Here is a 124,221-nt window from a genome sequence, read left to right as displayed (position 1 = left end):
ATTTAAAAAAAAAAAAAAAGGAACATTTGGCCACAAAGGGCAATGACTGGCTGGAGAGGGGTGGCAGCCACCCATAGAAGGAGGCTGGGTGCCCCAGGCCCCCATTATGTTTGATTCACCCCCTTATGCTTCTTGCCTGACCCAGAAAGCAGGAGATGGCTGAGAACAGGACCCTGAGTAGTCAGGCGAATTCTGTCTCCTGATCAAAGTGACCACCTTGTGAAGGCTGCCAGCTCACCCTGAAGGGGCTGCTGTCACATCCCTAACAAATGTCAAAATAAAATAGTACAGTAAAAAGAATTCAAGCAGCACAGGGAGGTATAAGATTTAAAGTAAGTACTCTGGGTAAATTGTTGGTCATTTTTCAAAAATTTTACCCATATGTAATTTACATATCTAAATCCATTTATGTAAATGAGATCACATTATTGATGCTGTGCCTTGCTCTCTTCACTTTTTGGAAGTACATCTTGGACCACTTTTCATACAACGTGGGTAGATCTTCCCATCCTTTTGTAGGTCTCAAACCCATGTCCCCTGCATTGGCAGGCAGGTTCTTAACCACTTTGCCATTTTAAATAATGTTGCAATGAATACTTCTTTTTTCACTTTTCTTTACACTAGTGTCAGCGAAATTCCTCAAAATGGATTTGCAGACTCAAAGTTTCCGCATTTTAAAAAGACACTTTTCAAATGTTTAACTTTGAAATGTTTAAACACTGAGAATAGAAGTAGCCCTCCTTTTCCCTGCCACCTATTTTTCCAACAGTTTATTGAGGAAACTTTCAGATGTACAGAAAAGTTGAAAGAATTTTACAGTGGACTGTCATATGCCCACTGTCCACCTTCTCCAATGAACATTTTACTATATTTGCCTTATTATGTATTTATCCATCCATCAATATATCTCACTTTTTATGCATCTCCAAATAAGTCACACACTTCACATCCATTAGGATGGCTACTATCAAAACAGAAAATAACAAGTGCTGGTGAGAATGTGGAGGAATTGGAATCCTTGAATGTTGCTGCTGGATATGTAAAATGGTGCAGCTGCTGTGGACAAAGTTCAGCAGTTCCTCAAAAAGTTAAACATAGAACTACCATATGATCCGGAAATTCCACTCCTGGGTATATGCCCAAAATATTTGAAAATAGGGAATCAAAGAGGTACTTGTACACCAATGTTCACAGCAGCATTATTTACAATAGCCAAAAGGTGGAGACAATCCAAATGTCCATTGAGGGATGAACAGATAAACAAAATGTGGTCCATTCATGCAATAGGAAGGAAATTAAAAAGGAAGGAAATTGTGATTCACGCTACAACATGGATGAACCCTGAGGATAACTATGCTCAGTTGAAATAAGCCAGACACAAAAGGACAAATATTGTTTGATCCCACTTTCTAAGCTTCCTAGAGTAGTCAAAATCAGAGACAGAAAATATAATAGAGGTTACCAGGGCCTGAGGCCACTGTGAATAATGCTTTGATGAACATGGATGTACAATTATCTGAGTCCCTGCTTTCATCTCTCTTGGGTGTAACTAGGAGTGGAATTGCTGGATCATATGGTGGTTCTATGTTTAACTTTCTGAGGAACCGCTATATTCTTTTTTTTTTTTTTCCTCTCCCGCTGCGGAGCACAGGCTCCGGACGCGCAGGCCCAGCGGCCATGGCTCACGTGCCCAGCCGCTCCACGGCATGTGGCATCTTCCCGGACCGGGGCACGAACCCATGTCCCCTGCATCGGCAGGTGGACTCTCAACCACTGCGCCACCAGGGAAGCCCCTGCTATATTCTTTTGACACAATCACTTACAAGCTCTCTTTTCTCTGGCTGGTGGCAGCCAGTGGTGGCTTGGACCTTCATGGGGGCGGTAGATGAGCAAAGTACCTGAATTCTTACTCTATTTCAGAGGCAGAGTTAACAGGACCCTGGATGTCTAGGATGGGGAGGCTAATGGTTCATGGTTGCTCCATCCTTCCTACGTGTCAAAAACCTTGTACTTAGCCTTAACATAACTCTTTCTTCCAAATGCCATGTCCAATCCAGCCACAAATCCTGTTTGCTCCACCTTCAGAATTAATCCAGAATGTGAATACTTCTCTCTCCCTTCACCGTCCCTCCTGTCTGTTTTCTACTCACCAGCCTGAATGATCCTGTTAACAGTCAGAGTATGCTATTTCCCTGATTACGACACTCCAGTGGTTTCTCATTTTGTCAGAGTAAAGCCAAGTCCTTCCTAAAACTGCCCACCCCATGCACGCACCAACGTGATTATTGTTTCCTCTTTAGCCTGTCACCACCTAATATGTATTTTTACTTATCCTATTACTGTTTGTCTCCTTCAGACAACCAGACTGTGAGGTTGATAAGGGTAAGAGCTGCGGGCCGTCTTGTCCTCAGCGCCCATAAACTATGTGTTAAATGAATGAATAAATGAACGACTGGATCAAGTCCTTGTTTTCATCCCTCCCAATCTCGCGTCTAGCCACGCGAGTCCATTGGCCGCGCCCCTGAAACTTACCGCGCCCCAGAGACACTACGCATGCTGTATCGCTAGGCGGCCCCACCTCCGGGCTGAATCGGCACAAACCATTTCCACTCGTCGTACCGGCTGGGGAGGCCGGAGAAAATCTCTTACAGGGAAAGGATGGAAGTTGCCCTTCCCTTTCCCTGAGAAATGTCATAGACTCCGCCTGGTGTGTGATTGTGAGCTATGGCACCGGTGCTAACTCGCGCTTCCGGGCCTCGTCAAGCTGCGGAGCCTTTGACTACATTTCCCCCTCGGTGCTGCGTTGGTACCGTCCGGCTCTGTCACGTGGGCGGCAAGATGGCGGCCCCCAGAGCGCTTTAGGAGCGTCGCGGGTGGTGGCAGCGGCGGGAGCTGGCCGGTCCGGTAGGTCCTCTGATCCGGGAGTTCGCTGGGGCGTTCCGGCGGCGGGGGAAACGTGGAGGACGCCTCGTTGGGGGTCCCGGCTCTGGGATTCTTTGGCTGGGGGAATCGAAGGGCTTCCTTCTGACAGGTCCCGGCAGCTCTTCCCCATAAATTATGGACACTCTGTCTCCGGGGATCTCTTCACTAAAGAGTCAGCACGTGGGGCGTGGGTCCCATGTTGGGCAACCCCTTTCTTGGGGTTCTGGGAGAACCAACCTGTGAGGGATCTAGTACTGGGGGATCCACATAAACAGAGCTAGAGACACCCAGTTGCTGGGAGTCTCTTCCAAGGAGCGTTGGGGAGCTGGTCGTCGCTGGGGGATCCTGCCGGCAGCCCCGAGGTATGCCGTGTCGGGGCGACCCCTCTCTGAGGGGCGCGTCTAGTTATCGGAGATACTTTTTTTTTTTTTTTTTTGCGGTACGCGGGCCTCTCACTGTTGTGGCCTCTCCCGTTGCGGAGCACAGGCTCCGGACGCGCAGGCTCAGCGGCCATGGCTCACGGGCCCAGCCGCTCCGCGGCATGTGGGATCTTCCCGCACCGGGGCACGAACCCGTGTCCCCTGCATCGGCAGGCGGACTCTCAACCACTGCGCCACCAGGGAAGCCCTATCGGAGATCCTTTTCTTGGGAATTCTTGGTTTAGAAAATTCTCAAGGGGGCGGATTCCCAGATTCTGCCTTGGTTGGGGGCTGCACCTCCACCCCATGTCCATACCCCTGTCCCCCTTCCCACTGAAAAATGGGCCTAATATATGGGTAGCGGGCTTCCAGATGTACCCCCTTACTTGTCCTCCTGCGTATAGAGGTGGGTGTTGGGCTCCCTGTGGAGATTTTTTAAAAAATAAATAAATTTATTTATTTATTTTTGGCTGCGTTGGGTCTTCGTTGCTGCGCTCAGGCTTCCTTTAGTTGCGGCAAGCGGGGGCTGCTCTTCGTCGCGGTGTGCAGGCTTCTCACTGCGGTGGCTTTTCTTGTTGAGGAGAACAGGTTCTAGGCGCGTGGGCTTCAGTAGTTGTGGCACGCGGGCTCAGTAGTTGTGTTCCGCGAGCTCTAGAGAGCAGGCTCAGTAGTTATGGCGCACGGACTTAGTTGCTCTGCGTCATGTGGGATCTTCCCGGACCACGGCTCGAACCCGTGCCCCCTGCATTGGCAGGTGGATTCTTAACCACTGCGCCACCAGGGAAGGCCCTCCCTGTAGAAATATTTAATACCAGCTCTGGCTTATCAAGTGCCTACTAAGTACCAGCAGTGGGTACTAAGTGCTCTATGAGCATCATTCCATTCACAGCAACTCTGTGATGTCCATGTGTCCTTTACGCCTATTTTACAGATGATACAGATTTATACTGTGTATAAACCACTCAGTACCATGCCTGGCAGGCAGTGGGTGCCCAATTCATTCAACAATACTTATTGAGTGCCTGCTGCCATAGCGACAGACACTGTGCTGGGCCTTGGGGATACAACAGCGAACATAATAGTGTGTGTCTCTCCTTTGTGTCTTGAGGGAGGCGCTGCACAGACCGGGATTCATGAGTCCTGGGCGCTGTCAGCACTTGACTTGCTGTGTGACCCCAGACAGGTCACAGCTCATCTGTGTAGAAGAAAGAGTTGGGTCTCGATGGTCCATAATGCCTTGCCAGCTTGCTCACCCCTGGCTTCTGTGGTTTGTGATGATCACTCTTTTGCATGTCACCTCCTTTGATGGTCACCTGTGCGCAGGCAGCTGCACTTCCCCCATTATACCTGCTCAACCCTACTTACGCCTCTGGGAGCTACAGCCTGCTTGTCAGGTTCACGAAGCATGTCATTGGTCTGGAGGATGGAGCCCAGCCTCAGCTGTGTCCTTTAATCTTAATCCATCTATTCAACATGGCGTTTGTGGTTTAGAGCTTGACTCGGGAGCCCGGCTGCCTGGATTTATAACTCTTCAGCGGTTCCTAAGCAAGTGATTCACCTCTTTGTGCTTGTGTGTCCTCTCCAGTAAAATGGTGACAATCATGGTGCTTGTCTCAAAGAGTTATGGCGAGGATGGAATGAGTTCAGGAATGTGGCACATAGCACATCCTATGTAAATGTCAGATGCTGTTATTATTATGGTCATTGTTCTTACTGAGGCGTTGTGGGCTGGGAGTACAGCCGTGACTAAGAGAGACTCAGTCCCTGCCTTCAGAGTTCTCATACGAGGGTTAAGACCAACCATAAGCAGCTAAACCAAAATATCAAATATGATATCTCGTGGTGGCAACTGCTTCAAAGAAAGATAAAGCAGAACAAGACCAGGATCAGGGAAGGCTTCCCCAAGGAGGTGGCATTTGTGACCCAAGGAAGTGAGAGAGTGAGCATGGGGGCATTTGGTGAAAAGTGTTCCTGAGGGCGAGAATAGCCTGTGCAGAGACCCTGGGGCAGGACTGTGCCTGGTGTGTTGGAGGAACAGTGGGGAAGCCTGGTTGGTGGAGCAGAGTGAGTGAGGGGGAGAGAGGGAGGAGGGGATGGTGGGGAGGTGATGGGGGCAGGTCGTGCAGGGCCATTGGGACAGTTAAGGAGTTTGGAGTCTTGAGGCCCATAGGAGGGAGTCACAGGGTCCAGTTTATATACTGAAAGGATTCTTTTATCAGTTATCTGTGCTTTGTAACAAATTACCCCATACTTAGTAGCTTTAAAGAATAGTAAACACTACTTCCCACAGTTTCTGGGAAATCTGGGCCTGGTTTAGCCAGGTGGTTTTGGCTCTCATCTCTTGTGATGTTGCAGTGCAGACACTGGCTGGGGCTGTGTCATCTGAAGGCTGGAGAAGCTGCTCTCACCTGGCTGTTGGTGGGAGGCCTCGTTCCCCACCACATGGGCCCCTACATACAGCTGGTTGAACCTCCTCACAGTATGGCTGCTGGCTTCCGCTAGAGCCAGCAAGGAGGAAGCCACAGTGTCCCTTATGACCCTCAGAAGTCACACTGCCATTTCTCCCATATCCTGTTATTCACCGAGGTCAGCCCTATTTGGTGTGGGAGGGGGCCACACAGGGCACGGATACCAGGAGGTGGGGGTCATTGAGGGTCATCTTGGGGACCAGCTACCACATTCCCTCTGGCTGCTGTGTAGAGAGCAGACCAGCAGAGGTCATTGCCAGTGGACAGTAAGTCCTCTACATACAAACCTTCAAGTTGCGAACTTTCAAAGATGTGGACGTGTGTTCACATGTCCAGTAAGTTCATGTGTCTGGCGTACCTTGTCACGTGCGTGCATCCTCTACAAGTGGTTGTGCTTTTGTGTACTTTACTGTACGGGACTGTATAGGGTACAGTAGCACAGTATCTTTATTTCAAGCCCAGGATGTCCGGAAGCAAGCATAAAAGCAGCGGTGATGTAGCTGGTACTGCTAAGAACCGCCAACCAATAACGATGGAAACAAAAGTGACAATAATTGAGAGACTGGGGCCAGGCGAAAAGATGGTAGACGTCACTCGTTCTTGTAACATGAATCGTTCAGCCATCAGAACAATTCTAAAGAAGAAGGACAAGATCGTGGAACATGTGAAATCTGCGATAATACCAAAGAAGCGTGGAAAGATGATGGAGGAGATAGGGAAACTTCTCAATGTCCTTTATTTTTTTGTTTTTTTTGTGTGTGTGTATTATCTGTGTGAAAAGTATTATAAACCTGTTACAGTACTCTATAGCCGATTATGTTTGTTGGGTACCTAGGCTAACTTTGTTGGACTTATGAACAAATTGGACTTACAGAAACGCTCTCAGAACGGGAACTCGTTTGTATGTAGGGAACTTCTTGTATAGGCCAGAGGCTCAGAGAGGGAAAGTACCTTAGGGAAGGCCACACAGCAAGTAGGCAGGGTCGGAGCCAGGCTTTGAACCCAGATGGCCAGGCTGGTCAGCAGTTAGGAAACCACCCCCACCCCCGAGGTCCTAACACTGAAACGCACAAGTCAGCGAGCGGTGAAGGGTGCCTCTCACCTGGCCTCTTGTTTTTCTGCTGCAGGTTCTCGAGCCCACGAGTCCCCTTGTTTAGCCCAAGCCCAGCGGCAGCACCATGGTAACGGAGCAGGAGGTGGAGGGGTTGGGGCAGATGCTGGTGGACCCCCAGAAGCCCCTGCAGGCCCGCTTCCGGGCGTTGTTCACACTGCGCGGGCTCGGGGGTCCAGCAGCCATCTCCTGGATCAGCCGGGCCTTCAGTGACGACTCGGCCCTGCTCAAGCACGAGCTGGCCTACTGCCTGGGTCAGATGCAGGACTCACGGGCCATCCCCGTGCTGGTGGACGTGCTTCGTGACACCCGCCAGGAGCCCATGGTGCGCCACGAGGCAGGTGAGCGGCGGTGAGGGTGCGGGCTATACCAGGCTGGCTCTGGAAGGGGTGGGCGATAAGCATCCTCCCACGATCTCTGTCCCGGGTCTCAACTCTGCCACTGCAGCATAAGAGCCACCCTGAACCCCAGTCCACAGATGGGCGTGTGGCCACCAGCCAGTCCAACTTTATGGGCCCTGAGATTTGAATCTCACATCACTTTTACGCGTCATAAAATGTGATCCTTTTGAATTTTTTCTTTCTTTTTTTTTTTTTTTTAAACGGCTCACGGGCTTAGTTGCTCTGTGGCATGTGGGATCTTCCCAGACCAGGGATCGAACCCGTGTCCCCTGCATTGGTAGGCAGATTCTTAACCACTGCACCACCAGGGAAGTCCCCTTTTGATTTTTCAAAAACCATTCTTCGTTCATACAAAGACATATGGTGTCTTTGGATGCTGGCCATGGATGGTCAACCCCTGAGGTGACTCATTCAGTTCGTTCACCGGACGTGTTTATGGACTGCCTGCTGTGGGCCAGGCCCTGTTCTCACAAGGAACTCCGACGGCAAACAAGATGGAATAGAAACATCCTTGGCGGGTCTGTGCAGCCGAGGCTGTGTTTGTATTGATGTATCCAGTGAGCTCATAGCCAGCAGGGGGAATTGTTTCCATTTGATTGTTTTGGGGCCTTTTTAATATTCTCCATGATGATCTCCAGCTATGCCAGGCTGCCCTGGGGACCTCTCAAGATCCCAATCACTGATGCTATTGGAGCTCTCCTTACAAAGAATGTTCGACCCCAAACCTCTCTTGTCCCATAAGCGCTGTTAGTTTGAGTGTGTGATTTTGTAGAACACCCAATCATGTTATGGTGGAAACACTTATGTAAGTGCTAAGGAGGAAAATAAAGCCATGGGCGGGATGGGGGTGCTGGAGGTGTTGCCTTTTTTTTTTGGCCTCGCCACGGGGCATGTGGGATCCCAGTTCCCCGACCAGGGATCAAACCCGTACCTCCTGCATTTGACGCACAGAGTCTTAACCACTGGACCACAAGGGAAGTCCGGTGTTGCCATTTTTAATTGGTGGTTACCAATTAAAAGACCTAAGTGGAGTAAGGGAGTTATCTAGGTAGATGTGTGGGGAAAGGTGCTCCAGGTAGCGGGCACAGCCTTTGCAAAGGCCCTGAGGCAGGATGGTGCTGGTCTGCTGACCCTCCTTGCCCACAGTACAACTTAAAAACCTCCACCGGGTTTTCAGGGCTCCCCTTGATGGGCTCGACTCAGCCAACTGTTCTTGGCGCCTTGCCACCCGTGTCCCCAAGTTGTAATGACACGCTTGTCTGTGTCTCCCCTCTAGGCCGTGAGCTCTGGGGGTGCGGGCCGGGGCGGGGTCTGAGTCTGGTTCCAGCAAAGCCTGATTTCTGGGGAAGGGACTCTAACTGGCACAGCTTCAGGACTGGACCGGCTCCAGCTCCAAACCTCAGTGGCTGGAGCGGCCCTCAGGATACAGGCAGAGCAATGGGGAGGGGCATCACGGAGGAGGCGTTGGTGCTGGTTAGCGCCTCTCCACCCGCCGAGGCATTCAGGGCGTTTCCCAGCCAATCAACATGAGCCCTCTGCCCCATTCTCAGGGGAGGCCCTGGGAGCCATTGGGGACCCAGAGGTGCTGGAGATCCTGAAGCAGTACTCCACCGACCCTGTCATCGAGGTAACGCAGCCCCTCCCCCACCCCCCTCCGTGCTTCGCGCCCAGGAACCGGCCTCAGACCCTGTGCCTGGTTGCCAGGGTAACCACCCGGCCCAGGGATGCCGAGAGAGGACCACTGCCCCACTCACGGTTTGTCATCACCTTTAGGACAAAATCCCAAGCCCGCAGGCCCCAAGTAGTCTGGCCCAGCCACCTCAGGTCATCTCTGTTGTTGGCTCTTCCCTGACGGGTCCGGCACGTCCTGCCTTGGGGCCTTTGCACTGGCTGATTCCACCTGACGCCTCTCTCACTGGTTCTGATGTCACCTTCAAGCTAGCCCCTCCTGGCCCTCTGCCCCTGGTCACTCTCTAGTCACAGCAGCCCCTGCTGGTTTGTCTCCAGTCTGGAAAGATCAGTTGGTCCTGTGTCTGTTGGCTCCACCCCTGCTAAACCGGGAGCCCTGGGGGCTGGGGGAGGGCCCGGCACATCCACCCCCCTGTCCCCGCAGGTGGCAGAGACGTGCCAGCTGGCCGTCCGGCGGCTGGAGTGGCTGCAGCAGCACAGCGGGGAGCCGGTGGCTCAGGGGCCCTACCTCTCCGTGGATCCGGCCCCATCCGCCGAGGAGCGCGATGTGGGGCGGCTGCGGGTGGCGCTGCTGGATGAGGCCCGGCCGCTCTTCGACCGATACCGAGCCATGTTCGCCCTGCGTGATGCTGGCGGGGAGGAGGCTGCCCTGGCGCTGGCCGAGGGTGAGGAGGGGCCCCAGGGGGCAGGGTCGGGGCCCCTTGGGGAGGCCCAGTGGCCACATCTGTCATACGGGGCAGCCCAGCGTCCCAGGGCACTTGCATCCTGGGGCAGGTACTCCTCTTATTACCCCCTCTTCTCTGTGGAGGAAGCCTAGGCCCAGAGAGGCACAGATACTTGCCCAAGATCACACAGTGGTCCGAGCAGCAGTTGGGATTTGATCCCCAGAGGCCCTGTCATCATTTACTTGTGCCATTTTCATCCCAGCTCTGCAGGGAGCCCCGTGCAAGCCTGCGGGGCTGTGGTTCCCCCACCTGAAAAGGAGCGGGGGGACTTGGGGATCCTGGGGTCCCTTGGCACCCCCCCATTGCCTGAGGTGGTCTGCTTCTGGTCCACAGAGCACTCAGAGCCCCCCTCTGCCCTCCTGGAGCTTCCTGTCTGGCAGAGGAGGTGTCCAGCCATCACCATGACCCAGGACCCAGGGGATGCCGGGTGGGAGCACAGAGTGGGTGGGTGGTGGGTTTGTCCTGGATAATGCTCGGAGCAGGGGCCGCACAGTCTGGCGGGCCTGCTTCAAACCAGCTGTGCCTGAAAAGTGGCATCTGATCGCAGGCAGGTCGCTCCCAGGTCCGGCCGCGGGTCCCCATCAGGAGAAGCGTGGCCTGTCTGGCTGTGGTGGGGTGAAAGGCCCGGGACTCCCAGTGTCACTGATAAGACTCTATCGTGTGTGGAGTCGTGTGGGAAGCAACCCAGAAGCACAAATGCACAACATGCCTGCAAATAGCACTGGCTGGTGTGAGGACAACGCAGAGTACAGAAGTCCAGAGAGAGGCGGGGAGGGACGCTGGGCCTGGGAAGGAGGAGGCCACACCCGGTCCGGCCAGAGGGAGGGCGGAGTTCCCAGTGCCTGGCTGGCCCCTCGTTGCTTCTCCTGCCCCGTGTCTCCCGGCCCTCCCTCTGGGCAGCGCTGAGCACCAGGGCGGGGTGTCCTCGACGGGAACCCTTTCCACCCCTCTTGGACACTTCTGTCCCCAGGCTGCCCCGCCCCAGGTCCCTTCCTGTCCCGATGGCTCCCCCAGCCCGCAACTCTCTCTCCCGCAGGCCTGCACTGCGGCAGTGCCCTCTTCCGCCACGAGATCGGCTACGTCCTGGGCCAGCTGCAGCACGAGGCGGCCGTGCCCCAGCTGGCGGCGGCCCTGGCGCGACCCGCTGAGAACCCCATGGTGCGGCACGAGTGCGCGGAGGCCCTAGGGGCCATCGCCCGGCCCGCCTGCCTGGCCGCCCTGCGGGCCCACGCGGCAGACCCCGAGCGCGTGGTGCGGGAGAGTTGCGAGGTGGCCCTGGACATGTATGAGTATGAGACAGGGTCGGCCTTCCAGTACGCAGACGGGCTGGAGCACCTGCGCCCACCCCCCTCATAGGGCCGCGCCCAGCTGTCTCCCTCGAGGACTCTGCCCATAAACCATGTTGGAATGAATTGCATCTCGCTTCCCTGCCTCCCAGCCGCTTTCGCATCTTGAACCCCTGGGTGGACTGCAGGCTCCCCGGGGCCAGGCTGAAGTCTCTTCTCTGCCACTCTGAGTGCAGGGCTGCAGTGTTGGCGTGGGAGGGGTATCTAGGGGGTCCGGGGACAGGGCTGTGCTCTGGGGGGTTGGGGTGCTGTGACCCAGCTTCTCTAGGAATGAGGGGGTGCAGGGAAAGGTGCTATGGGCAAACCCGTCCCCGTCGGGCCTGGGCAGGGTCTGGGGGCGTCAGAGAGCTGTCCTTGGGGTGGGCAGGTGGTCCCTGGGTGGGGTGGCCTGGGCTGGAGCTCAGGGAGGGACAAGCAGGTCCCGGGACATTCCCCAAATGGACTATTAAATTATTTTTGCCAAGTGATGACTGTCAGAGTGTGTTGGGGGGCCTCTGGGGTGAGGGTTGGCTGCTCTAAAGGAACATATCCTAAGTGTGGGGGGCCAGGGTGTTTGGAGAGCTCAGCTCTGGGATCTGCCCTGCCCCAGACACTGTGACCGACACAAGCCTGTGGCCCTGTTTCACATCAGTTCCCAGGGGTAAAATCTGCCCAGCCAGACCCCCAAAGGGGTTGAGGGGGAACAGCCCTGTATCCTGGCCCTCTCCAAACCTCATCCTCACCTACTTCTATTGGGGGCATAGGGGAAGGGGTTTAGTGGTATGACAAAGAGTCTGGGCCCATCCTACCTACCTCCCTTTCTGCCTCCTCATGCAGTCTCAAGCAGCCCATTTACCGCTCTATAAAATGGGTGTTAACAAGAGAACCTAATTTTACATGTGACGCATTTTCCACACCAAGCAATTCTGTTTCTCCATGGATGTCAGCTGGGCGTCCCACAATTCAATTCAGTTCTCTGACACTATCTACCCTGAATCAGTGCAGACCCTCCAGGTTCAGGGTTCAGTCCTGCAGGACTGCCCCCACTTCACATGCAGGTCCCAAGTCCGGACCTCCCATACTTCTGACAGACTGGTTATGAATTGGGGTTCCCACCACCCCGTCTTCACATTTGATGATTTGCAAGAATGGCTCACAGAATCAGGAAAGCACTTTACTTAACCTGTTTATCATAAACGAGGCAAATGAACAGCCAGATGAAGAGGCACAAGGTCTGAAGGGTCGGAAACACAGGAGCTTCTGTCCCCGTGGAGTTCGGGGTGGATGCTTTTAACCTGCTCGGAAGCTCTCCAAGCCCCTTCCTGTAGGGTTTTTATGGAGGTTCCATCACGTGGGCATGATTTAGCAAATCACTGGCTATTGGCAATAAACTCAGTCCCCAGCCCCTCTCCTCTCCCTGAGGGGTGGGGCTGAAAATTCCATCCCTCTAATCCCAGGGTCAGTTCCCCTGGCCACCAGCCCCAATCCCGAAGCTGCCACGCCCCTGCCCTCATTAGCATACACGCAGGCGTGGTGGAAAGGGGCTGATTATGAACCACAAAGGAGGCTCCCCTCTCCCCCATCACTCAGGAAATTACACGGTCCTGGGAGCTCCAAGCCAGGAACCAGGACGAAGACCAAACAGATCTCTTGTTATCTCACAGCGTCACCCTCGGGCGCTAGCTGCGGGCCCCCTCCCCCATTTATCCCCTGGTCCCCAGCCCCTCTCGCCAACTCGGCCATCACTTCAGCATTTCTCCCTTCTCCAGTTTTCCCTCTTTGCCCGTCAGCATAGACAGGCTGTAATTTCTTTTCTATTTTGAATTTTATTTATTTTTTATACAGCAGGTTCTTATTAGTTATCTATTTTATACATATTAGTGTGTATATGTCAATCCCAATCTCCCAATGCATCCCACCACCACCCCCTCCGCCATTTTCCCCCCTTCAAGCTGTAATTTCTTAAAAACATGAACCACCACCACCCACAGCCCTTCCTGACTCCATGACTTGCAGCTCTCTCAAACCTGCACCAACTAGGACCGCCCCTCCTGTCCCCAGAACCGTCCTTGCCCACAGGTGACCTCCCAGTGTCCAAATACGGTGGTCACATCTCAGTCTGCGCCCTCCCCCTCTCAGCAGCCTCTGACCCGGCCAGCCACCCTGCTCCTGGGAAATTCTCAGGGACTCCGCCTCTGGGCCCAGGGCTGAGTCCTCCGGCCCCACCCACACCCCCGCCCGGGCGGTCTCATCCACTCTTGGGGCTCGAACCCCATCTATGTCCCAATGACGCCCACTGCCCTGACTCCAGCCCGGGGCCTCCTCTGAGCTCTTGGCTCGGGGTCCAGTTTGGACATCTCCACTTAGATATTGCTGAGGCATCCCAAACTTAGCCTGTCCTGAGAATTCCTCTTGTTACCTCCCAAAGGGGCTCCTCCCACAGGAAATGGAAACTCCATCATTTCAGGTGCTCAGCCTGCAAACATTGGGGCTTGATCAGTTTAAGATCTACCCCAGCTCTGCCCATTGCCCCCCCCCCCCGCCCCGCCAAGCCTCTGCCTCCACCTGGTCCAGCATCATTATTGCCCACCTGGAGCAGCTCAATCCCTCCTCCCCATCCCTGGCTCCCATCCTCAGCCCAGTCTGTCTTCCCCAGAAAAGCCACCGGAGGGCGCCCGTGAGCACCTGAGTCAGGTCCGTCCAACAAGCCCAGCAAGGTCCTGCCCCAGGGCCTTTGCACCGAATGTTTCCTCTGCCTGGAAAGCTCTTGCCTTTGGTACTCCCATGGCCGGTTCCCTTCCTCCTCTGGGTCTCTGCTGAAATGTCATCTGAACATGGCCTTGGCTGCTCTATTGTGAGAGGCTGCTCTATTAGACCATGGTCTCCCCCCACAGTACCCTCAAACCACTCTTTGCTTTTTAACACGATATATCATTTACTCTGAGGTTATGCATTTCTCAGAATCTACCTCTCCATCTTGAACGTCAGCTCCACGAGAGCAGGGATTTTCCCAGAAGAGAGGACATCCTGTGCAAAGGCCCTGAGGTGGGGATGGACGTGCAGGGTAGCACCTGGCGTGGTTGGAGCTGAGCGTGGGAGGGAGGGGCCAGTGGGCGGAAGTGATTTGCAACGTGATCCATGCAGGCAGATGGAGGCCGTGGGGGAGCCCCAAATCCTCTTACCCAAAAGCTCCTTAATACTTCCGCCTGGCGGGTCACCACCGGGCTGCCCCTGCTCCAGGTGGCTGCCATGCCAGCACTGGCACTCGAGGAGGGGATGGAGGGCTGGAGCCCGGCCCCGCCACTCTACGAGGAGTACCGCCCACCGCCACTGGACACCATCCGCCTCCCCAGGTACGCGCTGTACCTGCTTCTGGCTGCGTTCGTGGTGGTGGCCGTAGCCTACGCCATTGTCGGGCATCTCATCAAGGACCTCGCCCACGACCTGGCCGGTGAGCCACTACCCACTACGAGCCTGGCTTGGGCTAGTGCTAGGCCACTTGGTGGGGGGGGTGTCCGAGGGCCTCTCCTTGCCAGGGAGGGGGCAGAGGGTGGCCGGGCCTGGGGATGCTCCTCACCAGCCTCCTGCCTCAGACTGGGCATTCGGCCCGAAGCCGGACCAGGAGGATGGCCCCCGGGAGCTGCCCGAGAGCCCCGAGGACGAAAGTCTGGAGGAGCTGGACCTGCAGCTGGCGCTGGCCTGGCGGGTTGACGAGGACGCCACTCAGGGTAGCGAGGGGGCCCCCGCAGAAGCCCCAGCCCGGCCCTGACGCCGCCCCTCCATCGCCTTCAAAGACCCACCAGCCCGAAGCTCCTTCTGGAAGCTGGGCTGAGCCGGGCCCTGCCCTCTAGCCCAGGAGCCGGTTCCAGCCCCTTTGGCGGTTGTATAAACCAGACTTGTGCCCATCAGAGCCCTTTCACCTTTGATCTGTGCTGTCTTGACAGAGAACGTTCTCTTTCTTGGCTGGTGGACTCCAGTGGCTGGACACTGATCTTTTTTTAATTAATTAATTTTATTTTTAATTTATTTTTGGCTGTGTTGGGTCTTCATTGCTGTGCGCAGGCTTTCTCTAGTTGCGGAGAGCGGGGGCTACTCTTCGTTGCGGTGCGCGGGCTTCTTCTCATTGCGGTGGCTTCTCCTGTTGTGGAGCACGGGCTCTAGGCACGTGGGCTCAGTAGTTGTGGCTCGCGGGCTCTAGAGTGCAGGCTCAGTAGTTGTGGTGCATGGGCTCAGTTGCTCCGTGGCATGTGGGATCTTCCCGGACCAGGGCTCGAACCCATGTCCTCTGCATGGGCAGGCGGATTCTTGACCACTGTGCCACCAGTGAAGCCCTGGACACTGATTTATTTCCACACTCTGGTTTCCCCCATAGTCCCAGAGCCTAACTCCACCTGGCCTCCACCAAGCCCTTGGCAACCTGTAAACCAAAAAACACTAAGAAGATTAAAAATAATAATAACAACAATAATAGTGGCCAACCCTTAGCTAGAGCTTCGAATGTGCCTGATATTGTATGCTAAGCAACCCCTTTCCTTGTATTAACATTATCTCATTAAATCCTCCGAGGTACGATTTATTGCACCCATTTATCAGATGGGAAAACAGAGGCACACAGCCCAGAAATGACTCGGTCAGAGTAGAGAGAACGTTTTGCGGAAAGAGGCTGGCCCAGCGACCTGCCTCGGAAAGCAGAAGCCTGCTCCTCTGGGCTCCTCCACCTCTGAATCTTCTCAGCTCCCGCCTCTCACCTCATTCCTGGTTCGGCAGCTGGATGGGTCCATCTCTGGGGGTCCTGACTTCCTAACTAGCCTGAGGGCTTCCTTCACTCCTGAGTTTTGCACGGGCTGGGGCACACAGTAGGAGCTTCACCTGTGCCTGCCTGGCTGGTCGAACTGGGCTTGTCCTGGGCTCCACTGAGTGGCCCTCCTGCACAGTGACCGTGGTCAGACCTCAGGAAGGGACCCCTCCCTCCCACTCCGTACGTGCCTGGGCAATAATGCTGGTGTTCCCCCAGCCCCCAGGCGTCCGACGGAGGTCTCAGGCCTGGAGAAGGACCAGGCCTCCCCATCCCAGCCTTCCTGCCATGTGCTTGGGCTGTGGCTGTCCCGTGGCAGCTGGGGTGGGGTCCCCATTCGCCCAGGCAGGGCCCCCTATCTAATCAACCTGGGGATCAAGGTTGACACGCAGGAGAGCCAGGAATCTGAGTCATCAGCTATCCCAGGGGCCCCGTTCTCTGGCCACACGGCAGCAACTGGGTTTGGAGGTAGATGGTGGCCCATCCCTTCTTGCCCCGTTTGCTCCCCCTGGAGCTGGCTGTGGGTCCCCAGGGGTCGGGGACCCAAGAGGAGCCAGTATAAGCTGGTGGTGGGAGAGACCCGCGTTTACATCTAGTTCTGGCTGCTTCTGCCCGGCCTGACGCTCCTGGGCCCCCTGGCTTCTCTGTAAAACGCAGGTGGCAAAATTTCATGGTGCATGCAGAGAAATAATCGTAATGATGTGTAAAAGCACTGAGCCGGGAAGGAAGCTCAGGGCCAGTTCAGCCCGGCGCCTGTGGCGGGGAGCCTGGGGGACCCTGAGGCTGACGGTCCTGGGTGGGGTGCAGGGCTGAGGGGCCGGACTCCCGTGTTAATCGTTACACCAGGTCCAGAGTCTGCCCTCCTGGAAGGCGGGGGAGAGGGGGTGGATGCCAACCAGGTGGGGCAAAGGGAGGGGCCCTCTGGTCTGGGCCTGCCCCGCCCCCAGACCTGCCTGCCCCCTTATCAGGGGCTGGGCAGGGTCTCCCCTGACTCTGACCGGACTGTGCACTCCCGTACCTGGACTGGCTGGATCCTCCGTGCCATGGGGACCCTGGAGACCCTTCTGCTCAGCACCCTGCTCCTGTCGCCGGCTGACGCCCAGCAGGGTAGGGCTCCGACCTCTGGGGCAGGGGCGGGAGGATGGGTCGTGGGGATGGGCTTGGACACAGGCTCGCCATCTCCCCCTTTGATGAGAAACCGAAGCCTCCGAGAGGAGTGGGCAGGCAGAAGAGGAATGGGGTCAGGCCCCTCTTGGAGGCAGCCTCCCTAACTCCCCCACTTCCTCTGGGCCTCCCACCTCATCCCTGAGCACCCCCTCCTCTCAGAGCCCCATCCCCTTCTCTAAAACCCACCTCTGAGGGAACTCCCTGGCGGTCCAGTGGTTAGGACTTGGTGCTTTCACTGCCTGGGACGCGGGTTCAATCCCTGGTCAGGGAACTAAGATCCCAAAAGCTGCAGCGCAGCCGAAAAAAAAAAAAGAAGAAAGAAAAATTTAAAAGGACTTCCCCGGCGGTCCAGTGGTTAAGACTCAGTGCCTCCACTGCAGGGGGCACGGGGCACGGGTTCGATCCCTGGTCGGGGAACTAAGATCCCGCATGCTGCCGGGCGCAGTCAAAAAACAAAAACAAAACCACCTGTGAAACCAAGCCCCTTTCCAAGACCCCTCTGTCTGAGCATCCCCTTCACCCTTAGCCCCCTGTCCTTTCAGGGGCCCCCCACCTTTCCCATTTCTGAGTCTCCTCTGCCCCCACCTCCTAACAGCCTCAGAGCGTCATCTGAAGCCATGGCTGGTGGGCCTGGCTGCTGTCGTGGGGTTCCTGTTCATCGTCTTCATCCTCATGCTGGCCAACCGTATCTGGTGCTCCAAAGAGAGGTGGGAGCCCCTTTCCCCACCCTCCATCTCCTCCCCAAAGCGCTGGGCACCCCCTCCTACCTCATGACCCTCTCTGGTCCCTTTCTTGTCTCCCCATTTCCCTGCTCCCCCTGCTCCCACAGCTCAGGACAGCCATGCAGCCCCCCTCTCTTGCTTCCTGGAGTCCCCCCAGCCTGGGGGAGACTGAGGCTGAGGCTGCCCCCACTTCCCACCCTTCACCCGCCCTCATCCCTCCATCTCCATCTCTTCTGCAGAGCTGAGGATGAAGAGGGGTCTGCATTCAGAAGGGATCCCCACTTGAACGAGGAAGTGGACCTGAGGTACTGCCGTGTGAGCATGTGTAGATGTGTGTGGGTGTCAGGGGGTCTGCGTGAGGCCCCTCCTCGAGGAGGGGAGGGGTGGGTGTGCGCGGATGACCTTTTTCTGTCCTTGAACACCTCAAGCACGTTCCTGCCCCAGGGCCTTTGCACTTACCGTTGGTTCTACTTTGTACACCTTTCGTCATATCTTCTGGCTGGCTCCGTCTCTCCTCCAGTCCCTGCTCAGATGTTTCTTCCTCACAGAAACCCACCTTGACCACCAGCCTTCCTGACACTCTCTCCGCCACAACCCTGCATCCGTCTTTGCATGTATCATCAGCTGAAATTATCTTAGTCATTTACCGGTTTCTCGACACTAGATAGTGGCTTCCAGTAAGTGAACAGAACTTAGCTTTGGTCCTGGCTCTGGCCCCAGGGCCTGGCACACAGTACGCACTTAATAAATACCTGTCGAACAAGACCGTGGTGTGGGATTGTGTAGGGACTGTGCAGAAGTGTGTGATTTGGTGTGGGTAACTCTTCTGGGTTCAGCGTCTCCCATGATCCTGGCTCAGGGATGTGGGCAGGGCTGGGGGCTCTTTCAGGGCAAGATCCCAATTTGGGCAAAGGCTTGGGGACAGAAGTAGGAGCTCAGGAGCTGGGAGGACACTATCCTGGCTGGGAGATTCTCAGCTGAGCCCAAGATGCCTGAGGGACAGGCGTGGGCCAGACTGTGCTTTGTCTACGACCCAGCTCAGGCCCAGTAAAATGTGATTCCTACTCCCAGGATGTGCTGGAGGTTCCAGATCCCACAGGTGCTCCTAATTTGTAGTTTCCTCCCTGCCTTATTCATTCCTCCTCCACCCATCCATCCATGCATCCACCCATCCATCCATCCTTCCTTCCTTCCTTCCTCCCATCCACCCATCCTTCCATGGGACAATTGACCCTTAGTTTCTGCCTTTGTGAAATGGAAATAACAAGGCTGCCTTGTTAGGGCTGTTTTGAAGATTCAGCAAAGATTCTTTCTGTAAAGCGCTCATCATAAGACCTGGCACAGGTAAGTGTTCGTTAAATGGGAGTGACTCTGTTTCTTATTGTGGTCTGGGGCCTTTGTGTCCCTACAGTAAAGAAGACAAGAAGGGGAAGAAAGAGAAGGAGAAAAAGGCCAAGAAGGAAGGAGAGAGCAACTTGGGGCTGGAGCTGGAGGAGAAAGAGGAGCGCAGAGACCAGGAGCAAGTCAAGAACATGGCCATGTGAAGACTCCTCAGCCGCTGCCTCCAGGCAGCCCCCCAGAGGTGCCCCTTCCACACCCTAGAAGCAATGACCTGAAGCTGAAGCCACTGCAGTGACTCCATCTGGGGTTGAGAGTACAGCGTCCTGAATGAAGAGGCTTGGGACCACCCCTCCCCCCTCAAGGAGGGATCTTTGTGCGTAACGTGGTCTATATGTGTTATGATTTGTACCACCTGGTGATTCTCCTTGCATTTAGAGAGCACTCCTGGTTACTGAGAAAACCCCAACCCCTGCAATTTCATGGCCTCACCTGCTTCTACCCATTGCCTGATTTCTTGGCCCTCTGCCTCATATCTATCTGCCAGAGCCCTCCTCCCTCCCACTCACCTTCAGGACCGGTATCAGCCAGGGACTGCCTCTTGGGGAAGAGCCCTTCAGAAGGGCTACTGTCATCCCGTGGGACTTAGTTTCCCCTTGAGGAGACGGCTTTTGGGGTTGGGGGTAACGCCCAGGCAAGGGTGGGAAACCAAACTCCACGGTGCCCAGATACCCTGGGCAGATTAAGCGCTCCCCCTGCAATCTCGATTCTGCTGTCCTGAGCCCCGAGGGCCGTCTCCTAGGAAAGCCTTGCTCCCCCGCACCAACCCAGGGTTTTGGGTCACGTGACTCCATTTCTGGGAACTGGGTCTTGGAGGGTGCGGTGTCCCCCGCGTGTGAGATCTTGGAAAGGGATCCTCCCTGTTTCCAACCTCCCCACTCTCCTCACTTTCTCCGGGCCCTGGACCTTGCCCTGGATGTTAACCATTTCCTAATGAGAACTTTGATAAAGGCTGGCATTTAGGGCTCCCTTGTGGAGCAGGTAGCTGCGGTTGGTAGGATCCAGTCCAGAAGGCGGGGAGCTTCTGTCTGAGAACATCCCAGGATCGTCCACCAGGGGGCAGAAAAACCATAAATAAAAAAGTGTAATAATCTCCCTAATAGGTGCTCCCACTGAATGCCTAGCATCCTTATGGTCTCCGTCTCGGTCAGTTTGCAATTAGTCTCATTTTCCGGCTGAAAATACTGAGACTTAGAAAGAAGGAAGCCACTGGCCCAGCTCTCCCTGGCTGTTGCTGGCAGAGCTGGGATGGAAGCCCAGGCTGCCCAAAGGATGGGGCATGTGCAGGCTCTGGCTAAGGTCAAATTTGGAGGTTCATGTCCCAGGATGGGAGAGGGTTGGGGTAGGAGGTGTTCCTAGCTGGGAGAACTATGTTCTTTTGGGATGCTGTGTGGCCAAGGGGAAGTGGCCTGACCTCTGAGCCTCGACTTGGCTCCTCTTCTGCAACGTGAGGACAAGAGTTCTGACCGCCAGAGCATGAGACTTGAAGGAGGTGCCCGAGCTCAAGAGTCATTGCAAGACCTGGCACATAGCAGGCACTCAGGAAATGAGTTCCCCATCTTTCCTGAGCCTCCCCTCCCATGTCCCTGGCCGTGGGGAGTGACAGGGTCAGGATGGGCCTCAGGGAGACGGGGGCTGGGACGCTTGGGACCCTGAGCCCCTCCCCATGGTGCCCGGAACCCAGTGAGGGGGCCCCACCTCCGACTTCCTGCGGCACCGGCCACATCCTGCCCTGGGGTGCCCTGCGCAGGCCACTTCCCCCTCTAGCTGGGGCGGCAACCCCAGAACCTGCTGGACAGGGGAGAGGACAGACGGAGAAGGATGGATAGATTCTGGACGACCCCCGGCCAATTCTCCCTTCTCGCAGCTCTGGTCCCGCGGCTGGTTCAGGCCCAACCCTGTAAGGCCTTGGAAGGGAGTGGGAGTGCGGTGGGGAAAAGAGTCCCAAGCTGGCGGCCAGGCTGCTGACCCCGCCTTGCTCCCGCCCGCAGTGGCCCAGCGGAAGCCGTGGCTGGTGGGGCTGGGGGCTGCGCTGGCCTCCCTCTTCCTCATCTTTGTCCTCACCTTGGTCTACGCCATCTGGTGCAGCGAGCCCTGGGACAGGTAGGTCCTCATCTTTCTGAGCCCCTCCTTCCCGAAATCTCTAAATCTCTCCTCTCTAAGCCCCTCCCCTCTCTGAGTCCCGCCCCCTAAGCCCCTCCCCGTGTCGGGCCCCCTCTTAGCCCCTCCCCTCTCCGAACATCCTCCAAGAAGGCCGGGCAGGACCAGGGGGTAATTCTTTTTTTTTTTTTAAACAAGTTTATTTATTTATTTTTGGCTGTGTTGGCTCTTCGTTTCTGTGCGAGGGCTTTCTCTAGTTGCGGCGAGCGGGGGCCACTCTTCATCGCGGTGCGCGGGCCTCTCACTGTCGCGGCCTCTCTTGTTGCGGAGCACAGGCTCCGGACGCGCAGGCTCAGTAGCTGTAGCGCAGGGGCTTAGTTGCTCCGCGGCATGTGGGATCTTCCCTGACCAGGGCTCGAACCCGTGTCCACTGCATTGGTTGGCAGATTCTCAACCACTGCGCCACCAGGGAAGCCCCAGGGGGTAATTCTTTGATTCAGAATCCATGGGGGCCTCACATAACCTCACTCTCTTCTCTCCTGACTACCGACCTGCAAAATGAGGGTGGCTTCCTCACAGAGAAGCCCATCCCTAATATGTGTTTCAATTGGGGTCTGTAAAGTCTTTTTTTGGGGGAGGGGGTCTGTAAAGTCTTTTTGGGGGGAGGGGGTCTGTAAAGCCTTTACCACCCCCACGCGAACCCCATCTATTTATCTATCCACCTGTCCTTCCCTTCCTCCCTCCAGCCGTCCATCATCCATCAGCCCTCCCTCCCTGTCTCCCTCCGTTTCTCTCTCCTTCCCTCCGTCCAGCATCCAATCCTCCATCTGTCCATCCATCCAACCACCCACCTTCCCACCACCCATCCACACATCTGTCGGTCCATCCCAGCCACTCATTAAGCCATCCACCCATCCGTCGGTCCATCCCCCACCTCTCTGCCTGTCCACTCACCCTCGGTTTTGAAACCCCTTATCGGTTTTGGCTCACGCAGCTCAACTATGGACTCAAGCACTTCCTTCGTGTTCAAACGGGGCGGGTGTCCTAAGCTGCCTGAGCCTCGTCGTCCCCTTCCGTACCATGGGAACAACAAGGGTGCCTGCAGGACTCAGAGGTTCTGTGAACATTGTAAGAAGCCTGGAACCCAAGTCCTTATTAACTTGGGTTACCTGGGCCCTTCTTTTCTCCACAGCAATAAAGAGAAGGAAGAGGAGACTGTGAGAAATGAGGAGAAGGAGGGAGAGGGCGACTGGGGGTTGGAACTGGAGGAGAGAGGGGCCTCCGGACCATGAAGCAATGGCAAGCTCCTCCTCGTGAAGGTTTCCCACTCATCTCCTCCAGGCAGCCATCCAAAGATGCCCCAGTGCCTTCTCCATGCCGTATCAGCAAGGACCCGGCCCTGGGGCCAGTGAGATGACTCCACCTGGGATTCAGGGTAAAGTGGCCCTTGAGTGCAGAGGACTCAGGACCTGCCCCAAGTCCCTCTTAGAGGGCTCTCTGCGTGTTACCTGGTGGCCCTGTACCCCTTCCCAAGCTTGGTCTCCACCTGATGATTCTTCTTGAGCTTGGAGGACACCCCTGGCACAAGGAGCAACCACCTCCCCGAGACCCCCTACTATCTCATATCGCTACCCAGTCTGCATCGCTGGCAACTTTTGGCCCTTTTGATTTCTTCTCCCACCTCCGATTTCTATTGCCCTTTGGATTTCATCGGAGAAGCCAGGTCCTCCTCTTGCCCACGTGCAAGCTCTTACAAGAGTTTTCCAGGCCTGCTTCGAGGAATCCATAGGAGTCACTTGTCTCCCAGCCCCCCTCCTGGCCTCGGCTTGCTACTCCTGAACGTGAACTTTGAGCTGGCTCAGAGCAAGGCCATTTCCTGGGAGATGGCTTCTCCTACCTTGTGCTCATTTCGGGGCACTGTCCTGGAGGCAGGGACTCCCAGGCCCTGGGGTGAGGGTGCAGGAGTGCGAGTGGGGAGGAACGCCTTCTTCCTGTCCTGCACTCCTTGTGGGGAGGCGCCATGCAGAAGAAGGAGTTGGAGTCCCCACTTCTTTGCTGTGTAGCCCCGAGGCAAGTAACTTAACCTCTCTGTGCCTAAGTGTCCTGTCCTGTAAAAGGGGAGGATAATAGATTCTTCACAAGTCGTCATGAGGTTTGAATGAAATACGGTCTACAGAAATCCTGAGCGCAGAACCCAGCACCCCAAAAGCGTCTTAATAAATGTCGGCTTTTTGTTATGCTGAAATGGTGAAGATGGGGCGGGCCAAATGGGCCTCCCACCACAGACTCGGGGGATCCTGAAGGTCAGAGGGTGTTTTCCGACAGCAGCTCTGGGAGGGCAGGAGTTTTCTGCCGTCCAGTCTCCTCTTTGCGAGGTCTGGGGCTTCCGGGTGGGTGGCTGTGTTGAGGGGGTCGAGAAGGGAGAAGGGAGGGGCTATCGGGGCTCCTCCCCTTCCGCAGGGGGCGGGACTTCCCCACTAGGGGGCGACGGGGGCGTTTGGGGGTGCGTTCTTTTAGGTCGTTGCACACCTGGCCCTTTTACGGCGTTTAGTGGGGAGCCAGGGCTGGGACAGCCCCTCAAAGCCAAAAACTGCTTCACCCCAGGGGCCAATGGATGAAAAACACTGAGGCTTTCCTTGAGATAAAAGGACAGGTTGAGCCCCCAGCCCGGCAGAGACGCGGCCCCAGGATGAATCTCCAGCCCCGGCTGAACCCTCCATCCCAGCTGAACGCCCACCCCCGGACTGAGCCCCTCACCCAAGATGAGATCCCCACCCCGCAAAAGAAGCTCCTGCTAGAGCTCCCCTCCGCCCCTCCGCCAGGAGAGCCGGACTGTGGGGATGCGGGTCAGCTGACCTCTCCATCCGGGACCCGCTTTCTGGGTCCACGTCCTAGGTCCTCCCACAGGGGGGCGCCAGAACCTCGCCGCTGAGCGCAGAAGAGCCCACCCCGGTTGGGGGTAGGGCATGGGAAGGGTACGTGTCCGTCTTGGAGGGGGTCTCGGACTCCACCCCTGGCCCCCAACGATTGTGTCTTCTGTGCCTGTTACTGGGCAGCAGCGTGGGGCTGCGCACCTGCGCGTCAGCGTCGGCGCACCGCACCTGGGTCCCTCTCCGTGCGTCTTGCCTTCGCTTCGTGCCTCAGTTTCCCCGCCAGTGAAAGGGGATATAAACGTCCTTCCCGGGGAGGCTTGTGGGTAGGATGGAAGGAGCCTGTGCAGCGGAGAGCTTTGACTGCACGTCTTGGGGGTCCCTGGGGGACTTGGAATGGGGGCCAGGATGGGGGACAAGGTTTCAGACCCCAGCCTCCAAGGAGGAGAAGTGACTGCCCCTCACATCCATGATGCTTCCCTGACCCCAGCCTTTGAGGAGCCCCTGTGGCTTCGGGGTAGGAGCTGGACATGGATACTGCCAGCTATGAGTGGTCAGGGGTGGTGTGGAAGAGACTGGGGTGCTGGGGTGCTAGGAGGGATAGCAGGGGCTCTGCCCAGGCACGTAGAGAGGGCTCTCTGGAGGAGAGGGTATTGGCACCAAGTTGTCCTGTCCTACCTCTGCTCACTGCCCTCGGGGGCTCCCACATCCCTCCTGGGGTAAAAGCCCAAGTTTTACCCCGTGGCCCACAAGGCCCTGGATGACCTGCCCCGTCCCCTCCCTGCCCTGACCTCCTCCCTCTCTCCCCCTCGCTCACTCTGCTCCAGACACACGGGCCTCCTCGCTGTTCCTCCAGCACACCAGGCATGGTGCTGCCCCAGGGCCTTTGCATGGGCTGTGCCCTCTGCCTGGAAAACTCTTCTGCCAGATTTTCAGGGGGCTGTTTCTCCCTCTCTATTCAAATCTCTGTTTAAACGTTACTTCCTCGTGTGAGGCTGACTCTCCTATCCCTTATTCTGCTTCATTTGTCTCCTTGGCACTTACGTCCTCCAACATTTACTTATTTTTATTGTTTACTGTCCATTTTCCCAACTTGGAACTGTAAGTGCCATGAAGGCAGATCATCTGGGGTGGTTTTTTTGTTCTCCACTGTGTCCCCAGTACTTGGTACTCAGGAAGTCTTTGCTGAATGAATGGGAGTTTGCTAGGTGGAAAAGAAAAAAAAAAAAAAGAGGGAAGGCATTCTGTGCATTTTTGGAGCACCAACTGTGTGCCAGGCTCTGTCCTTGGAGCCACGTAGGAGGTGGAGTTCCCTGTGCCTGGCACAGAGCAGGTGCTCCATAGATGCCCATGGAATTTGTTGATCAAAGACTCCGGGAGAATCCCGGAACCGGTTTCCTGAGGCCGCCTGCCCTCCAGCCTCTTCCCTTCACTTTGGTACAGAACACAGAACAGCCCAAATGGAACACAGAAAGGAGGACCCAAGACAGCTAGAAAGAGTCGAAGCATAGCTTGTTTAATTTTTATACATTTTTTTTTGCCTTTTATTGAATCTTTTATGGAACCCCCCTTTTTCATTTTTTCTTTTCTTTTCTTTTTTTTTTTTGCATAGGGAAACAAACAAAATAATAACAGCCAGAGTCACTTTCTGTAAATGGTACTTAGGTAGGCGCGTCGGCGGAAACCAAAATGACTGCGTAATATACAAGGTTATGATCGGAGTATGATGTGAGGGCGCAGGGCAGGGGAGCCGGGCAAGGAGAAGGCTGGGCCTGGGTCTGCTCAGATGTCCCCTTGTCCCCTGTCCTGTCCCCACCTTGGGGAGGAAGAGGAGGAGGGGAGTGAGCCCAGCCCGAACCTTCTCCCAACATGGGTTCATGAGCATGGGGTGTGTGCGTGTGTGTGTGCATGCGTGCGCGCGTGTGTGTTGTATCCGGTGTGTGCGGCAGCAAGCGAGAAGCAGAGTAAACTATCCTGGTAATATCGGTAAAATACAAAATGGGGGGAAAAAAACCCTCAAAAAACATCTCAGAGGGAAAAGGAAATTAACAGCAACACCACCAAAAATTTTAGAAAGAAAAAAAGAGAGAGAAAGAAGGAAAGAAAATTCAGAGAGGAAAATGGGTCCCTCTCCCCTCTCTCTGTCGTCCCTCCCCCCACGACACGTGTTCTGCCCGTCAGACACGGCTTGTCCCGCCCCCATGTGCAGCCCTGGGGGGTGGGAGGGTGACAAGTTGGGGGTAGGGGCCAGGACCCCTGGATGTGAAGGGGCTTTGGTTTCAGGGGGCCTGGCTGGGGCCCAAGATTGGGAGGATGGGATGTCGATGCATTTTTGGGAATGGGCTTTGGGGTCTCACCACTAGAGGGGGGGCTGAGGTAGCTCCTGTCCCTTTTCCAGTGGGTCCCCTTCTAGCCAGGTGGCGTGAAGGCAGGGCTGTAGGGAGGGTGGGAGCTTGGGGGGTGTGGGACTTCCTTCCTCTTCTGGAGCCCTTAATCCTGTTGGATCCCACCTCCTCTTTTCTGAGGCCTAGGGGACCCCCAGGGACTGGGGGAGGAGAACCCCAAAGCCACACCAGCAGACATGTGAGGCACTGCTTGGGAAAAGTCTGTTTTGGTATCGCTGGCAACAAGTCCTGCTGGGATCGCTCTGGGTCTGTCTCCCTGCCTTGCCCGGGGAAGGGGCCGGGGGTGGGGGGGGGGAGTGTGGGCCTCTGGGGCCAGCTCGGACCCCACGCACTCTGAAACGCTTAGGGATACATGGATGGCGGAGAGGTGGTGTCAGTGTGGAGATGAGACCCTCAGGAAGTGTCCAAAGCGGCAGAAACGGGGAAAGATGGGAGGATGCGGGGGATGCTGGATTTGAGGATGGGTCTCCGGAACCTCTCGCCCATCACCCTCCCTCCCCCCCGCCCCACAAAAAAGTAAAAATCAGGGTCTCAGAGAGAGAATCCAGGCCAAAATAAAAAGTAGCCACTGTATAATCTGTATTATGAGAAAAAAATTCCAAAATTATACACACATATATATATATATATAATGTATAGTATAGCCCTACGCTGGAGGTCAAAGTACCGTCAGAGAAGCCAGAGGAGGGGTGTGTGTGTGGGTGTCCTGTGTGCTGTCTCTTCCAGGGGGCTGGATGGTTGCTCCGGGCCCCGGGGACCCTGCCGCGGTCACTGGCCGCTGTCCAGCCAGATCTGCTTGCTCTTGAACACTGCGGCCTCTGGGGACAGAGAGGAAGTTCCGGAGCAGGGAGGGGGTGCTGAGGCCGAGACTGCTGCCTGGGGAGCCGCAGCAGCCCCCCACCCGCCCCATGTCTCCTCTGAGGTTCCTTTCCAGTCTGATTGTCTAGCTCAGGGTGGGAACCTGGGCTCAGAACTCGGCCAGAACCGGGGTTCCAGACCTGGGCACGGGGCACCCCGGACCCCCGCCCCAGTCAGATAGGGCCAGGTCAGCTTGACCTCTCCACACCACCCTCTCCACCCAGATTGGGGTCCGGTGCCCTCCCTCATCCAAAGAGAGGGATGGGGGCAATTTGCATATATTGGGGAGGTCTCCTTAGTCTTTTCCACAGCAAGGGCTGGACCCCAAGGTCAGGCTGGGGGACTCCCTATGGGATGGACAATGGGCCAGTGGGCCGCAGGTTTGAGATGTCAGTTTCATCTATGTTCAAAAACAACACCACCGCCCAACCCCCTGCCCGCCGCCCTCCCCGGGCATCGACCCAAACTGCAAAGGCAGGTGAGCCGGCTGGTTCCTAGTGCTTCTGCCTTATCCTGACGCACAGCTGGGGGCGAGGAAGGGTGGAGCTCTGGGGCCCGGGGTGCTGTGGAGTGCGGGCCGTGAGGGACAAGGTGGTCCCGGTGAAGCCCTTGGGGGAGGGGTCCTGCAGGGACGGGCCACCCACTCCCCGTGCCACTGGCTGCTCCCACTTCCCTGGGGCGGGCAGGGAATGAAAACCAGAAATCAGCCCTCATGGAAACTGACAAGCATGGCCTTGGGCTCTCAGGCCAAAGGGCAGTTCTCAAGGGCAATGTCAAGGCCCAGCTGAGGCCGTGGTCTGGGCTCTCGCTCTGGCCCCTGGGGCTTGCTGAGGTGACTTTTCGAAAGAAAACATGACATGAGCGTATGGTGGTGGATGAAAGCCCGGGCCTGTCTGCAAGGCCCCAACCGGCTCTGGAGACAATTCTAAAGTCTGAGGTGGTGGCCAGGGAATGAATGGGGACCGTCTGCCTGGTGGATCCCCAGAGGAGATGTCTGAGGGGCCCAGGGATGGCCAGCCAGAGGTGGCAAGGTTGAAGGACCCGGCCCTTTGGTCCTCCTGCCTGGACACCCCACTAACTGCTACTGTCTCAGCTTTGGTTGAGTGAAAGGCAAAGGAAATTGGGAGAAAAAAGAGAGAAAGAGAGAGAGAGAAAGGAAGGAAGGAAAATACGAGAAAATAAAACCGAGAAGACAACAGCACGGCCAGCCCCCTGCCCACCCCTGCCAGGGCCTGGGACGCTGTGCCCCTGGCTGCCCCTGCCCCCTGGCCCCCCCGGCCGGGCCTCCGATGGCTGAACTAGACCTACAAGTACAGACAGACAAATATTGCATATATTGGGTTCGGGTTTTGTCTTTTTGTTTCACACCAGACCCCCCTCCACAGTTACAGCTGGAAGACATAGTAGAACTGGGTGGGAGAGCAGGAGGGTCCTTCCTGCCACCCAAGGCCAGTCTCCAGGGTTGGGGTGAGGTGGGTCCTTTGGCAAGAAGGCGGGGGACTGCACAGGGGGAGAAGGGGCTGGGGGCGGAACAGCGATTTGACCCTGAGCCAGGGGGACGCCAGCCTGCGGGAGAGGTGGGATGGGGGCAGTCTGGCTGTCGGCAGGGCGACCGCCCCACGGGCGGACCGCATGGGTCGCGGGTGCATGCGTGGCGTCTGGGGGGCCGGCCTGTGGCCCAGTGAGGGGAGAAGCCCTTGCCCGGTGTCAGGGGACACCCCTGAGGTCTGTCCGCCAGCCTCTGTGGGCAGGGGATTCGGAAACAACCCCTCTGGAGACCGAGGGTGGGGCTGGGGGGCGTCGCAGAGCACCAGGGGGTACCCCCAATGCAGCAGGAGACATGGAGATGCGGCCAAGGGTGGGCTGGGGGGAGGGCAAACCGTGGGGCGATTGTTCCGTGGACTGCTGATTTTTTAGCAATATGATTTTTTTTTAATTCTTAATTTTTTTTTTTTACAAATAGAAATACATCTTTTCAATTTTTACTTTTTATTTCATGTCATTGCTTTGTCTTTTTCTTTTTTTTTTTAACTACACGAGCAGTGCATGCAGCTATCTGTGTGCGCTGATATTGTTTAAAGGTAATACTTATTTTTGGAAGGCAAGGCACATCATGTGGTAGAAAATTTCGTGCAAATTAGGAAACATGGAATTTTTTTTTAAGGTTTTTTTTTTTTGTATCTTTTTTTTTTTTTTTTCTTTTTAAGAGGAGGAGGTGGGGGGGGAGGGCTAGGGGAGGGCTGGGGGAGGGAGATAGAGCCAGTATCATTCGCCATGCAGTTTCAGCCGCCGCGAGCTGACGTCAGGAGCCAGGTCACAGGAATCCTCGACTAAGCACCATGCAAAGTTAGGTAGCTGGGGGCTGCCAGGTGCCCCCTCCCCTCCCCCACCTACCCGCACCCTAAGGTTCCCGGCTGAGAAGCTTCCGGATACCCCAACTACACAACCCCCTGCTCTCCTGGAGAGCGGCCCACGCTTTGGTCCCCAGCAGCCACCCGGTGGAGGGGCCCTGGGGACAGAGGGACGGACCAAGGGTTCTTGAACCCCTCCGGACAGCGGGAGTGGGGCTGGTGGGGAAGGGTCTGCGGGGGAGGGGTCGTTTCTCTTTATGATCGAGTGGGTTCGCCAAGCCCCTTGGGCTGGTTTGGGAGGAGGAAAGTCTGGTGTCTGGGGATGTGGGGGGAGGCTGGCCGGGCTGGGGCACCGGGGTTTCACCGGGAGAGGGAGGGGAGGGCCAGGCTGGGAGCAGGTGAAGCGGAGGCCTGCCCAGGGCCATGGCTTAGGCCTGGGTCCGGGGATGGAGGTCAGGATTCCCCAGCGCCAGGCATGGAGGAGGCCAGTTGGGGCTCAGACGGATGGGCCGGGAGGGGTCCTTGTGTTTGGGCCTGGTGACCCTAGAACACCTAACACCCCCTCCCAGGCTCCCCACCCAAGATGGCCATCCCGGGGTGGAGGCATGGATGGGGCCGGGCAGCTGGGGTGAGGGGACACCCGGTGGCCCCAGATTTAGTGTTTTTGGAGAGGCTCAACGGAAAATGTTTAGCAGATGGGAGGCCCCCTACAAGGCTGCAGGAAGCCCCGAGGCGCTGACCCTCCCTGCCCCCAGCCAGAGCCCCCTGCCCTGTCCAGGCACATGTGGACTGCACCCAGCCTGGCCTTCTCTCCTTCTGGCGGCCCAGCTGCGATGCACCTCCCGGCTGTGCCCCACTTCGGCGGGGGGTGGGGGGATGAAAGTGCAAACCGTGGTCCCCCTTTGGGCCGGGAGGCACCAGGGAGGGGGTGTCGCTCCAGGATGTAAGGCACTGGCAGAGGAGGCGTTGGCGGGGGGCACACCGCCTTCCCCAGATCCCACCCCCGTGCCCCAGCACGGCAGGACGCTGGGGGGATGCCCAGCTCTGCCCCTTGGGCCCACTGGGCGGGTTCCCATCGCTCTAGCTCTGAGGGGGGCATAGCAATGAGGGGTCAGCAACTGGAGGGGCTGGGTGACGGGGGAGGAGGCTGGAGGATGCCCACGGCCACTCGCTTCCCAGCTGGACAAAGGGGGGGGGCGGGCGGTGGGAATCAGGCACTTAAACCACTCGCTCTCACCTCCCACACCTCCATGGGCTAAGCGGGGTGGTGGGGTCCTCCCCATTCAGGGCTTGGGTGGATGGAGAGTCCAGAGCAGCCCCGGGCCCCTCCGCTCCACCGCCCCCAGCCCCCTCCTCGGAAAGTGCATTTCTTACAGTGTGTGCAACGCGGGGCCCTCCCCCGGGGACTGGGGTGCGCTAGGGTGGCCTCCTATGCCTGGGGGGGGTGGGCGGGCTGGGGGTCATTTGCATAGAGATGTCTCCCAAACCGGGCTGGCGCGCACAGGACTTCACTAAAGACCGAGTCCCCGGCGCGCTCTGGGGGGGGTGGGGGCGGAGACGTCCACAACCGCGGGGCACTCCTGAGAGAGTATTGGCCATGCGTCCTTGTCCCCCGGCGATGCCCGGGGTCTCCCCGCAACCCTCTTCTGCCCCTGTCGCACCCCTGCCCACCCCAGCCTCCGCGGTGGCCTCTGCTGCCTGCCGCCGGGGTCCTCGCCGGCCCCCCGGGGGCTGCCTCCCCACTTGGCAAACACTGTCCCGGTGGCAGTGGCGATGGGGGCGCGCGGGAGAGGCGGCCTCGCTGGGTGTCCTGCCCCGTCGGCTGGGCACGGGCACCAGGCTGCGCTCACCTGGTCCAGGGCGGAGGTGGGGGCAGCCGGCCCTCCCAGAGCAGCAGCGAGAGGAGATGAATAACTTAGGACGCCCCGAGCGCCCGCTCCCAGGGGCAGTGGGGCCTGGCCCTCCAGTCCGGTCCGTCCGGCCGCGGCATCCCGAGAGTCCGAAGCGTTGCCATCTTTACCTTTTACCTTCTTGGTTGGGTGGGTTTATTTTTATGTGTGGTTTTCTTTTGTTTTTGTTTTTTTTCCCGTTTGTCTTTTTTTTTTTTTCTCCTTTTTTTTTTTTCTTTTTTCTTTTCCTCCTGTGTGTTATGTGTCTGTGTGTTTTGTCTTTCGGCCGGGCTGGGAGTCAGCGGGGTGTTCTTGCTTGCTCTAGCTTGCCACCAAAAACGTGGGCCGGGGGCCGGCTGTGTGGCTCCCCGCGATTCCCGGGACGAAGGAGCAGGGCGTGGGAAGAAATCTTTCTTATCCCAGATACCAGGACTGGGTGGCCCAAGGGGGACACAGAGAAAGAGAAAGAGAGAGAAGGAGAGAGATGGGGGGTCAGGCTCCGCCAGCCACTGCCCATACCCACTGAGGCCCCCCTACCCCCTGGGACCTGGGACCTCTGTCTCCCCTATCCCAGACCTGGCATAACCGGCTGGGTGACCCTGGGCAAGTGACTTTGCCCCTAAGCAGAGCTGCTAGATAAACCTCAGGATGTACAGTGACATCTGGATTCTAGATAAACTACGGATAAACCTGTTAATATAAGTCCATCTCATGCAACTTTTGGGATATACTTAGGCTAAAAAAAATTTATTATTTCTTTTCAATCCTTTATCTGGAATTGAAATCTACTCGAGCATTCTGTGGTTTTGTTTGCTAAATCCGGCAACCTCACCCCCGCACCTCATTGCCCTGAGTATAAAATAGGGGAGGGGATCTGCCTACCTTGTCCGCAGAGGGTGACATTTTCCCATTTAACGGTTCCCCCAGAACCCCCATGAAAGAGGGACTACTGCCCCCAGACCCCGTTTTGCAGTGAAGAAAACCGGGGCTCAGAGGGGTAAGGTAACTTGCCCAAGCCCACCAGCGTGGGAGGGGAGAAGCCAGAATTCGAACTCAGGCCTGAGAGGCCTCAGTCCTCGCCTGTCCCCCTGCCTGGGGTTGACCCCTTAGCCTGGCCTTTGAGGGGGTCATGACTCCTACCTTCCAGAGGGGGAGACTGAGGCTCTGGGTCAGGTGGCCAGGTCTGCATGGACAGCTTCCACAGGGAAGCCGCTGTACAGACCCTTCCCCTGGAAATGCATCCTATTCGCCTGTGTGGGGCGGGCCTGGGGGTAGGTAACCCCCATCACCACCCCGCTGGGGTCACAGCAGCGCTGCTCCTCCACCCCCTGCTGTAAATCAATCGCACCCCCTCCAACCAGGCCACCCTGCAGCCGCTGGACCATCCCATCGAACTGGCGCCATGGCTCCCAGCCCCCCACCTCCAGCCAAGTTCAAGTTCATCTTGGCCATTACCTCATGTCTGGTTTCCGTTGGCAACCAGACAGATTCTGGGCGTGACCCTCCCTGGTGGTGGCTGGCCTCCCCTAGGCCCTTCCTCCCTGCCTCCTCCCCTCCTAGGCTCTCTGCCCACAGCAGTGGGGCGGGGGGGCACCCTCAACTCAACATCGTCCCCCATCAGCTGAGGGGGAGACAGAGGCCACGCGGTGTCAGTAGTGAGTTCTGGGCTCTTCTGGCATCCCCCTGGCCTGGCTGGAGCCACCAGTGTGGCTTTGGGCATGTGGCTTAAATTCCTCTGGACCTCGGTTTGCTCATCTGCTGAATGGGCGTGATGGGCAAAGAGCTTCTGGTGTAAAATGCTCGGCCGGGTGGACCCCTTCACACAGCGGAGGGGGCGGGGGTGTCAGAGTCCACAAGAGCCCCACTCTGGGGGCCAAAGTGATGGATGGCTCAGGACTGGGGGGACTGATGGTGAGAGACGGGGGTGGAGGGGATGAAGAAGGTGGGCAATCGATCAGGGAGAGATCAACCGACATCGATTGGGGGAGGGGCGCTGATTGAGGGGAGAGGCTATTGATCGGGGGCAAGGCACTGACTGTGGGGAGGGCAGGAGATGGAAGGGCAGGTGGTGCGGGGAGAGAAGCCGCTGCAGGCTGGGAGGCAGGGGCCGGGGGTGGGGGCAGAGGAAAGCCAACCGGCCAGGAATAATGAAGGCGGAGGAAGTGCTGACTGGGCCAGAAAGGAGAGGCCTCTGGGCTCTGAGCCCTTTGCAAAGGGGCTCCAAGAGCGGGGAGCGGGTCTCATGGCCCCTTCCTCCCACCCTTCCCTCCTTCCAGGGTCTGCCGGGGGTGGGGGGCTGAACCCACCGGGGGACTTAGGTGCCCTTAGTCCAGGGACCCGTGGTCCTGCCTGCGTGGTGCTGGCGGGGTCCTCCACCAGACCCAGATGGGGGGGCCTCGCCTTTTCCATAAGCCTTGGGGTCTCTCATCCGTCTGTCACCTTCCGTGCCACCCTCCCCCACCAGCCCCACGAAGTTCTTTCCAACTCCCAGCCCTGGCTGTGCTCCTGCCTCCCTCTCATCCCTTCAGTGGCTCCCTTCGGCCCCCAGGCCAAAGCCCGCATTTGAGGTCTTCCACATTCAGGCTCTTTCCCCATCATTTCCAGCCCTTGGCAGTGCTGATGCCCCTGCCTGGACACCCTACTCTACCTGACACCAGGCTCTCACCCCTCCCCACCCAGGCAGGGCCCTGGATGCGCCCCCCCGACCCCCAGGTTCCTCCACAGCCCCAGACCCACTCTCTCTGGGTCCCCAGCGGGGCCTGCTGGCCAAGGTGGGTGGTGACCAAAGGTGCCCCCCTCCCCGGCACCTTGGTTTCCCTCCCCTTGCAGGCCATTGGCTCCGGGTGGTCCCCCGTCCCCCCATGCAGGGGTTGACAATGGGGTGGGGGGGAGGCTGGGGAAGGGTTAAGGGGCCAGGGCCCCCTCCCTGTCACTTTTATTAGCTTTGCTTTCTGCAGCAATTAGGACATTCCCAGCCTCCAGCGGGGAGGGCTGTCAGGTGGGGGTGGGAGAGGAAACGCCTGGCTCCCTGAGCACCGGGGGGCAGGGGTGTCTAGGCCAGGACAGAACCCAAAACTCAAGGCGGGGAATCCTGGGGCCACCCCAGCTCGGTGGGTAACCCTGACCAAGTGACCCCCTCTGTCGGATCCTGGCTGGGGCTCTGTAAAGCAGGACACTTACAGTTTGGGTGTGCGAGGGTGTGTGGGGTGGTCTTGGCCTTTCAGTGCCCTTTCTGGGTAAAATTGGTCCCCTAATGCTCCAGACCCTTCAAAGACTCCCAGGAGGTGCCCAAGGCCAGAAGAAGAGACTGAGGTTCAGAGCTCCCCGCAGTTAGCCCTGGTGCCCTGACCCCAGCACCCCCAGCTAAAGTCTGGGCAGGGAGGGAGGGGGATAGCCAGGTCCTGCCCACCCACTCTGTCCCCCTGAGCTGCCAACAGCAACCTGGCCAGCCTCAGATGGTCGCCAGGGGTCCAGGCTGTGGTGGATGGTCAGCGTGGCTGATTCTGGTCTCATCCTTGTCTCCGGGGATGTGGCTACCACTCCACCGCCTCCCCACGCCTCCCCACGCCTCCCCACGAACTCCACTGCGGGGGACCCTCCCAAAGTGGCTCGAGGATCCGAACCTGACCCCTGGGGACCCCACAAATCCCCACACTCTATGGCTCTGGGGATTTGGAGATGCTGGGCAGCCCTGAAGAGGTTTCTCTGTGTGTCTGGGCCTCACTGGGCCTGGAGCAGCTGGTGGCTGTTTCATATCCCGTGACTCCCTCCCCAACACGCACCAGGGAGCATGGCTCTGGGGTCCAGCCACCACCCTTGAACACCCCCTGCCAACACACTCCCGGCTTGCACGCAACACAGATGTGGACCCTGGCCCAAAGGCGGGTGTCGGGGACACGTGGGCAGGGGCTGAGGCCACCTCCCACCCCGAGAGAAGCTGGGAGCCATGAGTCTCAGTTCCAGACCCATCAAGGCTCTGCCCTGCACTGCTGTGCAGCCTCAGGCAACTCACTCCTCCTCTCTGAGCCTCCTCGTCTCGTCCTCAGCCAGCCTCACGCCCCCGCCCTGGTGTGCGCTCAGCTACAGTGATGCTCACCCCGCCTCTGCCACCCCACTCCCACTTCGCAAGCTGGAGCCAGGGCTGGGGGCTTGCAGGCCCTACCAGGAGGCCCCGCCCCCTGCCATGGGCTGCCTCAGCCTCCCACCTGCCCCTGCTGTCCTGGGGTCCTCTGGCACCCCCTACCCTCCCTCTCCTGTGGTCCCTCCCTCCGGCCGGCGTGGGAGGGGATGAAGGCTGGGGGGTTGAAAGCCTGGGCTGAAGCACTGTGTGATCCTGGGCAAATCCCCTTGCCTCTGCGAGCCTCAGTCTTCCCATAGGTACAAATGGGGCCAGGGCGGTGAAAATCCCAGCCCCACAGCAGCTCTGCCAGGAGTGCCCCCTGGCAGGATTTGGGGCCATACCACGTCCCCGGGCGTGGGCTCGAGGCCCTGGAAGGGGCTGGGAGGCTGGCCACCGTGCCAGGGGTGCGGCTGGCGGGAGCGGCACGGGACCCAGCAGGCCGGCCTCTACCTGCGCGCCCAGGCCAGCCCCTCTGCCCTGCCCCTCCCACCCCCCCACCAGCCGGCCTCTTGGCCCCTACCTGTGCCTGATAAATGCCCGTTGGATCCCTTGGTCCTAATCCCACAAAGGAACGGTTTGCAGGGGACGTGCCGGGCGTAGAGTAGGCTGCGGGGAGGAGAGAGACCGAAAGCCCGTTAGCGCGGGGGCGACGCGGGAGCACCAGAGAGGGTGGCCGCTGCCCAGGGTCACACAGCCGGGCCTTCATACCCAGCAGCCGGTGCCTCCGAGCTTGCCGCCCTCCCCCGATGGTCCAGGCACCCCGAAAAGCCCACGGTCTCGGGCCCCCGGGGTCACGCGGGTAGGTGTCTGCTGAGAGGGTAGGCGCAGGACGAAAGTTTCATAATCCAGAAACCGCCTGTGAATTATTCAGTGTTCCACTGCCTGGTCCATCCTGCTCCTGCGGCCTGCATCCCGCCGCGTGGGGGGCCATGAATTATTGAGGGCGTTTTATTTATTAATTTCCCTCCTGGAGAGGGCATGGGGAAGGCTGCGTGTGTGCACATATATATATATGATTATATTTTAATCGCACTATGTTTTGCCGGTGAGTGAATGATTCGCAACCCAGGCTGGGGAGGGGACAGGGGTGGCGGGAGGGTCCCCATGTGGTCTCCACCAGGGTGCAGATAAGTGGGAGGTGGTGAGGCTTGGGGGATTTGGGGGTGGGGGCTGGGAAGCAGGCTGCACCTGCAGTTCAGAAGCCGGTGCAGAGGAAGGAGAAGAAATCCGTGTTTCTCCCTCGTCTATTAAGCGTCACTGTAAGCCAGGCACTGGGCACTATCCCATTTTAACCCTCGGCAGCCTCAACGCGGCAGACATGAACATTATGCCCATTTCACAGATGAGAAAGCAGGGAGAGTAGGTGAAGACCAGCGCCGCATGCCGACTCTGTCCTCTGCACCCGGCCTCCCGCTAAACGTTCTCCCTGATCTATTGCACTGACTCACTCGCCACCACCCTCTGGTGACTCTCCCATTTTGCGGCTGAGAAAACTGAGGCTCAGAGAGGGGAGGAGGTTTGCCTAAGGTTACACAGGGAGCGAGATGCAGGGGCAGGATTGCAACCCAGTGCCCTGTGCTCCATCATGGTGTTTGGAGAAAGCCCGTCTGCACGTGAGGCTGCCCCGGGTCTCGGCAGGCAGTGGATGCTGGGGAAGAAATACTGGGGTGCTGAATGCGGGGAGGGGGGCCGATGGGGCCCAGATGGGAGGGCTGGCCCCTCCTGCTTGGGTGGGGTGAGGAATCTCATCTGGGGAGCGAGGGAGAGACACCCAAAGAGGAAGGGGATTTAGGGAGAGGCTGGGGGCAGAGCCACCACTGATGGGGTAGATAGACCCCAGGATGGGAATTCTAGGAACCTCTTCCCAGCCTGGAGCAGCCCTGGACTGGGGTTGGGGGTGGTGGGGGAGGGGGAGGTGCCCTGGGGGCTGGTGAGCCATAATCTGGAGCCACATCCAGAGGGTGGAAAGTTCTAGAAGGTTAGGAGACCAAGCCAGGGTCTCCCACCAGGCTACCACCTGGACCCACATCCAGAGAGCAGAAAGTTATAGAAGGCGAGGCAGCCAACCCAGGGCCTCCTGGGGTCAGGTGGGCAGGCAGGGTGTGTCCTGTCTAAAGATGTGGCCCAGCCCAGGTTACCAGCAGGAGCAGGGCCCACTGGGGCCAGTTTCCCCGGAGAATCCGGAACTCTGGAATTTCTATGTGAGATGTCCTGATTTTAAAGCCACCATAACCACAACAGATTCTCATTTTCCTCAGACAAAAGGCTTCTGGGGGCCGGGTCGGGCCCTCCCACCTCCAGTTTGAGATCTTCACCTACTGCCAGCTGCTTGTTGCACGGAAGAGGGTTTAGAGGCCCAGAGGGGGGGACACGGGGGCCCCAGGCCACTCGGCCAATGGGGGTGGACCCCAGACTTGCCCCTGGCCATCCCCTCAGGCTGCCTTGGCCCTGTGTGGACCTGACCACGTGGGCCCCAGGCCTCCATCTGGGGACCCACCAAACTCGCCGGTACCCACTGGGCTGGGCCTGAGACCCCGACCCCAGAGGCAGGGCCGGGGAGGGGAGGGGCCCCTCGGGGACACCTTCCCGGGTGCTTACAGGGCGAGGTCGGCGACGAGCTTCCTCCCTCGGAGGTGGGTTTGGTGGCGGGGGGGAGCGCCAGCCGCGGCAGCCCGGGGGGCGGGGGTGCCAGCATCTGAGCAGAAATGCAGTGACTGGACATTTTGAGCTGGCCACTTCCATTTAACTGGGGGGAACAGAGAGACAGGTGGTTAAGGCGGCGGGCGCCCCCTCCGCCTCGGGCTGCCGTCCACCCCGGGGCTGTGGACCGGCCTGGTGGGCACGGCCGGGACGAGTTTGGTGGGTGCCCGGTGCTCGCCTGACCCCGCAGGCCTCCAGCATCCTGGGATCGCCATGCCTTCCCTGCCTCCTCAGGCTACTGTGTACCCACTGGCTTTCCTTCCACGCCTCCTAAACAGCATCGCTGGACCTCATGGGCGGCCTAGACGCATCTCCCTGCATTTGCCGCGAGTACGCATTCATTCATCCACCACCTCACCCGCAGTTCCCAGATCTGAAAGGCTCCGGACACCAAAAGCTTTGGTGGAAGTCTGGCCAAAGGCGGCCTGAGCTCAGCCGTAACCGTGTTTGATTTGGGGGCTTCCTAGAATACCGTCCGCTCAGACATCTGAAAAAGCCTGAATTCCCACCCGGTCTGGCTCCAGGGGCTGTGGACCCCGCCGTTTGTAAAACAGAAGCTGCCCTGGCAGAGGAAGGGCTGCCTGACACTCGCGCCAGGGCCCCAGGGAGGTCGTGCCCCCCAAACTCACCGGTCCAGGCTGCTGACTGGCCGGATCGCAGGCCAGCGACACAAGATCTTTGAGCGGGTCCTGGGGGTTGAGGTGAGGTGGGTAGCGGATGGCCGTGTGCGGGAAGTAGGTGGAGGCCGTCTGGGGCAGGATGGACGTGGTGGGGAAGTGCAGGGCCGAGGACGGGTGAGGGCTCCGGGCGATCCCTGTGGAGAGGAGGGGGGCAGTGGTCACCAGGGGCTCCCGCCAGGCCGCCCTGTCTCCGAATGACTATGTTTGTGGGTGTGCGTCACGCCCACGCTGTGGCACCTTTAATAATATGAATATGTATTGAATTGAATAATACGAATTGTATTGAATAATACGAATATGTAGACCCAGTGGCATCTGCCATGACCAGGCCCTGCTGTCATTTACACGCCCAGATTCGATGAATCTACTGTGACCCCCACAGAGTTCTGGCGTCACCCCTTGGAGCACTTTTATTTATTTTTATTTTTTTAAATTTATTTATTTTTGGCTTGCAGGATCTTAGTCCCCCAACCAGGGACCTGGGCCGTCGGCAGTGAAACTGCTGAGTCCTAACCACTGGACCGCCAGGGAATTCCCATCACGTCTTTTTTTTTTTAATTTATGTATTTATTTATTTATTTTTGGCTGTGCTGGGTCTTCGTTTCTGTGCGAGGGCTTTCTCTAGTTGTGGCAAGCGGGGGCCACTCTTCATCGCGGTGCGCGGGCCTCTCACTGTCGTAGCCTCTCTTGTTGCGGAGCACAGGCTCCAGACGCGCAGGCTCAGTAGTTGTGGCTCACGGGCCCAGTTGCTCCACGGCATGTGGGATCTTCCCAGACCAGGGCTCGAACCCGTATCCCCTGCATTGGCAGGCGGACTCTCAACCACTGCGCCACCAGGGAAGCCCTTCATCACGTCTTTTTTTAAGACAGAGGATGGGGGCTCCCCTGGTGGCACAGTGGTTGAGAATCTGCCTGCTAATGCAGGGGACACGGGTTCGAACCCTGGTCTGGGAGGATCCCACATGCCGTGGAGCAACTAAGCCTGGGAGCCACAACTACTGAGCCTGCGCATCTGAAGCCTGTGCTCCGCAACAAGAGAGGCTGCGATAGTGAGAGGCCCGCGCACTGCGATGAAGAGTGGCCCCCACTTGCCACAACTAGAGAAAGCCCTCGCACAGAAATGAAAACCCAACACAGCCCAAAATAAATAAGTAAATTAATTAATTAATTTAAAAAAAAATCAGAGAGAACATTTCCCGGCTGTGGTCAGAGGAGGTCCTGACTACTGAATAATAAAAAAAAAAAAAACACAGAGGATGACCGTGGCTCTCAGAGGGAACGTCCTCTGCCCCAGCCACAGAGCAAGCAGGTGGCAGATCCAGGGTTCGAGCCCAGCCTGACTGGCCACACCCTGACCTGGGGCTCGGCTAGCTCTTTCCATAAATGGCTGGTGGGTCAATATTTTTTTTTAATTGAGATATTATTTGCACACTATAAAATCCATGCTTCTAAAGTGTACAATTCACTGTGTTTTTTTAGCACATTCACAGAGCTGTATGACCATTACTACAATCTCTTTTAGAACATTCTCATCCCCTGAAAGGAAACCCCGTCCCCATTAGCACCACCCCCATCCCCTCCCCCAGCCCCTGACAACCAGGAAGCCACTCTCTGTCTGTGGATTTCCCATCAATGGAATCACCCACTGTGTGTCCTTCTGTGTCTGGCTTCTCTCACTGAACATTGTGGTCTCAAGGTCCATCCACGTTGTAGCGAGTGTCCATGCTTCACCCCTTTTCATGGCTGAGTAATATTCCAGTGTGGTATTTGCTATTTTTTTTCTTTTTCTAAACAAGTCAGTGACTTTTAGTATATTCACTTCGTAATTCCAGAACCAGTTCACTGCCCCCAAAAGAAGCCCTGTGTCCACTAGTGGTCACTCCCCCTTCCTCTCTCTCTAGCCCCTGGCCAGACAGTAAATACTTTTGGCTTTCCAGGCCATAGGGTCTCTGATGCAGCTACTCAACTCTGCTCTTGTTGCCTGAAAGCCACCACAGATGACATGTAAACAGATGGGTGTGGCCCTCCGCCAATAAAACTTTATTTACAAGAACGGTGGCAATTGGGGGGCCTGCTTGGCCGGCTCCTAGTCTAAACTGTTGTGCTATTTTGACGTTTGCCTCTGCCCTGTATGTGTATTTGCCCTTGTATGGAACTAAATCATCATTATCACAACCAAGGGGCAACAGGTGACATTCAAGCTTTTATCTAACTCATTGTGATTTAATTCATTCGGTCCTATGGACAGCCCTGGGAGGGGGACGTTTATGAGCCCAGTGGACGGGTGACGGGCTCAGCTCACACCTCACGCTGTCTGTGTGGCTGAGAGCTCCCGTACCCCTGTGTGGCCTGTGTGTGTCCTTCTGCGTGTCTGCCTCCTATTGCGGCCATTCCGCCCCGGGGTCCATCGGTGGGCCGCTTGAGTATGACACATGGGGAGCAGGTTAAGGGGTGAGTCCCGGGCTGCACCTCCATGTACAGAAGGGGAAACTGAGGCCCCAAAAGAGTCAGGCCCAGGTGCTCTCTACCATGGCAGTTGCAGGCTTTCCTGCCCGGGTGGGAGGCTACAGCAATAGGACTTGTGGTCAGACAGCCGGTGGGACTTCACCGCCATAAGTGGCCTGGTTAGAGGGCTCAGCCGCCCCTCCCCGCCCGGGGCCCGCGGTGCTCACCACTGTGCACGGCGATGACGGGCCGGTGGTGCTGGGTGAAGCTGGAGAGGCGGGGCGAGTCCTGGGGAGACGGACTGTTGAAAGGGGACTTGTCCATCTCTGTTTTCTTCACCGGGGATGAGATGCCTGCGGGGAGGGCCAGAGGGTCAAAGGCTGGCAGGCAGGGTTATTCCACTCCCAGGACCCCTGCACCTCCCCGCAGAGCCCCTGCCCCCACTTCTCCCAGCAACCCATGGACGAGGGGCTGGGAGCCCATTGTAAGGAGGGGCAAAGCAAGGCTGAGAGCTGGGAAGGGGGCCGCCCAGGGTCACACGGCCCACGGGAGGAGGAGTCTGACGCCACACGGGCCCCTGGACGACAGAGTCCGGCCCCCACCTTCTCTCCTTCCAGACATAAGTCGGCTCAGGGCTGCCCCCTGCCCCCAGGGACACCAGAGCCCTGGAGAAGGCCACGGGGTGGGCAGAGGACTGGTCCAAAGCCCCAAAGCCCAAGTGGCTCTGTGCTTGTGCCCCCCCCACCGATCCTTACCCAGGGGACAGAATCTTCCCTGTAGGGTCATCGTGAGTATTAAATGCAATACAACATGTAAAGCCGTTAGATCAGGGCCTGGCACACACCCACGCACTGGAATTACTTGCTGCCATTCCTCTGCAGACGGGGGTCTCACTATCTACCCCGGTGGCCCTGGGGAACCCAGAAGGTCTCCAGCTCGGCCTCAATTAATAAAAGGTATAAAATGGGCACATACAGCCTCCGTGGAGGCCGTGGCACAGAATGGACGCTGGCTCAGGAGGAGCCTTGTCATGACATGAAAGACGGATCCCAGAGATGCGGGGCACACGTCCGCCCTGAAGAACCATGAATGCCCCCCGCCTGCCTCCCTGCATCCCACCCCCCACTCCCACCCCCCTCTGCAGAGGTTTTTTCTAGTGACAGCAAAGGATGACGACGTGTCTGAAAAAAGGCAGAGTCCTTGGCCTGGCCCCTCCTCTGGAATTGGGCTCTGGGGATGTGGGGATCTGGAGATAGACATGTTTAGGAATTGTTTTAAAATCCATTTTACAGTGAAACACACCCACTGAGGCCCGCAGTGGATCCACACATGGTGGGGGTTGTTTTTTTTTTTTAAATAGTTTTTATTGGAGTCTAGTTGATTTACAATGCTGCGTTAGCTTCAGGGGCACAGCAAAGTGAGTCAGTTATACACATACATGTATCCCCTCTTTTTTAGATTCCTTTCCCACATAGGTCACCACAGAGTACTAAGTGGAGTTCCCTGTGCTACATGGCAGGTCCCTATTAGCCAGGTTTTTTTTTGTTTTTTTTTTTTTTTTTTGCGGTACGCGGGCCTCTCACTGCTGTGGCCTCTCCCGTTGCGGAGCACAGGCTCCGGACACGCAGGCTCAGCGGCCATGGCTCACGGGCCCAGCCGCTCCACGGCATGTGGGATCTTCCCGGACCGGGGCACGAACTCTCAAAGAGTCGGCAGGCGGACTCTCAACCACTGCGCCACCAGGGAAGCCCTTAGCCAGGTATTTTATACAGAGTGGTGTGTATATGTCAATCCCAATCTCCCAATTTATCCCTCCCTCTCCCTTGCCCCCTGGGAACCATAAGATTCTTTCCTACATCTGTGACTCTACTTCTGTTTTGTAAATAAGTTCGTTTGTACCTTTTTTTTTTTTAGATGCCACACATAAGCGGTATCATGTGATACTTGTCTTTCTCTGACTTACTTCACCCAGTATGACAGTCTCTAGGGACACACTGCCTGCCACCCCGCAAAAGGTGGCCTCTCAGGCTGCACACATCAGGGCCGGGGTCATTCTCTGTGGGTCGTCCTCGGCACCGTGGGGTGTGGTGCAGCCTCCCTGGCTCCACCCACTCGACGCCAGGAGCACCCCAAGTCATGACAACCATAGATGTCCCCAGACATGGCTCAGTGTCCCCTGGGGCAGAGCCGCCCCAGTTAGGACCCCCGCCCTCCTCCAAGGCCCGCCACCGTTTCTGGGGTCTCGGGTTGATGGTTCTGCGAGTAGGCATCTGCGTGGGTCCCCAGGGCTGTCCCACCTGAGATGCTGCTGCATTCCCCCCACCCCTACTGTGGCATTTCCACGTGGGGTGCTTTCATTCTCTGTGATGGCACGGCCAGGGGTGAGCCAGATCTGGGAACCAGCCCCCTGACGGGCACTCAGGCCACCAGCTGCTTTTGCTGTTACAGACGCTGCTGCCCTGGTCGGCTCTGGGCGCATCAGTGTGTGAGCGGGGGAGCGTGTCCTGGGATGCGGTTGGCGGCCCAGAGGGACCTGGCGGCCAAGCGGGGCCTTGGGTACAGGCCCGGGCTTTCCCAGGGACAGGAGGAGCTGGTGGCATCCAGGGCGGCCAGCAGGGAGGAGGCTGGCCCTGCTGTGTGTGCGTGCATGCGTGCGTGCGTGCGTGCGTGTGTGTGTTTGTGTTGGGCTCCCGGCTGGCTCAGGGCTTCAGGGGGAATGAGGTTACGGCTGTCAGACGCTCACTTAGGATTTCCTAGAACAGCCTGTCCTGGATGGAAATAGCCTGGCGTGGACCCTGCCCCCAGCTGCACCTCCGTAGGCCCTTCTAGAGCTTCCTGAGATGGGGCCTTTGGGAGCCAGGGTCCAGGAGGGGGGCGGGGGGCGCCCGGCGCTGCAAGAAAGAGTCACTCTCCTGCCTGCGTTCCTGCATCTGAACAAACATGCTGCGAATGGCCCCACGTGAGCAACCGATGTTGGTTAACACAGTGCCCGTACATGCCCCATCAAAGCACGCGTCTCTCCATTTAACAGGCGTGCCCTTGACCTCCCCGATCCGAGTGGCCATCTTTCTGATTAACATACATATCTCCACGTAAGCGTCAAGCACCCCTACGTCTCCCGTCGAAGACACAAACCTTAACGGACGCACGTGCCTGTAGGTGCCCACCCCCAAGTATCTTTCCACGTGCCTGTCTGTCCCCCGTTTAAGCACATACGCTTCATCTGACAGGTGGGCCTGTACATCCCCCATCTGAGCACCCACCCGTCTGCTTGACAAACTAGCCTGTCCCCCTGCAGTGCCAGCTCCCCTGGGGGGCCCACTGCAGGCAACCACTGGGTCTCCAGGGCCCGGAACACAGGGTGGGCAGAGAGTGTGTGGAGTGTACAGGTGGGTGGACGGAGCGCAGTTCTGCTGGGATCAGCCACCACTCACTGGGCACTTAACACGTGGGATGGCCTCCCCCACTACCCCCAGCACTGCTGACACCGGTCATCCTCAGCGGTCCCATCCTGGGCGCTGTGGGGTGTGGAGCAGCGTCCCTGGTCCCACCCACTGGATGCCAGGAGCCCCGCAGTCATGATGGCTGGAGACGTCCCGGACACCGCCCAGTGTCCTCTGGGGGCAGAACTGACCCTCTGAGAGGTCCTGGGGAGCCAAGAAGTGGTGGAGCTGGGATTCAAAGGCAACTCTGTAACTCCTCAGGCCACGCTCTGCCACCCCCTCCTGCCCTCCAAGTTCAGAAAGAGATGGGGGGAGAGGAGAGAGATTGGAGTTCCCTGCTTCACTCCATATAATAACTGCCTGTGGGAGGCCCATGTTCCCTGGGGGAGGGTCACAGAAGCAGCAAGAGCAAAGCACTCTGGGACCCCCTTTCTGCCCCGCTTGGCTGGGTAATCAGGGAAGGCCTTGGGAGAATGTGGCCAGGAGGAGAAAGGGCACTCCTGGTGCTCCTGGCCCGGGCACGGAAGGGGCAAAGGGCTGGAAGCTGGTGTATGGGGTCGGAGAGATGCGGCTGCAGGGGTCTTGCCTGGGCGGGGCTGGCAAGATTTCCCCCAGGCCTCTGCCCCTCCAGGGCACCGGAGTGAGGAGGCTGGGGCTGGGGGGTTAGCTGGGCGCTGCCCATGGTGGCCACAGCGGAGGAAGGGAGAGAGTACTCTAATCAGCTTAACCCCCTTAATGAACAGCTAATTGGGGACTGTCTAGACAGGAAGCCGGAGGAAGCCAGGAAGAGGAGAAAAAGGAGGAGAAGGATGGGCAGGAAGGGGAAGAAGAGGGAGGGAGAAGAGAGGGAGGAAAAGATAGAATTTATATCTCCCTACGAGCCTGTGAGCACCCGGAAGGCAGGGGCAGGCACACACTAGAGGTTTGTACTGAGACTCCCACAGGAGGGAGTGAGTCTGCCATCACCTGAGGCAACCAATGGGAGCTATAGGAGGACTGACCCCCTCTGGCATTCCCTTCCAGCTCTGTGATTTCCCCATCGCACACCAGAAGCTGGTACAGGCTCCCTCTTTGTCCTCCCCCGTCATGGCCACTTTATTCTCAGTGTAGGAAGGTTGGATCAAGCCCCAGTGACTCTCTCTAGCATTTCCTTCCTTTTAAAATTTTGTTTTTCTTTTTTGAGCATCCTGAATTGAATGCTGGGTTCTTTATTTCCAGCCTCTTTTTCCAATTAAAGCTACAATTTTTCCTCTCAGGGCTGCTGTGGCTACATCAGCACAGGCTGTCTTTCAGCTCCAAATAGTATTCACTTTATATGTAGACAACCTCTTCAATCACAGTGTTAGTGAGAGGTGCTTTTGAGTTCCCAATCAGTAAATGATAGGGCAGAAGTTAACTGTCTCCCAATATCTGCTTTATCCTTCTTCCTTAGTAACAGAACCCTTGATGTGAGATGGGCACATAATTGACCCAAATAAGATTACATTTCCCAGCATCCTTTGCAGCAGAGTATGGCCTTAGGACTAACTCAGGGGCCCAGAGATAAGCAGAAGGGGTAAGTGCACCTTCTGAAAATTATTCTTAAACGGAGAGGACATGCCCAGACTTGACCCTTCTTTCCTGCTGGCTGGAAAGCAGACATGATGGCTGGAGCTCCAGCAGTTACCTTGGACCATGAGGTAGGAATGAAAACCACATTCAGTGGCGCATAAGGCAGGAGACTGAGTCCCTCACATCACACTTGCCCAGGGCGGCTGATGGCTGGACATTTATTTGTGAGAGAAATGCACTTCCTTTTGTATTTTCTGTTATCTACAATCAGACTTAAAGCTTACTGAATACAGGTCTTTATAGAGACAAACTTTAGAAAGATAGGGAACCCACAGAGACAGAACCGTAGGGACACTCTGACCCATAAATTAAAGCCTAGGGCTTCCCTGGTGGCGCAGTGGTTGGGAGTCCACCTGCCGATGCAGGGGACATGGGTTCGTGCCCCGGTTCAGGAAGATCCCACATGCCGCGGAGCGGCTGGGCCTGTGAGCCATGGCCGCTGAGCCTGCGCGTCCAGAGCCTGTGCTCTGCAACGGGAGAGGCCACAACAGTGAGAGGCCCGTGTACCGGAAAAAAAAAAAAAAAAGTTAAAGCCTAATAAATAGAGAGGTCCTCCCAGCATTAGATACCTGGGAGCCCACAATGAGGAAGAGGGAGGAGGCTTGGGACCTCAAATGTCACAACCAGCTGTGTTAGAGACCGATTCCAAGAGATGGGAATTTTATAAAGACATGAACACCAAAGAAACTCTCCTGTTTCCTGGTCACTTATGTGCCAGGTGGTTGCTTAAGTCACATTCTATCGTGTCCTCCTTCCAACTGTCCAAAAGAATGATGGTTTTCATCACTCCCACTTTGAAGATGAGGCAACCGAGGCTCAGAGATGTTAAGTCACCTGCCCAAGGTTACACAGCCCACACATCACACAGTGAGCCAAAGACAGAGCCGGGATTTGAACCCTGGTCTCTCTGATGCCTGAATCTGCCCTCTTTTTCTCTCTCTCTCTCTCTTTCTTTCTTTTATTGAAGAAGAGTTGATTTACAATAATTCAGGTATACAGCAAAATGTTTCAGTTCCATATATATAAGTATATATATGTGTGTGCGTACATACATATATATATATATATATATCAGATTCTTTTCTGTTATAGTGAAACTGCCCTCTTAATTGTAATGTTATGTTGCTTTTCAAGAATCCTATAGGTATGGCACTTTGTATAGACAGATCTTTATAAGAAATCAGACTCTACAGGGAAGAGGGAAAGAGGAGGAGGGAGAGAGAAGAAAACAAATCCTAAGGTATACTGGGTACCTATTATGTGCCAGGCCTGTTTTAGGGACATCAAATGCATTAATTCACTTAATCCCCACAATAAACCTATGGGGTGGGTACTGCAGGTATTAACACCCCCATTTTACAGATGAAGAAGCCGAGGCGCAGAGAGGTGGGGTCACCAGGAAGCTGCAAGGGCTGGGGGACTCGAGTGTCCACGTTCATAACCACTAGGCTATACGGTGGGGTGAACCCTTGTTAAGGGATAAGGGACCGGGGTAGAGACATGCTTCTAAAGCTGGAGGGCACAGACCCCGCTGAGAATCTGAGGAATTCCAGGGGCATCCTCCCCACAGGCTCCTCTGCAAACCATTTCCTTTAAGTGCAACGCTGGTCCACTGAAGAGCAGAATCTTAAGGTGAAGGGGATTTTTTTTTTTTTTTGGCCGCGCGGCGCGTCTTGCATGATCTTAGTTCCCCTACCAGGGATTGAATCCGGGCCACAACAGTGGTGAAAGCATCGAGTCCTAACCACTGGACCACCAGGGACTTCCCAGAAAGGGATTCTTTAGATGAGAACCTGTGATGGAGATGGAAACTCCAAAGAAGGGAAATCTTTGGAGAATGCCCTTAGGGAGACGGTAAGTAAACAAAGAATCAGGAGGAGCCAGCACTCAACAGAAAAAAGCTTCTACGGAACTGCTGACCCTACAGAACAGGAGCCCCATGAAACAGACACTCTGGAGAGGACCATATGAAGACAGAAGAGCAACAAGAAAATCTACCAGGAAAAGGATGCTATAAGAAAAGAGGCGGGGCTCCTATGGAACTGGACTCACAGAGAGCAAGATCCCATGGAGATGGGAATCTTGCAAAAAAAAAAAAAAGACTCCAGGGAAGGACCCCAGTGGAAAGGTAACCCACGTATCAGGACGCTGTAGTTGAGGGTCTACGGCAGACCCGAGGATGAAGCACCCTGTTGATCAGAATCGCTACTGAGTCAATTCTGTATAGCAGGAACCCCACAGAGATGGGCCGTTAACAGGCAGAGGGCAGGAAAGTCGGGCAAGGGATAATCTCCAACCTCCCCGGCCAGAGCGGAACCAAAGAGCTCCGGGAACGCGAACCCGGACTTTACTTCCAACCGCGCGCAGCCTGCGAGACTACAATTCCCAGGAGGCCCCGCGGCTCCAGGCCGACTCTCCGCCCCGGGGTGCCCGCGCAGTGCCTGCCGGAACACGTAGTCACTGTCGCGGTAACCCAGACCGGAAGGTCGGTCAGGCCCCGCCGCCAGCCCCACCTCCTTCCATGTCCTCCGTCCAGTTGCGGCTGCTACTCGTGGGAGAGCTGGGCGAGGTGTAGTAATCGCCGCCGGGGCTCGTGTCCACGTCTTCCTCCATCGAGCCCGATTTGTGCCGCTTGCTCCTAAGGGGCGAGGAAGGAAGCCAGCGACCGGTTACCACGGAGACGGGCCCGGCGGGCTTCGCTACTTCCGGCTCTTAGGGGGCAGGGCGAGGAGGGTGCTATCGCGAGACGTCACGCGAGCCGCGGACTTTCGGCTGCTTCTCAGATGACATCCGCTTTAACCTGCCCATCACTTGGGTGGGACACCTGGGGCCAGGGGCAGGGAGGGACTCGGCAGAGGGCCAAGCTAGCAAGCTAGCAGAGTGGAGACTAAAGCCCTGAAAGCCTGGCTGATCGCTTGACCTACTGTAATCCTCAGAACAACCTGGTAGGATTATGATCCCACTTAGCAGGTGAGGAAACCGAGGCAAACAGAATGTGACCGGCTCACGATCACACAGCATATCTCAGCAAGAACCGATGTCTGTGTTCTCATGGAGTCGCAGGGTCTAGGCCTGTAGGACTCGAGGCTGTGGGAGCCCAGCGTGGGATGTCAGGGCTGGAGAAAGAGTCACTTGGGGGCTGGGTTTTGAAAGATGAATAAGAGTTTCCCAGGTAGAACGTGAAAACAGGGAGAGGAATGAACCAGCTGGGGCCAGATGGAGGGGGGGGGGGGCGTGAGGTGCCCAGAGGTGGGGCCCCGGGGACATACCCGCTGGAGGATGTGCTGGGTAGCGTTCTTCTCATGCCGGTGCTGGCTGGATTTAGGTCATATGCCAGGTGTCCCTGCAGCTCCCCCAGGGAGAAGTTGGGTCCTGTTCCAGTCACCACAGGTGCTGCGGAGGGCGACAGAGAGGAGGATGAGGGAGGAACAAGGTCCAGGGCTGCACTTTGCCTTGGAGGGGTGGGGAGAGCCATCTGGGGGCTGGCAGAACGAAAAGGAACCACTTCTCAGATTGGCCTGATTCCTAATTTGGCTGAAACTGGCCTTATACGATGGGTCAGAAGAACAAGGCCATTGAGAGAGGCCAAGGTCACACTGTGAGGCAGAAGCATAGACAAAGCTGGAGGCCAAGCTTCCCAGAACTCTCAGAGGCCAGGCTCTGCTGATCTGGATGGGAAGGGCAAGGGTTAGGGTTAAGGCAGGATAGTGCCCAGAGGTCCCTGGGGTAGGATTCAAATGGGGGTGTCTGAGGGTGGAGGTAGGTCCCCAGCAGGTCCATAGGTAAGGCAAGAGGACAAGAGGTGAAATAGGTTGCGGGGGGGGGGGCCTCTGGGGTCTCCTGGGGGGGGTGAGGGAGGTCCCAGGAATGGGGGATACTGGGGCAGAAGGTTCTTTAGCCCTTCCACCCAGCATCTGGAGTCTTTCTGGGGAAGAGCATGTCACCCTGACCTTAGACTCTGGGAAAGGCCTGGATACCGCCCTTCCTAGAGACTTAGGCTTGGTGACAAGGGTGGCTGGAGAGGATGTGGGGGAGGGGGGCAGGGTGATGGGCTCCTTCCTCCTCCTTCCCCGAGTCCCTTTCCCTCCTAGAGCCCCCATCCCGAAGCCACTTCTCCTTTCCAACAGTCCTCCCCTGTGTGAGCCCACCCCCCCACCTCGGGTCCCAGCACAGGGTGGGCGGGGACACTTACTCCGGGACACTTGGATGAGCTCAGTGACGCTGAACACACCGGAGGTGACGAAGCTCTCCTGGAAGTCGGTGGTGTCTGGAAAGGAGAGGAAGGATGGGGGTCAGCAGGCGGCCAGCTGAGCTGGGTCTGTTCCCCCCCTTGACACCTCCAGGCTGCCCAGACTCCGGGGGCTGGACACAGCCTGGCCAGTCACCCTGTCTACCCCCCTCCCCAACCACCACAGCCCTGCAGCAGGAGGATGGCCAGCTCAGCTCCTCCAAGCCGACGGGGACTCCTCTGCCCTAACACAGCTGGAGTGGATCTCCTTTCCTGAGTCTCTGCTCAGTCCTTCTCATGGCAGCCTCAGCCAGCCTCCCCTTCTCCATCCTGGGCCTTCACACCGCCTCCCAGCCCTCCTCGGGAGCCCCCGTGCTATGGCAGGCTGCGCACACAAGTGGAGGCCAGACCTGGGTTCGCATCTCAGCTCAGCTGCCCACTCGGCGTGTGATCTTGGATAAGTCACTTTACCTCCCTGAGCTTTGATGCTCCCTGATCTCAAAAGTGGGGACCATACACCCTGTCATCTCGGGTGGTTGTGAGCTATGAATGCTACTACCTAGGAGGGACCAGGTTGCTTCCTTTGCCTCACTCATCACCCCATGCAATGCTGCAGTCTCTTAGCCTTCTGCCTCCAGGCTGTGAGCTCTGTGGTGTCCCCAGTGCCCGGACCAGAGCCTGGCAAACGGCAGGGGCTCAGAACCATGGGGTGAATGGAGGGTCCACAGGCAGCAGTTAAAATCCCCAGTGTGCCCAGACCCATTCCCGCCTAATGTCAAAGGAAGAGGGACCCTCCTCTCTGGGCTGGGGTGGTTTAGACCCATTTCATGGATTTGGAAACTGAGGCTGGCCTCGAGAGGGCGGGAGCACTGGCCCACCCAAGACAGCTGGGAGCAGGCCTGTCACACCCAGAGACCTTCACAGGCAGGACCCATTACCAGGCACTTCCAGTGTCCGTCCCGAGCTGGGCACTGGGGACACAGTGGGGAACAAGACGTACAGGAGCAGCTGCCCTCTTGGACTCACAGCCCAGGGTGGGCAAAGGATGCCACATAAAAGCAGGAAGTCAAAAACACTTGTACATGAATGTTCACAGCAGCATGATTTACAGTAGCTGAAACTGGAGACAACCCCAATGTCCATCAACCATGATGGATACACAAAATGTGGTCCCTCCACACACGGGAACGTCACTCAGCCGTGAAAAGAGGTGAAGCCCTGAAACTCGCTACAACGTGGATGGACCCTGAGAACACGAGAGAAGTGAGAGAAGCCAGACACAGAAGGATACACTGTGTGATTCCATTGATGGGAAACGTCCAGAACAGGCAAATCCACTGAGACAGAGAGTGGGTTCCTGGTCACTCGGGGAGGGGGAGTGACTAATGGAGATGGGGTTGCTTTGTGGGTTGATGAGAATGTTCTGGAACTAGACAGAGGTGATGGGTGCACAGCTCTGTGAATGTACTTAATGTCACTGAACGGTACATTTTAATAGGGTTAAAATTCTACATTTTATGTGTGTTGTACCACAATTTAAAAAGAAAGTATTAAAGATGATTCAGTTAAGTGTGAGATGTGTCAGCAGTGGTGAGGCAGTCAAGGTCGGGAGAGCCTGCTGGGGAGGGGACCTATTTTACACGAAGGGCTCAGAGAAGGCTTCCCTGGGAGGGTGACATTCAACCAAGATCTCAAGGTAGGGGTGGATAAGGCGAACACGTGAGTGAAAATTTGGGTAGTGCCCAGACAGCACCTGGCACAGGGAAACTGTCTTGTGAGAACTGGCTGCCCCGATGAGGATGATATTAAACTTGACGTTTTGCCACCTCCCTGTGGGTTACGATGTTCCTGGCAGCGGGAATGGCTTGTGCAAAGGGCCTGGGGTTGGGATGCACTTGGCAAATCAGAGGCCAACAGGGCTGGAGCTGAAGGAGCCAGAGAGAGTGGTCAGAGTGGAGGTGGGACCCACAGAATGGCAGCTCTCGGCTTTGGGGGAGGGGGGTGGGAGCAGTTCTTGTCCAGGCCCCCAGGGGGCAGCAGTGGCCGCAGGGAGCTCACAGCAGTGCCCAGCTCCTCAGCTGTCTGCCACCCAAGCCCCCTGCTTATGAGCTTTGTGTCCACCATTCATTGAGCAATTACTACCTGCCCAGGCCCATGATGGGAGGCTCAGGACCACAACATCCCGAGGAGGACAGGGCGGTGGCTCCCAGTGTCCAGGGGGAAGTGGCTGTGGCCACTTCCTGCTGACCCAGCTGGCCGACTGCTGTCAGCACGCCCCTCCGCCCCACCCCCACCGGGGTTTCCTGTTTGTGCAGTGCTCGCCCAGCTCCATCTCCAGGGGACTCCCTGGCGGGCGGGGAGGAAGTGATTTCCTCTACCAGACGCTGGAGCTCCCCACGGGACCAGGCCAAGCGCCATGGCCCCCGCCGCCTGCCTTGAACATCTGGCTTGGAGGGAGGCGCCTGGGGATCACAGGAGGTCAAGGAGGACTCGGGTCACAGATGGCCAGTGAGGTGTGGCCTGGGGGCCTGTGAACCTCCTGGAACCATCCAGCCTCCCTGTGCATGCCTGTGACGGACCTTCCAATGGGGATGCCCTCACCCACTGGCTGTTTCTTCCTTTCTCCCTTTTCATCTCTCCTCCTTCCTTGCCCCTAATCTACTATCCCTCTAGTTTCTCTTTTTCCCTCTGCTTCATCCTTCCTTCTCTCCTTTTTTGCTTTCTAGAAATGGTTTTTGAGCACCTACTGTGTACCAGGTCCTGTTCTAGGTACTGAGGACACAGCAGTGATCAAAACAAACACCTCTGCCCTTGAGGAGGTGATGTTCCACTAGGTGAGAAGCAAACACATTTGCAATCACTAAGCAACTAAGCGAATACACACGCAATCACTAACTTCCTCGAAAGGACATAAAACAGAGGGCTGAGATTGAGAGTGGCCGAGGCTGCTGGAGCTGAGGGGCTCAGGGAAGATCTTTCTGAGAGGGAGGCATCTGAGCTGAGACCTGGGTGATCTGGAGCAAAAGGAAGCAGTTAGCTGTCCAGATAGCAGGCACAGCACGTGCAGAGGCTCTGGGACAGGTGGTGCCTGGTGTGCTGGAGGAACAGCGAGGAGGCTTGTGTGTCCGGAACAGAGTGAGCGAGGGGGGGGAGAGGGAGGAGGGGAGGAGGGGAGGGCAGGAGGACTTGGGCTTTTACCCCCGGGAGGTGGGACCCTGGAGGGCTGTGGGCAGAGGATGGGCGGGGCCTGACTCAGGTGCTCACGGGTACCCTCTGACCACTTCAGGAGGACAGACTGTGGGAGGGAGTAGTCAGGGAGCCAGAGTAGAAGCAGGGACTCTGAAGCTTCCAAATCCTCTCTGTCCTTCTGGCTCTGCTCCCACACCCGCAACACAGAACTGAGTTGTCCTACTCATCCACTCAATGTCCCATGAGACTGCAGGGCCCACCAGGGCCTCTCCCAATGGGGGGAGCACCTCAGAGCCCAGACGCTGGAGCTCAGGGTCGGGGGTTCCAACCCCAGCTCCCTGGATGCCCCTGGGAAGGCCCATATTCGTCTCCAGACCTCAGTCCCTGCCTCTGCAAAATGGAACAACTGCAGCACCTACTCCATAGCATGGCTGGGAGGAGTGACTCAGGTGCTCACGCAGGACCACACAGAACCCACAGGGGGCGCTCCGGAAACGATTCCTAAATAAAAGATGGGGATGGGCCCGTGCCCTCCACCCCGCCACCTCCAGACTCACCCAGTGTGATGGGCTTGCTGTCCTCCTGGTCGGAGCCCATCCCCGCCCGGGGACTGCCACTTTGCTCTGCATCTGCAAAGACAGGGAGGGGGAGTTGTGACATCGCAGGGACCCCCACTCAGGAGGGGAGGAGACATCAGCCCAGTGCTAGGCTGGGCCAGCGCCGTGGTCTGGAGCATGGCATGGCCCCCTCCCTGGCTGCTGCCCCAGGGGGTCATGGACGTCTGAGGTCACTAAGCGCCAGCCTGCCTGTGTCCTGAACCATGGCGAGAACCCGAGTGGAGGGGCGGGCTCAGTCGTGGGGAAGTGCTCTCTGAGCCTCAGTTTCCTCATCTGTCAAGTGAGGATAACTCATTTAATCCTGCCTCTGCCATATGAGGTGGGAACTCTCATGCCCATTTCACAGACGGGAAAACAGAGGGCCAGAGAGGTGAGTCCCTGGCCCCTCGGGCCCCCTCCCCACCGCCTCTGCCTTCCGAGTCCTGGGGGCCCAGCCTGTGGTCTTGGGTTGCCACTCAGGATCCCCGGAGAGGGGGCCGAGGGGCATATTTCTGCAGCTGTGACATTTCCGGCCCCACCCGCCGGGCTTGGGGGCTCCCTCCCACCCCGGCGCCCGCCCCTCCATCTTATCTAAAAATAATCAGGCTCCTTGGCAGCCGGGTGAAGCAGACAGACGCTGAGCTCAGCGTTATTGGCTCCGGAGGCCTAGATGGAGGGCGAGTAGAGCCAGGCCCCTCTGCAGCCCTCACACCCTCCACCCCAGACTGCGGGGGAGAGGAAATGGACAAGCCCAGCCAGACAGGACCCCTAGCCCCCCTCCCCCATTTGTCTCTCAGGTCAAGGACAAAGGTGGCGGGAATCACCATCAAATGCCAGAGAAAGAGAATCAGGCCCCTCCCACCTGCCACACTCCAAGGCCCAGAGCTAATTGCTGTGTGACCTTAGGCAAATCGCTTAACCTCCCTGAGCCTCAGAGTTTTCTCTTTCAAATGTGCGAAAGCATCTCACAGGCCTGGCTGGGTTGCCAGGAGGTGGCAAGGAGCTGATACATATGAACTCTAGATCCATGGTGACATCCACCCCGTTATTATTATTACTGTTATTTTTAAGTCCCTAACATGACCACAGATGTTTTTTCTTGTTCTCATTTCATACTTTCCCTTAAATCGTGAAGAGAGCCACAAACCTGGCATTGTTAGTGTACCCATTTTGTACACAAGGAAAAGGGAGGGTTAGAATGACGAAAAAGTGCCCCGCCCCACACCCCTTGCTGTTGTTTTTTTACACAGTAGTGTATCATTTTATTTTTTGTCCGCACCGCTTGCGGGATCTTAGTTCCCTGACCAGGGATCGAACCCGTGTCCGCTGCGGTGGAAGGGCAGAGTCTTAACTCCTGGACCGCCAGGGAATTCCCCTGCCCCTTGTTGTTTTAATTCGGTAGCTAGTGCTTACGTCCCGACATCCAGCAGGCACTTGCGTGAGCTGTCTGGATTCTGCGATGAGACGCGCGCGTTCCCATCCCAGCTCTGGGAACCTCCAAGGACACGTGGTCCCGGGGGCGGGGGTCACTTCCCCTGCTGGGGCCTCAGTGCACCCAGGGTTGCTTTGGGGATAATAATAATGATGACACTTCGCACAACAGTCACTGGGCCCTCGCCGTCTGCCTGGCATCGCGCTTTTGCCTTTGCACACGCTGTGCGCTGAGCACCTACTTGCGGGCAAGACCCAGAGATGCTGTAAACAGCACAGGAGCGGCCCCACCTGCCTCAGTTTCCCCATCCACGATAGGAGCGGATGCAGGCAGCCCTCCTTGGCTGGGCTGAGCAGCCCCTGCGTGGCCGACTAGGCTGGGCAGGCTGGGCAGTGGTGAGAGGGCTGTGCCCGGCTCGGCCCCACGCCCTGTGGCCACTCCCGGGCTCGGGCAGCCAGCGGCCCCTTGGAGCCGGCCCGTCCTGCTTGGATGGCCACATGGCTGGGCACGGGTGGCCACTGGGTTGGGAAGGGCCCAGCTCGGGCAGCCAGCTGTCGGGCTCCAGGCCTTGGGCACAGACCCTCTTCCGGAACCAGCACCCACACGCACTCAGCGGGCAACAGTGCCCGGCTGGCACTCAGGGGCCTACCCGAGAAGGGGGATGTTTCTTGAGCGCTGCCTGTGTGCTTATGCTTTGGAACCAGGCAGCCCAGGCTGTGGGCCTCAGACGCCACCCCTCATCTCTCTGTGCCTGACTCCCCGCATCTGTGAAATGGGCACAATTACAGAATCTCCCTCAGAGGCTGTTCGGGAGGGAAAAGGTGATAATGAATGCAATCAAGGGCCCCCAACAGTGGCTGACATGTAGTAAGCACTTCACCAACTGGAAGGAGGGTTTTATTACTATTATTGCTATCTCCTTGCTGTTTCTGTCTTGGGTGCTATTACTTTACCTTGAAAGCCATGGCCCTAGGCTATGGCTGGCTCTAGTCTGGAGCCCTTATTCACTGCTCTTGACCTCAGCCCAGCCATATCACCTGTTTGAGATTCAGTTTCCTCATCTGCAAAATGGGACTATAATAAAACTCACTTCCCAGGGTTTGTTGGGTCTCCAAGTCAGTAAATAACAAGTGTAAAAGGGTTGGTGCCAAGTTGACATTCAATACATGGTAGGTTTGGGCAGCAATCGTAAATGAGAGTGTGTTTTTAATTTTGGTTTCTAATTGATCATTGCTAGCATTTACAAATGCGATTGGTTTGGGGGTGTTAATCTTGTATTCTGCAACCTTGCTGAACTCACATATTAGTTCTAAGAGTCTTTTTCTTTTTCTGGTAGATTCTTTGGGATTTTCTACGAAAACCATCATGTCGCTTGCAAATAGGGCAAGTTGTATTTCTTTCTTCCTAATCTGTATGCCTCTGATTTCTGTTTCTTGGTTTATCGCACTGACTAGGACTTCCAGAACCCTGTTGACCGGAAGTGGTGAGAGCAGGTGTCCTCATCTTGCTTCTGATCTTAGGGGGAACCCATTCGGTCTCTCACCACTAAGAATAATGTTAGCTGTGGTTTCTGCAGATCCCTTTATTGGGCTGAAGAAGCTCTCTCTCTTTTTTCTCCTATACTCCTGGTAGTTCTTTTTAAATTTAAATAAGTGTAGTTTCTAAATAATATGATGCTGTAATTATAGGCCATCTCATTAAAACTTGTTTTAATTTGATTTTTAGATTGTGTTGAAATATACACAACATAAACTTTACCATTTAACCATTTCTAAGTGTACAGTTTAGTGGCGTTGAGTACATTCATAGTATCTTGTGACCATCCCCACCATCACCTCCAGAACTTTCTCATCTTCCCAAACTGAAACTCTGTCCCCATGAAACACTGACTCCCCACCCCTCCCCCAGCCCTTGGCCCCCATCATCTACTTCCTGTCTCTGTGGATGTGACTCCTCTGGGGACCCCCTGTGAGTGGAATCACACACTGTGTGTCCTTCTGTGTCTGGCTTCTCTCACTGAGCATCGTGTCCTCAAGGTTCATCCATGTTGTAGCAGGTGTCAGAATCTCCTTCCTTTTTATTGTGCCATCTTACTGGCCATGCCGCAGGCCATGTGGGATCTTAGTTCCCCGACCAGGGACTGAACCCCACCCCCTGCAGTGGGAGCACAGAGTCTTAATGCTGGACTGCCAGGGAAGTCCCTGCCATCTTATCTTTAATCACCTCTAAAACCGTGAACTATTTCTCACCCACCTGCTGACCACCTGCCTGTCATTTGGCTCCTGGAAACCCTGTCTTCTGGAGCTGTCCAGTACGGGAGCCCCGAGTCACATGCAACTTGAAATTTAAATTGGCTAAATTGAAATTAAAGTTTCAGGACTTCAGCCGCACCAGTCACCTTTCAATACTCGACAGGCACACGTGGCTGGTGGCGACCGAACTGGACGGCACCGAATATGCCCACCATCACCACACAAAGTTCTATCGGGCTGAGCTTCTCTGGATGTTTCCATGAAAAATCAAGGAAAAAAAAACAAAGAGGACACCGATAATTCTTCCTCCTCCCATCTAGAGGCCCGGTCCTAAAATGGACCTTCCTTCGGTCTGAACAGATGGACCCAGAGTGTATAATGCTAAAGGCCAGCTAATGTCCAATGCCCCAAGATGCCCCAGGCCCCAAATGGGCAGCTTTCATTTGCTGAGTTTTTACTGTGTTAGGAGCTCCACAGCGCCATCTGATTCAATTTACCCAACTGATGAGGGTGGTAAACTGAGGACCGGCTCAGGGAGTCTATATCCCAAAGCTGATGTCAATTCAAAGAAATTGTCTGCCTGGCGCGGAGGTTCCTAACTGGGGTGATCCTGCACCCCAAGGCGATGTCTGGGGATATCTGTGTTTGTCACGACTGGGGGGCTCCTGGCCTTGAGGGGGCGGGGACAGGGAGGCTGGTCTGGGATAGCCCCACGGAGTCATCCGGCCCCCAATGTAAGCAGTGCTGAGGCGGAGGGACTCTGTTCCAGATCCATCCGTTCTCAGTAGGGGCAAAAATTGGTTCTTGGAGCGATGGAGGGGGCTAAAATTTTTTGCTCTTTTTATTTATAAAACATAGATAAATAGATATAGATACAGTATATAAATAGATATATAATATACCTGTGCTATTAAAATTTCATGAGGTGCAGAGATTAGGGAAAAAAACCCTCTAAAAGGGCTCTTTAGGGGGAGGCAATAATGAAAGAAAAGGGTCTTGTACAATGTTAAAGGGCTGTCAAAAGAGAAAGAAGAGTATGCAGCAGAAACTGCAGGTGACCTACCAGGTCTAAGGCATTCACTTCACTGAAAGTCTGCCAACCTCTGCTGTGTGTCCTTGTGCAAGTACTTTTGACATCTCTGAGCCTCCATTTCCTCACCCATAAATTAGAGCTGAACTGCACTACCGTTTACTTCTCTCCTTTGATCACTTGGCAAACTGATTGCTGAGCACCTCCAGGGTGCCATGTGTCTAACACACAGCAGCAACCAAGATGGACACAACTCCCTGCCTTCGCGGCACTGACATCCTAATGGTGGAGTGACAGGCAATGAAGAAGTAAGCAAATAAACCAGGAGTACAATTCCAGGCTGTGCCAGGTGCAAGGGAGGCCATCCAACCCAGAGATGTGAGTGGCAGCCCCTGGTGAGTGAGCGGCTGTGACTGGAGCTCCTGGGAGGGTCGTCAAGGTCACACCGTGTGAACTGGTACATTCCAATAGTTAATACGTGGTGAGTCACTCCTTTGACTATGTTGAGCTACAAGTTTCCCCTCCACTGACTCATCTAATCTTCGAAACTCCCCCAAGAGGGATATGCGATTATCATCCCCATTTTCCAGATGGGGAAACTGAGGCACAGAGAGAGGCAGGCGACATATTCAAACTCAGGCAGCACCAGGTGGCACCGATGGGCCTGGGATCAACCCCCAGACACCCCAAGGCCTCACAGTCCGGTCCTGTGCTTTTGACTAGGAGGTGTCCAGTGGGCCCTTGGAGGGGGCTCAGTTGGTCCTGCCCCAACTCCAGGACTCCTTTCTTATCAGTGGTTTGGAGTGACCCGCTGTGTTTGGACGCTGTTGTCTGACCAGTCAGATAAAGGCCCCAGCTGGGGGTCCCCTGCTGCTCTGCTTTTGCCAAAGGTCCCTTCTGTCACTAATGGTGGTGCTGGGGACAGCTGGGGGCAGATAAATTGTTTGCATATCTCTGTTCCACTTAGGCTGAAAAGCACCCCATGGAAGCAGAGCCCCCAGACCCTACTGTCCATGGGAGCAGAGGCCCCAGACCCTGACGCACAGGCCAGGGAAGTTTCAGAGCACCTCCGCCTCACTGAGGTGGGAGCTGAGGTATACAGTGAGAAGATATGGGATGATGATAATAATAACAGCAATAACAACAATAATAATGGTAACTGCGAAGCACAGACAGCTTACGGAACACCAGATGTCAGGCTACGCATTTAACAGTTTTGTCTAACACCCTCCAGCAATCCTGGATCGAGGCTGACAACCATGGGTTACCCAGAGAGGGTAAGTAAGCTACCCAAGGCCATACAGCAAGGAAAGCTGATGGGCCGACCAGGTTTTATCTGCTCCTCTCAAAAGTATATCCAAGAAAACCATAGTTCGAAAAGACACATGCACCCCAGTGTTCACTGCAACACTATTCACAGTAGCCAGGACACGGGAGCCACCTAAATGCCCATGAGTGGAGGAATGGACAAAGAAGATGCGGCGCGTCTATACAATGGAATATCACTCAGCCATAAAAAAGAATGAAGTAATGCCATTTGCAGCAACGTGGATGGAGATTCTCATACTAAGTGAAGTGAGCCAGACAAAGACAAATGTCATACGCTATCACTCACATGTGGAATCTAATTTTAGAAATGATATAAATGAACTTATTTACAAAACAGAAACAGACTCAAAGATCTCGAGAACGAACTTATGGCTACCAAAGGGGAAATGTGGTGGGGAGGGATAAATTAGGAGGTTGGGATTAACATACACATACTACTATGTATAAAATAGATAACCAACAAGGACCTACTGTATAGCACAGGAAACTATACTCAATATTCTGTAATAATCTATATATGGGTAAAGAATCTGAAAAAGAATCAATATATGTATTTGTATAACTGAATCACTTTGCTGTACACCTGAAACTAATGCAACACTGTAAATCAACTAGACTCCAATAAGATTTACTTTTAAAAAGGGGGGGAACATTCTTGAATGTCTTATTGAATTTTATATCATGTCGATCACGGGCTTTAAAACGTTTGCCTGTTAATGAGTTCTTTCCTGACCTGGTCGCTGTCCCCCAGATCCCCCACTGCCCATCCCTGAATACGTGGCTTTCTGCAGCCCTGCTTAGATCAGGCGTTCGACTTGGTGCTTTGTGCTGCCCAGAATACATTCCCGACCGCACGAGGAAAACATGAACAGGCCAGAGCAGGACCACGGAACCAAAATGCACGCTCTCAGCTGCCGAGTAGGGGATTTTCTATGGGTGTGCCTTGGGGGTGTCTGCAGACTCCACCCGAGCATGGGGTTCATGGTCAAAAAGCATGAGCATCGCTGCGGGTTTCTCAGGGCAGCTGTTGGACTCTTCAAAATCAAAGTCTTTCAAATGCATTGGGGTCATGAAGAAGAGGCTCCAGGTTCCAAACTCATATGAACTTGCGGCATCTTTTAGAAGCTGGAGTCATACCCTGAAACCTGGGCTGAAGCCCCAGCCCTGGCACAACCCGGGGTGTGACCTGGGACTAGTCAGGCCTCTCTCCCCTCTGAGCCTTTTATACATAGTAGTATGTGTATGTTAATCCCAACCTCCTAATTTATCCCTCCCCACCACATTTCCCCTTTGGTAGCCATAAGTTCGTTCTTGAGATCTTTGAGTCTGTTTCTGTTTTGTAAATAAGTTCATTTATATCATTTTTAAAATTAGATTCCACATGTGAGTGATAGCGTATGACATTTGTCTTTGTCTGGCTCACTTCACTTAGTATGAGAATCTCCATCCATGTTGCTACAAATGGCATTATTTCATTCTTTTTTTATGGCTGAGTGATATTCCATTGTATATATGCACCACATCTTCTTTATCCATTCCTCCATTGATGGGCATTTAGGTTGCTTCCATGTCTGTAAAGTGGGCTTTCTCCATTGTTGCCTTACTTTATACGAGTGTGAGGTTGAAATCAGAGGAGCCCCGGGAGGGGAGGGGCCCATCACAAAGGGATAAATACTGTTTGGGTGACAGCATTTTTCCAAACTCAGAAGTTAAAGGACCTTTGTCCCCCCTCTGCCCACAGCCCTCCAGGGCTCCCACTTCCCTGCGGGTAAAAGCCCAAGTCCTCCCCGTGGCCCACAGGGACCTGCACGGCCTGCCCCGTCCCCTCCCTGCCCTCCCCTCCTCCCTCTCTCCCCCTTGCTCACTCTGCTCCAGCCACATGGGCGTCCTCACTGTTCCTCCAAAACACCATGCCTGGTCCTGCCCCAGGACCTTTGCACATGTGGTTTCCTCTGCCCACAACACGGTTCCTTCTGTATCTATGTGGCTCACAGTCTCCCCTCACGCCAGGACCTTCCTGAAAGGTCTTTTTTTCCAATACACACACAAGGCTCTCCAGCACGATGCATGAAGCACAGCTAACCACACTCATGCTAGTATAAGTGAGACTGGCCCCGGACAGCGGCTGTATTTCAAGTGACACCCTGGTTTGGCCTGGGACCAGTTTTCTCGACTTCCCAGGTCCGCCGGGTGTTCACAGGCAGCCTGAACGTCACCACCGCCTGTGGCCTTTCCCTCAAACAAACACATGACCATACCGACAATAGAAATGTAAACTGGATCCCATTGACGGAGTGTACAAACTGTTCTTTCCTGTCCGTGGCCACGAGCCCAAATTTGGTCTGTCCCAGCCCATGACAAAGGCGCCGCCGTGGCCTCCGGTCCAGCCCTTCCCGGCCCAGAGCACCCGCCCCCTTTGCACCAGACAACTCCCTCCATCCTGGTTGCTGAGGCTCCCGCAGTTCCTAACTGGGAGATCCAGGCACCGCCCCGGCATTCATGTCCCAGATGTTTACCGACCACCTACCACTTGCCAGGCACTGGGGAAATGGCAGGGAGCCAAGGCGGGGGAGACAGACAGGAAACGAGCCGACAGAAGGAGCCCGAGATAATTTCGGTGGTTCTAAGTTCCACCGAGGCAATGAAACTGGGTGAGAGGACAGACAGTGGCTGGGGGTGGGGGAGGTGACTTTTGACGGAAAAGTCAGGAGAAACCTCTCCAAGGGCCTAGGGATGGGACGGAGCCAGCCATGGGGAGAGCTGAGGGCAGATGGCACAGCAAGTGCAAAGGCCCCGGGGCAGGAACAAACATGGGATGTTTGGGGAACAGAGAGAGCACGTGGCCCCAGCACGTACACAGAGCGGGGAGACATGAGACCACTCAGGGCCCCGTGGGCCGCGTGGGAAGCTTGGGTTTTAGTCTCAAGGGCGATGATCTATGTTACATTTTAAAACGTCTCTGGTGATGAGGGTGTGGAGAAATTGGAACCTTCGTGCACGGCTGACGGGAATGTAAAATGGTGCAGCCATAGCGGAAAATGGCTTGGCGGTCCCTCCAAAGTTAAACATAGAATCACCAACGTGACCCACGCCTACGTATACGCCCAAAAGAATTGAAAACAGATACTTGCCCACCCATGTTCACAGCAGCATGATTCATAGTAGCCAAAAGGCGGAAACACCCCAAATATCCAACAACAGGTGACGGATACACAAAATGTGGTCCATCCCTATAGTGGAATATTACTCAGCCTTAAAAAGGAAGGAAATTCTGACACTCGTTACAGCATGGATGAACCTTGAGGACATGATGCTCAGTGAGATAAACCAGACACAGAAGGACAAATACTGACTGATTCCACTCACAGGAGGTCCCTAGAAGACTCAAATCCATAGAGACAGGAAGTAGATGGTGGGGGCCAGGGCCTGGGGGAGGGGCTGGGGAGTGTTTAATGGGGACAGAGTTTCAGTTTGGGAAGATGAGAAAGTTCTAGGGATGGATGGTGGGGATGGTTGCATGACAGTGTGAATGTACTTAATGCCACCGAGCTGTGCGCTTAAAAATGGTTAAGACGGTGAATTTTATATTATATATATTTTACCATAATAAAGTGCGCGCACGCGCGCGCGCACACACACACACACACACACACACACACACATTAAAAAAGTCTGGCTGCTGAGTGAATTCTGGACTCTCAGAGGCTGGAAGTCCACGGGGAGGGGTGGGCAAACATCCCGGTGGGCATAACAGCCTGGCCCAGGGTGATGGCCTGGGGTGTACAGAGGGGTCATATTTAATTTATCTTTGGGATTTACAAAGGACAGGACTTGCTGGTACCATAATCGCACTTGTTTAAACCTGGCGGGATACGGGAGAGCCTAGGGTTCCCACTGGGGCCCAGCGGTGCATCCGCTGGGCCCGCCTCGGCTGCCACGGTGAGCTTGCCCGCAGGATTTCTCTTCCAACCTCAGCGGGCTTCCAAATGTAGCTGGCTCTGCCTTGCTGCCACGTCCGCCTCCCAACGCCAGCCAGCTAGAGAGAGACCCAAAGCCAGGCCCTGGAATTCCCAGCTCCCCAGTGTCACCGGCCATTTTTAAACATCGCCAGCTGAGGTTCAACTTTCTCTGTCCTGGAAGGCCATACCGTACACGCGACCCTGGCCTTCATCCTTCTCGCTCTTGCCATGAACCTTCCCTGCCCCTCTCGCTCTCAGGCAAACTCCAACCATCTCTCCAAGCCCGGTTCTAACATCTCCTTCTCTGGAACACCCTCCCCTGGCCCCTTGTGCAAACGTTGTCCTAGCTCTCATCACACTGGACTGAGTCTGGGTCTTTAAACGTATGAAAGTCACAAGTCCTCCCCAAGGCCCTGCACGACCTGCCCCGTCCCCTCCCTGCCCTCCCCTCCTCCCTCTCTCCCACTGACTCACTCTGTTACAGCCACACGGGCCTCCTCACTGTTCCTCCAACATGCCAGGCAGAGTCCTGCCCCAGGGCCTTTGCACATGCTGTTCCCTGCCTGGAATGCCTTTCCTGCAAATGCCTGCCTGGTCTAGCTCCCTCTCTTGCCCAAGAGACCAAGGCGGGGGGGGATTATGTGTCCACAGGACCTGGGCTTGACGCTCTGGAAATCTGGGTTTCATGTCCTCGTATCCCTTCTAAGAAGTGTGACAAGGGATTCCCGCGTATGTCCAGCTATGTTACAACCTGTTTTGTGTCCTGAGTCTCTACCCCCATCCCATATGACTGTCTGTGCAAACCCAAGCATAAGGGGAAACGATGATTCTTTCACTTAACACATGTATTGAGCACGAACTGTGTACCAGGCCCTGTCCTCGGATCCAGGGACACAGCAACGAACAAAACAGACACAAAGTTCTGCCGCATGAGGTTCATCGTCAAGGCTTCCTCCTGGTCATCTTGAGGAGGGCCAGGAGTTGAGTCACAGCACGAAGGCTTCGGGCTAGACTGAACTTGGACTTCCCTGGTAGTGTAGCAGGAGGACCAGGATGGAAATTGCCCTGGGCTTCAAGCAATTCCAGTACAAACCCTGACTCTCCCTGGAGACGCCCCATCCTGCCCCTGCAGGCTCAAGACCGCAGGCCCCCAAGGCCAGCAATCACGAGAACTGGATGTCAGTCTCACCAATGCTGTGTGACCTCAGCAAAAGTACGTTCCTTCTCTGAGCCTCCACATCCTGGTACACACGATCTAAAACCCCCAGGCGACACTCTTCCAGGGGCTGTTTGGACAAATCCAAGGGAAAAAAGCAAGATGCTTGACGTTCACGACCTTCATCCGCCCCCGGGGGAAATCTGGATAAGGCGTCAGGGCCGAGAGGCAGAAGGCCACGGCCGGGGTGACCTCCCCGACGCCGGCCCCCGCCCGGGCCTCCCCCGCCTTGTCCTTCCTGACCCGCCGCGTTCCTCGAGTCTGGACCACACTTTCCATCTCCCTCTGCCCTGCCGCCGGCCGCCTGGGCCCCAGCCAACCTGCTTCGGAATCACTTTCAAAGAAAAGTTTCTTTTTTCTTCCCACCCGGCCTGGCTCTCGCCCCCGCCTGTTCCGCGGCCTGGCTGCGGGCCCTGCCGGGCACTGGTGGACACCTCGGGCCAGCGGGTCAGGGCAGCGGCCGTCCACCGCCCCCCGCCGGCCCCAGCGCAGGCCCGGGCGGTGAGCGCGCGGCCTTGGGCTGAACTCGGGGCGTCCGCGGGCTCCAGGGGGGCTTTGGCACAGGTGGTTTGGGGGCGTCCGGGCCGAAAAGCCGGCGGGGAGGCCCCCATAGGCCGCGGGGCCCACTCTGAGGCCTGCAGGCCGGGACTCGTCCCACCCCGGCCGCTGTTGGCGGCCACGCCACCGATGACATCAGCGCTCTGGCGGCCATTTTCTCAACGCTCCCTCCCGGCTTCCAGATGCTTCTCTGGCCTTGGCGGCCATTTTGTAGGCGCGGGAGGAGCGGGCTGGCGGGGCCTGGAGCCCAGGCTCCCCTCCCGGGGTGGGGTGGGGTGGGGTGGAGGGGGCGGCCGTGGTTGGGGGGGGTGGGCTGGGGCGGCCTGCGCGGGTTAAAGGCACTTGTGCCAGGAGGGCGGCTGCCGTGCCAGGCGGGGGGAGGCGCCCGCCCGCTGCCACCCGAACCCCGTGCTCCCCACTACCGCCGCCGCTCGGCACAAACCAGACTCCGGGTGGCACCAAGGATGTGAAAAACAAGGTTAAAAATACCCACACGCGCAACCTCGGCCCCCCCTCCCCCCTCCCGGTCCCCTCCAATGTCAAATGTGTCAGCGCCACCCGGGGAGGGGGGCAGACTTAAAATAACTCGCTGTTTACATTTGGAGCAAATTCTTGGCTTTGCCAGCAGCCAAGCCAAGGCCTCGGCCTGCCTCCCTGGCAGCCCGGCCGGGGTGGGGGGGGCGTGGGTTGGGGGCTGGGAGCCGGGGAGCCACATGTGCCCACGGGCTAAGCGCTCACGTGTGGCCACAAGAGGCGACGCGGCCCCGGAAGCCGTCTGCGGCCACGCGGTGGATGGAGGCGGCGGAAGCCCGCAGCATCCCCCCTGCCAGGGACGGGGTGGGGGCACCCGGCCGGCCAGCCAGGGTCTGCCGAGGAGCCCGGCCCCTCCCAGCTTCCCTTCCTTCTGAAGTTTCTCCGGCTGCGTCACCAACGCGGCAGCCCCGCGGGAGTCGGGGGTGGGGTGGGGGGAAGGCCGGAGGCTGGCAGCCAGGCCAGGGAGGTGGGCACCAAGGGGAGGGCTCCAGAGCAGGGCAGGGTCCCAACTGGAGCTATGTGCCCTCGGGCCAGCCCTGCCCCTCTCTGGGCTAAGATGGGTTCCCTCCCAGTGTTGCCCGGAGGGGTTTCTAGGGAGCCTGCCTGCTTAGTACCTCAGTTTCCTTCTCTGCAGAAAGTAGGTTTTGAGCTGCAAGCAGAATGCTGGGCGCTCCGTTTTACAGAGGGGGTCACAGATGGGAAGGGGCTCGCCCCAGGTCTCCCGCCAGTGAGTGGACAAGCGGATGGGGACTCGGTTACTCTGGTTCCAGCGCCCACATTTTTAACCAGCTGCCTGGAATGCAGGAGGAGGGTGGAGACTCGAGGGCCCAAGCCTGGAGGGAGGGTTAGTGGGAGACTTTTCTTCTCCCTTGGGCTTCCTCTCTTCCCAGAGCCTGGCATGCAGTCGGTGCTCAAGCAATGCTTACACATAGCTGGCAGTCGACAGATGTTTGCAGACAAGTGAGTGCGATTATTCCAGCAGAGCCTGGCACACAGCACCTGATACATGCCTGTTGCATGAATAATTGGGATGATCCTGATAGGGCCTGGCATACAACAGGTGCAAAATAAATGCTTGTCAGACAAAGAGATCTGAGGAATGTTGGGAAAACTGGGGGATATTCAGAGGAAAAGACTAGGTTTAAGGGCGTGGACTCCAACCAGTGGTGATACAAGGGATTTCTACAACAGGCAGAGGGCGGGGTATAGAATATCACCTAAGCATTGCCTATCTCAGGCCCCCTTCATTCTTTGAGGATCAGCAGAAATCCTCTTTTGGGAAGCCCACCCAACTGCTCCAGGTCCTGGATATCAGAGGGCAGGACCTCTGGGCAGGAGGAACCCAAGAAAATAACAGAAACCTGGCCTGGGGGCCCAGGAGGACTTCCTGGAGGAGGGGACATTGGAGCTGGGGCCTTGATGTCTGAGTAGGAGTTTGCCAGGCACAGAAGGGGCTTGTAGGGAGAGAGAACAGTGTATGAAAATTATAATAATAATCATAACTTCCATTTATTGAGTGCTTATATTGCCAGGAGCTACATATAATCCTAGGAGCTACATACAGATTTACAGAGGGGCAGAGGAGGCCTCAGGGAGGTTAGGCAATTGGGCCAAGTGCACGAAGCTGGGACTCGACCAGAGAGACTTGGCCGCACCACCTGCTGCCTCACTGAACGTGTCTGGGTCTGGCAGAGGCTAGGCAGGCACATGGTAGGTATGCAGAAAAGACAGACAGCCCTGTCTGTCTGGGGTGGGCCAGACTGTCCAGCTCCAGCCCTTCTACAGGGCAGAGGAGGACAGGCCTGCTCCAACCAGACAGGGCTGCAGTTTCCAGGCAGAGGGGCCTTGGCTCCTACTGCCCCCTCCTTGGCCAGAAGGGCCCCAGCTAACCCAGGAGCCTCCAGGAATCTCCTCCTCAGCCAGCACCTAAGGGGAACTGGGTTAGGGGGATGGGGGGAGACCAAAGACCCCCCCCCCCATAGGTCATGCCAGTACCCCAGGAAGAAGGTGTCTAGACTAGCCAGATAAATCCTTGCAGCCTCTTCCTGGGTGTCCAGTAATTCCTACTGACCCCCGCAGTGTGCCTATTTCATGGATTTGGAAACTGAGGCCCTCTGAATGGCTTGAAGCCAGGCCATCTGTTCCAGGGGCATCTCCTTGCCCGATTGGCTGTGTGACTGTAGGCTAAGCACCCCTATTCTCTCTGGATCTCAGTTTCCCCAGGTGTCACACGGGGCTGGGACAGTGTGATAGCAGCCTACATGCCTTTCTGTGCTGGCCTTTGACCAGGTGTCACAGGGGTTCTGTGACGGTGGTCCCATTTTGCAGGGACAAAACAGGGGCTCAGTCACGGGGACTCAGTTGCCCAGTGGCCCATCTCGGTGAGTATCGTGGGTCTCCACATGCCTGCCTCCCATGCCGGGGGGCTCCCTCACTCCCAAGCCTCCTGCACTATTGCTGCTGATCACTGAATGGGCACCTACTGTGTACCAGTGCTCCTGGAACCCACCGAGCAGTTACAGATGATCATTCCCATTTCACAGATGAGGAAACTGAGGTGCAGGGCGGGGCAGATGCCAGCCCAAGCTCACCTGGCGAGATGGGGAATAAAAACGGGAACAATGCAGCCATGCAGGTGGAACACCCAGCTTGGGGCTGGGCACCTGGCAGTTGCCCGCGCAGCCCGCCCAGAGCCCCGCGGGCCACCCAGGCACCAGAGCCCTACCCCAGCTTGCCCGCAAACGACGTCCTGACTCCAGGAGGGGCCCTGGGTGTGACCGATGGCCCTGCGCTTGCCCGACCCTCCTTTCCCTGCCTAAGTCCAAGCAGGAGGCAAGGGGGCCAGCGCCAGCCTCCGAAGGGGCCCCGTAATCCAGGTGACCAACGTGCACTGTCCTGCTCCACCCAGGCTGACCACTGCCACTGAATTCTCACGCTTCTGGAATCAGCCTCTGCCTGGCTGGCCCCCACTGTCGCCCGCCTAAGCCTGAACCATGCGGTGGCCTCAGCCCTGGTCTCTCAACTCCCACCCTCGCCCCCCCCCCCCAGTCTGTCCTCCCCACAGTGGCCAGAGGGCGCCTGTGAGCACCTGAGTCAGGCCCCGCCCCTCCTCTGCCCACAGCCCTCCAGGGCTCCCACCTCCCTAGGTGTAAAAGCCCAAGTCCCCTCCCTGCCCTCCCCTCGTCCCTCTATCCCCCTCCCTCACTCTGCTCCAGCCGCTAGGGCCACCTGGCTGTTCCTCCAACACACCAGGTCCTGCCCAAGGGCCTTTGCATAGGCTGTGCCCTCTGCCTAAGGTGCCCTTCCCCACTTCTTCACACAACTGCTTCCTCTTCACCCTCAGGTCTCAGCTCAAATGTCAAGTCCTCAGACAGTCCCTCCCCAAATAGCCCACCACTCTCTATTCCTTGCCTTTCTTTCTTTTTCTCAGTAGCCCTTATCACGAACTTGTTTTTTGTCCATCTCCCCCACCAGACTGTGAGCCCCGCAAGGCCTGGATTTTTGTCTGTCTTGTTCGCAGTACAGGGCTTGGCACACAGTAAGCGCTTAATAAATATTTATTGACTACCAAGAAGTTGTACTGGCTGAGTGTGTGCTCGATGCCATCTTAACCCTTCGCATGTCTGAATTCATTTCCCCCTCAGTAACCTAGAGAGGCAAGCATAGTTTACAGATGGGGAAACCGAGGCCCAGAGAGGATCGCCATTTGCCTGAGGTCACACAGCGAGCAGGTAGTAGGGCCAGCACCCCCGTTACGCCCCACTGCCTTCCTTCACTGACACCACCCACCTGGCCCAGATGGGGAAACTAAGGCTCAGGGAGAAAAGGGACTAGCCAAGGGTCAGAAGCAGAGTGTGGGCTTTGTGCCTCCTGGGAAAGAACAGAGTGACGATAAACAACATCAACAGCAATAATAATAACGATGGCGCTGTTAAGTACAGAATCGGCCAGAGTTTATAAGGCTCCCCTCCGTGGGTCGGCACAGGGCCCTGGAGGGGAGCCTTGGGAGACACCAGCCCCTTTAAGAGCTTCCCCCTCCCCAGCTGGGGCTGGCCCGGCCTCCCCTTATGTAAGCAGGCCAGCTGCCCTTGCATAACCTGGTTACATAAGGAAGCAGGGAACAGGCTTGTCCATCCGGCAGCAACCTGTCCCGGGCTGTCTGTGGGGCCGGCCTGGGGCACAGGAGCGCCGAGGCCTCCCAGAGTGGCTACTGGGTGCAGCCCCGTTCAAGGCCCTCTGGGTTGGCTCCTATCTGGGGGATGCCCGGAACTCCCAGCCACAGCATCCTCAGGGCGGGAGAAGTGAAAGGCTTCTAGCCTGAAAGTGGGCAGGGGCGGTTCCCATTGCTCTGAAGGGGAAACTGAGGCCCAGAGACGGAAAGCCGGCAACGTGAAGCTTCACAGCCCCGAGCGGAGGGTGGAGGTGGCAGAGTTGGGTGAAATCTGGGCTGCGTAGCCTCAGCCAGAGCCTTACCGCTCAGCTCCTCCGTAAAATGGGGCTACATAATTGCACAATGGGCACAGAAGAGCGCTGACTGTGTACCAAACCTGGCCCAGATACTATTCTATCTGCCCAACGACCCCCCCCCCCCGGGTGGGCACAAGGAGCTGCAGATACAGATGGGGAAACAACGGCGGCCAAGACAGGAGAAGGAATTTGTCCCAGATGAAACCCAAGCCCCACCATGCACACACAGCCCCAGGGCCACCGTCTGATCACATGGGGCTGGGATGTCCAGGTGCGGTGCTCCCCCGCATGTATGCACTTCAGTTCCTCCATCCTTGGGAGGCTGGGGGGTGGAGCTTGGGAGTGAAGCGGCCCCCTCTTTTCCCCTCTCTCTGGGCGCTGGCTCTTTAAGACAGCAGGCTGCCGGAGCTCGTCCCGGGGTGACCCTAAGGGGAGGGTGTGGTCAGGAACAAGGGGCCCATTCAGCTGCTGTTGCCACCTCCGGGCAGCCCACAGGCTGCCCGGAGGCGGTGAGGGGAGGAGACTGGCCTAGACCAGGAGAGACTGGGGCTGGGCAGAGACAGGGGCTGAGAGAGACAAAGAGATGGAAAAAGAGATCCAGAGACAGAGACTGAAAGGGAACACGTGACCTTGGCTGCATCTCTCGCCTTCCTGGTTTCCCCATGTCGAGGGTTTGAGGCTAGCCACCCCCCTCACCGGGTCCCGGCCAGGCTGCAGCCCCCAAATGTGCTCCTTGATCCAGCTGAACCTGGCATCCACTCACCAGCACCAAAATCCTCTAGGCCCAAAGGAGGGATCCTGGGACATTCTGGGGGAGGTCCCTGACACACCCCAGACAGCCCCTTCCCAGGGGACCGTTGTAGGCCCTCAGATCTGCCCTCAGACCTGGGTTTGAATCCAGATGCTACCTTTTAGCTGTGTGACCTCAGGTTGGTGTGTTAACCTCTCTGGGTCTCAATTTTCCCATGTGATAAATACGGTTCATGATAATCTCTACCTTTGTGGAATTAAGGTGAAACGAAATGGTACTAACAATTCCTGACATTTACTGAGAATTTAATTTAGTAAGCCCTCAATATGCCTGCAGTTCCCCCATAAATGCACCCCAACACCCCAAACACAGACAGACAACCCCTGCCTCCTGCCAGATGTCACAATCCCCAACTATAGCCACTGCCTTCCAGCGAGGACCTACTAAGCGCCCTTTCCCAAAACAGCCCCACAAGAGCCTCTGGAAACACACGTGGGGTTCCATGTCCAAACATCTAATAAATAACAGACATTTACTGGGGATTAAACAAAGTCCTGATTCTTATTCCTGGACCCCCCTAGTCCCAGGTTCTCATAGTCATGTATCCTCACGAACTGCTCCCAAACCTTTTCCCACAACAGGGCCCCCATCCACCTTGCTGCCCCCAAGCACGCAGCCCCTGACTCAGCCAGTCTGGAAAAAGCCTCGAAAAAATGAAAATCGACCTCCTTCCCCCTCTGTAGGCGTCTTTTCTGTAATGTTCTGCTCAGTCACCCGGGGTCTGAGGACAGGCTTACTCGACTCTGACCCGAACTTTCTGGATCCCTGCCTCAGAGAATTCTAGAACCTGCCCTGGATGTTCTAGAACCCAGCTCGAGAACATTCTAGAGCTTGTCCTTGGCCATGTTGAAAACCCAACGAGTGGAATTCTGGAAACCGTCATCCATGGTCACGAATACACTTAAGGGCTTCTTGGATACTGAAGAAACCAATACTTGATTGGATAATTGATGATTGATTTGGGAGTTTTAGAATCTGTCCTCACATTCTCAAGAACCCAACTTGGGAGATTTGAGATCTGCCTCGGAATTCTCTGGAACGCAGATGCTCTAGTGCTGACACGGCATCCACTGGCCACGTGTGGCGTTGAGCGCCTGAAATGTGGCCGGTCCGAAACACACAGTGAATCTCAACGACTTAGGACAAAAAAGAAGGTGAAACATCTCAATAATTTTTTCATATTGATTATGTGTCGAAATGACAATATTTTGGATGTCCTGGGTTAAACAGAATAGGCTGTTAAAATTAATTTCCCCTGTAGGTTTATACTTTTAAGTGTGGATACCAGAAAAATTATCTGTATGGCTCGAGTTGTATTTCTACTGAATTGTGCTGCTCTAAACCCAGAGGGAGAATTCTAGAATTGTCAGATGGTAAAGATCCCAGCTCTGAAGCGTCTAGAACTCAGGCCTTGGAAATTCCAGAACTTGTCCCTTGGAGGATCTAGAGCAGACCTCAGCTCTGGCAATCTAGAGCACCACCACCCACCCACCCCACCGCCGCCCCAGGCCTTGAAACCCCTTTCCCATTTGCAAGCCATTTACCCTGAAGTACCCGGGTCTCCCATCCTGGCACCCATCCAAGTCAGCCTGGGACAGAAGATGGGACAGAATGGACCAGAGGAAGGGCCCTTACTGGGCCGCCCTGGGCAATGCCCCACCCCTCTCTGGGCCTCAGTTTCCTGATCTGGACAAGACATCCAGTGTTCCCACGTGCCCCCTCCCTTGTCCCTCACGGACTCTGACCATCTGTGACTTCCTGCCCACACCCAGCTGGAGGGAGAGGGGCCGGCCTGGCAGCTGTCTGCGGAAGGGGGGGGGGGGGCGGAGATGTCCCTAGCTGCCCTCAGCCTCCCCTTGGCTCGCTGGGCACAGGGCCAGGGTGGCAACTGCAGCCCCGCCACGCCGGGGTGGCCGCCACAGGTGCACCGAGATGCCTCCCGTTTTCTGAGGGCTCCGCACCTCTCGGGTCCTCAGAAGCCTCTGCAGCCCTGCCTTGGCAGGTGCAGGCGTGCAAGCTGGGCGCCCATGCAGGGGTGTCCATGGGGGAGGGAGGACCTACTCCGGCTACCCAGGAAAGAACTCCAAATATTTCTGAGCACTCATCGTGCTAAGAGGTTCCTTTCTCACAGATACGACCTTAACTCCAATCGCTGGACACTCCCTATGCTCAATTTGCAGATGAAGAAACAGAAGCACAGAGATGGGCACTAACTTGCCTAAGGTTGCCCAGCTGGCCAGAGGGCAGAGCTGGGGCTAGAAACAAAGGAACGATCACGATAATAAAGGTGTTGATAATAATACCTAAGATTATATTACCATCACTGATTTTATTTTTATTATTTATCATTGCAATATAATAAACGATGTACTATTATTCATTATTCTTATCGTTTTTTTGAATTTTTAAATTGAAGTCTAGTTGATTTGCAAATTATTATCAACAACAAATAATTTTTTAAATATCAGTAGCATAAACTTTACCATTTTAACCATTTTTAAGTGTGCACTTCAGTGGCATTAAGTACATTCACACTGTCCAGCGACCATCCCCACCATCCATCTCCAGAACTTTCTCATCTTCCCAAACTGAAACTCTGTCTCCATGAAACGTGGACTCCCCAGCCCCTCCCCCAGCCCCTGGCCCCCACCATCGACTTCCTGTCTCTGTGGTTGTGACTCTCTAGGGACCTCCTGTGAGTGGAATTAAACAGTATTTGTCCTTTTGTGTCTGGATTCTCTCACTGAGCATCATGTTCTCCGGGTCCATCCATGGTGTAGCAGGTGTCAGAATCGCCTTCCTTTTTAAGGCACCAAATCATGTTTGAGCACTTTACTGTGTGCCAGGCCCTGTCCTAGCACTCTTCACGCATTAACTCATTTAACCCTACCCAGCCCGGTGAAGCAGGCACCATCTGTATCATGCCCATTTCAGAGGGAAGGAAACTGAGGCCCAGAGCAGTGACGTCACCTGCCCAAGGTCACACAGCTCACGAGTGGCGGGATTTGAACCTGGGCCATCTGGCTACAGATCGTGCCCCTACCTCTTCCGGACACTGGGCTCCCACCTGCTGGGTTAGCGGCTCCCTCAGCACCACTAACCAGGAGCCCAGAGGCCTCCTGCTGCCGCTATAAATACATCGTCAGCTGGTGTCTGGACCTCAACCCGGGCAGCCACCTCCTCTGCACAGACAGACGGCTGGTCCACCTGGCTGCTCAGCCCCAGGGGAGTCCAGGCTGCCAAGAGCCCCTCACCCCTCCGCCACCCAGACACCTGGAGAGGTGGCTTCCAGTGGGGGGGGCGCCCATCCTGGGTCACAGGTGCCCCTGCTGGTTCACTAGATGCACTGAGGTTCTTCCCCTTTGCCACCTGGGGCTGGGAAGAGGATCCGGGAAGGGACTGAGCGTTTATCCAGGGCCTCCTGTATGCTGTCCAGGGATCACTCCAATCATCAACGCAGTGGACATAGTTCTTATTTTCTCCACTTTCCAGATGGAAAAACTAAGGCGCAGAGAGGGAAATGCACCTCACACAGCCTGGAGCACGTATGGACACAAACTGTATCCATTACACAAGCCAATGGGTGCCCTTACACGCCCTCCTGTCCACATCCGCCCTCTGTCTCCCCAGCACACGGCCAGTGTTGGGATGAAGATTAACAAGGGTTGGAGGAGACGGCAGGACCCTCAGTCAGGGTCTGGCTTGTTTCTCTCTGTGGCCCCACAAGGCCTTACCTTCCTGGCCTCAGCTCTCCTCCAACCCCAGACCAGAGAGGGCAGAGCTCTGCCCTAAGTCACACAGCAAGCCAGGAGCAGAGCTGAGACTGATCCAGGCCCCCTTGCTCCAGGCCCTTTCTCCTGCCATCCGAGCCCAGGGTGTGCTTTATGGAGACCCCAGCCCCCAGCCTTGGGCACGGTAGGCACTTCGGGAACGTTCACTGATATTCATTAATTTGTTCACTGTGTATTCCGGGCCAGCTCTTTTCATGATCTGTACAACTAGGAAGGTGTGGGTTCCATCTGATAACCTCAAAAGCGGTTTTTAGGTTTTTTCCTTTAATGGTTTCAAGGAGTCAGGATCTGTGGGTTCTAATTTCGCCCTACCTCTTAGGAGCTGTGTGACCTTGGGCAAGTCGCTGACCATCTCTGGGACTGTTTCCTTATCTGAAACAGGGGAGAAGGTAATAGTCCCTCCTTCCCAGAGTGGTGGAGAGAATGAAACCAGATGTAGGATGGGCTCAGCACCGGGCACACGATGTTCTTGCTGTTACTATTATCTCTGTTGTTATTATTGTTTCCCAGGTCCACCCAGGAGGCGACGGGGACCCCTGCCCCCAGTTCCTCCTGACCCCTCCCTGGGCACCCTGGGCAGCTCCTCTAGCAGCTGCAAGCTTCCCAAGCCAGCCCCTGCCCACAGCGCCCTTCCGGGAGGTTGGCACCGAACAAGGCGGGAACAGGAGGCGGGAACGGGAGGCCAGCCCACGGCAGCGTCAGCAGATGGGCACCATCTGGGCTGGCGGGGCTCGGGGCGGGCTGGCAGCTGCCGGAGCGGGCGGGCCTGGCAGCCCCTCCCCCTCCCGCCCTGGCACGGTGCCCGCCCGCGCCTCAGGTTTCTCAGGCCGCCAGAGGGGGCGGGGAGGCCTGGCTGGGCTTCGGGGCTGGGCAGGCGGCTTCCCTCTCTGGGCCCTGCTTTCTCCAGACTCCTTCTCAAATGGGAGGCAGGAGAGAGGAGAGCCGGCTCACCCGCTCCCGGCCTCCCCAACACCAGGCACAGGGCCTCACCTCCCCAACTAGCACCTGTGCTCTGGGCCATTCCAGCCCCAGGGCCTTTGCACTGACTGTGCCCCCCCCCACTGCCCCGCACACTCTCACTCACATCCCTCTGCAGCTCCCTCACTTCTTTCAGGCCCTCCCTGGCCAGAGGGCCTGCCCTGCCCTCCCTCTCCACACCCCTCCCTGTCATTAGGTTTGTATTAATTTAACTGGGAATTGTCAGGTTGCCCATGCCCTGCTTAACTGCACACATCCCTCCCCCTAAAGTGCACGCACTGAGCGGGCAGCCCCAATGTCCCAAGGTGGAGCTCACGTCTCCCCCTCATCATGGCCCCCCAGCTGTCCCCTAGCCCACCCCCAGGGCACACACGGAGTCCACCCCTGGAATCAGGCCCCTGTGTCCACAACGGTGCCGCCGGATGGATGCCTGAAGCTGCCAAGTTCGGCCCCAGGCAGTGCCCTGGGCTCTGATCAGCCTGGCAGCCCCAGCGCTAAAGGGACCTCCTCACGGCTCGTCCCCACCCTTCTCTCCTCCAAAATAAACCCAAGGATGGAGGCCTGGGATTCCCCTTTGGGGTGCGGCTCCAGCAGTCTGCCTGACACCCCCTGGGAGAGATAAGGACGGAGGCCGTGGGGGGAGCTGGACTTTGTCCCCTTGTCTTGGGACAGGGAAGGGCTGAGTGTATGATGCGTCTGTGGGTCTCTCTGTGTCTCCCCATGTCTCTGGGTCTCTCTGTCTCTCTCTCTCACTGTCATTCTCTCAGCTGCAAGGCCCCGCTTCTGACGCTAGAGGTGGTACCTCCTTTTCAGCCGAATGGCGGGTGCCTGTCCCACCATCCACCCTGTGACACCCGCCCCCAGAAGCCAACTGAGGCCCATTTCCCCCACTCCCCATCAATCCCATGGCCTCCTAGCAGGGCTGATTTGAGTGGACACCGCACTCTGGCCTTGGCCTGGACCCCCTGCAGCCCTGGGACCCACCAGGTGAGAGGAGGAAGGTGACCAGTTGTCTCTGAGGTCAGATGACTACCTGGCTGAGAAGAGAGACATAACTCTGGCCCAGATGAAGACAGGGGTCCTGCGGTGGAAGCTGGGGAGCTGAAGCTCAACAGGGGGTTCTGGGGGCCAGCCTCGGCCTGGGAACCCCGGAGGAGGCCCTAGCTGGTAGGAGCCTAGAACACAGACCCAGCCCGGAGGTGGTCCAGCCACGATGACTGGATACCCACATCCTACACTGTGATTTACTTCCATCCCCTTCTGCCACCGAGCGTAGAAGGCTAGCAGGGGTGTCAGCAACAGAACCCGCCCACGTCCAAACCCTAACTCTGCCCTTTCCTAGCTGTGTGACCTTGCGCCGGGCAGTTATCTTCTTTGGGTTTTGGTTTCCTCATCTGTAAAATGGGTACAATGATCCCTGCCTTGCAAGGTTGCCATGAGAATGGAAAAGAATTGCTAAATCCTCAGAAAAAATGCCTGATGGAGAGAAAGTGGAGCTGGGAGTTGGGGTTCTGAAGCATAAGTAGGAGTCTTCCAGATGGGAAAGGCATTCCAAACAGAGGGAACAGCATGGGCAAAGGCATGGAGGTGGGAAATCATAATCCTAATGAGGATGATAACGTTGATAACAACGGTCCACAAAGCCCTAGCCCTGTGCCTGGTACCTGTGTTCAGGACAGCATGGGGGTTATTTGTTGAACGCTTACCACGAGAACACAACATTCCTACCGGCCAGCTATTTTTGAGCATCCCATTTTAAAATCAAAGAAAGCAGGCACAGAGAGATTAAGTGACTTGTTTAGGATCACCCGGCCCTTAGGCAGGCAGCTGAGCTGGGAGTGGGTTCCTGGCCCGGCCCTCACGCCCGACCCTCACTCCCAGCCAGCTGAAGCTGGGTCAGCTGGGGCCTGTCTGAGCAGCAGTGGTCTCCTGGGATGATGGAGCCTGCACGGGAGGGCGCAGCAGCCTTGACCTTCCCCGGCCCTCACGTGAGGATGCTGACCAGACCGGCCAGCAAAGGCATGGCAGTCGGACGCGAAGGTGTCTGGGGAGGCCCGGAGGCCTGGTCTGCCTGCTGAGCTGAGGGGGGAGGGGGCCGATGGGGGAGGGGAGGCGCCCGGAGATTGTGCTGACGCTGGCAGAAAACTCGCTTCAAAATTTTATCAGCTCAGCGTGGAGGAGGAGGATGGATGTGGTGAGAGAGGCCAGGACCTGCATGGTAATGGGCACTGCAGCCCCCAAGGCTGCCCCTGCCCACACCCCCAATCCGGCTCGCAGCAAACAGTCACCTAGTCTTCCCCTCTGCCTCTGGCCCCCTGCGTTTAGTGCTAATTGGTGGGGGCGGGGGAGGGGCAGATGGGGTCAAGGTCAAGACTGGGAAAATCTGCCCCAGCTCTCCCTCCCACACACAGTGGAGACCAGGAGACCTCATGGAATCCTCACAGCATCGCTAAGAGTTGGCATGGTTGTTACCCCCACCGTACAGAGGAGGAAACTGAGGCAGAGGACAGGGCCTGAGGCAAAGTCACACAGCCAGCACACCATATGGCAGGGCTGCGTTCGGAATCTGGGCAGTCCAGCCCCGGAGTTCGCTCTCTTCTCACCACCCCTCCCCCAGCCTTCCGCCATCATTTCTGGTTGTGATCACACGGGCTCCCGTGGGGTCTACGGGGGCTTAGGGCTGGGTTTGCAACCTGAGTGCACCCACCTGACACGTTCAGGCAGCTCCGGGTGTGTCCGGGCTCGCACCCACGTGTGTACCAGCCTGGGTGGGCACGGTGGGGCATGGGACATGTGCCTGTTAGGGACTCCGGGCACACCTGATTCCATCCGCATGAAGACAGTCACGGCTGCCACCCGCCACGTGGCAGGCCAGAGTCCAACGCGCTACACACACACACACACACACACACACACACACCACACACACACACACACACACGATCTCGGCGAGTCTCCCCAGGCCCAATCCAGGTAAGGATGCTGATACCCTCCATTTGACGGCTCCACTGGCCACACCACCAGGAACAGTGGGGCAACAGACCCCACTGCCCTCCCAGCCAGGGCCTGCCCTTGACCTCCACATCTCTGTTTAGGCGGCTGACCTCCTGGGATATCCCCACTCTCATCACTGCCCAGTCGTTCTGCAGAGCTCAGCTCAGTGGAGCCCCCTCCTCTGGGAAGCTGCCGTGGATTTCCCCGTCCTCGCAAACCCTGCTAGTCTCCATGTGGGCCATCTGACCACAGAGCCAGCAAACACCCAGCTCGAAGGGCCAGAGTGGGGGCCGCTGGAGACCAGAGAGACTGGTGACCTAGCCAAAGTCACACAGCGCCCCAGCTTCCCACTCGGCCGAAATATGGAACCTGTCAGGTCTCTGGGGGAAGTCCGAGAGTCGATCGACCATCAGTCACAAAGTGCAACCCCAGCTCTCCTCCAGCTTTCCCAGGAGGGATAAGATTGTCCCCCGCGCGTCCGTCACTGGCCTATCCTCACCCCTGTTGCCAACAGACCTCCTGGGACAGGGTCTCACCTCCTGACACCTGACACCCCCCTTGGACCCCTGACCCCCCCCAAGGTCAGGGCCTGCCTCTACCTTCACAGCCCCAGGACGCACCTGCCCCTGACCCCAGACTCTCCCTGAACCATACCTCTTCCCCTTGGCCCTTCACAGGGCTCAGATCCTCCCACTGCAACTGTCCCCGCCCTCAGGCTTTAAGGCCCGCCTCCTGGCTCCTACCTTTGCGTGCGCCCACCTCCCCCCCTCGACGACCTTCCAACGCACCCCCTTTCGGCCTCCAGATCTGCGTGCACGCGCAAGCCCCGCCTCACCTCGCTCGCGCACGAAGTAGGCCAGGTAGAGGTCGAGCTCCTTGACTGCCACGCCGATGTGGTGCGGCTGCACGCAGAGCACCGGGTGGCCGCACTGCGCCGCCTTGACCAGGCGCTCGCCGTCGGTGCTCTCCAGCGGGATGCCCTTGAAGAGGATGACCATGACCAGGTCCAGCCGCCACACCTTGTCGGCCTGGCGCAGGCAGTCGATGCGACGCATCTTGCCCTTCTGGTCGGGGTTGGAGAGCACGCAGCCCGGCGCCTTCTTGCCGGTGATGGCCAGCACGAAGTCCTCGCGGCACTCGGGCCGGATGTCCTTGCGCAGCTTGGCCAGCAGCCGCGACGCCCATTTCTGCTTGACCTCGGCCTTCTCGCCCAGCAGCTCGTCCTTCACCGCGCGCTCCTCGTCCTTCGACATCCGCTTCTCGTGCTTCTTGAAGTACTTGCGCTTCCGCGCCTGCAGGTTGAACCAGGTGTAGGCGAAGGCGCGCACGTGAGGCAACAGCGCCTCGATGAACGGGTGGAACTCATCCTGCGGGGCGGTAAAGACCAGAGGTCAGGAAGCGCTGGGGGCCGTGGACCCACTGCCCCGCCCGTAAGAATGAGGCCTAGGGGCCCCAGGCAGACCCGCTAGAAGGAGGGCCAGGCAGAGGTGTGCAGGGGGCTGCTGCAGATCCCTCCACGTCCTGGGGAAAAAAGTGGAGGCCAGAGGAGGGGACCCAGCAGAGGTTCACTGGGTCGTTTGAGAACCCATTGCCCAGATGGGGAAACTGAGGCTTGGACCACGTGGGAGGCACAGATGAAGGCAGCCGTTCACGGAGGACCGTCTTGAACCCCAATGTACAGACAGGACAAGCTGGGGGTCCCAGGTGGAGGCTGATGGGGACCCTTTGTACAGATGGGGAAAACTGAGGATGGTGGAATGCTGGTGGCACAGATCCATTCTCTGCCTTCTAGAACTGTGGTCAGCAAACTTTAAAAGTACCATAAAGAACCGGATAGTGAGTATTTTCGTGTCTGTTTCAACTGCTCCACTCTGCACTGTAGTGCAGGACTGGCCACAGAGGAGATGTAAGGGATGGGCATGGCAGTGTTCCAATAAAACTTTATTTATAAAGACAGACGGTGGGCACTGGGCCCTGTGACTATAGTTTGCAAACCACTGAACTAGAGTGTGAGCTCAAATGTCCAGAGCAGGGCTGAGCACACACTGGATGCTCACGATTCCAGGAGCAACCAGGCTCAAAGGGTCATTTGGGGCTTGTCTGTCAGACCTACTGCTCAGCAGAGGAAGCTGACACCAGACAGGGGTCCAAGGGCTGCCTCAACCGGCTCTTGGCAGTGATGAAAAAAATGAGGACAAGACGTCATTCCTACAGCCCAGATGTACAGGCAGGACTGGCTGAGGTCCACAGGCCAAGATGGGCCACCTGGATGTCAGGGGCTGATGGAAGGGCCGGGGGGCGCGGTTCCTGCATAGAGGGGGTGGTTCCTGCATAGATCCATTATAGGGGTAGGGAAAGCTGAGGCCCAAGGAGGCAAGAGAGCAGAATGCACCAGAGAAAGGGGAGCTCAGCCATGGAGGTTTAGAGCTGGAGAGAGAGGCCCCTGGGGGCCAGTTCACCCTACCCTGTCCCCCATAGACCTATTCCACAGATGGAAAAACCGAGGCCTGGGAGGCTCAGCGACCTGGCCAGAGCTGTGACTTCAACATCCCCCTCCCTCTGCCTGAATGGTGCTGCTGGGTGGCCACAACACCCATTTTATGGATGAAGAAACAGACCCCAAGAGGGGACCCAATCATGAGGGGCAGAGCTCAGACCGGAACCCACATCCATCTGACTTCCCCACGAAAACAACGGCAGCCGCCATCTGGCCCCTCAGAGAATAACGTGGGGCCATGGGAGGCCCCCATCCCCTTCTACAGGGGTGGGAGGGGGCTGTCTCATTCTCGCCATTTTTCAGCAAGGGAAACTGAGTCTGCATAACATCCAGGACCTGGTTTCTCAGCCTCAAGGGATGAGAAATTCAAGGAGAAAAGAAGACAGAGAAGAGAAACTTCGGTCCCCCCTCCCCGCTCTTGCCTGGGGGCCGTGCTGGGCTTCTTGAATGGGAGTGATGTCTTTTCCTAGCATGTGAATCTCATTATCCGCCCAGCTCTCAAAAGCCTGTTATGCTATTATTATTATTATTATTATTGACATTGTTGTTGCTGTAAAGATTATTTCCGTTGCTTACAATCTCCCTGGGGCAGGAAAAGGCCCGAGGCTCCACTACACTTTGTGTGATGGAGAAGCTAAGCTAAGAGAGGGGCAGAGACCTGGCCAAGGTCCTGGAGGGTCTCAGAGTCAGCGTAAGGACAAGAACCCAGGACCCCATCGGCCCCTTTCTCAGAGCAGCCTGCTCTCCGTGAGGCCGGGGTCTCTCGGGGAGACAGGGAAACCGCTGCTCTGGGCCACGAATTGGTTTTTCTAAATGGATGTGGCAGGCTTGCTCCCACCTCCAGGCCTGGATGCACACGGTACCGCCCACCCAGCGCCCCTCCCTGCCCTGAGCTCCATTTCCCCTGGGCCACCTCTGGCCACGGGGTGCTGGGGCTGGGGGATGACCTCAGATCTCCTCTATTACTGAGGCTCTGAAAATAGCCTCCTGCCCTCGCGGGGTGGGGCAGAACGGGGCTCCGTTTGTGCCAGCCCAGCTCCCCCATGCCACCGGCCCCCAACGTGTGAGTCACAGTAACAGCTGTGGTGGGGACCAGACCTCGGGGCCCTTTTCCGCCACTCCCCCATCCCGTCCCCACCCCAGCTGACCTGCTGAGGCAGAGGGAGGATAGAGGGGGCCAGTCCCCTGTCAGGTCCTATCCAACCTCAGAGGTGCTTTTTCTGTGTCACCATGTCACTTGACATGCCAGCCCCAGGGGTGGGGAGCGATTCGCCCAGGGTCACACAGCCGGTCAGCAGAGCCGGGACCAGAGCCCAGGTCGTCTGGCCAGAGAAGCTGGGGTGGGAAATCGATGGAGGCACAGGACACTGTCCCTTGTGGAGGGGAGGCCAGGGTGGCAGGAGGCCTGGGCAATGGCTGTGGATGCCATCCGAGGCCTGGAGCTTATTGGGGCGGTAATAAGAGGTAGCTGGGAAGGGGCAGCTGGAGTGTCAGCCAGCAGGCCTTCTTGAACGGGACGCCACCTTTTCCTAGCATATGAACCCCATTATCTGCCCGGCTCTCAAAAGCCTGCATTACGCTATTATCATTATTGATGTTGTTGTTACGATTGTTTTGGGCCCAGACTCTTCATCCCCTTGAACCCCTTTGTCTCTGAGCCCCCTCCCCCTTTTCTGAGCTCCTCTCCTCTTCTGGCTCCTCCCCTCTCCAAGCCCCAGTGCCCCTGCCTTATCCCTACCCCCTCCTCCCCGGGCCCTCTCTGGGGAAGGATGCCAAGGAGGCGGGCAGGGGCGGGAGCCCACGTCACTGGTGACCCCAGCTGGTCCTGGAGGAAGACAAACAGCCTGTAACTGGGTCATGGACCTGCTGCCCTAGCCTCCCACATCCTCTTGGGGAGGTCAACCCAGGTGAGAGGCAGGCCTGTCACTCTCTTTGTCCCATAAGACCTGTGACAACCAATGCCTCTTCCCCAAGCACTTCCCAATATGCCCTCACTGGCTGACAGGGCAAGGGAGACAGCCAAGGCAAGCTAGATGCCAAGAATCCTCCCGAACTCCTAGACATCCCTCAAGGCCCTCTCTCCAGTGTTCCTTCCTTCAGGCAGCCTTTCCTGCTCTCCTCAGGGTTCTCCCAGACCCAGCCTGGCCCACACAACTTGGGGTCTCTGAATCCAGCTCAGTTGCTCTCCCCCAACCCTGAGGCCCAGGGCTGAGGCACTCACTGCCAGGCAGACTTGTTGAGGGAATGAGCTTGGGTGACAACAGCCTCCATTTTCACCTTCTGTATGATCCAGGAACAAATCACTGTTCCACCATGGGCCTGTTTCTCATTCTGTACAAAGGGCAGAAAAGGACATTGCACCCTTTTGGGGGTTGGTGGGGGAGCTTATCCATTGCCCTGGTAATCAGAGCTGCAAGGGGAGGGGAGGCAGCAAGACCAGGCCTTTCCCAGAAACCCCACTTGGCCAAGGCAAGTTAGATGCCAAGAATCCTCCTGAACTCCTACACATCCCTCAAAACCCTGTCTTCACTGTTCTTTCCTTCAGGCAGCCTTTCCTGCTCTCCCTGCTGGGACTTCCTGGCCAAAGAGGACAGCAGCAGCTGGGAGGTCCAAGCCCCTGCTGGGCACTATGGACTGGTCAACTGTGCACTGGATTGTGCCCCACTCTGGGCCTCCCTGTAGCCCTCCCATCCTGACAGTCCAGGGCAGCAAACTAGGACGTGAAACTCCAATTCCCAAACCAAAAGTTTTCCACGAAGGATTCTCTCTCCTTCATTCACTCAGTGATTCAACAAACATTACTGAGAATCTCTTATCCATCCCTAAGCTTTTATCCCAAACCCCTATGCACCCTTCAAAGCCCTGGTTCCAATGTCCCCTCCTCCAGGTTCAATGTCAAACAGCAGAGCTCATATTCGAACGCAGGCCCATCTGGTGCCAGAGTAAGTGTTCCTAACCTAGAGTGGTTCCTCCCCTCAAGCTCAGAACATCATAGCTTATGAACAGCTCTTATCCAATGAAGGAGAGATTCATTTGGTTGTTCAACAAACATTTACTGAGTATGTACTTTGTGTCAGCTCCATGCATGATGCTGGGGACCCAGCAGTGTCCTCCGCTCAGCCCTCACCCAGATCCTGACGTGGGCAGGGATGGATATTAAACAAGCTAATAAACATGGAATAAAATGCCAGGTTGAACAAAATGCTCTGGAGAAATTTAAAGGAGTTTGAGGAGGGGGCAGGGGGTTGTTTTTTTTCAGCTGGGGGGGGGGTCAGCGAGGGTCTCTCATAGGAGAGGACACTTGAACAAAGACCTAAAAGATGACACTCCACGGTAGGAGCTTTGCAGGTGGAGAACACAGTACATGCAAAGGTCCTGAGGCAGGACCATGCCTGATGTTTGGGGAGAACAGCGAGGAGGCCGGTGAGGCTGGGGCAGAGTGAACAATAGGGAAAGTGGAGGTGGTGAGGGCAGGAAGGTAAGGACCCCTGGGAAGACTTCGGGTAAACTAAGTCCAGGGAGTAGAAAGTCCCCAGCAAAGTGACGAGTGAGTCTGAGCCCTGGGTCTCCTGACTTCCCTCTCCGTGCCGTGGTGTCCTGGGTGGATGCTGGGGGCTGAGCCAGAAGGCCACGGTGTGGGGGAGACAGACAGGGAGCGAGGCGGAGCGCGTACTGAACTGTCAACTCTACGAAATGGGAACAACTGCTGTGCCCACTGCCCAGAGGGAGAGACTGAGGCACTGAGCACTGAAGCCACCGGCCCAAAGTCACGCAGACAAGGAAGGAGCCGTGCTGGGACTTGGACCTGGGTGCCTCCTGACTCCCTGGCCCCACTTGCCAGCTCCCTGAGTACAGGGTCTGGCCCCATCCTCGGGACTTCCCAGCAACGCCCGTTCTGCACCCCACCTGCTCTCTCTGAATCCCATGTGGCCCGCTTCCCCGCTCAGCCCTGGGTCACGTGCCAGAGCGGCAGCACAGTCCTGACAGCCCCTCACCTACACTGTAGCCCCTCGAGGGCACGGCTTTGATCTGTTTCATCCACTGCTGCGTCCTCAGCATGAAGATCAGCAATGGAGCAATCTCACCCTTTGCCTGTTCCCTATGCACACACCCCGACGGACAAGGGATGCTGGTACCCACGTGGGTCTGGCCAAACTCAGGGAGACCCTTGACAGGGCTGGGCGGGCGGCGAGGAAAGACCAAGAGAGAAACCCTGGCTGGGGGGGTCAGGGCTCAAGGTTTGGGGGAGTCACCACTGTCCCTGTCACCCGGCCCAAGCTGAGCAGATAGCGACAGAAGGAAAGGAGGGCAAGTTGGAAAATGCCTATGGAATGTTTAATACAATTATTACTTTAGAGGAAACCACAATCACGGCCAAGCTTATTTGGCACCTACTGTATACCAGGCCCTGTGCTAAGGGTGAAACATCTGAAGAAGGGCTAGATCACCAGCCCAGAGACACACAGCCACCTGGGCGAGATCTGCATGCAGATGCAAGGCCGCCCTGGGTCTCTGCCCGGTGACCCGTCAGGGCACGTACGTGTGCACATCTGCACGCTCACGTGTGTGGGAGCGTGGACTGCAGGCACTACGTGCCGAGGGTCTACACACACCCAGGTGAGGGGGCAGTGCACGCGCGCGTGGGTCGCTGTGAACACGTGCTTTCGTGGGGCAGGAGGCCCCAGGACATTCGGCGTGTCCCATCCATTTGGTGTGAGGGAGGTAGGAGGTTCAGGCAAAGAAAGAGACATTGGAGAGAGAGAGAGAAAGAAGAGAGATATTGGAGGGAGGGAGGGAGGGAGAGGGAGAGAGGGAGAGAGAGAGAGAGAGAGAGAGAGAGAGAGAGAAAGGGAGGGAGAGAACGCTGACTCGGCCAGAATCCCAGCGTCGTGATTTACAAGGCGCCGACCCTGACGCGCAGAGGCACCTCCACCGCAGAGAAAAGATGGGGGAGAGACACAGACACGGAAAGAGACAGAAAGAGGGAGAGAGATGTGGGACGAGCTTGTGAGTACAGGAGCCAATCAGAGGCCATCAGACCACGGGTGGGGGGGGGCCACAGGGAGCACCCACCTGCCCAGCCTGGCCAAACAGCCAGGTGGGCAGTGGCCCCGAACCCCCGGCCCCACCAGCCATGCTGTGCCACCCCGGGCAGGCCCTAGCCCTCTCTGGTCTTGGCCCCTGTCCCAGCCCTGAGGTGCTGGGGGACCCTCAATCACAGCAGAGCCTCCCAGAACCCACACCAGGCTGGCCCCTCGTGCCTTCCCCCCCAAACCCGCAACAGACACCTGGCCCATAGGAGGTGCTTAATGAAGATCTATTATATTCAATCAAGACAAAGTCGGGGACCCTCTTGCAGCCTCAGTCTCCCCACTGGAGAAATGGGGTAAAAAGAGTGCTGCCCAGCAAGGCAATGATGTGAAGGAATGAAGGAAAGAATGAATGAATGAGGAAGGGGGCCCTGGCAGCTGCACTGCCGTGGCTGCAGCCCAGGCCCAGCCTGCGGCCCCGGGGAATCCTGGGCACTGCAGCCAAGAGGGATTTGGCCCCAAACCCGGAATAACTAACGTGGCGGTGGAGGCGGGCGGGAGGGAGGCCCAGAGCGGGGCAAGCGCGGGGAGGCCGGCCTTCCCAGCGGCAGGATTTATGGAAGTAACGGCTGCCCCACACAGTTCCTCTTCAGAGTAAAAGTGAAAAGCACTTGAGTCACCACTGAAACAGGGACGGGTCTCCCAGAATCCTCCAGGGCCACCCGGGCCGCGGCTGCCACCCCCTCAGTGGGCAGGACCCCGGGGGCACAGGGCGGGCTGGCACGGGAGCAGCCCCCCCGCCCCCCCCTTCACACGCCCCGAGCCGGTCTCGGCTCAGGATCCGGGTCGGATCGGCTAAAAGGGAGCTATTTTAGGATGGGCTCAGGTTGTAAAATTAGTCAAGGGGGGAGATGGAGGCCCAGAGATGGAGAGACAGGGAGAGCCAGAGATGAAGAGGGAGCGAGACAAGGAGAGGGAGAGACGCAGACAGAGAGGAATGGGTAGGGCGCGATGAGATAGCCAGGAGTGGGGGTCCTGCATGGGTAGTCTGGGTCCTTCCGGGTTCCCCAGCTGGAGACCACAGACCAGGCTGGGCCTGCAAGCAGCTGCGAGGATTACACTGAGGGAGTCCTGGGAGGGGGACCTGGGTTCCCCTCCAGGGTGGGGGCATCCATGGGAGAAAAAGCAGAGGAGGGGGAGCCCCCTGCGCTTGGGCCACCCCATCCCCATCCTAGCCTGGGAGCCCCCTGGTCCTCTCTCTGCCTGTCTCTGTCTCCCGGTCGCCCTGTCCCTTGCACACAGCAACCTCAGGTATTTTTTATTGTCACGTTTCCACCAAGAGCCCGCCTGGCTGACCCTTGCCCTGCGCCCCAGGGAAAGCCAGGCCCGGGGAGCGCAACACCAGCTCTGGTTCTCACTGCCACCCACTCTGGGCAACGTGGACGGAGCCTGTCTCCCGAGGAGTCCTGATGGGGGAATTCCAGGGCCCAGTGACAATAGGCTGCCGTCCAACCTCCTCGCCTGGAATAGCCTCCCTGGGCTCAGCCCCCTTGGGCGGCTCCGGGAGCGAGCACGAGGAAAGGGTGGAGGAGGCGGGGGCACCCCGGGGCCACCCAGGCCACCCCCTAAGCCCAGAGACTGGGAGGCCCAAGGTCACCGGGCAACCCTGACTAGGACCCTCGTGGCCCTTGGGGAGCTTCGGGCGACAAGAGGCAGAGGGGGGCCAGTGATGACTGCGTCGGGGGACCCCCAAAGTTGCTCTGGAGGGGAAGGAAGGTCTGGAGAGGGGCAGGGACGTGCCCAAGGTCACCCCGGGGTTGATGGGTAGGACAGGCCCTGAGACCCCCTAAGCACCAACCCTTACATTCCCCCATGGGGAGCCAGAAACTGGAGGAGCTGGAGGGGGCGGGTGAGAGGGAACCTGCCATGAGTGAGGGGCACCCTCGGATCATGAATGGGGGACCCCCATTGGAGACTGGCATCCACGTGTTCTCTGTACCGTGGTCCTCAGGACACTCAGCCACCGGCTTGACTCCCACCTCCCTATGCCCCACACTTCACAGCTTGGAGGCCACACTGCCCCTCTCCGAAACCTGCCTTAGCTCCGTGTCACTTCAGGGGAAACTGAGGCCGGGACCCCAATGGCCTAAGGACACACAAAGACCCGGGGTGGGGGCAGAGCTGGAGGGTGGAACCAGTAGACCTGGGAGGGTGCCCCCCCTCCCTGCCATGGAGCTGGGGGAGGGAAGGGGTCCCCCAGGGGCGACCCCGGACAGGGGCAGTCGCCCCCTTCCCACACATCCCCTAGGTCATTGCACAAGGGCCGAGCCCCGGGCAGTCTGGGAGCTCGGCCAGGGGTGAGAGGCAGCGGGCGGGGGCAGGGGCAGGTGCCGGGCTGGCGAGGGCGTCCGCAGCGCCGCAGTGCCCGGACCAGACCCCGGAACGCCAGGCCTCCCGGCTCCTCCCGGCGGCGGCGGCTCAATAACTCACAATCGATGCGGCGAAAATATGGGGATGGGGTTGACGGACGGGGGGAGCGGGGGAGAGGGAGACCGAGCCGGGACGTCGGGGCCCCCCTCCCCCCACTGCTGGCGCCTCCAACTTTGCGGGCCCCCTCCCCCTCCGCGCACACGTGGGCCAATAATGGGGGGAAAGGCTGTCCAGGGCCTGGGTGGCGGCGCACAAGCGTGGGGGGGGGGGTCCGGGGAACGCATCAGAGGGGTCCTCGTCTCAAGAGTCCCCGGGCATCCAGGGTCCAACCAGGACTCCCTCGATTCCTCCTAGGGGCAGGCCTGGGTCGAGGCCTGGGGCTCGCGCAGAGCCCCACCTTTGGCCTTCTCCCGGGCGCCCCCCGACCTTCCTGGCTGGGGTGGGGGAGCGCGTCCTGCGTCCGGGGAGGGCAAGGCTGTAGGGCGAGCCAGGGGGAGAGGTCGCGGGGGGCGGGGCAGGAGTCCCCGGTGAGGGTCCCGGGTGGGGGGGAGGTGTCGCCGGCCCAGCCCAACCCCCCACCGGACCCCGGCCGGCGGCGGGGGCATCCCGGCCGCGGCGGCGGGAGGGACGCGCGCCTTTTTCGTCCCGCCTCCTCGGGCTTCCAAACTCCGGGGCCGGGCTGCGGGGGACGCGGGGCCGGGGCACAGTGGGGCGCGGGCCGGGGGCCGGGCGGGGGGCGTACCTGGGTCAGGCAGAGCGGGGACGAATACATCCCGGGCGCGGCGGGAGGCGCAGGGCCGGCCGGAGCGGGCGCGCTGAACTTACTGAGTCATTTTTCCAAACCCCCCCCCCCCCGCGGCCGCGGCCGGCGCGCTCCTCGCCGCCTCCTCCCTCGGTCTCCCTCCCTCCTCCCTCCCGCGCTCTCCCTCCCTCCTGCGCCCGACTCCCTCTCTCTCTCCCTCTCTCTGTCTCTCTCTCCTTTCCTGTCCCCCCCCCACCTCCTCCTCTGTCTCTGTCTCTCTCTGCGTCTCTGTCTCTCCTCCCTCTGGCAACCTCCTATCTCCCTCCCCCAATTTCTCTCCCCTCCCACCCCGAACCTCCCACTTCTCAACATCCAACTTTCAAAGAAACGAGGGAAAAAAGAGCGCGAGCGAGGAACGAAAGCCGCTCCCCCTCTCCATGCCTCCTGAACCCCCATCGTTGCTTATTATTACGAATTTCCAGCCGCCCTGGGCCGGGCCACCGGACGGGGACCCACGGGCCCACGCACACCCCGACCACAGCGGGTCCCCCTGGACCGCCAGCCCGAGTCGAGTGGGCAGGCGGTGGGTTGCTGCAGGACATTTGGGGTCCATAGGTGGACTCTGAAGAACCCCCCCCAACCCGCCCCGAGCGAGCCGGGAAGTTGGAGAAAGGAGCGGGGTGGGGGTGGGGGGGTTGGGAAAGAACGAAGAAGTGACGTGTGCAGAGGCCCGGCGCGAGCGCGCCTCTTTCCCCTTAAAGATGTACAACCCGGGGTGCTTGGCGGGAGAAGGGGTCCCACGGCATCCTCTCCCCCTGCTCCTCCCGAGAGCCAGACAGGGGCTGCAGTTCCCAAGCAGAGGAGCTTGGCTACAACTGCCCTTCCGTGGCCAGAAGTGCCTCAAACAACAGGGGAGCCTCCAGAAATCTGCTGTCTCCTCCTCAGCCAGCATCAAAGGGGAACTGGGAGTTGGGGGGCTTCGGCCTCCCCCATATGTCGCCCCCGTACCCCAGGAGTAAGGTGTCCAGGCAGTACCTTAGGCTGGCCAGATAAAACCTCGCAGCCTCTTCCCGAGTGTCTGGTAATTCCTACTGCCCACCCCCGCAGTGTGCCCATTTCATGGATCCAGAAACTGAGGCATGCGGAGTGGCTTGGAGCCCGGCTACCTGGCCCCAGGGCCCACACTCTGCAAGCTTGGTTGTTCTCCCTCTGGAATAGATGGGCACAGACCTGCCGCTGACAACTAGCCTCACCCCTCCCCCAGTTCACTCCAAGAATCCTCCCAGGCTCGCTCAGAGGCCTCGGGCCACCTAGCAGACCAGCATGCTCCCCCATTGGTGTCCTCCCCTGTGAAGTGGACGAACAGTGCCCACCCCATGCAGTTGATCAGCATAAGAATACTGGCACTTAGCGCCTTGACTTTCCGTCAAATATGCACAGAGACATTCTTAGAAAGCTTGGCCATTTTGCCCCGTGTGTCCCGAGTACAAATGATAACCTCTCGCCAACTTCGGGCAGCTGCCCCATGCCCAGGGGCATGGAAGACGCCAGCAACTCTGTTATTCTCCCGTGTTACAGGGGAGGAAACCGACGCCCCAGGAACGGATGCTACTGACCTGGGGCCCTGGAGCTGGACCAGAAGTGGGCAGGATTCATACAGGACACATATGCCCTCCGTCCCGCCGGCTCCCCCTGCACGTGAGTGACGGTCATTCAAATAGCACTTCACAAATGGTTTTTTAAAAAAACCCACTGTGCAGCCATGGGGGGCATTTAAACCCCAGAAAGAAAGGGAGAGGCAGGTGTCTAGGAATCCAAATGCCGAGGTAACATAAAGCAATATTTTATTATTTAAAAAGACGCCATGAACACCTGGAGGGCAGAATCCCCAATTCACAGACATTTCCAAGTACACGTTGGCTTCGGAGCATTCTCCCAGGTGGCAGTGACCCCCAGACTGCCCCCACGCCTGCCCGACGGGCAGCCTTCCCAAGGCAGTTTAGGTTACTCTGGAAGGCACAGTTTGGAGACCACAGACTCTCTCTCTCTTTCTCTCTCTCTCTCTGAACCTCAGTTTCCACATCTGTAAAATGGCAACAATAGACGCATCTCGCATTTTGGAAGTCTGGGCAGATGGGAATCCTTAAGATAACGTGTGGGAAGACTGAGTTACTATATTAGTGGTGGCAGGTGCCAGTTCACAAACATCAGTGAAGCGTTACATATATATATATATATCATCCAGTTTAGCAGGAGCAGTCCCTACAGTGTACACAGTAGGTCCAAAGCAGGCCAGTTGCAGTGCAGGGTTGCAGCCTGGGTCTCTGTCTTCTCCCTCCAGTAGCTAAAACTCCCTGTGCCTCAGCTTCCCGCTCTGTGAAATGGGACGGTAATAGTTTCTACCCCTCTGGGCTGTTGTGGGTAAACCAGCCAGTGTTTGGACCGCACCTAGTGTTTTCTAAACAAAGCAATTGCTGGATTGGACCTGTGTGTATAACATCCCAGAAAGGGGCCACATGATTTAGCTTCTGGCACTTTGGCGCACAGTTTAGCTCATTTTGGTTTAAAAAGGCACTCTCCCCATCACTCACTCTTAGGCTCAGATACGGACTGGATCTGGGATTGTCCCAGATACGGACGCATAAGGGTGTTGACTGTCACCCTATAACACGAATGCCAACAATTTGGAGCCAGCCACCGTGTCCATCCGTGGGGACCAGTTCAGCAGTGCCACCCGGGGGCACAGGCTGGAATACTATGGAGCTCCACAAAAGAACAAGGGACCCCCACATGGAGATGCCTCCAAGAAACGCACAGGGGAAAGCATGCTGCAGTGCAGGACTCCTCCCCCCTCAGCATTATGGACCATCCCTGGTGGGGCCATCTTGGGCACTGTGGGGTGGAGCAGCATCCCTGGCCCCCACCCCCTGGATGCCAGGAGCCCCCCAGTGTGACAATCACAGGTGTCCCCGGACATTACTCAGTATCCCCTGGGACAGAACCACCCCAGTTAAGAACCATTGCTGTAGACTCAGCAAGTAGACTCAAGATCTCATTTGGGATTTTTAAAAAAAAGAATATACATATATCCTTTATAAGAATATATGTGTATCCTTTATAAGAATGTGTATCTGTTACATGTGGAGTTGCTCAGACAAAGCTGGATGAAATAGGGCTTTTCTGGAGTAGGGGGTCCCAGCGGGGTGGGGGTGATGAGGAAGGTTTGATTTTTACTCTGGGTACTTTTGCATCCTCTTTAGATGTTCATGAGTCGCTCATGTTATTAAAAAGCAAACTTAAAACATGTGAGTGGAATTCACAGCAGCACTTTCAAAAGTGAGAGCAGCTCAGGGAGGGATGATCAAAGCCTGAGACCACCGGGGAACTCCACAGCGGCCGTACCCAGCGAATAGAGGACACAGCCAGGGGGCCAGGACCTGTGAAAGCACGGCTGACATTGCCACCCCTCCCGCAACCTTGTGGGGCATCCTGTGTGTTCCCATTTTACAGATGAGAAATTGAGCCTCCAAAAGGGGATGTTAAGGTCCTCTGCCTTGAGAAGTAACGGGGTATGACGTATGGGCTGGTACAGGCACAACACAGAGACACACACACACAACATGCCACGAAGAGACACAAAGACACACAGAAACACACCACACGGAGACACACAGATTCTCACACGTCACACAGACTCCAGCAGATACAGACACCCAGACCCGAGGGGACACACACAGACTCATGCAGACTCACACAGAGACACACAGACCCACACGAGGTCATGCACAGCCCAAACACAACACATGTGCAACCAGCCACAATAACACACACACGCCAGAACACAAGTATACACTTACAAGCACACGAACCCATGGACAGAACCCCTCCCACTATTTATACACTGGCACACACACACACACACACACCCGGTGACACACAGCACCCGCATTCCTGCTCCCCCCTCATGGTTGTCCTCCCCCCAAATGCGCCCACAGCTGGGGTCTTTGCTCTCCAGATCCTGCAGGGACCTGGCTCGGACGTGGAGGTGGGGGGAGGGCGCGATGGGCTTGGCTCCTCCCCCTCCCACAAACGCAGGTGCCTGTTTACGAGTGTCTGCGTGCCGCTGTGTGTGGCTGTGTGTGCACCTGTGTGGGGGCAGAATTCTGTACACGTGTGGCTGTGAACAGATAGCTGTAAGAGCGTGTCAGGAGCGTGTGCTGCTGACTGTGCACCAGGTGACAGGTGGGGATGGAGGCCAGTGTGGTGGAGGGCAGTGCCCGGGCGTGGGGTGGGGAGCGCTGCGTCTGAGCACTGGCAGTGGGTGTAGGGCAGGGTGAGCACGGGGAACGGCGGGGCGTGAGGATGGGTGATCTTACCTGAGCTTGGATCCCTGAGTGTTGCTTATGGATGCATCCCTGTGTCAACGTGGGACCCCTTTTCTCCTCTTCCCAAACAGCCCCCCAAAAGGGAATGCAGGTTGAAAGTTGAAAGCAGAGACTCCCACCTGGCCTTGGGGCTTTTATATTTAGAAAATTATATAAAGCGCCCTGGGGTGGGGATGGGGGCGCGACGGGGATTCCCCTGGAGGGGAGAAAACAACCCTGTGTGCCCGCCAGGGGTCTGGCCCGGTCCCGGGCAAGCGCTGGGAGGTAGGGCTGGGGACGCGTCTCCCTGCCCATCCGGGCGAGGGGGTCTCCTTGGCCACCCCCCTGGTCCAGACTTAACCCACGCGCTTCGGTAACCATCCATCCCTCGAGACCTCCTCTGGGGGGGAGGGGGGACCCCCCCCGCCGCCCCGCCCCCCTCTGGGCCACGCGCACGCGCAGCCCCTGGCGGGAGACATCGGCGCCGAGTGATCGCGTCCCGGCGCCACCTCGCGCCCGAACCTCAAGCTGGGACCACCTGGGGCCGTGCAGATAGGGGACCCCGAGGCAGGGGTAATTGAAGCGGACGGGGTAGGGAGTGAGAGGAGAGGACAGAGCTTTGGCGCGGTGGAGGAAGCACCCGTTCCCCATCCGGCAGCCCGGGTTACAGGAGAAAAGGAAATGGGCGGGGGGGGGAGAGTGTAGACCCATCCCCAGGAATAGTCACTCAGCGCGTCAAACGCACACAGCGACACCCAACTGTCCCCTGAGACGCAGCCACGCGACACAGTTCCCCACTCACTGGCAATCCCCTAACCTCCACACACTCATACGTGGACACCCCCATGGTCATCCAGGGACATCACGTCCCCCGGGACATCCAACTCAGCCACACGGCTTCACAACACCGCCCCACGGGGACCCGTGGCACAGTCGCCCAGTTACCCTAACACACACACACACACTGTCCCATAGCCGCACAATGCTCTAACAACACGCAACACAACACACACACACAGCCACGTGGATGTGCAGACACACAGATACATAAAGGAGAGGACCCCACGCCCGGGGACCCACGGACCCACAGACAGGCATGGGACCACCTAGCTGCACAGACCCGCGAATGCACCCCCGGATTCCCGTGCTGACTCGTTTGAGAGCACAGGGGCCTCCAAACGCACCCCTCGAGTGAAGATGCCACTGACACCGGCGGACCGGACACCGGAACCCTCAAGTGCAGCTACCGGCGCTCGCGGGCCTGGGGCGCGCCCGGCGTAGACCCGGTGACCCCTCCCGGCTGGGACCGCGGCGGGGCTGGGGTCGGCCGAGGGGCGGGGCTCAGGCGGCGCTAGGGCCGGCCGGGTGGCTGCCCCTGCGCGGCGCCGAGAGCGGCCGCCCTCCCGGCTCCAAGTTCAAGGCGCCCGGCGGCGGCCGCTGCGCGCTCTCCGCCCCTCTCCGCAGCGGCCATTTTCCGCTAGCTGGCGCGCCGCGCTCGCCCGGGCCGGGGCAGCCCGCGGGGGCCGCCGCGACCCCCGCCCCGCACGGCCCCGTCGGGCGCCCCCTCCCTGGGCCCGGCTTCCCAGCCGGCTGCGCGCTTGGGGGTCTTGCGCCCGGAGCCGCGCCCTCCCGCCTACCTTCTCCCGCCGGGCCAGGGAGGGGGCGGAGGCCTGGCCTGTGGGGGACCCTCTCCCGGGAGCCCCGCCCTCCCCTCCAACTCCTTGGTGCCCGCGAGGGGCCCCCCCACTTGGGGTCCCCCGCTGCGCCCCGCGCGCCAGCTCCGCCCCCAGCCGCGGGGGTGTTGGGTTGGCGGGCGGGGGTCCCGGGGCGGCGGGTGTGTGGGGGGTCCCCGCATCGAGCCCCTCCCCCGGGCGGCCCCCGCCCCCTGCCCCCCCAGACCTCTCAACTTTCGCCCGGAGCCCACGCACCACCCCAAAAACTCCCCGGGCGAAAACGAAAGTGGGGGCGGCGACGTACCATGGCGCTGCTGCGAGGAGGCGAGGCCGGCGCCGGAGCGAGCGCGCTCGGTCCCCGGCGAGGGGGGGCCGGAGGCGGCGGGAGGAGGCGGCGAGGGAGGGCGCGCGGGGGAGGGAGCGAGCGCGCGAGGGAGGGGGCGCGCCGTGCCCGCCCCCCCGGCCCAGGACCCTCCCCTCGGCCCGCCCTCCCCCCGGTCCCGCGCGCCGCCCGCGCCTCAGGCCGCTCCGCGACCCGGCCCCGGCTCCGGCGGCTCTGGCTGCGGCTCCATCCCCGGCCGGGCCCGCGCGAGGGGAGGCCAGGCGAACGGCCGCGGCGGCGGGTCGTGGGGCCCGGGTCGGGCTCGCTGCGGAGGGAGCGGATCCACCTTCACGGCGCGCGCGCGCTCACACACACACACACACACACACACATACGCAGACAGCTGGGGACACTCGCGGCCCGGGCCTCCTCGACTTCGACACCGACACAGAACACACACCGACGCGCCTGCGGCGTGTTACAGGCACACACAGTCTGCGGGTGTCACCTAGATACACCGGGGCCCACGCTCACAGCCGTTGCGGTTCTTGGACGCACACCTCCTGCAGGATGCCACGAACAGACTCACACTCACAACCTGCGGTGTCACCCAGACAGACACACGGGAACCCACATGCTCACAGCCTTTGGGGTGTCACCCAGACACCCACAGCCTCCACGCTGTCACATACACAGACTCACAGCCAGCAGGGTGTCACTCAGACAAGCACACAGATTGACAATCGTAGAAAGACATTTCAGACCGCGGACTGAGCCACACGCCGACCCCCCCAGGACCCCTCCCCCAGGCCATCGCAGCAGCCACCCTTGCCCCTGAGTGCAGGTGTCCCGGATACACAGACACAAACACGCACAGCGGGGAGACGGGACAGATGGGGACACAGACAGAGACTAGGACACTGAGGGTGACAGACCTTGGGGGCAGGGGTTCCCTGGGGTCCCGCAGGGGCTCCAGGCGGGGCGGGGGGCGGGGAGCGCGCGCGGCGGCTCGGTAGGTGTGGGGGGGAGCGGGCGCCCCCTCCCCGGGTCGAGATTAAGGGAGAAGCCTCCGCAGCGGGGGGAGGGGCCGGGCCGTGGAGGGTCAGCGCCCCCGCCCCTGCTGCGCGGGCTGCTGCGGGCTGGGAAGCCGTGCCGCAGCGCCCCCGCCCCCCACCACGCGCTCTCCCGCAGTCCCCCCTCCCCCGGCAGCCGCAGAGTAGGCACCGCCCCCTTCTCCCCGCCCCCTCTCAGGCTCTGCGTCTGGCGCAACTGGGGGACGACGGGAGGGGGGCTTGCCGCGACCTGGTGGGGTGGAGGAGGTTCTGCTGCCGTCCTTCTGTCTGGGTTTCCCCCTGCCTGCGACCTCACTTCCCCCCAACTGGGGCTCCAGTATTCAGGGACCCCTTTGGGGAGGTGGTTCTCAGCTTCCCCAGGGAGGACGCCAGGGTTTCGGGCGGGGGCAGGCAGCACCCCGGGAACAGAATCAGGCCCTGGCCCGCCCTTCTGGAGCCATGGCTGACTCTGGGGTCTTCTGGAAGTTAATTCTGTGCGTTGTTGGGCACCCCAGGGGCCGGAAAATCTCAAGCAAACGGTGGTTAACAGCAGCTCTGCCTACACAGTAGGTGTTCAGTATGTAGCCAATATCTCAGGCGTCCAGGGAGCGTTTTCCGGCTTCATCTGCACATTCCTTTCCCCATTTTTAAGACGAGAAAAGTGAGGCCCAGAGAGGGGGAGCTCCTCAACCAACACGTCAGAAGCCCAAGGGTCCTAATCCTAACGGCTCTTCCAGGGTGCTTTGCAGGTGAGGGGGTGAGGTTCTGGAGGTGGCCTCCCCTCTCACAAACCTGAAGCCAAAAGGAGCCAGGGTGGATACACCGGCTCTGGCTCCGGAGAAGAAAGGGTGAAGAGGATAGAGACCCCCTGCTCTCAGCTCGACTCTAAACTGCCTCTGTTAATCCCCAGCTTGAACCCTCAGCTCCTCCCCTACCTCAGGGAATTAGGTACCTGGGAGAAGAGGCGAGGAGGGGGGGTGGACTGATGTCAGCCAGGCAGGGATTCGGGTCCAGATGGCAGTAGCAGGGGCACAGAAGCTGTCCCCCACCCATCATTTTCCCCACAAGGCCACCCCTGGGCCTGCAGGCATAGAGTTAAATGCTTTACACGAGGCTATGCATTTACCCTCATAGCAGCCCCATGAGGTGGGTGGTGCTATTACCTTTTTTTTTTTTTTAATTTTTATTGGCACGTAGTTGATTGCTATTACCTTTGTATCCCCATTTCACAGATGAGGAAACTGAGGCTCAGATTGGTTTAGCCTCTTGCCCAATTTTACCCAGTCGGTAAGTGATGATTGATGGTCCGGAGGACACTTTCCTGACAGTGAATCTCCTGATTTTGGCTTCTTTTGCGAGAATCTCCCAAATTACCAAGTCCTGGTTCCTTTTTGCTTAACAGTTCTTCCCTCTATCTATCTCTTTCCTCTCACATTTTGCTATAAGCAGCGAGAAGAAACGGGGCTGCACCTTCGACACTTGACTTGGAAAGTCCCCTCTGCTAAATATCCAAGTTCATCACTTACAAGTTCTGCTTTCTGTATAACTATAGGACACAACTCTGCTAAGTTACTGCCACTGTATATAAAAGATCCCCTTTCTTCCAGATGTGTTGGCTTCCATTTCTTCCACCCTAGAACGTTCCCGAAAGACAGACTGATTAGTAAACACGTAAAAAATGTCCAGGCTTACATAGACCAAAGAAAGGATAATGAACAATGAGAACCTACCATGCTTTGGCACCCATCGAAATCAGTAACGATTTCTAAGTTGATAAAACCCAGTGCTGGTGAGGATGTGGTAAGACAGGCATTTTCCTAAATTGCCTGGAGGTAAATGTGTATATGAACTGGGAAGGCAGTTTGGCAGGCATGGCAGAGGCCTAAGCCAAGTTCAAACCTTATGGTCCAATTTCCAGGAGTCTATCCTGAACTTGGGAAAAGGTACGTATGCCCCTCGTCGCCATAGACTTGTGACAATTGCTATAAATCAGTGTTTCTCAGCCTTTTTTTCATTATCCCCCCCCACTTGTTTTAGACATTTTTTTCCTAATCATCCCTTATGAAATTTTAATACCCAGATATACTGAATATTTGTTTATATACTGAATGTATATCTGCGTTTTGTACATTAAAAGAGTAAGATTTTTTTTCATCCCCCACCCCCAGGACTTATTTTTGTCCCTGCTGAGAATGCATGCTATAAATAATGGTATAGCCTTCTGATGGGATGATACAATCCTTTAAAAAGAAGTTTCAGGGCTTCCCTTGGTGGCGCAGTGGTTGGGAATCTGCCTGCCAATGCAGGGGACACAGGTTCGAGCCCTGGTCCGGGAAGATCCCACATGCTGCAGAGCAACTGGGCCCGTGAGCCACAAGTGCTGAGCCTGCGCGTCTGGAGCTTGTGCTCCGCAACAAGAGAGGCCGTGACAGTGAGAGGCCCGCGCACCGCGATGAAGAATGGCCCCCGCTCGCCGCAACTAGAGAAAGCCCTCGCACAGAAACGAAGACCCAACACAGCCATAGATAAATAAATAAATAAAAATAAATTTTAAAAAAAGAAGTTTCAGTATGAAAAAGGCAGTTACCCCAAAAGAAAGTGTGCAATAAGTGCATGAAGACATGTCCAGCCTCTTTAAGGATCAAGGAAATGCATGACAAAGCCACATCAAGGCCCCGTTATCATCGCCCCAAATTGAAAACGTCCAACAATACCAAATGATGGAGAGGCTGTGGGTACACAGGGCTCTTCCACACTGCAACCACTTTGGAAAACAGACTGATATTAATGACAACACTGAACGTTCGTGTGCCACATAACATAGCCTTTCCTCGCCCAGATACATATCCACAAGAAACCCTGGCTTTTTGCCCCAGGAAACATGCCACAAGATCATCATTACTGCACTGTGAAGAAGGCGGGCACCCAGAAACAACCCAAATGTGCTCATCGCTGAGAGAATGGAGAAGTGCACTGTGGGAAATTCATCCGGTGGCATATTAATCAGCAGCCACAGGGGTGCTCTCAGCCACAGGCACACAGCAGGGCTAGACTTGGCAACACTACGTGGAGCGGAGCAAAAAACTCCCAGATAGTAGACGCGGCACGGGTCCCTCTCTATGAATTCAGAGTAGCTAAAATCAGACGACATTTTGGGGAAATACATATTCGAGATACAATTATTTTCAAGAAAAGAGAGGATTCAGGAGTATGGTTAACTTTGGGGAGAGGAGCCCAGAAAGTAGGATGGGGAAGAAGCACTTTGAGGTGTGAGTTATTGTGAAAGTTCTGTTTACCCTGGTGGTATTTATTTTGAGGATTTGGGTATTTATTCTATTAGCAAACGTTTAAATTTACTAATAAATGGAACAATGATAAGTGCAAGTCGTGAGTCAGACTGGGATTAAACTCATGCCAGCATCTAAATCCCAAATAAACAGCTAAATCACGAACTCAAAATTAGGATGTTCTGGGAACACTGTCAGCTCCATGTCAGGGGAGGGGAGGCTGTCTGTATGGTTCACAGCTGTGTCCCTGGCACTGAGAACAGTGCCTGGTACATAGTAGATGCTCAATACATATTTGTTGAATAAGTGAAAGTCTCAGAGGGACAACGCCTGTTTAAAATCCCATTTTTAAAAAGAATCGTATGTGTGTGTATCTTCAGTCTTTATATACGTATAAAAATGAATCACATAAAATTTATGTGTACTCAACATGTATTATGTAGTATATATTATGAACACATGTATAATTATTAAATATTATATAATTTATATTTGTACATTATATAATATGTGTATACGTTAAATGTATATTTAAAAGAATCACACACACGCACCAGCGTTCCTCAGCCACAGCACTGATATGAGCTAATCTCCAAGATCCGTTATTATGCAGAGGAAAAAAAAAAGAAAACCCAAATCGCTGAATGATAAAGACACGCGTCCAACATTTACATAAGAACATGAAGAAAGCCACACAGATACCCACACCTGTGCGTAGGTGATACGCTTAGCCCCATTTTTACAGATGTGGGAACTGAGGCCCAGAGACTGACTTACTGACTACCCAAAGTCACTTACTACTCAGCTCTGTCTCTAGCACAAAAGCAGACACAGACAGTAAGTAAACCAATGGGCGTGGTCAAGTGTCAATAACATTCTTTTGTGTCTGGCTTCTTTCACTCAGCATAATTATTTTGCAGCTCATCCACATTGTTCCATGTACCAATAGCTTATGACTTTTTACCACTGGCTAGTATTCCCTTGTCTGGATGTGTTAACTTTGTATCCGTTCACCTGCTGAGGGACATCTGAGTTGTTTCCAGTTCCGGACTGTTACAAATAAAGCTGCTATGAACCTCCGTGCACAAGCCTTCCTATGAACATTTGCTTTTGTTCCTCGTGGTGGTAAATGTCTGGCAGTGGAATGAGTCGTATGCTAAGTGCATTTATGTCAAACTCTTTCATGGCCATAGGCTTTCATTTCTCTTAGACAAAAGACTTAGGAGTAGAAGCTGGATCCCACGGTGGTAGGTGTGTGTTTAACTTTTTAAGAACCTGCCAAACTATTTTCCAAAGTGGTTGCACCATCTGACACGCCCTCCAAAGGGATGGGGAATTGCAGTTGCCCCACATCCGGTGGCCAAGACTGAACAAACACGGGAGCAGATGCATCATTGCAGACCTGGTGAGTGATGGGGAGATGCCAATCAGATGGCAGCGGGGGTGGGGGAGCGGGGAAGGTGAGGGATAAATCCAAAGCTTGCTGGATTCTGCAGAGCCCTGCTGGCCCCGCCCCCCTTCCCAGGCCCAAGGGAAAAGCAGCTACTGGTTTGGGGCGGGACCCCCAAATCCACACCTGGATTCTACCCCAGGGTTGTCACTTCCCTGTCCTGGAAGAAATGGCCAGTTCTCCTGGCTGATCTCAGAGTCCAGGGCCTGCCTTCGGGAGGCCTTAGGTGGGGCTCAAGCATCAAACGCCACGTTGGCCCTAAGTGATCTTCAAATATATCCAGTGAGGACAGTTTGCCAGTGAACCAATGGAGTCTTTGAATCCTTGTCTCCCTCTGCTGCAAGGACTGGGCTTCTGGGTCTCTACCTCAAGGAACGAGGAGAGCGGCCCAAGGCACAGACAGGAGTCACCCAGCCTGGGTTCAAATCCCAGCAGTGTGACCCTGGGCAAGTCACCTCAATTTGCTGAGCCTCAGTTTGCCCATCTGTAAAATGGGGGAGGGGAACACAGTAGTCATACCAAGGATGAAATAAGTTGATATTTGCCAAGTGCCTAGAACAGGACCTAGCACCCAGTGTATGATGGAGGGCGTTTGTTGCATAAAGGCAAACTAGCTTGAGACACGAGGCTGTCCACTGCAGCTCTGCCTCAGCAAATAGGAACAACCTAAGTGCCCAGCCGCAGGGGATTGTGGAGGAGATGGCACAGGATGGGGGAGTAAGGCAGACTTTCAAGAATCCTCAGTGGTGTGGGGAAAAAGCTGGAGATTAGACATCGACAGGGGAAAAATAGCCCAGATTTAATAACAGTAGTGGACACACCTGGACCAAGCTCATTTTGTGCCCACTGAAGTTCAAAGGAAGCCAGGGCTTGCAAACTTTTTCAGCAGAGAGCCAGAGAATGACTCTTTTCAGCCTTGCGGGCCAGAGGGTCTCTGTTGCACCCACTCAGCTCTGCCCTTGTAGCTCAAAAGCTGCGTTGGACAACGTGTCAACGGATGGGCATAGCTGGGTGCCAATAAAACTTTATTGACAAACACCAAAATGAGAATTTCACATAATTGTCACAAAATATTATTCTTTATGATTTCTTTCAACCATTTAAACATTCTTAGCTCGATGGCTGAACAGAAAAATCTAGGCCCTGGGATGTGGTTTGCTGATCTCTGCATTAACTCATTGTTACAGCTCCGAGTGGAAGGTACTGTCATCATTCCCATGGTATAGATGAGGATGCTGAGGCCCAGAGAGGTTGAGGGAGTTGCCCAAGGTCACACAGCCAGTACGCCTTTTCAATGTTTCTGCAGGAGGTGTTATTCTAATGGAGGGGCGAGGGGTCCAGACTTCCCAACAGAAGCGATTGTCCCCACTTTCTCAGCCTTCACGAGGTCCCTCTGCAAAGCATCATTATTCCCCTTTGAATCCTCCAGGGCCCTGGGAGGTTAGCCATAGCAGGTATCATTACGCCCATTTTATAGATGAGGAAATTGAGGCCCAAGGGTGGCCCTGAAGCCCTAATAACAGCTTACATTGTGTAGGCAGCCATCTCCGGCTATTATGCCATTTCATGCACAAACAGCCCTCGGGGTCGGCAGGAAAACCCTTATTAGATTGTGTGATAGAAGAGGCCTCATTCAGGCCCAGGGAAGGAAATGACTTACCCAGGGTCACACGGCGGGTAAACTGAGTGACCAGTGGGCCTCTCAGTGCTGGCGCTTTTCCGTTATCGCTAGCTCTCTCCTGTTCAGTGTGTGTCTCCAGTGATGGGGGCCAGACGCCTGACCTTTGTATTCTTTGCCTTGTCTCCATCCCCAGGCCTTGGTTTCAGCCTGGCACAAACTAGATCCCCAGGGCTGAAACGTGGGTGAGACCAGTAGAGGCACTTATAGAGGGGTGCAATATTTAAGGGGGCACCAAAAGCTCAGTCATCAAGACAACTAATCTGTTAAAGCATCTGCTGAAAATCTGTGACAAACAAAATGTCACGTGTAAATAAAGTCAGGATTGGTATTACTGATTTAAAAAAATTTTTGGGGGGCCTCAGGCTCCAACCTCAGGCCTCTAGGCCCAGGGGGACGGAAGACCAGATCCGAGGTGGCCTGGGGAGACCCTGAGATGGATGGGAAGGGCAACCAGGCAGAAGGAACAGCCTAAGTAAAGGTGTGGAAGCAGCAAAGCCCGTTGAGCAGTTAGTGGGAGATGGGACAGCAGCCGGGGTTGGGGGTTGGTTGAAGGAGGGCCAGGTCTGCTGTCCTTCGAGGAGGCCACCCCCTTTTCTGAGAAGGTGGTGCAGGCAGAGGATAAGTGCCATTGTCCCTTCCCGCCAGCCCCCTCCAGCTGCCAAGCGCAAGGCCAGGAGCGTGATTCAGAGTGAGCCGGGCCCAGGCTTAGCTCCAATGCCTTTCTCCTGCCAAAAGCTCTCTCTCCTCCTTTGGATTCTGTTGGAAAAAAAAACAAAAAACAAAAAAACCTCTCCCTCCCCCCACCCCGCAACGGCTGCCCGGAGGAATTTGACATGGCAGCGGGCCCAGGCCTCCGCCCTCCCCACAAGGCTGTCTTCTGCCAACCATGACGTGGCCAAACCAGGGGACCCTCCGAGGATGGCACCCCCCAAACCCCGGACGCAGAGGCACTCCCTGCACCGCTGATGCCTCCAGGGGGGCTGCGGTGCCCCTCCAAGGCTCAGCCCAGCACCCCACTCCCCGCCAGGCCTGAGACCATCTGTTCATCTTCGAAAACCTCAGCACCAGGGTTTGGCTGGCAGAGATTCTGGAGCTGCAGGGCAGGGACCCTGGGCCCAAATACAGGAGCGGACGGCTTGCCCAGGCCTCGGCGACCCCCAAGATGAGCCAAGCTGGGCTTCTGGGCCGGATGGGGGGTCGAGACCCCTACACACGTCTGCACACACCCACATGGACCCGTTTCCTCGGTTCCCTCCCGGGAATCGGGCCAGAAGTGAGTCCCAGCCAGCCGCCTAGCAAGGCCGCGCCAGGCCGCCAGGCCACGAAGCCTTCCCACAAACACAAACACGGTCCGCCCCGATTACTCCCCCTCCTCTAATTCAAAAAGCAAATCCTGCGGACAGCGGAAGTGGCTGACGGCTGTTGGAGGGGGCTGCCCTGCTGCCAGCGCATGGGGGGCCCTGTCCAGACTCTGGAGCGCTGGGGGGCCCCTGCCTGGTACTTCTCACCACACCTGCTGTTCCCTCTCTCGGCCCAGCGAACCCCGGGGGCGCCCCCAGGGCTGGGGGTGGTGGGGAAGGGGTGGGCTGGAGGGGATGGACAGGGGCTGAGCTGGAACAGTTCAGGGAGGGCCGGGTAAAGATAATTAAAGTCTTCTTTCATTAATTCATCCGTTAACATTTATAGAGCACCTTCTTGTGCCAGGCACTGTTCTGGACACTCACTGAGGTTGCCATAGGGAACAAAAAAGGCAAAATTCCTGCCCTCATGGAGCTGATGGTGCAGTGGGGGAGACAGATAGGGAGCCAGATGTGGAGGGAGACGTCAGGTGGTGATGAGCAACACGGAGAAAAATAAAGAAAGGGAGAGAGAGGGAGGGGAAGTGGGGGGGTCAAGCTTGGGGGTGCAATATAATAAGCTGGGACCTAAAGGAGGTGGAGGGGGAGCCATGTAGGTGTCTGGGGGGAGAGCGCTCCAAAGGGCACAGCACGTGCAAAGGCCCTGGGCAGGGCCATGCCTTGTGCAGTGGAGGAACAGCGGGGGGGCCCGTGTGTCTGGAACAGAGTGAGCGATGGGGGGGAGAGGGAGGAGGGGAGGGCCGGGAGGGGACAGGGCAGGTCGTGCAGGGCCTTGTGTGTCCCAGGAGGACTTGGATCTTTACTGGGAGGGAGGTGGGGGCCCTGGAGGGCTGTGGGCAGAGGAGGGGCAGGGCCTGACTCAGGTGCTCACAGGGGCCCCCTGGCTACTACACGGAGGACAGACTGAGGGCACGGGTGGGAGCTGGAAACCGGGATGAGGGGATGTGCTGGTTCAGGTGGGTGGTAATGGGGGCTGGGCTGGATCAGGTGAAGGCTGTGTACCCATCATGTACCAGCTACCTTGCTGGAACCTTCCTTTACCGTCACATCAGCTCCCTAGGTAGGTATTATCACTCCCCAATTTGATGAATGAGGAGATTATGGCCCAGAGAAAGGAAGGACTGAACCCCAAATCCCAGTCCTTCGGTGGCCCAACACATTATCCCACTGTCTAAAGACCTCCAGGGCTCCGTTGCCCTCAGGATGACTAAAGTCCTCCCCGCGGCCCACAAGGCCCTGCACGACCTGCCCCGTCCCCTCCCTGCCCTCCCCTCCTCCCTCTCTCCCCCTTGCTCACTCTGCTCCAGACACATGGACCTCCCGGCTGTTCCTCCAACATGCCAGGCCCGGTCCTGCCCCAGGGCCTTTGCACGGGCTGTTCCTCTTCCCAGACTCCTCTCCTTCAGTGTGGCTTTTCCTCCGCATCTGCCTTGCTCATCTTCACCTGCTCACTGCCCAGCACGTGGCAATTGATCAATAAGTGTTTAGTGAATGACTTACTGAAATTTTAGGTATAATTCTGGCTTTGGTAAGGTGATAACAGCCCTGGGGCACATATCTGAGCAAGAAGCTCCCTCAAACCAACCCTGAGGTCCCCAAATTAAGAAGCACCAGCAAAGGGATGTCTGTAAGGGACCCAGAGTGCTAGATTTGGGGGACCAAATGGACCCACCCCACACCCCTTCATTGGGCCAATGGGCTTCGCTTGGAGATGGGGCCTGACTCTTTGTGGCATTCTCATTGGTCAGCACGTACCCAGCTGTGTCCTGATAGGCCACATAGCAAGGCACAGTCTCTGATTGGGTCCTTCTTCTCCCCGCCCCTCCCCCACCGCCTCATCCCAATGCCTCGGTTTCCACCGTTTGTGCTGGTGCCCAGTTCTGAGTTGCTTTTTCTTTCCTGGCGGTGCCCACGGGGCCGAGGCAGTGGCACTGCCCAGGCATGCCGGCATGCCGCCCTTAGATTTTGCAACTGTGGCATGTCTTGGGCTCCTTCTGCCAGTTCCTGGAACCCTGGCATGGCCGGTGGCGTTGACTGCCCACCTCTCCCCAGGTGGGACCAGAGTCCTGCGCAGCGCGGGCGCCTGGGGCAGCAGCAGGGGCTGGCTCCACCCTGATGTGCTGTGCGCCCTCTCTGAGCCTGAATTCTCTCTTCTGCTAAAGGAGACCTCTGAACGTGAGGGTGCTAATGAAGCCATGGAGGTTCTCAAGGGGGCGGTTCTGCCCCCCAGGGGATACTGGACCACGTCTGAAGACATTTGTGGTTGTCATGACGGGTCGGGGGAGAGGGAGGCTGCCCATCGCCCACAGTGCCCAGGACAGTCCCACAGAGAATGATGTGGCCCCAAATACCCACAGGGTCCACGGGGGTAGAATCTCTGCAGGAGAGGTCTAGGTGTTTTGGAAACTGAAAAACATTGTGTGCGAGAAAGAGGCTGCCTGAACGTCACGATTTACCCAACAAGCATGTATTTGCCTGCTGCCGCAGCCCAGGCCCTTACAGGGTGGACTTCACTGATCCTTCTGACAGCTATGGGAGGCACGGACAACAAAAGCACGACAGGTTTATCGAGCACCTACTCTGTGCCAGGTACCTCCCATGCCTCTTCTACATGTGACTCCATCTGGTACACACATCCCCCATCGACGGGCCCATTTCTCCTCAACCCATTTCACAGGAGTGCAAACCGAGGCACCTACCCACAATCACACACTGAGCCCGAGACCAGCTCAGGCTCCCTCCGCCTCCTCACTGCCCTGGTCCTGTCCTGGGCTCTCTGTCCTCTGCCCTGTGACCACTGTGCCTGCTTCCCCAGGCTGCCCTGGGCTCCATAAGAACGCACAATTTGCGGGCCTGTGGTCCAGCTCACCCCCCGCCCCCCACCATGGTCGCTTCCCTGGGACACAGAGCCTCCTCTTCACCTATCCAGAGGTCGGTTCCCAGCGTCCATAGCTGAAATCTATTCTTATTAGTCAGCCTGGGCTCTGCTACTCGTTAAATGCTTTGGGTAGCACCGCTGCCTGCAGTGTAGACAGACTCGCTCACTGGTATCATAATAGGAGCATCAATAGCCGATATCAACCAGTGCCTGCTGGGGGCCCGACCCTGTGCTAAATCTTTTACACACTCAATGCAGGGATTCTCAAAGCCGCCCTATGAGGGGGTGTAGTGCTATTGCCCCCACTTTACAGATGGGGAAATTGAGGCCCAGAGAAGAGCAGCTCCGTTTCAGGACTCTGTGGCCCCATGTGACATACAAGTTCCCAGGTCACCTCAGACTTGCACCCCTGTTCCTGCTGACCTGGGCCCTCCCTAGCCCTTCACCCCAACCCTCCCAGAATGTGGGAGGTGCTGCTGTCGACCTGCTCAGGGTGCAGCACACACACACCCCCGCCGCCCCCGGCTTCTCTGGGCTCATCTCTGCAGCCCTCCAAACAGCAGGGAAGGGAAGCAAAGCAGCAAGAGAGACTGGGGCTAGACACCTGGTAGCACTTCCTGGGTTTGGAGACCCGGGGAACAGGAAATTTAACCTGAATTTCTCCCCCTCTGGACACATTTCACGCCCTTGAAAGTGGAGCAGAGCAAAGAGCAGGTGAATGATGACCCTTCCGGACGAGACAGGGAAAATGTGGCTCCAGAAGATGTGAGCCCTCGCCTGTGGGCAGGGGGACTCCTGGCTGGCCGGCGAGCTGAATCCCTGAATGCTTTGAAATTCTCCAGACGCCTTGGCTCTGGAGTTGGGCTGAGCTGGGTTGGAATCCTGCTTTTGCCACATGCTTGCCCGGTGACTTGGAGAGGCAGCTTGCCATGTTTGGGGACAGCGAGAAGACCATGGAATGTGGCGGCCGCAGTCAAGCCCAGCCCTCCACGGAGGCGATCGGGGAAGGCCTCCACCCAGAGCCTTTGCCGGAGGGCCTGGCGCGGGCACCTGGGTGTAGGCTCGGGCACCGCCTGGAACTCCGAAACCTGCCCACACACGCCGGCCCCGGGCCCAGCCTCCGAGGTCCTGCTCGTGTCTCTCTGGCATCTCTCCTTCAGTTGGAGAAACTGAGGCCGGATCTCACGGGGTGGGAGTTGCTGAGCCATCCAGGGCAGGCGTGGGGACACTGCCCACCTGGCCCCCAGTACTGCCCAGCTTAGGCATCTCCCACTGTCGCGTGGGAACTCAGGACAAGTTGCTTCCAGTTTCTGGGCCTCATTTTCCCCATCTGTCCCAGAGGAACTCACTGACGTGCCTGGCAGGGGCCACTGCAGGGAAGAGACCATCCAGTTCCGTGCAACAATGGGAGCGGGAGTGGCACTGCGATTTCCAGCCCCAGAGAGCCCAGGAGACCTCCTCCCCTCACCCCCACCCGGCAGGCCCCAGCAGTCAGGCCTTTGGAGGCTCAGACCCTAGCATTGCTGCTCACAGATGGCGTGGCCTCAGGCAGGAGGCATCCTTGCCTCAGTTTGCCCATCTGTAAAATGGGCACAGTCATATGATGGCCGTGGTTGCCATTATTTGCAGGCTGCCCTGCTGGCTGTAGGAGTGTCCCCACAGATGCCCCCTCATGTCCCTTGAGCAGGGCTGGGGTCTCCTCTTCCCACCATGGGGGCTCCCTCCCGCATCCTGCCAGCAGCTCAGAAAAGTCCTGCCAAATGGGAGGTTTCTTTCCCTTCCAGAAATCAGGAGGCAACTCCTGCTCCTCTAGATCTGAAAAGGGAGCTCCTTGGCCTTTGCCCTTTGCCCTCTGACCTCCAGCTGTGGGTTAGGAGGCAGCCAGTAAGCGATTTCCCAGGCGAGCAGCAGAAGGAGCCTGGTGATGGCCCCTGGCAGCCATGGTCACCCAGGTAGACATACCACTTGAGGGGGTTGGCTTCCTGGGAGTGGGAGCCTCGGATAAGGACTGGACTCCCTGGCTCTGCGGCCCGGGGTGGGGGCGCGGTGGGGAGAGGGCGGCTGGCATCCAAGGTGGGCCATAACCACAGGAAGTCGGTTACAGAGGGAGAGAGTCGTTGGCACTGTGATTTCCGGCTGTGTTGCTGGGTTACGTAAAGGGGCAGAGTGGCAGGGTGGGGAGGGCGGGCAACCTGACATCGCCACCCACCCGGCCCATCTGTTGGAGGAGGGAAACAGAGGTTCAGAGCAGGGGTGGCCATGACTTGGAATCGGGCCATGGGGACTGATGCCCTCAGCTCAGTTCTCCATCTTAGCCTCCCCTCCACCGGGCGCCAACTCCCAGCCCTGTCCCGGACGCACAGGGGAACCCAGCCTCAGTTCGCCCAACTGCAATGGGCCTGGCTTATGTATTTATTTATTTACTTATTTTTAGGTTCTAACTTTCTTTTTTCTCAAGGATAAGAGGCTTTTTAATTATTTTAATTTTTCAGATGACCACCATACATTTATCCATCATTCCATGTAGATACAAAATTAAAGAAATAGAAAAAAAAATTTTCCTTATGATGAGAACTCTCAGGATTTACTCTCTTGACAGGCTTAGCTGAGGGGAGGTGGCCTCCCCACTTCACAGAGGGACGCACCGAGTCTTGGCGAGGGTCACCAGGGTCATGCGGATGGGGTCCCAGGGCCAGTCCCGGGCTGTCCTGTACCCACTGCCCCATGGTGGGGTTGGGCATCCCACCTCTTGGTTCATCAGAATGGTGACCGGCCCGCGTTAACTGACCACCTACTATGTGCTCGCTCCTTTCGTGGCCTTCTCCGCAACCTGGAGGTCGGGCCCCCTACTTTCTGGAGGAGGAAACTGAGAGTGGGGTCAGAGCCTGACTTGGGTGCCCTTGCTCTGGGCCCTATGCTCCCGTCTCTCAGACACGCTGCATCCGCTATGCCCACCCCTCCTCCCAGCACCCCTTCCAACACCTCGACCTGGCCTTGGGGGGTGGCAGAGGCCCCCACTTGGATCTTCACAGAGAGAGACGGGAGTGGCTGGGGTTCGGGCTGCAGAGAGAGGCCTGACCGGGAGCTCCGTTAACAGGGCGATTAAAGAATGACAGATGAGGGGAAAAGCCTGAAAGAATTAAGCCAACGAATGGAGAGGTTGGTTTATATAATCTCTAGTACAACGTGTCCTCTGGAGCCAGGATTAGGCGTTGGCGTTTCCCAGGCAGCCCTGGGGGTCATTGGCAGCACCCTGCTCCCTCTCTGCCCTGCCCCAGTGTCCGCCCTGGCCACACCCCTCCCCAGTCCAGCCCTCCTGGACCCCTGCTGGGGGAAGCTCAGGGCTGGTGGGGCCGGTACAGTTGGGAGGATGCCAACTCTGCCCAAGGAGGGGAGGCAGGTCCAGGAAGTGTGCCGCCCGGCAGGTCCGCTCCCAGGCCCTGCCTGCACAACTGGCTCATGACCTTGGACAAACCCGAGACCTCACACTCTCTTCTGGGAAATGGGTTTTGCAGGGTTAAGCCGCGATTGGAGCATGGTACACAGTTGGCACTAAATAATCCCAGGCCTTGGGAGGCCTTGTGTGGAACATGGGCTATCCACACTATCCATTGGCTATCAACAACGCCAGTTGAAACAATAGTAAAGTCTAACGATCATTTCTGTTTTCCTTATGGCACTCAGTGTCCCTCAACACTGTTCTTCTTCCTTTGTGGTCTGTCTCTCTCCCTGGAATTCCAGCTCCACAGGGACCCAGCACCCGGGAAGCACCCTGCACACATTTGGGGAGCTCTTCGTGTGTACTGTATAGCCGCTCAGGACCATGCTCTGTCTGGGATGTTCACATGGGCATCCCTCGGGAGCCTCACAAAACCAGGAAGGGCTGTTTTATTGTTCCCATTTCCCGGAGGTGGAAACTGAGGCTCAGAAAGGGAGGGTCAACTGCTCAAGCTCACCCGCTCAAGGTCACCCTGCAAAGAAATGACAGAGCTGAAGTTCAAATCCAGCTCCCTTTGATGTCCAAGACTCCCAGCCAAGTTGCTGCCCTGCTCCTCCTGGATCCAGGCGTCTGCGGGACCAAGACTCGAGAATGCTTGGGGCAGCCAGGGATGCCTGGGCCTTTTTCTGCACCCACTTGTCAGACCTTGCAGGGAGCTGTGAGAGGGGTGGGCAGTGTCACTTCGGGGCGGTGGGGAACCTGTGTTGGGGGCAGTGTGGGCACAGTAGGGGGTAGAGAGTGCAGGGGGAGGGGAGGAGGAACCTTGACCCGGTACACATCATGGCCATGGTACCCTGGTCTCCAGCAACCAGACTGGGGACCCAGAGTGACCCCAACCCCGGGAGGATGCGCTGCAGCCACTCAGCTGCCTGACTTATTTTTCCCGTAACGATTACTCAGCTCCGGGATCTGGGAGAAAGGTCAGGGCCTCGGCTGGCAGCAGTAACTGGACTGGATGAGGGACAGGCTGGAATTCCCACTCCTCCCAACTCCCGGGCTGGCTGCCCGCTGCCCCTTGCAGGTGTCTGATGTCCCCGGAGGCAGGGAGGGGGCAGTAGAGCCTCCTTATATGGCCCAGGCCGTCCCACAGGGTGGTCCCTGTGCTGGCTTACCCCATGATCCACTCCCTCCCATCCCTACCACCAGTCCCCAGCCTTTTCAGGAACCACACCCATCATAGTAACTGAATCTACTAGGAAGTTCTGGGGAACCCCCCACCCCGTGACTGGCACAGACCCAGGGAGAGTGAAATGGGAGAGGACAGGAGGGGTTCTGCCCCCGAGGACTTGCCAAGCAGGGCACGGCTTCAACCCTTCACCCTCTGCTCTGCACCCCCATTCCGTGCCTCTATCTTCCTGAAATTGGGCATTTACCCAGTTTCCTCCAGTGCTCACACCCTGTAGCATCCCTGCGGGCCTACTGTGTGGGGGGCACTGACCAGGCCTAGGTGGTTTCTAGCAGCTCAAGTTAGACCTCGGATCTTCATCCAACTCCAAGACCTGCGCGTGTGAACATACCGTGGGCTCTTGCTTTGCTGTGGAGTAAGTGGGTTTCATGGGTGCCATTTTACAGATGGGGAAACTGAGAATCTGGAAGGTGAAGCCATTTGCCCAACGGGGGCTGCTGCAACTCCTTTCTGGTTTCCTGGATTTCACTCCTGCCCCTACCCTATCCCATCTGTAAAAAGGCCCTCGATTTCTCCATGGTTCCCATCACCCTAAGAATAAAATCCCACTGTCCTCCCCACAGCCCACAAGGCCCTGCACGACCTGCCCCGTCCCCTCCCTGCTCTCCCCTCCTCCCTCTCTCCCCATTGCTCACTCTGTTCCAGCCACACGGGCCTCCTCGCTGTTCCTCCAACACTCCAGGCCCAGTCCTGCCCCAAGACCTTTGCATGGGTTGTGCTCTTGGCCAGGGACATCTTTCCCCAATTTCTTCAAGGCTGGCTTCTCATCTTTCAGGACACTTTCTTTATGAGGCCTTCCCTCCCTTCTCCCCTCCCACTTGCCACCCACCTGTCATCCTGTTTTTTGTTTCATAGCCTCCTCATTTCTGTGCTTGTGCACATCTGTCTTGGTCACTGCTGTATCTCCAGTGCCCAGAACAGAGCTGGACACCCAGCAGGGTTTGCTAAACATTTAGGCCAGTGGTCAGCAGACTACAGCCCAGGGGCCAAGTCCGGCCCACCACTTGTTTTTAGAAATAAAGTTTTATTGGCACACAGCCATCCCATTTAGTTACATGTCATCTATGGCTGCTTTTATGCTGGAACTGCAGTGTTGAATACTCATGACAGAGGCTGACTGGCCCACAAAGCTAAAAATATTGATTATCTACCCCTTTATAGAAAAAACTTGCGACCCCCTGCTTTACACTAACGGATATAAACAGAACCAATGAAAACACTCAACCTGCCCCAGCTTCCGGTCCTGACTCTACCCTCATCCTCCCACAGTATGACTTTGGGAGTTCTCTTCCCTTCCCCGAGCCTCAGTTTCCCCAACTGTCAAATAGAGTAAGTGTCCACACCTCACCAACGGCATCCAATGGGGCAAGATGTTTAAAATAATCAAATGAGCCCATCAGAGAGATATGAGAGCCCATCAGAGAGATATGAGAGCCCAGAGGTGCATCCTCGGATATCTGCAGAGGTGATGCCTCAAGCCAACGACGAAAAGACTGGGGTGGCTGGACCAACAGCATTGAGGAAAACTGGCTTGCTCCATGAGAAAACTCAAACTGGTTCCCTGGTTGATGTCACCTGCAGATGGATGCCCCCCAGATTAAAGACCTAAATGTGAAAGAAAAAACAGGAACATTGATAGAAGAACATGTAGGAAAAGAACTTTAGGACCTGGGGGTGAGAAAGAACTTCTTAAACAAAGCCTCAGAAACACAAGCCAGAAGGCAAAGGATGTGTGAATTCCATGACATTAAAATTAAAGATTTCTGTCCAGTCAAGGACACTAGGAACAGAGTGAACAGAGAGCTGATGGGACAGGAGGAGAAATGGCAGGGCCAATGGCTGGAGTATACAAGGAACTCCTACCCAGGGCTGCATATTGCAGGGGAAGTCATTCTCACTCTAGTCTAATTGAGTTCTAAGACAACCCAGTGGGAATGTTTGCCCTGGAGGTGTGCAATACAGTGGCCCTGCTCCTCAAAACCATTACAAAAAGATGACACCCCTAGAGCAAAGTGGACAACGTGTGTGAACAGGCGACTTTCAGAGGGAAGCAGAAGTGGTCAACCCAGGAGCAATGCAGAGCAACACAGCTGTATCACTTTACACCTGTCTGAGGGACAAAATGAGAAAGACGGATGATGCTGAGGGTTGCTGGGAACCCACTTGTGTGTGTGTGTGTGTGTGTGTGTGTGTGTGTGTGTGTGTGGACTGCGGCAGCCCCCTGGGAAGCATCCTGTCACTATCAGTTGACACAGGTAGGTACACACCTAACAGCAATGCTGCATCTATTCACCAGAAGGCACATACAGGAACGGCCATAGCAGCTTCACTCATAAAAACCCCAAAATAGAAACAACCAGAATGCCCATCCTTACTAGGACAGATGAAAAAAAAGTGAGGCATGTTCATACAGTGGAATAGTATACAGTAAGGAGAAAGAACCATCCACATGTATAACAGGGTACTACGAGTCAAATTGTATCCTCCCCAAATGCGTACACGGGAGTCCTGAAACCCAGGACCTCAGAATGTGACGGTACTTGGAGATGGGACCTTTACAGAGGTGATCAAGCTAAAAATGAGGTCATTAGGGTGGGCCTTAATCCAATATGCCTGGTATCCTTCTAAAAAGGGGAAATTTGGGCAGAGATGTGCACCCAGGGAGAGGCCGTGTGAACATGAAGACAGATGTCTACAAGCCAAGGAGGGGGATGTGGAACAGATTCTTTGACGCGGCCTCAGAAAGAACCAGCCATGCGGACACCTTGATTTTGGACTTCTAGCCTCTAGAGCTGTGAGACAGCAAATTTCTGTGGCTCAAGACACCTGATTTGTGACATTTCTAACAGCCCCAGGAAATTAAGACATGGGTGTTGGCACACTGTGGCCTATGGATCAAATTCAGCCTGGGATGGTTACATTTTGTGATCCCTCGTCTAAATGTTGCTGTGCAAGGATTGTGTAGATGCCGTTCACATTTGCATCAGTTGACTTTAAGTGAAGGACATGGCCCTCCAGGATGTGGGCGGGCTGCGTCAAATCAGTCGAAGGACTTAACTGCAAACACTGAGGTTTCCTGGTGAAAGAAGGAATTCTGCCTTGAAACTGTAACACAGAAGTCCTGCCTGAGTCTCCAGCCTGCCTGGCCTACAGATTTCAGGCTCAAGGCTGCAACACTGCCTCATAACTGAATTTCCAGCATGCTGGCCTACCCTACAAATTTCAGACTTGCCAGCTCCCACATGGCATGAGACAACTCCTTAAAATAATTATCTTTATTTCTGCATCTATCTGTCTATGTCTATACACACACACACACACACACACATACATACACACACACCCTATTGGTTCTGCTTCTCTGGAGAGCCCTGACCAATACACAGCCCATCCCTGGCTATTATAAATAAAATTTTATTGGCACACAGCCACACAGTCACTCATGCATCATCTTTCCAGGCATATTACCTATACATGCAACCTAACAAAATACATTTTCAATGACACATAGATGTAAAAAAGACACACGTTGAACACTTGAGACGTTTGCCTATGGAGGGACAGTAATAGGAAAAAAGGATAGAAATACAGAGGTAAAGAAAACAAAACAAAAAAGGTGGGAAACAGAAAGGAAACCTTCAGTAACGTGCGAACGTGTATCAAAGCGTTAAGGCGGGTCTCCCGGTCATGTGCTGCCCTCTCGCGGGACCCATAAGCATTGCAGCCTTTATCACTTGGTTTGTCCTAAGAGATGGTTGCCCATCAACAGCCAAAGCAGCTTGTTAAGGACTGAAGTCAACTGCATGGATGCACACTTTTTTTAAAAAAAAATTGTGGTAAAAGATGTATAACATAAAGTTTAACATGTTAACCATTTTTAAGTACACAGCTCAGTGGCATTAAGCACATTCACATTGTCGTACAACCATCCCCACCATCCATCTCCAGAACTTTCTCATCCTCCCAAACTGAAACTCTGTTCCCTTTAAACACTGACGCCCCATCCTTCACCCCAGCCCCTGGTCCCCACCATCTACTTCCTGTCTCTATGGATTTGACTCCTCTATGGACCTCACGTGAGTGGAATCAGACACTTTGTCCTTTTGCGTCTGGCTTTTTTCATTCACTGTGATGTCTTCAAGGTTCATCCATGTTGGAGAGCATGTCAGAACTTCCTTCCTTTTTAAGACTGAATAATATATTTCATCGTATGGATGGGCCACATTTTGTTTATCCATCATCTGTCGACGGACACTTGGGTTGCTTCCACCTTTTGGCTGTTGTGAATAATGCTGCTATGAACATGGGGTGTGCAAATAGTTCTTTGTGACTCTGCTTTCGATTCAGATGGGGATGCACCCAGGAGTGGAATTGCTGGGTCATATGGTGATTCTGTGTTTAAGTTTTTGAGGAACAACCATCCTGTTTTCTGCTGATCACGGTTTGTATAAATTAGTCTTCTCTTGAGGCTACTTTTGGTTGTTACCAGTGTTTGTTACCACAAACAATATGGTGCCAAATACCTTCACACACGTATCTCTGCAGACATGGAGGATATATTGCAAGAATTGGAAATGTGGTGTTGAAAGGTGTTTGCCGGGTTGGGGGGGAAGGTAAATTATGAGTTTGTGATTAACATATACACACTACAGGGACTTCCCTGGTGGTGCAGTGGTTAAGACTCTGCACTCCCAATGCAGGGGGCCCGGGTTTGATCCCTGGCCAGGAAACTAGATTCCACATGTGTGCCGCAACTAAGAGCTCACATGCCGTAACTGAGGAGTTGGCAAGCCACAACTAAGGAGTCCGCCTGCTGCAACTAAGACCTGGTGCAACCAAATAAATAAATATTTTTTTTAAAACCATATACACACTACTGTGTATAAAATAGATAACCAACAAGGACCTACTGGATAGCACAGGGAACTAGACTCAATATTTTGTAATAACCTACAAGGAAAAAGAATCCGCAAAAGCCGCAGAGCAGCTAAGCCCGTGCACCACAACTACTGAGCCTGTGCTCTAGAGACGGTGAGCCACAACTACTGAGCCCGTGAGCCACAACTACTGAAGCCTGCGCACCTAGAGCCCGTGCTCCGCAGTAAGATAAGCCAACCGCAAGGAGAAGCCTGAGCACCACAACTAGAGAAAGCCTTTGCACAGCAATGAAGACCCAACGCAGCCAAAAATAAATGAGTAAAATAAATTTAAAAAAAAGAATCTGCAAAAGAATATATACATAACTGAATCACTTTGCTGTACACCTGAAACGAACACGACATTGTAAATCAACTATACTTCAATTAAAAAGAATTTTTTTTAAAGATGTTTGCACTTTAAACTTTGGCAGATGCTATAATACCAAATTGCCTCTAAAAAATGTATGTTCTCCCAAGTAATACACAAAAGAGCTTGCTTCCTTATTGACGTTTTGGGCTGGAGCATTCTTTGCTGGGGGAGGGGCAGGCATCCTGTGCATTGTTGGGTGTTGAACCCCATCCCCTGACCTCCTCCCGCTAGATCCTAGTAGCCTCCTCCCCTTAGTCATGACAATCAAAAATGTCTTAAGACATCGCAGAGTATCCTCTGGGGTCAAAATCACTCCTGGTTGAGAACCAGTGCCCCATGACTTACAATGCAGCATACAAGAAAACTTTAGCTTTTTAGCAATCCAAACGATAGAAATCCCATTGTAGCTTTATTGTGAATGTCTCACCCTATAAGGTCAAACATCTTTTCACAGATTCTGAATCCATTTTTATTTCTTTCAGGTCTTTTCTGGGATGGTCCTTTCATATCCTTTGCATCTTTTTTCAGTTGGTCTTTTCTTGTTGATTTGTAGGCACTCTTTACATGTTTGTTGTCTGGCAAAAATCTTTTGCAAGTATGTGCAAATATTTCTCTCACATTTGTTGTTGATTTTGGGGCCTTTTTACCCTCCATGAAATTTTATTTTTTATGTAATAAAACATAACATTTCTTTTATGACTTCAGGGGACTTTGTGCTTGCTTAGAAAGGCCTTTCCACTCTGATCCTATAAACAGTTTCTCCCATATTTTCTTCTAGTACTTTTGTGTTTTAATTTTTTTATGGCTTCACTGTTGACCCATTTGTAATGGATATTGCTGAAAGATATAGTATAGGGAGGCAATTTAAGTTTTCTTCTCCAAGGCTTAAAAAATTGTCCTGCCCCCTCACAGGAGCCACCTGAAAGAGCTCCAATGTCAAAGCCCAAAAAATCAAAGCAAAAAAATGAATAATGCAGTATCAGATGATAAACTAGAACCTAACATTAACATGTCATCAGTCCATACTGATCATAATACACGAATTAATAAATAAATAAAGGGAGGAGACGAGAACAATCTCCCTTGCAGAAGAATTTTACATAATTCATGTAGCTATTCCTCCCTCCTGGAGGCGAGTCTAGGGGTGCTAGACTTAGTGACTGGCTTCCAAAGAACAAAGCATGAAAAGGGGACAAGCGTAGCCTCACAGTGGGGAAACCTGGTGGACCATCATAACCACGATCAAGGTTGACCTCAGGGTATAAACAGAATGAAAAGACAACCTATAGACTGGGAGAAAATATTTGCAAATGATGCGACCAACAAGGGCTTAATTTCCAAAATATACAAACGGCTCATACAACTCAATATCAAAAAAAAAAGATGCTCAACATTGCTAATTATTAGAGAAATGCAAATCAAAACTACAATGAGGTATCACCTCACACTGGTCAGAATGGCCATCATCAAAAAGTCTACAAATAATAAATGCTGGAGAGGGTGTGGAGAAAAGGGAACCCTCCTGCCCTGTTGGTGGGAATGTAAGTTGGTGCAGCTACTATGGAAAATGGGATGGAGGTTCCTTAAAAAGCTAAAAATAGAGTTGCCATATGATCCAGCAATCCCACTCCTGGGCATATATCCGGAGATAACTCTAATTTAAAAAGACACATGCACCCCAGTGTTCATAGCAGTGCTATTTACAATAGCCAAGACATGGAAACAACCTGAATGTCAATTGACAGAGGAATGGATAAAGAAGATGTGGTATATATGTACAATGGAATATTACTCAGCCATAAAATAATGAAATAATTTACAGCAACATGGATGGACCTAGAGATTATCATACTAAGTGAAGTAAGTCAGACAGAGAAAGACAAATACCATACGATCTCACTTACATGTGGAATCTAAAAAATAATACAAATGAACTTGTTTACAAAACAGAAACAGACTCACAGACATAGAAAACAAACTTATGGTTACCAAAGGGGAAAGGTGAGGGGAGGGATAAATTACGAGTATGGGATTAACAGATACACACTACTATATATGAAATAGATAAACAACAAGGATTTACTGTATAGCACAGGGAACTATATTCAATACCCTGTAATAAACTATAACGAAAGAGAATCTGAAAAAGAATAGATGAATAAATAAGTAACTGAATCACTTTGCTGTACACCTGAAACTAACACAATATTGTAAATCAACTACTGTTCAATTTTTTAAAAAAGGTTACCCTCAGGGTGATGTCGTGTGCACGTCAGGGACCCCTGATGGGGTGTAATGAGAAGGGCATTTCACCTCTGTGTCTTCCTCCCCAAAACCCCGGTCTAATCATGAGAAAATATGCAAGAAACCCGGATCAGGGAATCTTCTCAGGACGCCAGCCAGTCCTCCTCGACACAGTCAAGGTCATGATAAACAAGAAAGGACGGAGAAATTATCATAGCCCAGGGAGCCTAAGGAGGCATGATGACTAAACATCATGTGGGATCCTGGAGCAAAAAGAGGGCATTAATAGAAAAAATGGTAAAACTCAGGTAGTGATGTTAAAAGACGGAGTTTAGTTAATACTACTGTCCTGATGTTAATTTCTTTGTTGTGACAAATGCACAGCTGTTAAGAAAGATTTTCCCATCAGCGCAGTCAGGTGAGGGTACGTGGGAATTCTCTGTGTTACCTTTGTGACTTTTCTCTAAAACTATACCAAAATAAAATGTTGGAGTTTTTTTTCCTTAAAGCTGTCCTTCGATCAAAATTGACTGAAGAATCCGTCATTTCTCCACCAATTGGAAAAGTCCCCAAATATATCGAGGTCTATTTCTGCCCTCTGGATTTGTCTTATCTCATATGTAACTGAATCTTAAAAACGGAAAGTAAAAAAAAAAAAAAGAGTGGCATCTATGAACTACTCTTTTAAAATTATCATCAAGTCAGCCAGAGCAGGGCGAATAAAGGTGCTGGGCTTTGAGAGATGGGAGTTTGTGACTGCTCTGTCATGCACATTATTTGTGTGATGTTTATCTACTCCTTTGTTCATTTTTCAATAAACATTTATTCGGCGCCTCCTGTGTGCCATGTCCTATGTGGAGTGCTGGGGGCCCAGAGAAGGCCAGGGCAGGAATCCCTGCTCTCATTTGTGGTCCAGTGGGAGATACAGAATTACACAGAATATAATTGCAACTTGTGTTTGTTGCATTCCGGAGAAGAATGGGGGAGGGGTAAGGACAGAACAGCAGAAAGACCAGCTTTAGTTGGGAAGGGGGGCTGTCCGAGGGCCATTTGGGCTGAGAACTGAAGAATGAGACAAAGCCAGTTTGGCCAAAGGATATGGAACAGCATCTCGGGTGGAAGGCACAGCTCGTGCAAAGGCCCTGGGGCAGGACCAGGCCTGGTTCCTTTGGAGGAACAGCGAGGAGGCCCATGTGTCTGGAGCAGAGTGAGCGAGGGGGAGAGAGGGAGGAGGGAGGGCAGGGAGGGGACGGGGCGGGTCGTGCAGGGCCTTGTGGGCGGTGGGGAGGACTTGGGCTTTTACCCCAGGGAGGTGGGAGCCCTGGAGGGCTGTGGGCAGAGGAGGGAGGAGGACCTGCCTCAGGTGCTCACCTGCACCCTCTGGTGGTCCTAATGGGGAGGACAGACTGTGGAGACCAGGGTGGGAGCTGGGGAATCAGGGCAGAAGGGATTGTTCTGGTCCAGGCACACAACACAATGACGGTATCAGGTTAGTTTATCTAACTGTGGGCCTCAGTGACCCCATCCCTAAAATGGGATTGCCCAGCACATAGTAAATGTTCAGTAATTACCAGTTTGCCCTGAATAGCTCACTGAATCCTCCCAACAGTTCTATGAGGAAGGGGTTGTTATCATCCCTGTTTTACAGATGAGGAAAATGAGGCACAGAGAGAGAAGTGACTTACCCAAGGACACACAGCTGGTGAGTGGCAAAGTGAAGTTCTTGCTCTTAACACCTGTGTATCCATGAGGATAACATTATACATACAGGTGAGCAGGGCAGAGAGTAAATGATTGGAGGAGTTGATCTGGTCTGGGGAGGGCTTCCAGGAGGTGGTGACATTGGGCCTGAGACTTAAAAGATGAGCTGAAACTACCAGGCACCCCTGCAGGAGGGATTGCAGGGCAGAGGCCCTGAGGGAGGACCCACCAGAATGCAGGGCCCAGGCTGGTCCATACCTAGAGCCCAGCACCATCTTTTTCCTGGATTCCCATCACGACCACCGTATGGCCCTTCCCCTCTCCCAGCAGCACTGTTTCCAGGGACCACCCCCTCCCTCTCCCTTTCAGATTGGGTGGCTCGGCGCTGATGCCCACCCCCAGCCACCTCCAGCTGGTAACAATCCCCAGAAAGGGGTCATTAAGTGGCCCAGCTGAGGCCGCCGATAACCAGCACACAGACACTATTTTAATTTTCCACTGATTTGTCTGCGGTGGGCCCCCCAGAGCTGAGCCATGTGTGTGTGGAGAGGAGTATCTAGCCCCACAGCTGTCTATGGAGAGTGAGGACAGAGGAGAGGACTTGGGGCGGCCTCACTGCGAGAGAGTTATGGGGCAACTGACATGGTTTCTGCCGCGCCCCCCCCCACCGCCCTGCAAATCTCACTGGCCTGGCCCTCACCAGGCTGTGCTGGGCCCTTTTTCCTTCACACTCAGGGTAGCCACTTCTGTCTTCAGCCTCCACCCACCCATCTGTCCATTTATCCATCCAATCGTCCATATGTTCACCCACCCATCCATCCACCTGTCTATCCATCCATCCACAATCCATCCATCCATCCACCCACCCACCTATCCATCCACCCATCCACCCATCCAGCCATCCAACCACCCACCCACCCATCCATCCACAATCCATCCACCCATCCATCCACAATCCATCCACCCATCTACCCACCCACTCGTCCATCCCTCTATCCTTCTATCTATCCCTCCCTGACCCTCTGTCCCTCCCTCCCATGGATGAGCAGTTACTGATCACGTAAGATGTACCATGCACTACTTTAGGCCCCAGTGGTTTTCTCCACACCTTACTCAGCATCCCCCCAGGACATCCCCTAGGATCCCTAGACTCAGTATCTTCCCGCCCCTCCCCCACCCATGTCCCCACCTCAGGTCCCGCCCCTCCCCCACCCCATGTCCCCACCTCAGGTCCCGCCCCTCCCCCACCCCATGTCCCCACCTCAGGGCCCGCCCCTCCCCCACCCCATGTCCCCACCTCAGGTCCCGCCCCTCCCCCACCCCACGTCCCCACCTCAGGTCCCGCGCCTCCCCCACCCCACGTCCCCACCTCAGGTCCCGCCCCTCCCCCACCCCATGTCCCCACCTCAGGTCCCGCCCCTCCCCCACCCCATGTCCCCACCTCAGGTCCCGCCCCTCCCCCACCCCATGTCCCCACCTCAGGTCCCGCCCCTCCCCCACCCCATGTCCCCACCTCAGGGACAATTTCACCGTTGCTCACCGCCCTTGAGGCTGGGATCG

The 124,221-nt window shown here is 56.2% G+C and overlaps 4 protein-coding genes and 1 long non-coding RNA gene across 12 annotated transcripts; 3 read left to right on the top strand and 2 right to left on the bottom strand.

The window, feature by feature from the left end:
• The first annotated feature begins 2,605 nt into the window (after positions 1 to 2,605).
• On the top strand, positions 2,606 to 11,548 carry DOHH (deoxyhypusine hydroxylase). 3 transcript variants are annotated; one of them, XM_089905692.1, is made up of 5 exons: positions 2,606 to 2,904; positions 6,267 to 7,261; positions 8,872 to 8,948; positions 9,435 to 9,675; positions 10,772 to 11,548. In XM_089905692.1, the coding sequence occupies exons 2-5, from the start codon at positions 6,988 to 6,990 to the stop codon at positions 11,089 to 11,091; spliced, it is 912 nt and encodes a 303-aa protein (XP_089761818.1). In that variant the 5' UTR covers positions 2,606 to 2,904; positions 6,267 to 6,987; the 3' UTR covers positions 11,092 to 11,548. The 3 variants fall into 3 exon arrangements, with proteins under 3 accessions (XP_089761818.1, XP_022413210.1, XP_089761817.1); XM_022557502.3 differs by having other exon boundaries at positions 2,607 to 2,904; positions 6,937 to 7,261; XM_089905691.1 differs by lacking the exon at positions 2,606 to 2,904 and having other exon boundaries at positions 2,950 to 7,261.
• A 2,506-nt stretch (positions 11,549 to 14,054) lies between these two features.
• Positions 14,055 to 15,133, top strand: SMIM44 (small integral membrane protein 44). The gene is given in 3 exon segments (XM_089905694.1): positions 14,055 to 14,244; positions 14,247 to 14,511; positions 14,654 to 15,133. Coding segments are annotated over 3 exon segments (540 nt in total). The 5' UTR covers positions 14,055 to 14,208; the 3' UTR covers positions 14,893 to 15,133.
• A 143-nt stretch (positions 15,134 to 15,276) lies between these two features.
• On the bottom strand, positions 15,277 to 19,327 carry LOC111166094 (uncharacterized). 3 transcript variants are annotated; one of them, XR_002642549.2, is made up of 4 exons: positions 18,204 to 19,327; positions 17,209 to 17,308; positions 16,874 to 17,060; positions 15,277 to 15,477 (listed from the first exon to the last, which is right to left on the bottom strand). It is a non-coding gene; the product is annotated as an uncharacterized LOC111166094 (long non-coding RNA). The 3 variants fall into 3 exon arrangements; XR_002642548.2 differs by having other exon boundaries at positions 16,874 to 17,040; XR_002642550.2 differs by having other exon boundaries at positions 16,874 to 16,977.
• On the top strand, positions 16,804 to 23,386 carry SMIM24 (small integral membrane protein 24). Its single transcript, XM_089905695.1, has 5 exons — positions 16,804 to 16,962; positions 17,618 to 17,729; positions 17,984 to 18,049; positions 19,156 to 21,245; positions 22,435 to 23,386. The coding sequence occupies exons 1-4, from the start codon at positions 16,899 to 16,901 to the stop codon at positions 19,286 to 19,288; spliced, it is 375 nt and encodes a 124-aa protein (XP_089761821.1). The 5' UTR covers positions 16,804 to 16,898; the 3' UTR covers positions 19,289 to 21,245; positions 22,435 to 23,386.
• A 6,001-nt stretch (positions 23,387 to 29,387) lies between these two features.
• Positions 29,388 to 90,804, bottom strand: NFIC (nuclear factor I C). 4 transcript variants are annotated; one of them, XM_022557656.2, is made up of 11 exons: positions 90,678 to 90,804; positions 80,814 to 81,345; positions 54,589 to 54,660; positions 50,807 to 50,881; positions 49,884 to 50,007; positions 49,128 to 49,252; positions 41,788 to 41,913; positions 39,065 to 39,249; positions 38,334 to 38,481; positions 36,256 to 36,341; positions 31,923 to 32,047 (listed from the first exon to the last, which is right to left on the bottom strand). In XM_022557656.2, the coding sequence occupies exons 1-11, from the start codon at positions 90,705 to 90,707 to the stop codon at positions 32,030 to 32,032; spliced, it is 1,521 nt and encodes a 506-aa protein (XP_022413364.1). In that variant the 5' UTR covers positions 90,708 to 90,804; the 3' UTR covers positions 31,923 to 32,029. The 4 variants fall into 4 exon arrangements, with proteins under 4 accessions (XP_089761810.1, XP_022413364.1, XP_022413368.1 ...); XM_089905684.1 differs by lacking the exon at positions 36,256 to 36,341 and having other exon boundaries at positions 29,388 to 32,047; XM_022557658.2 differs by lacking the exon at positions 38,334 to 38,481 and having other exon boundaries at positions 31,936 to 32,047.
• Between the last annotated feature and the right edge of the window lie 33,417 nt (positions 90,805 to 124,221).

This window comes from Delphinapterus leucas, unplaced genomic scaffold (assembly GCF_059928025.1).
Source record: "Delphinapterus leucas isolate spDelLeu-1000000601 "Yukka" unplaced genomic scaffold, BTC_Dleu_Yukka2 spDelLeu_asBTCV2_sq25, whole genome shotgun sequence".
Lineage (NCBI taxonomy): Eukaryota > Metazoa > Chordata > Mammalia > Artiodactyla > Monodontidae > Delphinapterus > Delphinapterus leucas.
Note: the sequence above shows the minus strand (reverse complement) of the source record. Positions and strands in the feature narration are given on the sequence as shown.

What these genes read in the sequence shown, in the direction of transcription:
- DOHH (XM_089905692.1), top strand. Translation starts at nt 6,988, where the DNA reads ATGGTAACGGAGCAGGAGGTGGAGGGGTTGGGGCAGATGCTGGTGGAC. An exon ending in CATGGTGCGCCACGAGGCAG is followed by an intron (nt 7,262 to 8,871) that starts GTGAGCGGCGGT and finishes CCCCATTCTCAG; the next exon opens with GGGAGGCCCTGGGAGCCATT. An exon ending in CCACCGACCCTGTCATCGAG is followed by an intron (nt 8,949 to 9,434) that starts GTAACGCAGCCC and finishes CTGTCCCCGCAG; the next exon opens with GTGGCAGAGACGTGCCAGCT.
- SMIM24 (XM_089905695.1), top strand. Translation starts at nt 16,899, where the DNA reads ATGGGGACCCTGGAGACCCTTCTGCTCAGCACCCTGCTCCTGTCGCCG. An exon ending in GCCGGCTGACGCCCAGCAGG is followed by an intron (nt 16,963 to 17,617) that starts GTAGGGCTCCGA and finishes ACCTCCTAACAG; the next exon opens with CCTCAGAGCGTCATCTGAAG. An exon ending in AACGAGGAAGTGGACCTGAG is followed by an intron (nt 18,050 to 19,155) that starts GTACTGCCGTGT and finishes GTGTCCCTACAG; the next exon opens with TAAAGAAGACAAGAAGGGGA.
- NFIC (XM_089905684.1), bottom strand. Translation starts at nt 90,707, where the DNA reads ATGTATTCGTCCCCGCTCTGCCTGACCCAG. An exon ending in CCCCGCTCTGCCTGACCCAG is followed by an intron (nt 81,346 to 90,677) that starts GTACGCCCCCCG and finishes ACCGCCCCGCAG; the next exon opens with GATGAGTTCCACCCGTTCAT. An exon ending in CTACTTCGTGCGCGAGCGAG is followed by an intron (nt 54,661 to 80,813) that starts GTGAGGCGGGGC and finishes CTGTCTTTGCAG; the next exon opens with ATGCAGAGCAAAGTGGCAGT.